The sequence below is a fragment of the Siniperca chuatsi genome, linkage group LG1 (assembly GCF_020085105.1).
Source record: "Siniperca chuatsi isolate FFG_IHB_CAS linkage group LG1, ASM2008510v1, whole genome shotgun sequence".
Lineage (NCBI taxonomy): Eukaryota > Metazoa > Chordata > Actinopteri > Centrarchiformes > Sinipercidae > Siniperca > Siniperca chuatsi.
Window position 1 is genome coordinate 1,149,974 of NC_058042.1, and position 143,376 is coordinate 1,293,349.

At 43.7% G+C, this 143,376-nt stretch overlaps 4 protein-coding genes and 1 long non-coding RNA gene across 16 annotated transcripts; 3 read left to right on the forward strand and 2 right to left on the reverse strand.

Annotated features, from left to right (window-relative positions):
- The first annotated feature begins 1,124 nt into the window (after positions 1–1,124).
- Positions 1,125–16,268, forward strand: katnb1 (katanin p80 (WD repeat containing) subunit B 1). Its single transcript, XM_044204153.1, has 20 exons — positions 1,125–1,288; positions 3,152–3,326; positions 4,608–4,738; positions 4,907–5,024; positions 5,388–5,488; positions 5,850–5,891; positions 6,168–6,251; positions 7,198–7,313; positions 7,399–7,470; positions 7,551–7,701; positions 7,793–7,983; positions 9,391–9,539; positions 9,777–9,827; positions 11,536–11,603; positions 11,760–11,990; positions 12,323–12,472; positions 12,580–12,656; positions 13,909–13,983; positions 14,214–14,330; positions 15,329–16,268. The coding sequence occupies exons 2-20, from the start codon at positions 3,287–3,289 to the stop codon at positions 15,468–15,470; spliced, it is 2,106 nt and encodes a 701-aa protein (XP_044060088.1). The 5' UTR covers positions 1,125–1,288; positions 3,152–3,286; the 3' UTR covers positions 15,471–16,268.
- A 1,224-nt stretch (positions 16,269–17,492) lies between these two features.
- On the reverse strand, positions 17,493–78,150 carry kifc3 (kinesin family member C3). Of its 11 annotated transcripts, none has more exons than XM_044204104.1 (23): positions 77,801–78,149; positions 50,497–50,617; positions 45,384–45,526; positions 42,655–42,805; positions 41,665–41,750; positions 39,698–39,763; positions 39,306–39,455; positions 36,089–36,370; positions 35,637–35,810; positions 34,366–34,452; positions 31,247–31,394; positions 31,034–31,164; positions 30,375–30,486; positions 29,876–30,057; positions 28,544–28,648; positions 28,323–28,453; positions 26,929–27,052; positions 26,142–26,269; positions 25,210–25,441; positions 23,819–23,965; positions 23,230–23,359; positions 21,801–21,847; positions 17,493–19,690 (listed from the first exon to the last, which is right to left on the reverse strand). In XM_044204104.1, exons 2-23 carry the CDS (start codon positions 50,576–50,578, stop codon positions 19,682–19,684), a joined length of 2,847 nt encoding a protein of 948 aa, XP_044060039.1. In that variant the 5' UTR covers positions 50,579–50,617; positions 77,801–78,149; the 3' UTR covers positions 17,493–19,681. The 11 variants fall into 11 exon arrangements, with proteins under 11 accessions (XP_044060039.1, XP_044059991.1, XP_044059983.1 ...); XM_044204056.1 differs by lacking the exon at positions 77,801–78,149 and adding an exon at positions 61,575–62,397 and having other exon boundaries at positions 42,679–42,805; XM_044204048.1 differs by lacking the exon at positions 77,801–78,149 and adding an exon at positions 61,575–62,397.
- Positions 52,459–59,034, forward strand: LOC122879719. The gene is made up of 2 exons (XR_006378776.1): positions 52,459–54,186; positions 58,125–59,034. It is a non-coding gene; the product is annotated as an uncharacterized LOC122879719 (long non-coding RNA).
- A 4,057-nt stretch (positions 78,151–82,207) lies between the features above and the next one.
- Positions 82,208–119,120, reverse strand: cngb1a (cyclic nucleotide gated channel subunit beta 1a). Its single transcript, XM_044198330.1, has 40 exons — positions 116,597–119,120; positions 116,093–116,132; positions 115,956–116,007; positions 114,345–114,447; positions 114,206–114,225; positions 113,531–113,545; positions 112,509–112,599; positions 111,614–111,641; positions 111,458–111,530; positions 109,564–109,676; positions 109,355–109,451; positions 108,753–108,782; positions 107,804–107,864; positions 107,663–107,690; positions 105,899–105,987; positions 105,570–105,658; positions 105,173–105,310; positions 104,839–104,880; positions 103,184–103,297; positions 102,106–102,265; positions 101,777–101,813; positions 100,111–100,366; positions 99,913–100,033; positions 98,800–98,945; positions 97,481–97,576; positions 97,241–97,389; positions 95,893–96,144; positions 94,657–94,865; positions 94,520–94,570; positions 93,607–93,693; positions 92,537–92,601; positions 91,689–91,811; positions 90,603–90,744; positions 90,139–90,298; positions 89,837–89,934; positions 89,469–89,552; positions 89,262–89,380; positions 87,441–87,587; positions 85,072–85,261; positions 82,208–84,254 (listed from the first exon to the last, which is right to left on the reverse strand). Exons 1-40 carry the CDS (start codon positions 116,735–116,737, stop codon positions 84,054–84,056), a joined length of 4,257 nt encoding a protein of 1,418 aa, XP_044054265.1. The 5' UTR covers positions 116,738–119,120; the 3' UTR covers positions 82,208–84,053.
- An 8,655-nt stretch (positions 119,121–127,775) lies between these two features.
- LOC122879695 (annexin A2-A-like) lies at positions 127,776–141,152 on the forward strand. Of its 2 annotated transcripts, XM_044204174.1 has the most exons (14): positions 128,308–128,323; positions 129,635–129,718; positions 131,142–131,202; positions 131,804–131,897; positions 133,596–133,690; positions 133,894–134,007; positions 135,439–135,529; positions 136,442–136,521; positions 137,859–137,918; positions 138,115–138,208; positions 139,439–139,534; positions 139,704–139,762; positions 140,458–140,580; positions 140,914–141,152. In XM_044204174.1, exons 3-14 carry the CDS (start codon positions 131,152–131,154, stop codon positions 140,971–140,973), a joined length of 1,017 nt encoding a protein of 338 aa, XP_044060109.1. In that variant the 5' UTR covers positions 128,308–128,323; positions 129,635–129,718; positions 131,142–131,151; the 3' UTR covers positions 140,974–141,152. The 2 variants fall into 2 exon arrangements, with proteins under 2 accessions (XP_044060099.1, XP_044060109.1); XM_044204164.1 differs by lacking the exon at positions 129,635–129,718 and having other exon boundaries at positions 127,776–128,323.
- Positions 141,153–143,376: the final 2,224 nt, after the last annotated feature.

Here is a 143,376-nt window from a genome sequence, read left to right on the forward strand (position 1 = left end):
TCATCCTTATCCTTCTTCTCCTCCTCCTCCTCCTTCTTCTTCTCCTCCTCCTCCTCATCCTTCTTCTTCTTCTTCTTCTTCTCAGAAACACTTCCATCGCTGTTTGTAATGAGTCGCGTGTGTTTTTAAACCCTAACTTGAATAATATGCTGTTTTAGAAGTTAAATGTTGTTCACTAATAGAAATAAGTTTTATTTTAACCTGTCAGATTTCTTTTTTGAGATGTATTCAGTTTTCTATAGATCTGCAGCTTCATATCTGGAGGAACTGTATCAATATCAACAGATCACACATGTTTATACATGTGACAGATATGTGTTAACTTGGCGAGCACTCTGCATTGCTCACTCACTACATTTTTCTGTTTTATTAACTGGACTGTTGGTTCAATAGAAAGAAAAATTACATTTGTGAGCGATCAGATGACTTTTGCTCCTGTCTGGTCAGAAGAGCCAGTCACATACGTAGTGGTGTAAAGTAACACAGTGCATTTACTCAAGTATTGCACTTAAATACAATTTAGAAGTTCTTTCCCTGAGTGTGATCATTTGCTGCTTCGCTGCTGTTCAGTGGGAAAGGTTGCACTACATTTACCTGACAGATACACCTGGTGGTGGTCAAGGTGAGTTTCCCCGCTTCGCTGTCAGCAGTCAGCAATTAGTTACTTTTCAGATTTTTTTTTTTTAAATTAGCTCCACCTCAACCAACTACAACATTAAACTACTGTTAACGTGTAAATTCACCAGTAATAACAACATATTCTGCAGCCTACAGAGTATCTTTACCTTCGATAAATGTTTTTGCGAATACCTGCACTTTTACTTAAGTAACATTTTGAACGCGGAACTTGTAACATATTATTATCACTGAGGTGTTTTTACTGAGATTACAAAGTAATAGTGACACCTGCATAATGTTGGTTTCACATAACTGTCACGAAAGACAAAACAGTTCGTTATAAATACTATTACTCTTGTTTCGGGGAGACAAACCATCTTTTCTTAAATCACTTTCTCAGTTCAACACCAAAATAATGTCTACGGCAATTTATTTATTTCTTGTTGTTATGAAACGTAGTTGTTGATAAAGTTGTTTTTAAAAAAGCAGTTTTTTGACGTCAGCGGAAGTAGGGGGGGTTGTCGCTCAGTTGCTAAGCTGCAGCCGAGGAGCAACCAGACTGTCAACAAGTTGTCATCAGCTGCTGAGACAGATTAGCTGCCGCCGGTTTAACGTTTAAACTTTAACCTGCCCGCTCGTTCAGATGATTAACTGCGGCGGACAGACGAAGGTAAACCGAGCGCGACGCCTTTTTGTTTCTAAAGTAACCGCTGCAACAGCAACTAGCCTTAATTAGCTAATGCTACCCCCTGCTAACCGGCTTTTCATTAGTTAACTGCTAGCTAACGTTAGCTAGCGTTCGTTAGCGACAGTTAGTTCACCACCCGCGGCTAGCTAACAAGCGTTAAGAGTAGTTAATTAATTTAACTCAGTAAGATAACTTAACGGTCTCAGCTACTTTTCAGCCATTTAATTATGCGTTAGCTTTTCTGTTGTGTAAAGTGACGCTTGACAAATTAGCTTAATGCTTATTAAACATTAAGTTAGCTTAAGTTAGCTTAAGTTGGCTATCTTATAATGGGGGATTGCTGGTGTTTTGCCAAAACTGTGTTACACCGTTTATTCTGTTTATCACTTACTTTATTTTAATAGGTATTGACGAAAGTCTTCTACGCAGGGCCGCAAATGGTGACAGCTGTTACCCAAAGATTGTTTGCTTATAAATTCAGATAGTTTTGATCGGTGTTGTAGTACAAACTGTGGAGAAGTAACGTCTCACCTGTCAATAGTTGGACTTTTCATCCTCTGGTGTCACAAAGCCGACATCACACCTGTGTGACCTTTGTGATCTAAATACACCATGTTTTAATAACAGCTATCACAATAAAGTAATAAAATAAGATAAAAGGTTTGCAGCTGATGATCCCTGCCTGCTAGATTTCCACTCTGCCTGCTGTTAAAGACGCTTTAACCACGCATGGTTCAGTAATTCACTTCATTCAGCTCTACTGAAGTGACACGTTTATTTATTTATTGAGCACATCTAAAACAGCTGCCATCTGCTAAGATATATAAATTAAAACATACTATGATCTAAACCCAAGGTTCACTTGCTTAGCTATTCCCAGAGCTTCTTCTGCAGCAGGTGGAACTTGCTCAGGTGTAGGAATGAAGCTCCACGCTCAGATGAATCAAATCAAATGAAAACAAGTAAACAAAGCTGTTAGAATGAATAATTATGGATAAAAGTATAAAAACACGACAGGCGCATGACACAGAGAACTAAAGTAATGTAATCAGAAAGCTGAAGAACAGACAGGGTCTTAAGACCAAAAAACATCTGATGGCGAGGGCGAAAATGAAAATACTCCACCATGGAAAGATGTTCAAACACCCGCTGGCTGTAACGTAGAGCTTAGACTGAAGAGCAGTAATACGACAACATGAGAATCACATTAAGGTTTGTATTGACATTAGCAGCCAAAATAGAAAACAAGACAGTGTAAAGGCTGTCCACTCGCGCCCGGACGTCCACTGGGAGCCGCTCAGAGTAGTTTTCAGTGTGTAAGTGTCTTTACTACGAGCCACGCACCGTGCTGCTGGGTTTCCCACTGTCTCAGGCAGCCGCTGGTTTCCATTACTTTCAGTTCAATACGAAAATCAATCAGCAGAACACTGAAACTGACTTCAGCTGTCAGTCTTCAGTCTCATCGTTGTGAGGTAATGCAGCAGTCCAGTTATTGTTGCGCGGAAGACCGAAATGAAGTGCTGCTAAATAAATAAAATGATTATAGGAACTTCTACTAACAACTAACTCAGGTGGGCGTTGAGACTGAAAGCAGCCAAGTGACGGCTGGTTGTTTGAGTAAAAAGATGAAACGCTGCACTGAGGTTAATAATACCACGAGACAGGACTTTACAACTCTGCACAGTTATGTCCTTCCTGATTCCTTCTGAGCCGGATGAAACTCCGAGGACGTCTCGACATTCGTGTTGAATGAAACGCTGTGTGAAGGAGTGGCAGCGGTGTCCTGGCGTGGACCGTCAGCTGGTTCACGTGTCTGACTCTCGTGTGTGTTTCGTGTCCCTGCAGGTGGAGGAAGCTCAGTGCAGAGAGTGAATGAGAAGCTGACGTCCGTCCTCTCTGATCCTGACTGAACTTCATGAATTAACCTCAGCGGTCGTCCGGCAGTTCAAGCAAAGCAGCCAGTCTCCCAGTGTGACCAGCATGGCTGCCGCCAACACCACCAAGATCTCATGGCGCCTGCGTGAGTCCAAGCTTAAATATCCTCTTCGATTCAGACCGAAAACACAGACACATTAATACTCACCTGATGGAAAGGAAACCGACAAACCATGTTTAGCTCCGATTAAAAAGTTTGAATTGTGCAGGTCAGCTGGGCGATGTGATGATAAATACTGGGAGACAGTTCCCTTTAAATGTGTTGATGTTGCTGTTTATACAGAGGTGCCTTCCCTAACATGCTGTGAGCAGTGACCCCTGTTTGTCTACTGGTGACTAGTTTCTACAGGTTCCATGTGTTGATGGTTCGTGACCAGTTGAACCAAACGCTGATTATTTCTTCTCGGTTTGTTTTCTTTGAATCCTTCTGAGAGGCCTGAACAGGCACAATTCTCCAGTAAAACACAATGATTAGAAGAAAGTCTTAAAAAGTAAAGCTGATTTTATGTAGCAGAAATACATTTTTCTTATTTTCTGTCCTGTTAATCGTCTCGTGACCCCTCAGATTTGTATTGTGACCTCTCAGGACGGTCCCGACCCCCAGGTTGGGAACCACTGCATTAGACCGTTATGGACAAAGTTGGAAATCAGTGAGCAGCACTGATTTATGGCAATATTTGTATTTTATTGGATTAGCCAAAAACAGGCCTTCCTGTCTTATTCGTCTGTAACTGTTGATTTTAAAATAGAACATTTTATTCCGCTGCCACCACAAGCTGTTTCTGCTTCACTTTGTTCACATAAAAGTCATGAGAAATATTTCTGTCTCGAGACAACTTCCTGATAAAGAAACGCACGTAACTTAAGGGCTTTGGAGGCGTAAAGCAGTGACATTCAGCTTCTGGCGGCAGTCTACACTCTGGTTCACTGGTTCGGTGAATCCAACTCCTCGTGAAGAGGAATAAGATCGGCTTCCTGTATGTTCGTTGAATATTAATGCTCCTATCTTGATTACAGTGCAGGAAAGCAGTTCTCCAGACAGTGAGACGGCTGATACACTTACGCGTTGGTTTGTCAGCTGGCAGATCCGGTGGTTCTTCAGTGTTTTTGTGGGTCTGTAATAAACTCTATGAACAGTATATCAGGACGTGTGCTGACTCTGAACAAACCACAACAATGGAAGGAAGCTTGGAAGACAAACTTGTGTTTATGTTGTGCAAAATGAAAGTTCTCAGTGAAGATATTGTAGTCAAAGCATGTGAATAACGCGTAGCTGAAGTCGAGCAGGCCAGCGCTGTGTGTGCAGCTCTGCAGTAGCACCAGCAGCTGCAGCATCTAAATGTGTCCCTCTTGTGTTGTTGTACAGAGGAGTTCGAGGCTCACTCCAGCAGGGTTTCCTGTTTGGCTCTGGGGAAAAGCTCCGGCCGCCTGCTGGCCTCCGGAGGGGAGGACTGCAGAGTCAACCTGTGGGCCGTCAGCAAGGCCAACTGCATCATGGTGAGGCGACCTCGTCAGCCACAGACGGCTGTTTGGGATCAAACCTTAGAAAAGACGGAGCTGCGTTGAGTTGTCGGACTGCTGCTGGCTTACTGCTGTGACTCTGTAATGAAGCTTTACAGCCGCAGCGTGTCCTGACTGTGTGTGTGTGTGTTTGTTGTCTCTCAGAGTTTGACTGGTCACAAGAACCCAGTGGAGTGTGTCCAGTTCAACGTGTCGGAGGATCAGATCGTCACCGGTTCGCAGTCTGGATCAATACGAGTCTGGGACATGGAGGCCGCCAAGAGTGAGACTCTGTCTGTTCTCTGTGTGTGTGTGTGTGTGTGTGTGTGTGTGTGTGTTCGCCGCCTGTATGCTCCTGTCTTTGACTCGCAGCACTTTACAAACATGATGGCTACACATGAAATTAACTCTGCACACACGATGTGATGAAGTCCATGACCAGTGGGGGGGGGCAGCTCCGGGACGAAGTTACAGATTACATTTATGTGTCTCGGAGAAACGGATCCATCTAAGTTTTCAGGTTTCGGTCCGTCTCTGAAGCTTTTACAGTCGGCTTTCTCGCCGTCTGATCCACGAGACGCTCAGTGGAAACGGCGTCTTCGACTCGTTCTGTCAGTGTGACTCTGCTGCTTCCTGTCTTCTGCAGTTTTAAGGACTCTGATGGGACACAAAGCCAACATCACCAGTCTGGGCTTCCATCCGTTTGGAGACTTCCTCGCCTCAAGCTCCATGGACACAAACATCAAGGTCGGTGTGTTTTCATGTTTGTATGTCTATCTTTGTGAGGACCAATTTGAGTTTTAGACCGTGGAAGTGAGGACATTATTTGGAAAGTAAGGACGTTTTGGCCGGTCGTCACTTTGGGACAGACCCTCAAAGGACTGTTTGAGGGTTAAGACTTGGCTTTAAGGGTTAGGGTAGAATTTGGTTTAGGTTCAGTGTTCAGGGTTGGGACATTTAGTTGTGATGGTTTAGGTTAGGGGCTGGGGAATGCATTATGTCAAAGAGGGTGCTCACAAGTATAGAAGTACAAACGTGCGTGTGTGTAAAAACATGGAGAATGTGTGTTTGTACTCAGAATCTGAAATATTTCTCTTTCGTCTGTCAGCTGTGGGACGTGCGGAGGAAAGGATATGTGTTCAGGTACACGGTAAGAGCTGTGTGTGTGTGTGTGTGTGTGTGTGTGTGTAGACAGTATTTAAATAAGACTTTTCTTTGAAGCACATTTAAAAAATATATATTTTAATAATATTTAAGATCGTTAAAGTGCGTTTCCTCCAGCTGTCACGTGTCTGAAAGAAGTCACTGTCGCTGTGTAAATGTGTAAAAAGAGAACTCAAATGTCAACAGAAGGATCAGGAATGTATTTCAGGATAAGTTTTCTAACAGCGCCCTTTAATATCTGGTGTTGGTGTTTGTGTTGCAGGGTCACACTCAGGCAGTGCGGAGCGTGGCCTTCAGTCCGGACGGGAAGTGGTTGGCCTCAGCCAGTGACGACTGCACCGTCAAGGTACGAACGCACCTGATGCACGAGCTGCTGCTGAGAGTCGGAATAGACTGAAAGATCAAAGTCTACTGAGCCGTCTGGTCAGATATGTAATCATATTCTTTGATCAGATAGTTTCTGATGAGTTCCCGAAGGTGTTGCACGTTCAGACTCAAACCATCATGAACGTCTCTGCTAACAGGTGTGTGTGTGTGTGTGTGTGTGTGTGTGTGTGTGTGTGTGAATCACAGCTGATGGATCTTCTTCCTCCATCGTTGTCCAGAAACTATTAAAACCCATCAGCGAGCCGCTCTGCTGCACTGGGTGACATGTTCCTTCATCACCATGAACACACACACTGTAGTTTATTCTGACTCCGCCCCACACACACCGTCCTGCTGCCCCAAACGCTCACTACAGCACCACATGTGGATTCATCCGCCGCTGGAAATAGTCCCCAACAGATGCTCTGTTTCCTCCTGTTGGTCTGATAAAAACTACAGCGAGCAGCTGTTTGAGGAAACTACTGAGCCTTTTTAAACAGGAAACTACAGATCTGTGTTTTTAAAGATTTACGTCTTCAGCAGGAACCAATGGGCTCGCAGCTGAGCGCCGCAGACAGGAAGTCAGACGGTACTGAGAGACGGACCGACGCGTTGCTGGTTTGAGTCTGAACGTGAGATTCGTTGACCAGAAGAAAAACACTTCACAACAACAGTCGCGTGCCGTATGTCCACGTAAAGAGTCGTCGGTGTGTGTAATCTGTCCTGCTGTCCGTACCGGCTGTGAAGTGATCTCTTCACTTCTTACACGTCTGTAAGAAACGGAGGACAAATCCTCAGACGTCCTCCTAAAGACTTCAGCGGTCTGAGTGGTGAAGTGGTTTTCTGCTCGTGGCCGCCGTGACGCTGACATTAGCAGTGAACGCTGAAGTCTTGTGCTGATTGTGTCCTGTCTCCTCTTGTCTCAGCTGTGGGACCTGACTCAGGGGAAGACGATCACAGAGTTCAAATCTCACACTGCGGCCGTCAACATCGTCCAGTTTCACCCCAACGAGTACCTGCTGGCATCAGGCAGCTCCGACAGGTACGAGACCCGATCTCTGCGGTTGTCCTTTGTTTCTGGCCCTGCTGGATGTTGACGGCGAGTTTGTTCTCTCTGTCGTCTGCAGGACCGTCAAGCTGTGGGATCTGGAGAAGTTCACGATGATCGGCTCGATGGAGGGAGACACGACTCCTGTCAGGTGAGTTTTCTCAGAGTGTAGCAGGTCGGACAGCGTGCTGCTGGAATGTGACCTCTGACCTCTGACCCCCGTGGGTTCAGGTGTGTGTTTTTCAGCCCGGACGGCAGCTGTCTCTACAGCGGGGCCACAGACTCCCTGCGGGTCTTTGGCTGGGAGCCCGACCGCTGCTTCGACGTGGTGCCGGTGGGCTGGGGAAGAGTCTCCGACCTGGCGGTCTGCAACCAACAGCTGGTGTGTAGCTCCACCTACAGGAGAAAAACGTTACTGTTAATTCCAAAAATCTCTCGATCTCAAATCTCTCTGCTCCGTCTCCTCCTGTCAGATCGGTGTGTCTCACCAGCTCTCCAGTGTGTCGTCCTACGTGGTGGATCTGAAGAGGGTGAAGAAGAGCGGCGGCTCTGTGATCAAGGGAATCATCCAGGACAACCAGCCGCTCACAGAGCCGAAGGATCCTCGAGGAGCCGCACTGCGCAGGAACTACGAGAGACCCGCAACCACCTGCAGCTCACAGAGGTGCGGCCGCGGCTTCACTGCAAACAGTTTACAGCTAGAATATCACCTGCGAAGAGTTTCACCTGACAAAACACTAACTCCAGAACATTTACTCGTACGATTTGTTTTAATAGCAAAACAAAATTTTTTGGGAACGTGATTTTTTTTGTCTTTCATTTATCTAACGAGCCGAACATCTCAGACGATCCGACGACGTGACGACGCCACTAGAAAAGCAGTAGACCGACTGTCACCGGTTTCAGCTCAAACACTGATTTAGAAATGAAACCAGAAGTAGGCGCACCTGACGTGTCCCGTTATCATCGTCCAGCTCTTTAAAAAACTGTTTTAAACTGTTGGTCAGATAAAACAAATCATCTGAAGACGTCATCTTGCACTCTGGGAACCAGACGAATCTGCCGAGCTCATGTTTCATTTGCTCCAGCAGGTAAGTCTGGCCCCGCCCCCCATTCAGACAGATTTCCACCCGTCCTGGATTCGGTCTGTCCGGTCTGTGATGATACGATGTCAGAGGAGCGTCACGCGTTTCGCTGCTCTGATTGGTTGATACAGCAAGACGCACCAGGCTCACGAAACTCGGATCAAACTGTCGAACGAGGCAGCGCCGGTCAGATACGAATCCAGATCTTGTTGCTGCGTTGCCTGTTTCAGAAACACGTTTTAGTTTAATGTTTAGCTGTAATTTGAGAAAGACGCCATTTTTTTCCTGCTTGGAAACGGACCAAGCTCCGTTTCGTTGCTCTGATTGGTTGAAGGTCTTTCCAGTTGCGTCCGGAGGCAGTTTGGTCTGCGCCCGTCGATAGCGGCCCGTGGAAATCGAAAATTAACTGAGAGCTTCAGACTAATACGCGTTTTCGAAAGAGTCTGGCGATGCCAGGCTAACACTTTATCAACTAAACGATTAACTGACTGATAGTGAAAATGAGTTAGTGGCAGCACCGGCTGCTTTGTCAGATAGTCTTTACATATTCTGCATATTTTATACTATTTCATGTCAAAGTTTTTGTACGGCTGCTTGTTTTAAGACAACACTGCTGGCAACAAAAATACTGCTCAGAAAAAAAGGGTTTATATTTATCAAAGTATCAGAAAAGTATAAGTTTGGTTTGTGTTCTGAAACTTGGATATATTTAATTTAATTTAGTTTATTAGGATCCACATTAGCTTCATGGAAACAAAAGCTATTCTTCTTTGAGTCCACACACACACACACACACACACACACACACACCAACACCAGTTTCAAAAAGTCTCCCGAAATACGAGTCAAAACGTTTCACTTCCAATGAAAGTTTTGATTAACTTGTACAGCAGAATTATTTTTTACAAGAACTTTGTCTAAATGAAATCCCGTTTTCTCAGTCACATGTCGTGATGTCACTCAGTCACATGTTGTGATGTCATCAGGGTGAGGCAGAGGTCAGACGCCGATAGGCGGAGCCCCGAAGGAGAGAGGCGGAGCCCCAGTGAGGACGAGGGAGACGAGAAAGTGTCATCAGCTGAAATCCACAACGCAGAAGACTACAAGGAGATCTTCCAGCCCAAGAACGCCATCTGTAGGTCGCCCGTCAGCTGATCCGCCACTGAGAATAAACAGGGTTTGGTTCAGGATGCAGGTTTTTTGGTTGAGGTCTGATTTTTAAACAGTGTAACGGAAACTTAACATGTTCATTTGACATGTTTACAAAAAGACCCAAACACGTCATATGTTAATGTGATACGTTAGTTTTCCCTTCACGGTCTGTTTAACTGGTTTATCTGGTCATCGGTGACTCGGTTCTCGTCTCTTCCAGCTCGCACTCCTCCCAAGATCTCGGAGCCTTTCCCGGCCCCTCCAGAGGACGGTGAGTCCATCAGAGCTTCAGCACTTTGATCACAGACTGCTTTTACACCAGAAACCAGATTACTGAGGCATCAGATCTGTTGGGTCTCTGTAAATAATATTAGAAAGAGTTCGGTCTCAGAATCAGAATCAGAAATACTTTATTGATCCCTGAAGGGAAACTCTTTGTTACAGCAGCTCACTGTCACGTCAGTGCACACAATATAATACACTATAAAACTATAAAACAGGTCAGAAAATAAATGAAGTACCAGGTGGGTTTACCGGCTGATGATGATAATACAGTATAATAATACAATGTAATAATATAAGTAATAAGCAGAGGTGCATGAACTGTCGAGTTAAGTGCAGCTTATTGAGATATTGTACTGCAGTAATGGAGGTATATAATATCAATAATTAGGAAAAACTAACATGGGAAAACTAAATATTGCACGGACCTGCTCTACAGGAAAAGTGCAGTGAGAGAACTTCTGTTATGAACTGGTGCTATATAAATAAAACTGAATTGAATCAGCCGAAGGCAGGAAGTCACATTAATGGGTTTTTTTATTCAAAAACTCCAGTTTGCCTGCAGCTGGTGGCTATTCATATTCCTCCTCTATGTCCAGCCATATTCACTGCTACACTTTAAAGCAGCTATAATCAATATTTTATATAAACAATGGATCACATGACTATTTGTTTGTGAAAGGTGTCTCTGGTGGTGAACCATCAGCTGATTCTGCAGCTCCGCTCGGCTTCATAGAGACTTTCAGCTCGTTGTTCATCTGCTCGGCTGCAGCTTCACTGCTCTGGTTGGCTCTCAGCGCTCAGAGCGTCGCTGCCAGAGAAGAAGAAGCTGTAAAAAGCCTCTGAACGCTTCCTGCTCAGCAGCAAACAGCAGCCAGACGCAGTCAGAGAGCAGCTGCTGAACGTAGCGGAGCATCTAGCTGCTAAAGAGCCAGATGTTTCCCTCAGCAGCTGCTGAACATAGCGGAGCATCTAGCTGCTAAAGAGCCAGATGTTTCCCTCAGCAGCTGCTGAACGTAGCGGAGCATCTAGCAGCTAAAGAGCCAGATGTTTCACTCAGCAGCTGCTGGACATAGCGGAGCATCTAGCAGCTAAAGAGCCAGATGTTTCCCTCAGCAGCTGCTGAACATAGCGGAGCATCTAGCTGCTAAAGAGCCAGATGTTTCCCTCAGCAGCTGCTGAACGTAGCGGAGCATCTAGCAGCTAAAGAGCCAGATGTTTCCCTCAGCAGCTGCTGAACATAGCGGAGCATCTAGCTGCTAAAGAGCCAGATGTTTCCCTCAGCAGCTGCTGGAGACCAAACACAGAGCTGACAGAGAGAAGACCGGACTGACGTCCATCAGGAGACACAGACACGCCTCCTGATGAAGCGTCATGTGACTCTGTAGCTGCTGCAGGTGGAAACAAGCAGCTGTTCGATCACGAGTTGGAAACAGCTGCTTTATAAGCTGAGAATCAGTCAGACGTTGTGTTTGCAGCTTGTTGTCTGTCGCCAATACACCAAAAAACGAGATGATGCAGGTTTGAGTAACATTTTGAATACAGGACTGTATTTTTACTTTGTCGTTTTACTAAAGGATGAAGGTCAAGCCTGAGTTCAGAGGCTGTGCTGCCATCTTGAAAAAACGTTTCTTGTGTGTAATGTGAGCGATAGAGGACGCAGTGAGGACTGTTTTTCTTCTTCTTCTTCTTCTTAGAGACGATATTAGCGATCGGCCATCAGCTGAAGGACATGATGATGTGTCCTTTTCCTGACAAGCAGCAGGTCAGTGAACGCAGCGTCAGTCTGTCTGTCTGTGTGCGGTCGGAGAAGGTGTGTGCATCTTTAGCCAACTGTAATAACGACAGTCATGTGACCCAACATGTGATCATTATTAATGTTCTTTCATTATGTTAACGTGTGTGTGTGTGTGTGTGTAAGGCTCCTCCGCTGGCCTCCTCCACCCCTGTCCAGAGGGTGGAGCCGACAGTGGTGTCCTGTGGGAAGCGCCCGGCGCCCTCAGCGATCGACCCGGCGCCCTCCAACCCCCCCGCCTCCGTCCCGCCTCCCCCTCTTCCTCCCGTCACCACGGCGAAGTCTAAACCACAACCTAAAATCATCCTCAGCAGCAGGAACGAGCTGATCGGACTGAACGTGGCCGACTTCCTGCACGTGAGTGTTTATTCATCGTCACAGAGGTGCAGACGAATCCATAATCACTTCCTTTGTTTAGAGTCGGACTTTAACGTCCCTCTCGTAAAGCTGATGCAAATAAAACTTTATGTAGCTTTGAGATACAGCGTGCTGCAGAGACCCGGGTCACGTGACCTCTCAACAGCTGTCACCACATCATTTATTGCCGTTTACTGCTGCTGAACACATCTGGACAGGTGTTCGTTACTGTAACAGGTCTGACGGTCTCTGAATGAAGAAACAGATCTGTGGTTCTCGTCTGTTTCGTATAAACTTTATTAAAACACTGAAGCTGTGCGTTGGTTCCTCAGTCTTCGCCCAACAACAGAGCCGGGGCGCTGAGCGACGAGGAGGCGCTGTCTCAGATCAAGAAGGGCCACGACACCATGTGCGTGATGCTGAGCAGCCGACACAAGAACCTGGAGACGGTCCGAGCCGTGTGGGCCAGAGAGGACATCAAGGTGAGCAGCCAATGAAAACCAGCCGCTGTTCGCTTTAAATGTGGCGTCCTCACCCGTGACCGCTTCCTCTTCCTCCTCTTCACTTCCTGTGTACTTCCTCTCTGCAGTGCGCTCTGGACACTGCCGTCTCCATGAACGACTTGTCCATTGTTGTGGACATCCTCAACATCATCAACCTGCAGCCGTGAGTCAAACACACGCAGCATTTTATTTGAAATTTCAGTTTTATTGACATTAAAGATAATCATAAGTTGATATATTGCACTAATGTAAAACTGTGTACGAATCAGTTAATTGGTTCTTTCGTTTGTTTTTTATTTAATCCACATCAGGCTGTTTGCTATAATATCACTTACATATTTAGAAATGGAGACTTTAAATGGAGAAATACTCTGTTCCAAGTAAAAAGTACAATATTTCCCTCTGAGACGCCGTCGAGTAGAAGTATAAAGTAGCAGAAAACCGAAGTGCTTGAGCAAATGTAATGAGTCAGCAGGTCCAGCACTCGTAAAGAAGCTTCAGCTCTGTTTGATAGTTTCAGAAACTAGTTTTCACCGTCAGCTGATCAGTGAAGCTGTTCAGACACAGTAGAAAAAGTCTCAGCAGTCAGCTGTCTAAGACAAACTCGCCCACAGAAATAAGCTCATGTCTTAAACAAAGACTGTGATAAGTCACTAAACGGGACATTGGACCATTAACATCACTGCAATACTTGAAATATTGTGCAATATTCTGTTTAATACTCCGGTGTAATATTCTCTGTTTAATTTACTCATACTTCTATTACTGCTGTGCAACATCCACCGTCTGAGAATCAGAAACACTTCATTGATCCCCGAGGGGAAACTCTTGTTCCAGCAGCTCGCTGTCAGTCAGTGCACACAGGAAGAGAAGCACTGAGCAAAAAATATAATACAGGTCAGAAAATAAATTAAGGACCAGGTGGGTTTACCGGTTGATGATAATAATACAGTATAAAGTAATAGTGCATGAACTGCCAAGTTAAGTGCAGCTTATAAATAATAAAGGTTATAATGAGACGGAGGATATCGCACAGCAGTAATAGAGGGATGAATAAATATCAATAAATAGGGAATTTTAAACTGAAAAGAGTATATTGCACAGGAGTATTAACACAGAATTTTGCACAATTATGTCAAGTATTGCAGTGTTGTTAATGATCAATGTCCAGTTTAGTGACTTCGGGTCATACAGACTGACAATAAGCTACACTTAACAGGTTTCATTATTACATTGTATTCTTATCATACATATCAACCTCTAAATCCACTGTGTACTTAATTTATCTTGCCTGTATTATAGTACAGTACAGCTGCTCACTGTACTGACGTGACAGCGAGCTGCTGTAACAAAAGAGTTTCCCCTCTGGATCAATAACGTGTTTCTGATTCCTGCCGTCTTTAATAACGTTTCAGCTCGCTGTGGAAACTGGACCTGTGCACATCGATTCTTCCTCAGATCGACAAACTGCTGCAGAGTAAATATGAGAGGTGAGTGTTTCCTGTCATGTGACAAACAGTATCTCAACATGTTGGATAAAGTAAAGTTCAGTAGAAAACACTTAATAATCCAGAGGCTTGTGCCCGGAGCGGAAACACGACGATCATGTTCTTCTTCTCTGCTTCCTGTACTCGTCCGACACTTTGAGCCAATATTGTGAAGCTGCTGATCGATCAGCACGACCTTACACTGTGTGTGTGTGTGTGTGTGTGTTTTACAGCTACATGCAGACCGGCTGTACGTCTCTGAAGCTGATCATGAAACACTTCTGGATGCTGATCTCTGACACGCTGAAGGCCACGCCGTCTGTCGGAGTCGACATCACGCGAGAGGAGCGGTGAGTCGGGATCAGGTTTCACCAGCTGATCTCAAACCCGTCGATAAGCTAAAGTTCTTCGTAGCCTCAGATTTACTAAACCAGGCTGCACCATTAAAACTTCAGGTGACTTCATGTGTAAATTAAAAGCTAGAAAAGTACCAGGCTTTCACGTAACTGTCTCTATATTAAACTTTATTAAGCTCGTCCTTTACTGATATTATTTCTGAGCTGAAGGAGGGAAACATTCGACTGTGCACGTGAATCAAACGTGTCAGTTGTAGATATTTGACAGCTAGGACGTGCAACTTGTTTTACTTTAGCAACGTGAAAATCTCCACTTGGTTTAAACAGCTGCTGTGTTTATCCTCTCAGGAAGTAGCCCTACATCCTCCAAAATAAAGCTGTTGTATTAGCCTGCAGTAGTTTTAGCTAATGGACCCGATAAAGTGGCGTGTGCTGTTAGCTCAGTGACGCTGAGGCGAGTTACTTTAAGGGCAGGTTGCCGCATGTAATTCTTCTTCCTGTCCACACTGACTGAAGCGATCGCTTCCTAACGCGACTTCACTAAAAGATGGAGATCATATGAAGCTTCAGCAGTCCGAGTTACACAAATCAAGCGTTCACCTTCCTCTCTGGCTCCTTGCCGAGCCGCCGCGGAGGGATACGTCCTGGTAGTCGTGTGCCGGTTTGTTGCAGAGACAAAACCGACGACCGCTCAGACTGTTGGAGCTTTTTGTCCTCCATCTTTTAATGTCGTTGAGTTCTGAAGGGATCGCTCACTAAGGGCGAGAATTAAAAACTCTGATTAACCGAGACTTCAGTTGAATATTCAAAGCCTCAGATCAGATTCAGTAAACCGATCATTGACGTCACAGCAGGATTCGTATGTAACGATCATCAGAAAACAGACATGTTGACCTTTTGTCCTCTGGAAGTTTTGGTTTTCAGCTTTGAAGACTCGAGCTCCTCGCTGCTCATCTGAAACTGAACTGACGATGGCGTTTGTGTCGCTGCAGACACCAGAAGTGCCGAATGTGCTGCAAGCAGCTGAGGAACCTGAGCAACCTGGTGAAGAACAAGGCGGCGCAGGTCGGCCGGCACGGCAGCGTCTTCAAGGAGCTGCAGCTGCTCATGGTGCCGCTCGACGACGCCCTCTGAGACCGAACACGCCGACGGCAGACCCATCGTCGCTACAGCATCAGCTGATCTGCGGCCGGACGCTTTGAGATTCTGTTCATGTGACACTAATCCTCCGGAGGCCGCGCTCACGCTGTGGGAGGAAGAACTGTGTTAATAAAGTGTTATTTAAAGACGTTCGTCTTCTTGTACTATGACGCGAGTCTGACAGACGGACAGCTGCTGTGGTCAGGCAACACGATCAGCTCGTCACAAGGCGCGGCGTGCGGCGCTGACCTCAGACCTGCCTGAGAGAAACGTCGCTGCTGCCGTCAGGAGCCTCAGACGGCCGGCGGCTCTTAACGGACGAGATCTGAAACTGATCTAACAGCAAACTGAAAACCACGGCCACCTTACAGGAATAGTTTGACATTTTGCTGAGTCAGATTGATACCACGCGTGTCTGTGTGATAAATATGAAGCTGCTTAGCCTAGCTTAGCATCAGTCTGAACATCTAACTCAGCAAGAAAGTGAATAAGTGTATTTCCCAAAACGTCAAACTTTCCCTTTAAAAGTTGCCACGAGGAACGCGACATCCCAAACCGAAGAGACGGCGTGTAGAGCGCTTTAACACCTGCATCCGCTCACCTGAGGGGATGAAGAGCAACGCTTTGTCCAAATCTTGTGATCGACACATTTAGTCCAAAACAGTGAAAATATTTGATCATCAGAAAATTCATCGTGTCTGTCTTTTTCTACTTCAGGAAGTTAGAGCCGCTATTTTAAAATGTACTGTTCTTACTGTTTATTTAAATAAAGTTGTACATGTTGGGATTAAAGAGGAGTCTTTTGTACCAGCAGGGGGCGGTAAAGAGGGCCAATCAGAAGGGCTGCAGTCAAAGCAAGACCTCGATGTCAGTTTGTTCAGTAGGTTATTATTAACTGTTATTGATGATTTATTAATCAGAGGGAAATGTACTTTTTACTCCACTACAGTTATCTGACAGTCAGTGTAAGGACTTAAAATATGAACAAACACTAGCATGTAAAGTTGATTAGCTCCACCTCAACCAGATACAGCAGCAATAATAATTGATTATGTAATCTATAATGATATGAGCATCTTTTAAATCACTTTTTACCTTAAGGCCTTTTTTAGTTTTTGACACTTTAGTCAGTGTTTTGATTAATGACTGGTTTTAGAATCTGGGACTGTTACTTAAAGCTAGTAATACAAAAAATACTTTAAGTAAAACGTTTCCCACCGCTGACCTCAGAAACTCATCTGAGCCAGCAGAGAGGTTAGTTTGGACCAAAAACAAAGTGATTTTTCAGCTTCCTTTACTTTTTTGGCTGCAGCGAAGCGAAGCCAGTCTGTACATTTGGGATTTGTCGGGTCTCTAAACATTATAAAGAGTTCGGTCTGGACCTGCTCTGTAGGAAAAGTGCAGTGAGAAACTTCTGTTATGAATGAATGCGCTGTATAAATAAACTTGAACTACAATCATGAAACTGTCTGACTCACCGAGTGATGAAGTTACACCATTTCTCCGTCGGGTGTTGGAGTTTCCCCATTGGCCCCGCAGTTATGAATTTCTTAAACGCGCAGTAAGTCGTTTCTGCCACTAGGGGGTATCAATCAAAACTACAAAAAGTTGTCGTCGTCATTGATAATCATTGGCGATGAAAATCTATCGGACGAGGTAATACATTTATTCACGTTGTGTCATTTCATTCTAATGAAATTGCTGCGTAGTAAAGTAACGTTAGCTAACGTTAGCTTGCTAACTTACCATTAGATGAGCGGACTACTCTTACAGCTTCTGTAGCTAATGTTATGTGGTGAAGCCTAGCGCTGTTATCCGTGATCGCCGGCGCTCTCCACACCAGCATAGTTACAGCAATAGAGGGGGTAAAGGGGATACGGCGCCACTGACAGGCGACCAAATGAAACGCACCGTCACCTCGACTAAAATGACAGATTTCTCTGGGTTTGAACATTGTCGGAAACATTTGGGATAATGTAAGTACACAACTCAACAAAATATATAACATAGGTCTAGTCGTTTTTAGACATTTTAATGCGGAAAGGTTACATATTATACCTTTAAGCTTTGTTTATGCTCGCGCGGGCCTCTGCACAGAGGCAGTATTCTCCGAAAACGCCAGGGGGCGCACAAACAAAACACTGAAGAAGCAAGAAGTCAACGAGTGTTGCTGCTCTGCTACACAGCTCCTCACCGACACGCTTTACCGCCGTTATCCAATCCCTGTAGAGACGCATCTGGAACAACAGATGTGTTGTAATGAAACAATTTGATTCTGCAGACAAAATAGATTTTTAAGCTCTCCTGTTTTTGAAGCATTTAGAAAAGAATTGACCGGCTTTTTAAAAATCCTTGCGACATAATAGTAAAAATGTATTTACTACTTTACTTCTTAATTTAAGTTATTTGCTTTTATCAGAGTTTGTGGCAGTCAGGAACTAATGTCATCTTCTGCAGATGCAAGTTGGAACTTTTGTATTCAACAAAGTGAGGGAAAAATAAATTAAAAAAAAATGATAAAAGCTGCCGGGAGGTGCGTGACCACACGCCGCGCCGAGGACACCGCGTGGAGCATAAACAAAGCTTTACAGCGAGGCGTGGACAGTCCTCAGGAGCACACTGATACACGGTCCAGCCAGACGCTAGGTTTCCACACAGTCGTCTTCTTCTTGTAAGTGGCCGTATTTTCTCCGTGAAGCTGATTTTCAGCACTTCGGCTCCACACGTCAAACCAGAAAGATGTTCAACAGTTCAAAGTTCAGTTGGATATCAATCCGTGGTGTTACGGAGCTGGAGTCAGGACGTGGTTAGCCTAGCTTAGCATAAAGCCTGGAAGTTCAAACATACACCTACCAACACCTCCAACGCTCACTAATTAATACATCTCATTTGGTCGAGGTGTTGGCTCCGTATTCAAGACACAGATATGCGATTGATATCGATTTCCCAAAATGTTTCGTTAACTATCCTTTAAATATTTCACAGTGGGTCAACACGGACGCCAGAGTTACACGTTTGTTTTGGAGTGTTTATTAAAAAGGGAATACAAAAAAAAAACTGTAGAAATCTACAGCGGAGACAAAGCAAGCAGACACACAGCAGCAGCTCATCGCGTTTCTAAGCATTCCTGTTACTACAACTACAACTAACTATCAGCTCCACCTGCGTCACGTCAAGCTTGGCACCAGGTCAACGGCTACAGGTGTGTTCTGTCTGAGGTCAAAGGTCACCTGCGGTGTCCTAGATTTGTTTTTTTAGAGAGGTGACTAGACGACAGCAGGAGCACATCGAGGAGAAACAACATTTGAGCGTCTTTTTGTTCGATTTTAACGAGCTGGAGGAAGACGAAGCTTCGTCAGCTCGGCATGAAAACAAACATCCACAGGAACAGAAGACGATCGAACAGCAACAATCGTGTACAGGAGAAGACTTCCTCGTATTGCTCACGTCTTATTGGACAGCTCGGTATCAGTGGAGTACCCTGATTGGATAAAAGGAGGACCGCGAGGACACAAAGACAACCTCCGTTAGGAAACTGCAGGAGAGGATTCAAGACGTGAGAATTAATCTCAATTTTCTGAGAAAAGAAAAAACAATCTGAGATTTAAATCAGAAATTTTAAGATTAAATGAAAATGTTCACGTGGCATCCTCCACCAAAAAGAAACATAAATCCAAATAAAAACAAAGATTAAAGCATGTCAAACATAAATATATAACCATATTATGCATATATTATAAATCCACCACATCTGGAATTGTGGGTTAGAAAATAATCTAGAAGTTTAAAGTGCAACTTTACAAAGAAACAATAAATGAAATACTGCGATCGGAAAGCGTATACTGTTTTTCGGGGGGCGTTATTGAGGATTTCGGTTCAGTCCAGACGGGAGGAGCTTGGGGCTTCGGTGGTTCCTCGTTAGTCGCTCGAGTCCTTTCAAATGTCCATCATCACAGCAAGAAGACACGCAAATGGAAACATTTGGCCGTGTTCTCTGCTGACAGACGACAGAGATAAGAGTGGTAAGATTTGAGACTGATCTGCTTTCCCATCAGTCTTTGCTCCTTCATCCCGCTCCAGTCAAGAGGGCGAGGAGGGTAATAAACCCAGCGGGGGCAGGAAGGAGGCGGCGCCCCAGCAGGGAGAAGCCTCGGGGCGTTGGCCGACGCCCCGCGGTCGTCTCCGGGTCTCTCAGGCCGTCAGCTTCAGTCGTCCTGCAGAGAAAACCAGACCATCAGTCGGCAGTCATGTGACCCGTCACTCGGTCAGAGCATGTCCACACTGCTGCCAATAAATGTGAAAACGTTTTGTCCACACCAGCAGGTCGCTCCAACAGCTATTGGATGGACGATATTTAAACTCAAAACCTCCTGCAGATGTGTCAGATCTTCTGTCTGTCTTCACACAAATCAGATCTTTAATTTGTCCAATAAAAACCTGCAAAACTAGCGAGCAACCAACTAACTTCCCAACCGCAGACGTACTTTGTGTTTAGTGCTAATCAGCAATATTAGCATGCTAATACAATAACGTGAACATCTTCCTCATGAATTCAGACAGATTTCAAAGTGAAAGATTTCAGTTCTATAAATTCAGTGAAACTTATTCAAGAGCAGAACATGACCTGAATAGTTTCTAATGTCGGCAAAGCATTTGCCCCAATTTGAAAATTATTTGTTTCATGTTTGTTTTATTTATTCTGACGCCGCCCTGTGGCCAGTGTTTACCTTCACTGTTGCTCTGGTTACCTGCGGTTTAATACACCTTGTGCACTTATTTAGGAGAAGTAGTTAAACTGTGTTGGAGGAGTCCTGTTGTACTTTTTAAAGAAATACCAACACTGTTTTCAGATTTATCAGTGTGGACATGAAGGTTCAAATCCCACAATCCTCGGCTCATCAGCGGGACACCCGGGGCATGATTCATCCAGACAACAACTCACAACACCCACCACACTCTGAAGTCACAAGGAAACGTTTCAGGATTTAAATTAATTTAAACTCCAGCTGTTTATATCAGTTTTTACCTGTGCGTTCAGTACAGATAGGCCCAGGACAGGTTTAGCCTAGCTTAGCATAAAGACTTGAAGCAGAGGGAAACTGCTAGCCTAGCTCCATCAAAAGACCAAAAAAAAAAAATCCACCTTCCAGAAGCTCCACGTCTGATTCACATGATGTACGTTGATTATTGAACAGGTGCAGAAACAGAAACAACAATCAGTTTTCTTTTCTTTAATAAATTTAGTCTAAATAATAAGTTAAATGTTTGTTTGTGGGAAGCCAATTACGAGCTAGTTTGCTTGCTAGCGAGTAAGCTGCTCACTCGGTATATGCTGCGTTCATGTAATGAGCAACAGAGTGGGAAATACAGTTTACATCAGCCTTCAGTCAGATTACTGCCACAAAGCAAAACTGGCAAAATGGCAGCGAAGGAGTTAAATTAAATTAAATCCAGTATTAAACACTAATACAATCAATTCAGCCAGTTATGGAGGAGCTGTACACTGCAGCTACTCCAAATCTGTGACACAGTTAAAGTAGTTAATTCAGGCTATTTAAGTAAAAGCAACTACAAGCTATCAACGGGAGAAACCATCCTAGAATAAGTCGCAAAAACAGAGATGTCCTGTTCGTTCTGCCGAAACTGCACGAATGCATGGACGCGCTAAATGCTGAGCTATTAGCATCTAATAGCTTTTTCCAGCTATTTCTAGCTAGAAAAGGAATGCTGTCAAAATCGCACATTTTTGCTAAAGTTCGCGCTTTATTGATTCCGAACTCTTCCGTCAGCGAAACCAGCTGACTACAGGATGGACTGATGACTAGCTGGTTAGCTAACAAGACACAACAAGCGAATCAGACAGAAAGGTGGATTTTTTTTTTCCTCTTTTGATGGATCTAGGCTAACAGTTTCCCCCTGGTTCCATTCTTTGTGCTAAGCTAGGCTAAACACGTCCTGGACTGATGTCCATCTGGAGAAAACGTCCAATGAAGAATTCCTAAAAATGTCGGACTGTCGCTTTAAAAAGGTTGCGACTTCGAGAGCAAGTTTCCTTGTGACTTGAACTTGTTTCTGCACAGAAGTTGGTTTAATACGAACGAGACTGCGGCATTCGAACAGGCGACACAAACAGCACGGTCCGCTGCACACAGGAGGCCCGTGGGCTCTGTGGGCCCTGCTCACGGCCCTGCAGGCACACAGGCAGAAGCTGGTGGAGCTCTGTGGTTAGGAGTGTTAGACGGATGGAGGGAGGGGGGAGGCACCATGCCATGCTGAGCGCTTCCATGCCAAGCTATCCACCAATCAGTATACACCCCCACCTACCTGCCCACCGTCCCCCACCAATGGGCTGGCTCTGTCTACCTGTCTGTCTGTAAACCAACCAATCAGACCACAGAGTGAGGACACAGAAGAAGGAGGAGGAGGACAGACTGAAGCTGGGAAAATCCTTCTGGATTATAATTTACTCCGTTTCCTACGTTTCCCAAAATGCATTTTGTCAGTAAAAAACTAAAACAACTAGTCGAGTTATCGATTAAATCTGAGCTGATCTTAAGCTGAGCGACTAATCAGCAACCATTTTAATAATTGATTCATCTTTATGGGCAAAAATGCCACTAAAATAAAAAAAAAATTCATATTTCCTGGTTTCGTCTTATTTGTCTGATAATAAAAATAATCGTGACTCCGCCGCAGCCCCAGGTGTAATTACCTGTTCGCTAATGAGTCGAGCTACTTCCTGCAGATCACAGAAAAAGCTCAAAATCACTGATTGGAAGTAAATCAGTGAACTGAAACAGTTTTCCACAGTGTGACGCGACAAATCGATAAATTCAGTGTAACGAGTTAACGATTAAAACTGGAGCAGAAGAGAAATAAACGTCTATATGTAGAAACCTGATTCAATAAAGGATATTAATAAAGGGATCCTTACTGTATTTGTGTTGCATGAGTGTGTGTGTGGGGAGTTTATTATTACATAAACAACAACATGACATCTAATGAAAGTCAGAGACGCGACCTTTGAACTCAGCAGTTTTCTTTGATTAGTCAAAATTACACAAAATATTCAGTGTGTTCATACTGTATATGTATATTACTGAGGACGGCTGTGTGTGTGTTCATACTGTATATGTATATTACTGAGGACGGCTGTGTGTGTTCATACTGTATATGTATATTACTGAGGACGGCTGTGTGTGTGTTCATACTGTATATGTATATTACTGAGGACGGCTGTGTGTGTGTTCATACTGTATATGTATATTACTGAGGACGGCTGTGTGTGTGTTCATACTGTATATGTATATTACTGAGGACGGCTGTGTGTGTTCATACTGTATATGTATATTACTGAGGACGACTGTGTGTGTGTTCACTGTATATGTGTGTGTGTGTGTTCATACTGTATATGTATATTACTGAGGACAGCTGTGTGTGTGTTCATACTGTATATGTATATTACTGAGGACAGCTGTGTGTGTGTTCATACTGTATATGTATATTACTGAGGACAGCTGTGTGTGTGTTCATACTGTTTATGTATATTACTGAGGACGGCCGTGTGTGTTCATACTGTATATGTATATTACTGAGGACAGCTGTGTGTGTGTTCATACTGTTTATGTATATTACTGAGGACGGCCGTGTGTGTTCATACTGTATATGTATATTACTGAGGACAGCTGTGTGTGTGTTCATACTGTATATGTATATTACTGAGGACGGCCGTGTGTGTTCATACTGTATATACCTGTGGACAGTTGGGACTGGGACCTCCTGCGGGAGCTGCTGGGAGTTCTGGAGGTGGAGGAGAGGGTGGAGCCGGCGCTGCTGGCCCGAGAGATGGGGAGAGGGACGGGGGTCACTGGGGGAGAGTCCAGCTGATGAGAGGTCAGAGGTCGAGATGTATTATAGAGATCATAAACACTGGACATTAAAACGTTGGATTATTCTTACTCAGTCTTGGATGTTTTATTTGAATTTCTGTACAATTTATATTCTATAAGTTTAGATTTTATTCTCTGTAAATAAATACTTTTGTTTAATTTGTGTTTAATCTTTTTCCTTAATTTACTTTATATCATAACATTTGACTATTTTATTTATTGTATTTTTCTTCTTATTAATTTTATTATAAAATATTACAATTAATCACAATTTTATATTTTAATTTATATTAAAAAATATATTGGAAACCTTTAAATATTGGTGCCAAAATGATGTACGAGTCTCATCAAAAACAAAAAACTTATTTTGCTGAGTTTAAACATTTAACAGATGTGTTTAACGCGTCGGACTGAACCAGCTGCACGTTAGAAACCCCGCCTGTGTCCCGTTACCTCGACGCTGTCGTGGGTGGGCGAGGACGAGGTGGACGAGTTCTCGTGTCTCCTGGAGGACGAGGAGCTCAGCTCGATGCTGCGAACCCGCTGGGCGAACTTCAGCGAGCAGACCGACTCGCTCATGTTGCTGGGCAGCGGAGACACCTGGACACGAGACAGACAGAACAGACAAGAGTCACTTTCAGCACCAACAGCATCATTGTCTGCTCCGGTCCACACCGACTCGTCGCTGGTTTCTTCACACATTCCCGTTAACCATCAGTTTTTACGTGGATTTCCTTCCAGACTGCTTTCAGTTCGGGTCTCTACAGAGAGACAATCCATCGGACACTAATCTTCATCATTTTGCGTCAGCTGTAGAGAAACACAACGCTTGTGTTCACGTGTATAAAAAGTGCTGTAGTGCATTGTGGGACTGTTAGTACAAAGTAGTGCAGTGGACGCTAGTATGCAACAGTATGTAACTTCAGCCACCGGTATCGCACTTTACTGCCACACAGTCGTCACGGTCACAGGTTGTTATTTCTGATTGGCTGCCAAGCTTGAAGAGGGCGGGTTTTACCTAATATGAGCCCGTCAGATGGCCCAGAGAGGGGAGATATGGATACGAGTGGAGCTGCAGCAATTAGTCGATTAATCGATTACTTGAGCGACAAAATAAAAAAAATAAAAAATCTGCAACAATTGAGAAAATTACAAAATCCTCTGGTTGCAGCTGGTTTCCTTCATCTTCTACAACAACAAACAGAATATTTAGGTTTTGGACTCTTGGTGAAGCAAAAGACATCTGAAGACGTCACATTGGCCTTTGGATGTTTTCATGGGCATTTCTCACCATTATCTGACATTTTATAGACCAAACGATTAACCGAGAAAATGATCGACAGTTTAATTGATAATGAGAATATTAGTCATCCTCTGCAGGGCTGCAACTAACAAGGAGCGGCCATGATGGACGACGAATGATGCCCCTCATCCCTGAAGTATTATGGTTGACTTTCTGTCCGTGTCCATTTGTTAACCGTCGCTGAGCTCAGTGGACGGCTGGACACATTAAGTGGAGCGGCAGCGGGAAGCTAGTCGAGTTCACCGGTTTCAGGTGAGGCCTGCATCCAGTTCTTGTTCGCGTATGTACAGTATGTCCTGTTAGTAGCGACAGCCACGAGGCTCAGGGGTAATTAAACCCGAGCCTAAAAGCAAATCACTGTACTTCCTGTGCCGAGGCAGCACAGATATTCACATTTATGTTTCAGTTAATTATTTGTAGTGAGCTGAAAGTTAGAAAATCGGTATGATTGTGAAAATACTCATGAGGAACATAAAACAGGCTTCGCAGGTCTAAACCTTCCTTTCTGGGTCTGGACCTTTAAACCTCTTCCTAGTCTCACCTGCACCATCATGAGCGTCTTGCTGTCTCCGCTCAGAGAGTCCTGCAGCAGGTAGGTGAGGCGGGAGTTCCTGAACGGGACGTGGGAGTGTTTGCTCCGCAGAGCGTTGATGACGTCACCGAGCGCCGACAGAGATTTGTTGATGCACTGAGCTTCTCTGAGGCGACTGCCCTCCGCCCCCGACTTAGCGATCCTCTCCGAGCCGGCCAGGTCCACCAGGTTCAGCTTACCTGCGATCAAAACACAGATTGTCTGTCAGATTATCAAAGCCGAGTTCAGCACACTTGTATTAAACGACATCATACAGTCTTTCCATCCTGCCGATCGCTGCAGTTCACTAAACCGACAGGCTTGGTTCACGCTCAGAACTGGTTTCATTTGTCTGACAGAACACAGGTGATCTGGATCCTTTACTATTACACTACATAAACAATATTATCACTCCAACACAGACTGATAATATCCACTTTTATGCAGATGATACAGTCTTGTATGCAAAGGGCTCCTCTTCAACTCGAGCCAAAATTGGAAAATTGAAGGTGGAAATCAAGAGTTCAAGAGGAAACCAATGAATTCATATCAAGAGAGTCTGCAGCTCCGTGAGGCTGCACGTAGACACAGCGGTGCTTTGAGCTAAATGCTAACATCAGCATGCTCGCAATGCCAACGCTAACATGTTTAACAGGCATAATGTTTACCACCTTAGTTTAGCGTGTTAGCATGCTAACATTAGCTAATTAGCAGTAAACACAGAGTCCAGCTGAGGCTGAAAGCTTCAAACGTTCAGAGGATCACCAGAGTTACTACAGTTCATCCTGAGGGGAGCATGAACGATGAAGCACGTTTCATCACAGTCCATCCAACTGTGTGTGTGTGTGTGTGTGTGTGTGTGTGTGTGTGTGTGTGTGTGTGTGTGTGTGTGTGTGTTGTGTTGTGTGCGGTTTCCAGTAGCAGAGTTGAATCCAGACACGGTGATGATGAGCAGAGCGTGTGAGCGAGAGCTGTGTTCGTTCAGGTTGGTGCAGGCTGTCGCTCTGTTCATGTGACCCAACTCAAACACCTGAGGACAGGTACACACACACACACACACACACACACACACACACACACACACACACACACACGATGTAGAATGAAAAAAGCAACTTCTGTACTGTTTTACCTCTGACCGTGATCGTGTGTATCTTCTATTGGGCTGCTGTTCTTTTCATTATCAGCTCATCTGCAATATTATTTTCTTGATTAATCATCATAGTTTTCCAGAGTCCAAGTTCTTAAACAATCAGTGTCTTCAAAGAGCTTCAGTTCAAATCACATAAGATGAAGAAAACCAGCAAATATTCACACTGGAGAAGCTGGAACCAGAGATTTTTTGACACGTAACTTCAACAATTAATCGTTTATCAAAAAACTGGTGCCGGTTTACTTTCTGTTAATTAACTAATCGGTTAATTGACTAATTGTTTCAGCTCTGATGACGTTTTAATTTCCTTTTAAAAAGTGAAGGAAAAAAAGGAGATTAACACGAAATCCACTGACAAGCTCTTTCCTGAGTTTTCAATGTGTGAAAGCTCCAGAAAAAGCAAGAAAGTGGATCTAAGTAAGGTCAACAATGAACTTCACAGGTTATTAGGTTATAGACGCAGACAGAGACCAGGGACCAGCAGCTGACTGGACGGGTTTTACACGGAAAGGACGAGCGCAGCAGGAAGTCCTCACCCTGTTGATGTCCTCGGGGCTCTGGACGGTGAACTCGGTCAGTCCGGGGACGTACAGCTGTCCGCTGCCGTCAGGGTTCATCTTAATGTCCAGCTTGTCGGTGGGATTCTCCCCCAGCAGGTTCCTGATCAACAACAGACACGTTTACAACCTGCAGACTCTGACTCAGGGCTCACACAACACATCACACCAGTCAGGGAATTTAAAGTCTGTGAAACAGATCGAAAGTTCATTTTATGTATTTTTAGGCAAAACCCTGCAGATGCTGCACTGTGCCTTTGGATGAGAAACTGCAGTATCAACTAACAACGTGTGTTCTGGCAACTCAAAGTGGATATTTTTCATTTACAGATAAAGCGACAGCTGTCATTTCAGTAACATTACGATTCTCAGCTGGAACTGTAGCAGCGTAAAATCTATCTTCCAGTTTCTCTGTAAACATGTGGTTTCTGTCCGTCCACACGTGAAGCCGACGTGTCCCGAGCTGCCCGATAATCTGGCAGTTTAATCTCACCCGAGTTCTCAGAGTTCTGGACCTTTCTGCCAAAAGCTGTCCATGCAGCGTCCAGATGTTGAGCCCTCAGAGGCTTTAAAACAGATGTTGTGTTACACAACCGCTGGACAGACAAACAGATGACATTTAATATGATCCACCTTTACATAACTGCTCTGAATCTGCAGGAACTCAGTTTGTTCAGAGATCGAAGTGTTCGACCATCCGGCTGCGATGTTTCACTGCAGGACGGATGAATGAACACAGACTTTATTAACTCTACTCGTCTGAAATCTTTACCACAAGTGACTGAAGTTTGTCCTGTTGGTGGCGCCAGAGAAAAGGTCACATTGTTAGAGTCCGTATGGTGGCCTTTCAAGGACATTTCAGGTTCAGCTCTACACCTTCAGACGGGACTCCACTTTCATTCACATCGCCACAGATTCATCATCTCACCGCTGAAACTCGCTGCAGCAGAACCAGAGATATCTTCTTCTTCCTCGTCAAAACCTGCTGCCTACATTACCCACGATGCAACTCTTCCTCTGACAGTTGGGTGCGAGACTGGGGTGTGTTATGCTAGTAGCGGCTAATGTAGCCTGGAGCCTGCAGTGAGCTCACTTCACCAGTTTGTTTCCATTTAGGAACTTTAAGGTTGTTAAAATCATCTTCCTCCACTCAACAGCATCATCGTGTTTCCTGTCGTTGCAGCTCTTCATCGAAGCTCTCGGCGGTTTGAATATTTCGCCGCTTCATTTCTCCAAACCTCAACCTGACAGATTTGGGATCTTTGGGAACTTGGAAACATGGAAACCCAGCCAATGGCTGTTGAGATGTTGAGCATCTGTAACACTAAGCTTTGAACTGACTCGGGATCAGCTCGGTGCGTCGCTTTCCTCACCGCAGCGTCTCGTTGTAGATCTCCACCATGCTGACGGTGATCTTGTAGTCCCAGTCTGGAGCTTTCTCCGTCACCTCCGAGAACAGCAGGCGGAGAGCTCGCTGGTTGATGCCGGGGTCGTCCACCACGCCCTGAACACACACACACACACACACACACGTATAATTACTACTTCAGAGGAGACGTAAAGGACCGTTCGGTGGGCCGGAGCCTCGTCTTACCTCCATGGTGTAAGTTTTCCCCGAGCCGGTCTGTCCGTAGGCGAAGATGCAGACGTTAAAGCCGTCGATACAGGAAGTGACCAGAGACTGGACCTCCTGAAACACCTGACGGACCAATCAGAGAGAAGAGAGACTACTGATACCCTGTAACAGCGGCCTTCAGTGGTGGAATCTAACTAAGTACATTATTCAAGTACAAATTAAAGCACTTTACTTGAGCATTTCTAATTTATGCAACTTTATACGTCTACATTTATCTGACAGTTTTAGTTTTTGTGGATATAAAACATATGATGTTTTTTTATCTCTGTCAACAGAAGACGTCAGACAGCAGAGAGACGATCGGCCATCACGTCACAGGACGGTTTAACAGCGCTGAGCCCAGCTAGATCCCTGAACCTTCATCCTGACGGGACCAACTCGTATTCACCAGAGACGACGTGACCCCCTCTCAGTCACACTGTTGTCGCCCCGCAGTCTTTCTAACCATATTAACGATCTTTGAGTTCTCGCTAACTACAGACAGCAAGAGACGCCAAACAATAAACCTAAGTTAAAAATGTTTTCCACAAATGGACAGAACAGCATAAAAAAGGTTTTATGAATGCTAGCACACGGTTTTATTTCCAACATGTCTCATCTGCTTTATTGGTGTTATAATTATTGTTTTTATCGTATATTATTGTTGGGTATTTTATCCCATTTTAGTTTTGTATTATTTTGAGTGTTTGATTTTATTTGCCTCCTGAAATGTTTCAATCCTGGTTCAACCACGTAAAGCTTTTTCTTTTTTAAACTTAACAACAACAACAACAACAACAACTATTGCTAATGATTAAAACTCCCCAACTGTATATAAAGCAATTAAAGCTAGCTCCGTTAATACATCAGTCATAATAATCCAATAACAGGCTAACACTATAACATGGCCTCTACTTTGTGTCTGATCCGTCAGCTACGGAGCTCGCAGGTTTTGGGACTTTTGTTCCCTGAGTTTGTCCTTCAGACGGCGCTTCTCTCCAGACTTGGTGCTGTTTTAGGGGAGGTTGCCTGCCTTAGAGACTGAAGTCAGGGGAGAAAAGTCTCCGTGCAGTAAACAGATTACATGAAAGCCGGTAACACTACACCTGTGGCTGCCTTCACCTGTGATCAGTCCCTTTAACTGACCTGCCTGTATGAATGAGCGATCGTGGCGACCTGATAACGGCCTGCGAGCTTTAACACCGTCTCTCAGAAACCAGCCGCCTGTACGTCGATCAGGGTCAGATCTCAGGTGTGTCCGAGTGCGTTGTCATGTGAACGCTTCCTGTCTGGCCGTGACGAGTCACCCACCTCTTCCTGTGTGGCGTGAGGAGAAAAGACTTTGTCCAGTTCAAAGGTCATGATTTTGCCCTTGTTGGAGAGGTAGAGGACGGCGTCGTCGTCCGAGTCGAAGCTCAGCATGATTTTGGCGTCGGCGGAGTCCTGCTCCTCCTGACTGACCGGCCGGACGCGGCAGAAAACCCGGATGTTACCTGGGAGACAGAGAGCAGGAACACAGGGGGGGGATTTTAGTTTCACAACCAAAATATGACGTCTGACTTTTCCTCTCTCGATTCGCTGATCATCAAAAACCTGCTGTTTTCCTGAATACTGTATTCTGAGACTGCAGCCCCAATCAGTAACTCTTCATTTTATGGGTCTGTCATTTCCTGAGACTCTCCCAGAAACCCTCAGACTGTAAACTCCTGGCTGCCGCCCTGCTTTTAACATCCAGAAAACCTGCGGAAACACAAACGCTGACATTCGGATGTAAAAAAAAAAAAAAAGTGTCGGACTGTTTGTTTCAGACCTTTGAGTCGGACCAGCTCGTTGTGACATTTCTTCCTCAGGTTCATCTCTCGCTTGTATTTACGCAGCAGCTCCTGGTTGGTGCTGCTCACCTCGCTGATCACCTGACAGATCTGACACACACACACACACACACACACACACACACACACACACACACACAATAAGAGCTCAAACCAAAAACAATCCTCAGACTGAACTGGTTCATCCTGAAAGACATTTTATTCCATTTGAAAGGATCGACTTTCATAATGATCAAAAGAAACAAGCATCTGTAGACTGATTTGAGTTGTACGCAGGCGGAAACAAGCCGCCACCCCCGCTGTGGCGTCTCCTTCACCGTTTAATCCGTCCAGCAGATCCTTCAGAACCCGTTACACGTTGTCATCAAAGGCCATTAAAATATAAAGGTTATAAACTAAAAAACTTTTCGACTAAATGTCCAGTTTCAACAGACGGACATCCTGTAACATTACAGTAACGCCGCTCCACATCTGACAAACAGAGTCTGATCAAAGGGGCGTTGCCGTCCGTTACAAAGCTTCCACGGAGGAAACGCCTCCGAGATCAGAACATCCTCCGCGATCGCGGGTCGGAGCTCGGACGACCTGAACTCACTGTTCTCGCCCAGCCGGTCGTCTTCTGAGCATGCTCACTCACCTCCTGCTTGGCCTCTGTGATCGCTTTGTCCAGCATGAAGGGGAAGTCCTGCACCTGCCTCTTCAGACAGTTGTAGTCACAGGTGAGAGTCCTGAGGGCCGGCTGCAGGCTCAGCAGGTTCATACGCACTCCTGAAACACAACGACACTCAGCTGAACACGAGCCCAAACACACGCTGAGACACAGAACAGCCAACAGGAAACGGCGTCTGACCCGCCAGGTTCTCGTGGACGGCCTTCATCTCGCTCTCGGCTCTGATGAACGCCTCCTCGATCACACGGTTCTTCTCCTCCTCCAGGTTCTGCATCTCCGCCTCCAGCTGACCCTGAGCTCGCTCCATCTCCCCTTCATACACCAGGATCTGAAGGAGGCAGGAGGACGGGGTCAGAGAGGACCGACACACACCGTATTCACAGCAAATCAGGCGCAGCGCGAAAAACGCCCGTCCTCCCAATCATTTGTTATATATATATATATATATATATATATATATATATATAAAATACTTTATATATATATCAAATAACTAATTAGAACCAAACTTATATATATATATATATATATATATATATATATATATATATATATATATATAAAAAAACTTTTATAGCATCAAATAACGAACAAACTTGAACAAACATCAGCGTGATGATGAGTTTTTAGTTTGGTTCGTGTCCCGGCCGCTAACATGGAGGGGGCGGGGTTTATGACCTGTACTGCAGCCCGCCACCAGGGGGCGATCCAGGTGTTCTGGCTTCACTTTTGGGGAGCTGTCATGTCGTCCGTCTTTATGTACAGTCTGGGGTTCGAACACAGCTGGTCTAAGAGATGCTATAAGCACTTTCAGGTATTGTAAATAATTCTGTATTTCATATAATCATCTACTTAATAATGAACGTATTTCTGGAGTCATCTGAGGTTTGACTGACTAAAAGCCCCGATAAGCTCCTAATACTACACCGGGTATCAAACACACGTGTCCCGCAGACACTCGTGGCTACAGAAAGCGTAGTTTGCAGAGGAAAACGCCGTCAACAAGGGAAACCACAGTTCATGTCATTTTTTAAATATTAGCAGTTTCTCCAGCTTTACTGGCTCCTAAACTTCTTTTTAAAAATCAGCGAGTTCTCAAGGACCCAGCGATTAGACAGCTGTCAAGTTGTAAAGTGGTGGGAACCGATATATTTTGAGCTTCATAAATTAAATAAATAAATAAATATCAACATCTCCGGCTTTAAAATGTTCAGTGGCTTTGCCTATCACACGTCGCAAACCTGAGAGATTAATTACATGACGGCATAAAAAACAATTTTCCTAATTCTTTGTCCCTCATCTGGAGAAACAAAACCACAGAAAAGTTTAGGCATCAGATCAGCAAACACATTATTATAATCTAGACTAAACATCATTTACACAACCAACACAAACAGCAGCTACTACAATAAGCCAGCTGGCATCACTGGAGAACACGCAGGTAAATCTGACCTCACAGGTGAACAAGGTTCAGGAGGCGGAGCCTGGAACACGGGAAGGCTGCATTCACGCTGCAGCTAAAAGTGACGGTTACGTTTGTTTCCAACGTTTTAACCAGATTTAGAAAAGAACTCGGACTTCAGTTTCATATCCGTGTGGCCCAGTACAGAGATAGACCCAGGATGGGGTTAGCCTAGCTTAGCACAAAGACTGGAAGCAGGGGGAAACTGTTAGCCTAGCTCCATCAAAAAAAGAATCTGCCTTCCAACTCTGTCTGATTTACATGTTGTGTGTTGTTTATTGAACAGGTGTAGAAACAGAAATGTAAAGAGAGACATTGAGGTTTTAGCAGCAGTTAGCTGAAGTTGTTCATTTTTATAAGCAAGTCCAAATTTACTAATTTATCACATCTTTGTTTTCTTGTTTCTTTAATGAATTCAGTCTAAATAATAAGTTAAATGGCAGAAGGTTCATGAAGGCAGTTTGTCAGGTTTGTTTGTGGGAAACAGGACACATGCTAGCTTCTTTGCTAACTTGTAAACTTGCACGCTAGCAGGACAGCTGCCTCGCTTTCTATCTAGCTAGCCTGCTTGCTAGCCTGCTTGCTAGCAGGTTAACTTCAGGTCATATTGTTGAAAAACTGTTCATGAGTCAGAGATATTGTGAATTTCTGACACCTACGATATCTACAAATCAAATATTAACACAATCATTCAGCTACATTAAAAAGGAGCTTTACATAGTTAGCTAATTTAGGCTATTTAAATAATGGATGTAGCAACTACAGGAAGGACTGATGACTAGCTGGTTAGCTTACATACAACATGTAGCGCAGACAGATTAGCAGCTAGGCTAGCAGTTTCCCCCCTTCCAGTCTTTGTGCTAAGCTAGGTTAGCATCGCATAGTGACCCCATTGATCCCAATCAGATCTAGGCAATAAATCAGCTTTAAATCTTGGTCGCAGTGTGAACACAGCCTTAGTGGTGTTGAGGGATACAACAGGGAGCACTGGGAGAGGTTTACTGGGTTCATATCACAGACTGGAAGATCTGACAGAGTCTGACAGGCTCCAAAGCTTCCCAGTAAAACCAGTTCACCAGTTTAAACCACATTTCCTGACCAATCAGCTGAAGCCGACTCACTGCTTCACTTTAAAATACTCAATCATTTGTTTGATTTTAACTTGAGCAAATAAATAAAAACAAACTCAGAAATATGTTCTATATATATGATTATTGTTACATCTGCAGTGTGCCTTATTATTGATCAATCAATCAATGGATCTTGGTCCTGGGTCTTGCCTCTCAGGCTACATACAGGCTGCTCTACCTTATGGCTGGAGGTTGTTGCAGCCATAAGGTAGACCTGCAGACACCTCAAACTACGTATAATATAAATATATAATTAGATTTACAGTTAATATTCTCCTAAAAAGACACTAGATCTGTCAAAAATAAGTAAAGCAAAGATCTCTGTAGTAAAAATGTAAACAGCAATTATCTATCAGGTTTCTATGAGAGACACTAAAAATGATTTTAAGTTTAAAATACAGAGGTTTCTATACTACCATTATTATGGAAAACAACCAATTTTAGCGTAATTTGCTGAATTGATCTAAATGTGTGTGTTTGGTTGTGTACTGCATCGTGTCCCTCCTGGATCCACGCCTGCGCCCTTGTGATCAATAAAAGGTCTTCTTGCGTAATAAGCTCTGGTTCTGAATGAGTCACTGGTCGAAGGAGTGTTTGCGGTTCGTTTGGCAGCTTTGGAGCCTGAGCTCTCGGTCAGCAGGGGGTCACTTTATCACGCTGTGACCTCTGAATCTCAGCGATGTCACAAGGGGAGGGGCGGGGCCAACCTTGGACAACTTGCGAACCACCTCGCCGTTGCCCCCGCCGACGGCCTTGGAGAGGAGGCCGCACAGACGGCCTCGATCGGCGAGCAGCTGCGGCCGAACGCATGCGGAGAGAAGAAGGTTAAACTGCAGAGGTGAGGGGGTTGAACTGAACTCTGACGTGAAGTCTGATTATCCGCCATCTTACATCATCACATTCATCCATTCATCTCATCACCTGCTCCGCTACACGGCTGTGGCTCTCCACACGTGATCCTCGCCGGTCACATGAAGCAACTTGTTGAGTTTGTTTTACTGCCTCCTAATTAACACCTCGAACCCCCGGAGGACGTCTAACTCCAGCTAATTATTTCTAATACATATAATAATAATTATTTTCTATTTATCTATGTTGTAAAATGTGTTTTCACGTTAAAATGTTGAAAGATGAAGAGCAGCACAGCTGACGCTCATCTGCTACAGACAAACGTTCTTGAACAGTCTTGAAATCTAGAAACAAACTAATAAAACATGAGGTTTCAGGTCTATAATATAAACTGGATCTTTCTGAGCAGCTCACGGTTAACAGATAGATATTTAATGAAGGCGTCCAGCTGTGAACACGATTTACTGAAAACATGGAGGGAGCCTTCTGCCTACAATGCGTTTTTATGCATTTATTTATTTATTTTTGCACATTTATTTACAGTTTGTTTAATTTCTTATTCTTTTCACTGCATACATCTGTATACATCTCTGTATAAATACTGCATCTTTAGATACATATCAGAGTGATTGTGTGTGTTAACGTCTGGCTGATGACCCTCTGAATGCCAGAGAGTATTTCTCACACTGATTAAAAACCAAGAATTTAAAGTGTGGGTGGATTCAAGAATCCACAGAAAAGCACCTGAACTACATTTAAAAATACAGTTTCCAGTAACTCCAGTATGTTAAGAGCTCTCGAAAGATACAGTATATATTTTTTCCTCTTGTGATGGAGCTGGGCTAGCAGTTTCCCTCTGCTTCCAGTCTTTGTGCTAAGCTAGGCTAAACACATCTCGGACCTGTTTCTGTACTGGACACACACAGAGATCAAGTCGATCTGAAACATCTGGAGAAGACAGAACAGGAGGATTTCTTAAAACACTGCTTCCTAAGTTGCTTCATGCAGCCGGCTGCAGGCTCCCTGTGCGAGGTTGGTTTAACTGTTTGGGTCTCAGACAGGAAACTGAAACCGACCAGCAGACAGACGTACAGGCGTGCAGCACCTTAGCTGCTCCTGTTGATGTTACCTGCGTCCTGAGCTGAGCGCAGGTCCTCTGGGTCTCGTGCAGCTGCGTCTCCAGCTCCCTCAGCAGCTGCCTCTGCACAGACAGCTGCTCCTGCAGGCCGGCGTTCTTCGTCTGCAGCTCGGCCAGAGCTTTCTGAGAGTCAGCTGACTCCACCTCCACCGTGTGAGTCACGTACTGAAGAACAAAACAATAACTCGGACTAGATTTCACGTGTGTCAGTGGGATCATTTTAAAATAATGTTTCTCATCCATTCATCGTCTTAATACACTCACTTCCGACCGTCTGATTAATACCAACAAAGAATCTTCAGAAATCTGGATCAGGTGTTTACATGCACAAAACATAACCAGGACACTAGTGCACATGTAAACCCGGCCTAATCCAGATCAGATCGTTGTGATCAGTCATCACACTGACCCTCACGTATCTTCTGTTGTGAGCGTCTCCTCACCTTGACTCTGGGGGGCGTAGCTGCCTGCCTGGCGAGCTCCTCCTCGCACTCCTGCAGTCTGAGGGTGAGTTTCTGCTCGGCCTCCGCCTGCCTCCGCCTCGACTCCTCCAGCTGCCTCCGGCCGTCGTCCAGCTGCCGGGTCGACTCGTCCAGCTGCCGGCGGAGACTCTCCACTCTGGAGGTTTTCTCCAGCAGCTCTCGCTCCAGCTCAGCCAGCCGCCGCTCCCTCTGCCGGGCCTGGCTCTCCCAGCGAGACACCTCCCTCCGCAGGGACTCCGCATCCTGCGGGACGCAGGCAGGGTTTATTTTCATCGTGATGATGTGAGGACATTTCTACCTGAGGCTGAATCTCACCTGCAGACTCTTTAGTCAAAAAGCAAAGAAACCAGTTCATCACGTGGTTACAGTAAGTGAGAGAACAGCAACAGGGCGTCCTGTTGGGGAAGGTGTACGCCATCTCTCTCCCCACGTGAGCGGTACCTGGCTGTGTGTGTGAGCGGTACCTGGCTGTGTGTGTGAGCGGTACCTGGCTGTGTGTGTGTGTGTGTGAGCGGTACCTGGCTGTGTGTGTGAGCGGTACCTGGCTGGCTGTGTGTGTGTGTGTGTGTGTGAGCTGTACCTGGCTGTGTGTGAGCGGTACCTGGCTCTGTGTGTGAGCGGTACCTGGCTCTGTGTGTGAGCGGTACCTGGCTCTGCGGTACCTGGCTCTGTGTGTGAGCGGTACCTGGCTGGCTGTGTGTGTGTGTGTGTGTGAGCTGTACCTGGCTGTGTGTGAGCGGTACCTGGCTCTGTGTGTGAGCGGTACCTGGCTGGCTGTGTGTGTGTGTGTGTGTGTGAGCTGTACCTGGCTGTGTGTGTGAGCGGTACCTGGCTGTGTGTGTGTGTGAGCGGTACCTGGCTCTGTGTGTGTGTGAGCGGTACCTGGCTGTGTGTGTGAGCGGTACCTGGCTGTGTGTGTGAGCGGTACCTGGCTGTGTGTAAGCGGTACCTGGCTCTGTGTGTGAGCGGTACCTGGCTGTGTGTGTGAGCGGTACCTGGCTGTGTGTGTGAGCGGTACCTGGCTGTGTGGCTCTGTGTGTGAGCGGTACCTGGCTGTGTGTGTGAGCGGTACCTGGCTGTGTGGCTCTGTGTGTGAGCGGTACCTGGCTGTGTGGCTCTGTGTGTGAGCGGTACCTGGCTGTGTGTGTGAGCGGTACCTGGCTGTGTGGCTCTGTGTGTGAGCGGTACCTGGCTGTGTGGCTCTGTGTGTGAGCGGTACCTGGCTGTGTGGCTCTGTGTGTGAGCAGTACCTGGCTGTGTGTGTGAGCGGTACCTGGCTGTGTGTGGCGGTACCTGGCTGTGTGTGTGTGAGCGGTACCTGGCTGTGTGTGTGAGCGGTACCTGGCTGTGTGTGTGAGCGGTACCTGGCTGTGTGTGTGTGAGCGGTACCTGGCTGTGTGTGTGAGCGGTACCTGGCTGTGTGTGTGGCGGTACCTGGCTCTGTGTGTGGCGGTACCTGGCTCTGTGTGTGAGCGGTACCTGGCTCTGTGTGTGGCGGTACCTGGCTCTGTGTGTGGCGGTACCTGGCTGGCTGTGTGAGCGGTACCTGGCTGTGTGTGTGCCGGTACCTGGCTGTGTGTGTGAGCGGTACCTGGCTGTGTGTGTGGCGTACCTGGCTGTGTGTGAGCGGTACCTGGCTGTGTGTGTGAGCGGTACCTGGCTGTGTGTGTGGAGCGGTACCTGGCTGTGTGTGTGAGCGGTACCTGGCTGTGTGTGTGCGGTACCTGGCTGTGTGTGTGAGCGGTACCTGGCTGTGTGTGTGGCGGTACCTGGCTGTGTGTGTGCGGTACCTGGCTGTGTGTGTGCGGTACCTGGCTGTGTGTGTGCGGTACCTGGCTGTGTGTGTGAGCGGTACCTGGCTGTGTGTGTGAGCGGTACCTGGCTGTGTGTGTGAGCGGTACCTGGCTGTGTGTGTGAGCGGTACCTGGCTGTGTGTGAGCGGTACCTGGCTGTGTGTGTGAGCGGTACCTGGCTGTGTGTGAGCGGTACCTGGCTGTGTGTGTGAGCGGTACCTGGCTGTGTGTGTGAGCTGTACCTGGCTGTGTGTGTGAGCTGTACCTGGCTGTGTGTGTGTGAGCGGTACCTGGCTGTGTGTGTGAGCGGTACCTGGCTGTGTGTGAGCGGTACCTGGCTGTGTGTGTGAGCGGTACCTGGCTGTGTGTGTGAGCGGTACCTGGCTGTGTGTGTGAGCGGTACCTGGCTGTGTGTGAGCGGTACCTGGCTGTGTGTGGCGCGGTACCTGGCTGTGTGTGGCGCGGTACCTGGCTGTGTGTGTGAGCGGTACCTGGCTGTGTGTGTGAGCGGTACCTGGCTGTGTGTGTGAGCGGTACCTGGCTGTGTGTGTGAGCGGTACCTGGCTGTGTGTGTGGCGGTACCTGGCTGTGTGTGTGTGCGGTACCTGGCTGTGTGTGTGGCGGTACCTGGCTGTGTGTGGCGGTACCTGGCTGTGTGTGTGAGCGGTACCTGGCTGTGTGTGTGAGCGGTACCTGGCTGTGTGTGTGGCGGTACCTGGCTGTGTGTGTGCTGTGTGTGTGTGCGCGTACCTGGCTGTGTGTGTGAGCGGTACCTGGCTGTGTGTGTGAGCGGTACCTGGCTGTGTGTGTGCGGTACCTGGCTGTGTGTGTGAGCGGTACCTGGCTGTGTGTGGCGGTACCTGGCTGTGTGTGTGAGCGGTACCTGGCTGTGTGTGTGAGCGGTACCTGGCTGTGTGTGTGGCGGTACCTGGCTGTGTGTGTGAGCGGTACCTGGCTGTGTGTGAGCGGTACCTGGCTGTGTGTGTGAGCGGTACCTGGCTGTGTGTGTGAGCGGTACCTGGCTGTGTGTGGCGGTACCTGGCTGTGTGTGAGCGGTACCTGGCTGTGTGTGAGCGGTACCTGGCTGTGTGTGTGAGCGGTACCTGGCTGTGTGTGTGGCCCGGTACCTGGCTGTGTGTGAGCGGTACCTGGCTGTGTGTGTGAGCGGTACCTGGCTGTGTGTGTGCGGTACCTGGCTGTGTGTGTGAGCGTACCTGGCTGTGTGTGAGCGGTACCTGGCTGTGTGTGTGCGGTACCTGGCTGTGTGTGAGGCTGTGGCTGTGTGTGAGCGGTACCTGGCTGTGTGTGTGAGCGGTACCTGGCTGTGTGTGTGAGCGGTACCTGGCTGTGTGTGTGAGCGGTACCTGGCTGTGTGTGAGCGGTACCTGGCTGTGAGGGCAGTGGCTGCAGCTGCAGGTCTCTGGAGCAGCGTCGAGGCTCTGAAGCTCTGAGCTCCTGCATGACTTCAGCTCCTGCTTCAGACGCTGGTTCTCCACCACCAGCAGCTCCAGCTGCTTCTCCAGGTCTGTCGCCCCCTACAGGACACGAGGAAGCACACACAAACTCTTCTTTTTAATTAATACCTCTAATTTTATTTTATTAAATTTATTACGTTTAAATCCTTTTTCACCAACGCCACAGCACAGTGTTTGTATTGTATTACTTGAATTATTTGTCAGATAGATATTTTATTTCTTGTCTCGTAGTGTGTGTGTGTGTGTGTGTGTGTGTGTGTTTTCCCAGGGTTCCTCAGGAATGTGGTCCAGCAGATTCTCACCAGTTCAGAGCGAAGTCTCTCCACCTCCTGAGTCTGATCCAACAGCTTCTCCTCCAGCTCCTCCACCTGCAGACACCACAACACGTCATCATCACATTTAATTAAAAATAACTCGTTCAACATGTCAGCTCTCACTGTAATTTGCACCTTTTTTTTTTAAAAAACATATTTTCAAATCTAAGTGCCTTTTTTTTTTTTACTCTGTGCAAAAACTGTTATTGTCTACTTCAGTGGACATACATATATAAAAATTCCTAACAAATTTTAAAAACTAAGACATGCAAACTTCTACATTTCACAGTGATTCAAGTTTTCCCGACAGCGTGGTCGTGGTCAGGTCGTTGACTCTTAACTGTCTTTGGATGGGACAGATATGAAGCCCTGTGACGTTTCCACTGACTGATGGATGCAGCCATAAAAAAGTCTGAGTTTTGAATGTTTCAAACAGAACTATTCTACATGTGTTTGGAACATTTTTTTATTATTATTTTTTTTTACACGTCACCCCAGTTTACGACATTTTAGGACACTTCAGACTCAGCTGAGATATTTCAGTCCGGGAACATGTTTCTGCTCATTTTCTGTCAAAAGGATCAATAAATAAGGAATTTTTCACAATTTGTTTCAAACTATGTCTTTTGAACTGTGCTGTGTATAGTAACTGAACATGAACTGGCTCCGGTCTGTAGTTTAAGGAAACCATCTCACCAGAGCAGCAGTCTGAAGCATTAAACCTGCTCGCACATGTTTCGCTTCCCAACCGGTTCAGAAAGATTTCATTAAACCTGAACAACCGCAGCAGCTCAGACTGACAGACGCGTTTTATTGATATAATAAATCTGTCAAAGTGTCAAACTGGTTTCACAGGTGATGCTGACATGCACAGATCAGTCTGACAGAAGATGCCTCACCTGCGATTCTTCACGAAAGAGAAGAGTGTTACGCAGTGTTTGTTCACAGAATCCAAACAAACGACGTCACGCTCAGTGCTGCCAAACCGTCGGCGCAGTATTAGGTTGTCAAACTAAGTGGCGTCTCCCCAGGGGGGTGGGGGGGTGAGTCAAAGATACTGTGGGAGGTGAAAGGGACAGGTGCATGCAGGTGTTCTAAAAAACAGCAGGAAGTTATGTGGTTATATTTTTAGATTCAGTGCGACTTGCACAGAATAACACTCAGGACAGGAGCTGCTGACGGCTGCTTCAGCATACTTTTTAACAAAATGTAAATAAATAGACTAAATAACAACTGAGCTCGAGTTGGAGCCCACAGCAGACTCCATGGCAACATTATACTTCCTGTTTACATCCCCCAAAGCATAATGGGAGCTGTAGTTCAAAACCTTAGAGCATGATCATCTACCAAATAGAAGACAAAGAATAATACAAGAGTGACAGAATCCATTAATATTAACTTCTTTCAGTCAGAATGTTTTTTTGACATTATTAAGACTCGTCTGTGGGCGCCAGGTAGCTCACCTGGTAGAGCACACACCATGTACTAAGTCCTCATCTCTCTCCCCCCTTTCCTGTCTCTCTTCAGCTGTTCCTGTCCAATAAAAGGCAAGAGCCCGAAAAAAAAAAACCTCTGCGCTGAACAGGTGCGATGCGTTTCCTGTCAGCGGCTGAACAGGTGCGATGCGTTTCCTGTCAGCGGCTGTACAGGTGCGATGCGTTTCCTGTCAGAGGCTGAACAGGTGCGATGCGTTTCCTGTCAGCGGCTGTACAGGTGCGCGTTTTCCTGTCAGAGGCTGTACGGTTCGATCGCGTTTCCTGTCAGCGGCTGTACAGGTGCGATGCGTTTCCTGTCAGAGGCTGAACAGGTGCGATGCGTTTCCTGTCAGCGGCTGAACAGGTGCGATGCGTTTCCTGTCAGCGGCTGAACAGGTGCGATGCGTTTCCTGTCAGCGGCTGAACAGGTGCGATGCGTTTCCTGTCAGCGGCTGAACAGGTGTGATGTGTTTGGCGTACCTGTGTGCGCAGCCGAGTAACGAGCTGCTCTTCTGGACAGCTAAGATGATCTGAAGGTTGTTCACCTGGCTGCAACACCCTCACACCTATAAACACACACACACACACACACACACACACACACACACGATTAATGTCAACAGTTCTGAGTCTGACCAGTGGTGGCGCTGTGGAGCAGTGTTATGAGTGGCACACACAGGAGCACATGATACACATTTCTACGCTATTCTGCTGATCGACAGCTGGCGCCAGAAACACGCCAACACACTAATACGCCAACAAAGGCAGTAAAGAAGAAGAGACAAATGGAAACAATGCACAAAATAAAATACTTCAAAAAAACGGCTTTGCAAATGTTTTCACCGTGTTTGTTAGAGCTCAAGGACACACAGGGAGTTTTGGTGAGAAACACTGAATACAAACAAACTTTGTTTCCGAGGAAACTCCACCGGGAGCTTTGATTTCAGCTTTTTCCACTTTGAGTGTGGAGATGATTTCTTTCTGCCGCTACAGAACTTCCACAGCGAGAGAGGACACAGCGGGCGAAACTCCAGAAACAGTTGGAATATAAAGTATAACTCGACCAATGAATCTTTGAGGCTGACACAGAGTCATACTGGACGATGGACGAACCCTCTGTGGGGGACGAACTCTAATGGAGACGCTGTTTCTAAGTGACCTCAAACCTAGTTCCACATTCACTGTAACTTTACACCGACACAATATATCTGCATCACGCTGATATCTGCCGATATATCAGCCTGGCAGATTGATCGGTCCACTTGATGAAACTGACGGCCGGCGTTTGATGATCATGATTTGGTGATGAAGGCCACGAGACATCATGTGTCGTCTCACTAAACTACAAGTGTTACTGGAGTTTTGACCCTCGTGGAGATGATTTCTGTCCCCAACACCACAACTACAGAACCTGGACTGCTTCAGACTGACCCCACAGCTGTAACCTCTGTAGCTCAGCTCTGTTCTCACCGTTGGGCGGTGCAGACGTCTCACCTCCACCAACACCGACGCACGTCTTCTCCTGAACGCTCTGCTGCTGCAGCTGCTGGACCAGCAGGTGACGAGTGACTTCTTCAGAGCGAAGACGAGCCTGAAACTCACACACTTTGTCCTGTAGAGTCTGAACACACACAGACACAGAAGCATGAACGAATGACCGTCATTTATTCAGTCATGTGGAACTACACAGCTGTTTCTAAGAGCAGGAAGCTGCAGAAATCATGACTCCACTGCAAACACACATCTACAGCTCTATGACGTCCGTCAGTCGGTGAAGGTGCAGGAAAAGACAAGGAAGCTAAAGGAAACGTGTACAGAAAGAAAAGGAAGACGACACGTGGCTCTGAGTGACAGCGGCAGAAACTACGAGACAGTGAGAAGCAGAATGAAGGTTTTTTACGTTGGCAGGAGTCCACCAGCAAGACCAGGTGACCCTCTGCAGACGGAGAACAGCGTGGAGAAAAAAAATGGAGGCCAGCACAATGAGAGAGGAAGCAGAATGAACAGAACAGACAGAGGAAAACAGATGAACACTTCTTTCAAGTGAAGAGACAAATCCGCAAACGTTCAGACTAACCAGTTTCACATCACTTTTACTACGAACATCACCTGGATTTTCTGCTGACCGATCACTGTGTCCAGCTGCTCTGAGGTCACTTTAAGTCAATATTGAAGCTGCATTCTGTTCGGTTCATTTACGCAAATTTACCGAGAATGTTACTCAGTGTTAAGAATACATAATCCTAATACAAAGACAATCTGCTTGTTAAATAAGCTATATGCACGCAGAGAAGTGTAACACTAATGAAGGCTCCCTTCCACTTCAGCTGGCTTCTCTTTCTGCACGGGGGTCTCCGATACGTTTAGGCTACACGGCGGTTTCTTGTATTCACTTGTATGTATGCATTTACGTTTGTTCTTCACCTTCTCTGCGTAGGTTTGCTGAGATGTTCGCATGTCTCTCCACAGACGCAGAAGATCAGCTTTAACAGTGAGCCACCTCAAACATAGTTTGATTGAGGTTTGATTGATAGCCATTGTTTAGTTACACTGTGCTTGACTACTCCAAAGGTCAGTTGAGGTATAGTGTTACAGGTAGTTGTATTTATTGAGGTGCTCGAGTTCGCCAAAAGGCTATTTTTCATCTGCAGTCCCAGGTGTCCAACATATAGACCGTAATGGACTCAACAACCAGACTGAAATTTAAAACATCAGATTTAGGATCTGGAACCAAGACAGAAAAATGTGTGACAAGATAGAAACAAACAGTATGAATAAAGGCAGAGAGGTTTCTAGCAGACGTTCATGAGACTCAAGGTCCAGTCACAGTGAAATTCATCCAGGCATCCTCGCAAAGCAGGTGACTCCTCACAGGGTTAGCTGCTGAACTATAGCCAGAGAGCTAACGGCTAACACGCTAGCCAGCCAGCCGGGAACATGCTAACCCCAGTCGGTCATAATAGCTTTCTATTTTCTCTGTACTGGACTGTTTATTCTCCCTCACCTTTTGTTTTCAGGATTATTCATCATTTCATTCGATAAAGAGTTACTGTAGAGGGAAAAAAGCTCTCTGAGCTAACAAACTTGCTAACGGTCGCTCACGGGACAGTATGTGTCCACAACAGCTGTATCAGCATGATGTCCTCCTGTCTCCTAGCTGTGTGAACCGGGTCTCTGGTGTGGAGCAGTTTATACTCTGACAGAGGAGCTTCAATACAACTGGACGGTGACACACAGCTAATAAGCTACGATAGCTTCCTCCATTTTGGACTCTTGTCGACTCAGAGGTCAGAAATGTCAAGAAGGTTTGCTATTGGTCAGCAGCACAAATTCGAGTTTTAAACTTGACACAGAAGAGTCACGTGGATTTACGTTGCCCCCTCAAGTGAAGCCACTGAAGGTGGCGATTTAAATGTTGCTGTGACCAGAATTAAAGTGGTCATATTATGCTCATTTTCAGGTTCATAATTTTATTTCGTGGTTGTACCAGAACAGATTGGCATGGTTTTATTTTCAAAAAACACCATATTTTTTCCTCACACTGCTCATTACTGCAGCACCTCTTGTCTTGAACGCACCGTTTTAGCTACCGAGTGAGGCGTCTCACCTCTGTTCGATCTTTGTTGGGAGTTGCACATGCGCAGTACCGAGGTAAGGACTACTGGCCAATCAGAAGCAGAGTAGGGCGGGTCCTGACGAGCAAGGTAGTGTGATCCAAAACAAAGCGCTTCAGCCGGTAACTATGGCTTCGGTTCAGCCTACAACCCGGAAGTAAAGGCTGGACTGCAGCCGAGCTGTTTTCAGTTCAGGAGCAGAGTTTTCTGTGGGAGAGGGTAGCTCGCTTTGGGGTGGACTTTGGGCTTTTCCACTTCGCAAACATCTTACATGCACAAAAAGTGAAAAAGCCAAAAAGCATAATATGAACACTTTAAAGTCAGACTGCTGCAGTCGGTGTGTGAGAAGCATCATGCAGAGTAACTAAAACATCAGAGTGGATCAACAGTGATGTCACAGATGTGACGAGCAGGTCGACAGGAAGTCTCCCCGAGGTGTAAACACAGATTGTGCTGATGTCAGCGGTGAGTCAGCACTCTGTCACTGCACACACACACACACACACACACACACACACACACACAGTGTATCTGCAGTGTGAACAGTGTGTGTTCAGAGTACCTGAGTGTGACCCTCTGCGTTACCTGGATGAGCAGCTGCTGGCTGGGTGCGTTTGTTTCGGACAGCTCTGCAGTCAGAGAGGGGCGCTGTGAGAAGGCGGCGGTGGGCAGAGACAGGAAGGAGCCGTCGTCTTCACCATCACTCATCAGGAAGTCCACTGAGCTCGCTACGGACACACAGGGCGGACAAACAGAGCAAAGCTTTGTCTTAAAGTTTCGTCTCAGTTTATTTGTGTGAAGTGTTTCTGCAGAAAGTGAACGATTTCCTGACAAACTTGTTTTTAGGATTAAGGACTCTGGGGTCTCCTTCTGGTAGCAACATTAAAATCAGCTGTTCCTTTCAGCTGGTGAACCTGCTCTGGAGACAGGAAATGCTTTTTTAAAAACCTCAAGTCACAACCTGACGTCAGGACATCACTGCTGCCCACACAGTCGACAGTAACCAGTTATTACTTTCTGGACCCAGTCCGTCCCCCATTCAGGTCTCTATTTCTAGTGTCTGAGTGGACCAATGAAGACCTCCAACCACAAACACATTCAGCACATACTGTTCTTATAGACCAGACGGCGGTACACTAATCTGGGTTGTAGGTGGAAGTAAACAAAGCACCATCATCTGCGTATAACACTGATGTATCTAAAGGATTTCGCTTTTTAACCTCTTATGCCAAGACATTACGTGGTGAAAATATAGCAAATGGATGCCGTTATAATGAAAGTTATAATCCACAAAACTTTTGCCTAAAAATGTAGTCCGTTTTTTTCCAGACGGTTCTGTGCTGCTCCAACAACAAACTCACACTTTGGGGAAGGTCAGACAGAAGCGCTACGTTCATGTTATTTTGTCCCAACGTCTGTCATAACCAGGTTCAGACGAGTTTTAGAGACTAAATAACTTCACATTCACACAGACGACCTTCATCTGTCGGAGGTGATGAACCCAAACATCTGTTTTCACTCTGTGTTGAACTTTAATGACCCGTTTGAATTCAAACTTTACAGTCTATAATCACAACGGAGTGTTTGAAGTAGTTTGCCTTGTGATCCAGCAGAGAGCGCTGTTAAAGTTCACTATCAGCTTGACCCATTGCAGCCCAAGTGACCTGATCAATAAACCAAGCTGATCAGATGATCAGGACACCAAAGCATCTGAGCAGCAGAGTGTGGAAGTATTTTGGTTCTAAATGACCAACAAAGACTAAAAAGCAGCTGAGTTACTCCACAACACACCTGAGGCCTCAGCTGCTGCTGCAACACAGGTGAAGCAGCAGAGACTCCAGAAACCAGCGCAGCAACGTCACCTGTACAGACTCGTCTGACTGCCGACTCAACGCACATACATAAAGAAAATATAATGACACCGCCGTAGGGTTGTCAGTTAAACTCCTGACGTCCACAGGATGAAATCTCCTCGAGCAAGACGCTGAAGTCCACGTACCTCCTGATTTTCTTAACGAGAAAAGCGTCTTCAAATGAACAGAATCCATAAGCAGATTTGTGATCAGCGATTATTGAGGACATTGTACAAAACAAGAAATAACCTGAATTCTTTTCCTGAATCAGCTCAGACTTCTTCCCTCCTTCTGTTCCCGAGTAAACCTGGACTCCTCCTGAATACCATGGAAACCAGTCCGACCAGATAACAGGTGATAACAGCCACTGACACATTAACCTGCTGAAACTGTGTGCGCCTTAGAGTGTGTGTGGTCACAAGTTTTCTACGAGGCCTCAAATCTTATCAACCTGAGAACAATCTGCACTCTGTGGGAAAAATCTGAGTATTAAACGGACTTAACTCACTGAACTGTATTCAGACCTGCACACGTGGACTGAAACTGAAGGGAAACCTGTTCTGAACTAAAGCGACACTCTGACAGAGTAGAAAACAGGATTACACACACACACACACACACACACACGAGAAAACTGTTTGCTTTTTCTGGGTTACACAGTAAATGTTGACACTTGCAAAAACACGACAGATCCAAACACACACGTCTAACAAACAGGAATTAGTGCTGAAATGTTAGAAATTAAATGGTGATAATTTATAATTTTTTTAGTCAACTCTAAATGTTTTCCTCATGCAGCTTCTTCAATGTCAAGATTTGCATCTGTTCTCCATCTACTTCCACTGTTCATTCAATCTCTCGGTGCTGATCGGACTGAATGAACCATGTGAAAACGCCACATTTTTGACTCTAAGAACTAAAGAAAGACAAGCGATCAATAACTATCAAGGCTAATCAAGGCTGGATGAGGAACCTTAAAGTTGAGAATGAACTGTATCTTGTGACAGTTGCAGTGAATGTTTGATCACAGAATAAGTAAACAAGACTAAAGAGTCTCATCAGGTTTCTCCTGAATGAAATCCTCATTTATGACAAAGATCTCGAGCAGCTGTTTGTGTTCAGTCGTTAAGGTTTTAGCTTCATTTGTTGTCAAACTCATGGACAGCAAGAGCAGTTACCATGGCAACTGGACTGTCCCATTCAGATGCAGCAAAATTCAACAACCTGCCTTTTCTCTGTGAGAGCAGCAACCCTCTGGAATAATGTACTGCACTACCAACATTTTCAAAATCACTTAAAATACGGTTAAAACCCATCTACACCTCCAGGGCTGTCACCAGCTCCGTTTGTGATCTTCGTGGATCTCGAGGCGCAGCCGGGGGACTAGAGCGTTCGGTTTGGGGACCTCAGAGGTCAGATGATGTGGTTCTGTTGGCCTCATCAGACCGCGAGCTCCAGCGATGCACTCGGGCAGTTTGCAGTGTGAAACAGCCGGCAACTCCAAGTCTGAGGCCATGGTTCTCTGCCGGAAAACGGTGGATTGTTGCCTCCGGGTCGGGAGTGACTTGCTGCCCCAAGGGAAGGAGTTCAAGTATCTCGGGGTTGTTGACCAATGAGGGTAAAATGGAGCGCGAGATGGACAGGCGGATTGGTGCGGCGTCAGCAGTAATGCGGGCATTGTGCCGCTGAAGAGGGAGCTGAGCCGGAAGGCAAAGCTTTCGATCTGCGTTCAGGGTGTCTGGATCAGCCTGAGAGAGAGGGTAAGGAGCGCAGACATCCGGACGGAGCTCGGAGTAGAGCCGCCGCTCCTTCATGCTGAAAGGAGCCAGTTGAGGTGGTTCAGATACCTGATCAGGATCCTCCTGGGAGCCTTCCTTTGGAGGTTTTCTGAGCACGTCCAACTGGGAGGAGACCCAGAAAACACCGGAGAGATTATATATCTCATCTGGCCTGGGAACGCCTCGGGATCCCCCAGGATGAGCTGGGAAACGTCGCTGGGCAGAGGAACGTCTGGACCACCCTGTTTAGCCCATCAATTGTAGCTGTCCTGAACATCTGCAGTGTTCAACCCCCTCGGGTCTGATCATTTTCCCTTTCTGAGACCGCCCGACCGCACTTGTCCAGTCCCAATGACATTCCCGTGTCGCTGCAGTAGATCCTGGTGGTGTGGATCAGTGAGTCGGCGTCCCGCTCCTTCCTGACGTAAAGCCTGATGTCATCCATGTAGAGGAGGTGACTGATGGTTGCTCCTCGTGGGAACCGGTATCCGTAGCCACTCTTTGCGATGATCTGGCTGAGGGGGTCCAGGCCTACGCAGAACAACAGCGGGGATCGTGCATCACCTTGGTATAACGCAGCACTTGATGCTGACTTGTGCAGTCGGCTTTGAATTGGATCTAGACTTGTTTTCCACAGCCCCTTTGAGTTCTTGATGAAGGCTCTTTGTGTCCTGTTGATCTTTTACATTTCCAAGCATTTCAGGAAACACACACACACACACACACACACACACACACACTATCCCCGTGGGGGACAGTCATTGACATAATGCTTACCCTAGCCCCTGAGCCTAACGTTAGCCTAACTTTAACCTGAACCCGAAAACCAAGTCTTAACCCTCAAAAAGCCGTCTCTACCCGTGGGTTAGTGTGCGTTCAGGTTAAAGTCCCCGCCAGGATATGAGAACATGAAACACACAAACGCTATTTTGGGGTTTTGACTATTTGCCAACAAAACAAGACATTTGAAGACGTCATCTTGGACTTCCTGACACTTTGTGGACCAATCGATTAATCGAGAAAATAATCCCCAGACTAATCGATGATCAGAGCACTTGTTAGCCGCAGCCCTGATAAACAAACCACACATGAATACGTACAAACATATAAAAGAAACAAAGCCGACATTTACCTGCACATGTATGCACCAACTCATCCGTCATGATAAACCAGACTCAGATTATAAATAAACAATATTTGATCTATAATCCACTAAAACTATAAGGCTCTTATTTAACATCAAATACTTTTCCCCTACAAGTTTTAGAAATATATTTTGGCAAAAATACTATCAATAGTTCCTCTATTAAAGCTCTGTCATCATTTCTAATTGAATTGAGGGCTGCAACTAACAATTATTTTCATTATTAATTAATCTGCTGACTATTTTCTCGATTAATAACTTTGTTTATGTCAGAAAACAGTGAAAAATGTCAAAGGGGACGTCTTCAAATGTCTTATTCTGTCCAACCAGAGATTCAATTTACTGAGATATAAAAACAGAAATGCAGAAAATCTAACACCAGTTTGACATTTTTGCTTCACAAATGACTTAAAACAAATAATCAATTATTAAAATTGAAAAACAGCCGACTAATTGTTGTAGCTCGAAACAAACCTTGATATAAAAAGGCTGGCAGAGAAATTAGCTTTCATGGAAAACAGCTGATACGAGAAGAGGAAAAACAACATGATGACAAAATCGGCTCGAGAAAGAAAAGCATGAACACTGACAGAAACTGACAAAAGCTCCGGTGTTGTTAACCTGTCGTCTCCCGGGACGCCGACTGTAAAACGATCAGCTGAGAAAAACAGAGCGAACACACACACACAAATAAAGAAAACGTGATATTTTCTGCTCACCTGTTTGTCTGCACTATCACACACACACACACACACACACTCAGGTCTCCTCTGCTTCCTCTCACTGTCGAGCTCCATTCATTACTAACAGGTATGACTCACCTCTCCTCCCTCCACACACACACACACTCTGCTGTCATGCCAAAAATGCAGCCACGCTGGTGTTTTTTTTCGGTTCAAAGCTCCCTCCTCGCTCTGACTCACCGTCCAATGAGATGTCTTTCTTCCAGAGCTCCTGCAGGCAGGGGGCGTGGCTGAGGTCCCAGGTCTTTCTTGTGCTGAACATGACCGCCGGGCTGAGCAGAGCGCTGGACCGCTGGACCGGCTGCAAACGGAGCCACAGGAAGGAAAGAGCATTTAGACCAGCGTTTTTCAGAATAAAACTGAAATGAAGCCAAGCGTAAAAGTGTTCTCGTTGCAAATGAGTTGGTTCTACTGTAATAAGTCTTAAGGTTATATTTTTTTCTTCATGTGCAGATTTAAACCAACACTAGTGCTAAAACATTCAGTCCATCAACAGAAAATTAAATCAGCAACTATTTTAATCAGCAATAAATCTTTTCAGTCATTTTTCGATCAAAACTGTCGATCGTAACTCAAAGTGACGTCTTCAAATGTCTCGTTTTGTTCGACCAACAGTCCAAAACCCAAAGAGATTCAGTTTACTGTCATTTTAGACAGAGACGAGAGAGAAAGGCAGAAAATCTGAGAGTCTAAAGTAGTTTCTCCAAACACAGTATTCAGCCCCTTCTGACCATCTCGAACTGAACAGAGCCAATACTCACTAATAACAACTTTTAAAAACGTCCATCAGACTCATCGAGTTTGACATGCAGCCTGTTCTCTGATTGGTCCGACTCCACTGAGGTAAACGTCTGGAAAATCTACTAAAGATGTTTTCTTGATAAGTGTTTTTAAAGACGAGCAGCTGAGTTTACTTTTCCTTTCACGTATCGTCCAGAGACCGAAACACCAGCAGCTGCTGGACTGTGATGAACCGTGCTTCATCGTTCATGCTCCCCTCAGGATGAACTGTAATAACTCTGCTGATCCTCTGACTTTCCATCTAGCGCCACCATCAGGTCGACACGTTAACGTGTCCGACACTTTGGCTTCTGACCAAACACCTGCAGAGCTGCTGGCGTTCCCATCAGCCTCAGCTGCACTCTGTGTCTACTGCTAATCAGCTAATGTTAGCATGCTAAACTAAGATGATCATGTTAAACATTATACCTGCTGAACAGCATGTTAGCATGCTGATGTTAGCATTTAGCTCAAAGCACCGCTGTGTCTCACAGAGCTGCTAGCTGCAGACTCTGTCATTTATCAAGAGACCACGCAAACAATTAATTGATTATCCAAAAGTTGCAGATTAATTTTCCATGGATCAACCAATCAGTGAATTGTTTCAGCTCTGCTGCAGACGCTGTGGAACGTGGCGCTGCTCCGTGCTATGAAACTTGGGGAAACAAACGACTCAAATGTGGCAGAAGTAGCACCGGGTCCGGTTGGTCCTCCGTCAGCGACAGTGTGCAGTGTGATATCGGGGACCAGAGACGGACTTCTTGTCTTTCTCCCAGCAGGTACAGAAGTTAGCTTGTTAGTGAGGAGCATCTTGAATTCAAACCAACTCGTCGGGCGTCAGCGTTTGTTTCTCTGATACATCAAATGAAAACATGCACAACTCTTCTGCAGTACACCATAATATATTCCTGTTCTTATTCTTGTCCCGTCTCACCTGTGGGATCCCACCAATCAGACGACAGCCTCTACACTGTACCTGTTCCCTCTTTAAGACTCTTTTCTTACCCGTCCATGTGCACGGCGAGGTTGTCGCTCTGAGGGACGGGCGTAGCGCTGTCTGTCCAGCCAGCTCTTGTTGATCAGAGTTCCCACCCAGCCCAGCATGCTGCCGCTGCACGCTCACATCCTCTCAGACCGCTGAACTGGTCCCATTCAGCCCGTCACACAGAACCAGTGACCTGCTGCTGAGCTGAGATAACCTGCTGCGCACACTGACCTGGAGTCAGTTAACCCAGCTACCCTCTCTGTACTGCATCACACCAGGATTACCAACATCTGATCTCAGACCAGCTGATGAGAGAGCTACCTGGTCAGGATGAAGTCACTGAATGTAATCTGTTAATCCTCAGAGCAGATGGCCTCTTTAACCCTCGACTGGCCGCAGGGACGCAGGTTCAGAGTACTATCCGATCACAGTAAGTGGTTAATGACTGACAAAGTCTCACTTTTCAGTGTTCAAGATTCACCTGCTGATACTAATAATATACACTCAGTGGCCACTTTATTAGGTACACCTGTAAAATCTGATGCAATCCAACAGCTCAGCCATAAATTCTACTTTTACAAATGTTCAGGTGTTCATTTAACTCGTTTATTACGGAGGATGTAGTCTGCAGTGGTGTTGAACTACATTATATCGAGGCGTTTCTGATGTTTTGGGATCCTCCCTGATGTTTTGTCGACCCATCCATCCACGCCGACCTCTATAACGTCACCTGACTTCCTCCTTTGCTCCCGTCGTAACTCCTACGACGCCTGAGATAAAGACGGCCGCCGCGATCAGAGGGAGAGACGACATTTTACGAAATATAACACTCAGGGCAAAGAGCAGAGGTTTGTGCCGTCACCTAGTAACTAAATGAGATGAGAATGGATGGATTATGGCCGGGCCTGCCAGGCACAGGCCCTGGGGCCCCTAAACCAGAGCCCTGGGGCCCCTAAACCAGAGCCCTGGGGCCCCTAAACCAGAGCCTGTATGAAGTGACTCATTTATTTCTTGTTGGGAAGTCAAAGTTGTCAGTTAAAGTATGTTCTGATCACATTATTAGTCACGTTAGCAGCGCGGCTCTATGGAGACTGAAACATCTCAGCAGCTGTTGGACTCTGTGTTCACTGCTAACTAGCTAATGTTAGCATGCTAACACGCTAAACTAAGATGGTGGACATTATACCTGCTAAAAGCTTTTAGATGTCGTTGCTTAAACTCCTTTAAGGCTGCAACTAATCATTTGTGTCATCATTGATTATTTTTATGATTAAAAAAATCGAGTCAACACATCTACAAATGTCTCGTTACGTCCAACCAACAGTCCAAAACCCAAAGACACGCGTGTGGAAATCTGTGTTCCAGCAGCATTTCACAACAGGTGATTTATTCTCACGTCGACGTTACTTTGATATTTAAAACCTCTAGGATAAGAAGGTATTAAACTGCTGACACACACACACACACACACGATGCATTGTGAAAGTGCGGATTAGAGCTTTGCGGCTGGAGTAAGATGCTGGCATGCCACACACACACACACACACACACACAGTATATGAAAGTATTATTAATGTTGACAGCTGCTGACACATTTGTCCATGCAGACTGCAGAGCTCAGGTTAACCTTTCACACTGCCTGCGATGACACAGACGCACAGTCTGAATTCATTGGCATCAGTTTTATGCAGAATAAACATTTTCTCAGCTACAACAACTCAAAGTCAGCGAGGAGAAAAATAAAACTCTGGCTCTGGTTTGATTAAATCGACTTATTAGTGCCGACTTCGTGTTTTCACACAGGACCGGCTGCATGTTGCAGCTTTGAGGCTCAGTTCAGTTTATTTTCCTCTTGAAGTGAGTCATGAACACGTGGAGCGACGTGTTTTTTTCCGCCCACAGTTTCCAACCAGCAGCCGACCGTTTCCCGGCCGTGTCAGACTGCAGCAGATGGCTCTCTGCTGCAGTCCGACACTTCACGGCCCAACGGTCTCGTCTGAAAACACCTCGACGCTGACTCTGGATCAGGCAGTCTGTCAGAGACGCAGAGGACGGTCCACTGACGTCATCTGTCTCTGAACATCGCAGCTCGCTGCTGTTAACAGGTAACAACTAAGACAGAGTAACACGCTGCCCCCCTGTGGTCACGGCCTCCTATTACTGGGGGTTTATGGTGGGTAAACCCTCCTTTTTCAGACTGCACACAGAGCAGTGCGTTCTTCGATGCAAGTCCATCAAAATGAATAAAAGCAGGAATATATTATGGTGTACTGCAGAAGAGTTGTGCATGTTTTCATTTGATGTATCAGAGAAACAAACGCTGACGCCCGACGAGTTGGTTTGAATTCAAGATGCTCCTCACTAACAAGCTAACTTCTGTACCTGCTGGGAGAAAGACAAGAAGTCCGTCTCTGGTCCCAGATATCACACTGTCGCTGACGGAGGACCAACCGGACCCGGTGCTACTTCTGCCACATTTGAGTCGTTTGTTTCCCAAGTTTCATAGCACGGAGCAGCGCCACGTTCCACAGCGTCTGCAGCAGAGCTGAAACAATTCACTGATTATATCGTGGAAAAGGTTTCAGTCGTAGTCGTCTGGACGCTGTTTTCAGAATCAAGACGTTTCGGCTCCCATCCGGAAGTCATTCTCAGTTGTGAAAATGTTCTGAGAACTCAGAAATTTAAGCTACTCTGTGTTGCTGAAGCCCCGCCCTCAGGAAGGAGTCTACCTGAGTGTCTGCTGTTCACCTGCCTAGTTTCACCTGAAACTGACCTGGTTCTTGATTCTGAAAACAGCGTCCAGACGACTACGACTGAAACCTTTTCTACGATGGAACGCTCCTGGACGAATGAGGGACTACACCGTCTAATTCATTGATTAGTTAATCCATGGAAAAGGAATCTGCAACTTTTGGATAATCAATTAATTATTTTAGTCATTTATCAAGAGACCACAGAGTCTGCAGCTAGCAAAGCAGCTCTGTGAGACACAGCGCTGCTTTGAGCTAAATGCTAACATCAGCATGCTAACATGCTGATGTTCAGCAGGTATAATGTTTACCATGATCACCATCTTAGTTTAGCTTGTTAGCATGCTAACATTAGCTAATTAGCACATTTCAGTTTTACTAATCAATAAACAGGATCAGAAGTTTGTTTTCCTGCTGATATACACGTTTTTAAAGAGTGATGGTGACTGAATGAGAAGACGTTAAATCAACACTTTGAACCGAAGGCTGTTTTTGCTCCGTTTTCACTCCCTTTATGTAGGAAATTTTGAATTATAGAAATTAGACTTACTAAGCGTTTCACAGAAAAAGTGACCAAAAAATATATAGTATGATACAGACGTCGTCATCTTTAGTCTTTAGGGTCAAAGCTCCGTCACACTTCATAACCAGGCTGAAGACCCCATTGTGCTTGAAATTATTCTTATTGATGATTATTAATCTTCATATTCAGATAGATGATTGTGAGCTGGCAGTATAATGCTGCAAAGCTGGAAACTGAAACTGTTTCTTTAAAATCATTAAAAGATCAACATTTAAACTGAATTATACTCCAAAAATATCTGGTCGCAATATTAAAATACTGATAAACACAGCATCGATCTGCATCACATCCTGTCCTGCTCGGTTTACCTCCTGGAGAGACTAAGACCCTCCTCCTCCTCCTCCTCTTCATCCCTCCCTCCTCTTCTGCTCCACTAAACTGGGTCAAACCATCTCCGTTTTCAGTCTCCATGTGCTCAGAGTCAAACCCCGTCTACCCGCCCACACCGCGTTTACTACGACCGACTGAATTACTGTCTTATTGGGTGAAAAAAGATATTCTCATAAAATGAAACTTATCATCAGGTCAAACATTCAGACGGATGTGAAGTTTCATCAGCGGCTCTTCAGTGTTTTCTCTGCTCCCGTCAGCAGAAACATATTGTGATCCACGGTCACCAGACGAGTCTGTTCGCTGTCCAAATGAGCTGCAGCAACAAGAACCACTGTTCAAGCCAATCGGGCTGAAAACAGCGAGACTGCTTTTAAAAAACATCCGGGAATATTCACTGAAAATCTGCGAAAATCTTCTAAAAATACGAAACGCATCTATCTGACTGCTGTTAGTCTCTTTGTGAAGGCTGATGACATTCAGACAGAGTTACACCGACCGTTTATTTCTTCTCGTCGCGTTAAAAAAAAGCCTCTGAAACAACACTTGGACTAAAATATCATGAAATCAGACCGATGACTCGAAGGTTTCCTTGATTCCGATTAGTCGATTAAGGAAAAGAAAGTAAATCCTCGACATTTTTAAGCGGAAATACCAACCACAAACACGAGGGAACGATCTTCAGAGTCTCGCTCGAGGACTCTTCATTGTAAGGTTGGTGGTTTGATTCCCGGCTCCTCCTGTGTTGAACAGGTGAGTCACAGACGCTCCTTCGTGGCTAAAAAACACACTTTAGTCATTTATTACAGCGGCTGATCTTCCTGAAATCACTATGAGACCTAAAAACACCTGCCTGTAGCCCCGCCCACACCTGCGCTGCCTGACGAAGACCTTTTCGATGAACATTTCTGGAGCTTGCAAATTTCAGCGTGCAGACAAACTCTGCTTTTCCTTTGCACGCTGCAGCAGAAATGAATTGTACGTGTGGGGCACGCCGATAACCACAGGAGGCAGAATAAAAAAAACGGAGGAGAGTGAAAACGTTACCAGACAAAAGGAGGATTATCAGGACGTGTGAGGAAATCCACACGGGAATAAAAATGAAACAGAAAAATAAAGCTTAATGCTGCCGTCCTCTGAGCACACGGCACGTATTCAGGTCAGCGGCGGAAACACGACACTCTGCATCAGGTTACAGCCAGACGTCCATCGCACTGGATTACTCTCGCCGTCTCTATTCAACACGCCCGTTTTCTCTGCAGCCTCTCTATCCTCCGACCTTCATCCCTCCATCCCTCCCTCCCTCTTTGTGTCTGTCGGTTCGGCTCTCACCTCCCTCCCTGCGGCCTCGCCGTCTGCATCATCGCTGCATCCTCCTGCTCGCTGCAGCTTCACGCCGACACACAGCAGCAGGATCGCTGTCAACGCCACCCGCCGACCCCCTCAACACACACACACACACACACACACACACAGCTTCCTCCCTCTCTGTTCCCCTAGCAACAGCACAGCAGCATCACACCTCCTCCAGCACCGCCCCCCCTCCCTCCCATCGAAGGATAAATATTTCAGCCTCAACTGAAGCGTGAGGAGCTGCTCCTCCCCCCAACTGAAATATTCAACAGCCCTGTGTGTGTGTGTGTGTGTGTGTGTGTGTGTGTGTGTGTGTGTGTGTGTGTGTGTGTGTGTGTGTGTGTGTGTGTGTGTGTGTGTGTGTTACTCGAACGACAGTAGAAACTAGAGCTGCAGCTAACGATTATTTTTCATAATTACTTTCTATTGTTTGGTCTATAAAACGTTACGGTCCTATCTTTAGTCCCCATTCTCAGTTTTGTATTTCATTCTACTCAGTTTTAGTTATTGTTCATAATTTGGCCTTTTAATTGTTGTTTAATTGTTTCTTACCTACTTCACTTGTTTTGTTAAGCAGCTTAACACTGCCGTTTCCCTTTAGGGTTAAAAAAAAAATCTATTGATCAAAATGCCAGAAAATACTGAAAAAAAAAAATGTAAATGAAAAAAACAAAAATGAAATAAAAAAAAAAAAAAAAAATTCTTAAAGCTCAAGTTCATTCAAAATGTTTAGTCTAAAATCTAAAGACATTCCCTTTAATGTCGTAAAAGACAAAGAAAACCAGTTAACAGTCACATTGGAGAAGCTGGAACCAGTACTTTTTTATTTTAGCTCAAAAAAAATGACAAAGGTTATTTGATAATGAAAATAGTTTAGATTCATTTTCTGTCCATCGACTAATTGATTAATCGTTTCAACTCTAGTAGAATCTGGATTTTTCATATTTCAGGTATTTAATGCTTTTTTTACTGTTCAAAAGGAGGTAGGATGCTGCTGAAGCAACAAACTCACTTCCTGTGTTTACAGGCGGGCCGGAGGGACAAAAAGCCCGGAATAAAGAAGGCCGAAGGAGAGGAAGCTGATCAAGCTCCAGAGCAAAACTCAGAGGATTAAACTGCTCCACAACAGAGACCTGGTTCACACCCAGCGAGGAGACGGGAGGACTTCGTGTGTTAGCCGTTAGCTCGCCAGCTAACCCTGTGAGGAGTCCGCGAGTCACTACATCACCAAACTTCTACCGCCGACTATTTCATGAAGACACACGGATTAACTTTCACTTCGTTACTTTCTGGCTTGACCGGGTCTTCACTGCGGACCGGGTCTTCACTGCGGACCGGGTCTTCACTGCGGACCATGAACAGAGCTCAGCGACAGATGTTTGATATTTTAAGTTGGCGGGTCTGTTTAACGTCTGAAACCTTCAGTATCAGAGCCGGGGCCGCAGCAGAGTCCCACTGTCGACGCCAAAAGAAGACTTTTTCCTGATTCCTTCGTTTGGGGAACAAACACGTTCAAACCGTTTGTTTAAATTTGACAAAATGTAGCAAACTGTTCAACGCAGCAGTGGAAATAATGAATTTTGCCTGAAGAAAATAAAAAATATAATAGTCTATGAATATAATAAAATATAGTCAGAAGTTTGAAAAGTTTCCTGATCAGGAACTATATGATCAGACATTGAATATTAACTTTACTTTTATTGTTTTTGATACTTTGTCGGACCCAAAACAGTACTGAGGTTTGATACACACCTTACCTTCAGTAAAAAATAGCTTTGAATGAACATTTTTCATTAAAAAAATACATCTGAAGAATAAGAAAAATGGATTTGATAAATCGTCATAGCGTTGAAAATATTTCTGTTGAGATCTCTTGCTCTGCACATAACTTATGCACACTGTCCATTTATTGCTATTATATTAAATATTAAAATTTCCTAAGCTTTTATTTTTTGGCCCTAAATCTACTACACATCTTCCCTCTGCCAAATACATTTCAGATAGACCACATAAATATTTACATCCACAATCATTTTCACAATCTTTCAAACTTTCAAAACTGACGTTTGTCCCGAAACACCCAAGAAAAATCAGATGAAATGTTTATGTTGAAATGAAAAACTCAAATACAAACTGAATACAGTTTCATGAAGCAGATACTTTGTGCCTGTTAGGACAGTTCGGAGATGAGACAGAAACACTGAAGTGTCCTGCAGGAGGACAGTTAGGGTTCAGCGGTCGAACTATCAGCATCAGATGATGATTAATCTGTCGTTACATAACTTCTGATCTGACTGACAGACTCGACCCAGAACATCTACATGTAACGAGTAACAAGGCCGGAGGATTAAATGTTGATGCTTCACATTCCTCTGCCGATGACCATCAGAGAACAAGAAACATCGGATTGAACTGGAACATACCGACATTAACCAGGAGACACCAATGAGGAAGAAACTTCTGAAGTTACAGAGTCAACAAATGGCCCAAATCATCAGCTCAGGTCTGCAAATATATAATCAGTGTCGGAACCAGTGTCGGACTCGGTGTCGGACCCCGCAGTAACTCGGCATCTCTGCCCTCCAGTCGGGACTTCTACAGAGAAATGTTTTGGCGTCCAGCCTCATTAGCATGTGATTGGCGTGACCAAGGTGCTAATACACTGTGATAGATCGATGGGCAGATTGAAGCTCAGACCACCATTTCTGTTCAAAGAGGGGTTTTCTTTTTTCACATGCTAATCAGGTACTTAACAGTGATGAGGGAGGTGCAGCCAGAGAACAACAGGCCTGATTACTGATTACTGGGCCATCATGGAAACAAAAGAAGGTCGGTTTCAGGTGAAACTAGCTAATCAACAGATACTCAGGTAGACTCCTTCCTGAGGGCGGGGCTTATGTAACACAGAGTAGCTTAAATTTCTGAGTTCTCAGACCATTTTCACAATTGAGAATGACTTCCGGATGGGAGCCGAAACGTCTTGATTCTGAAAACAGCGTCCAGATGACTACGACTGAAACCTTTTCTACGATAGAGCACTCCTGGACGAATGAGGGACGACACCGTCCTGCCCCTCTGACAGACTCTAATAAAGACTCTCTATAACGTCCAACATTACCAGAATGACAGTTAAAGGCCAACTAGCTTTTTTCATTACTACATAATGCGTGTGTATAAGTGTGTTTATATGAATACATCTTGTTTTATGTGACCGCTTATAAAGTCGATGTCAACACGAGTTGAAAAGGTTTCAACTTGAGCTAAAAACTCATACGTATCCCGAAGCTTCGTGAATCTGCTTCAAAAACGTGCAGGTAGGAAAAAATAAACAAATAAAGAACTGGAGTTTCTGCTGAGATCAGTCAGAGGCTGAACTCAACACAAACGTCCGTACAGAATACTGTGTGTGTGGTGAATAAACGCAGACTGCAGGAACTGTCCAGCTGTCAAAGTTCACTTCGCCGTCTGTCCGAACACACCTAAAGAAAGAACGCGGTGAGTTAACTTGACCACCAGCTCACCACAGCGAGACTGCATCTGCGAACTAGCAGAGCTGCGATTATTATTAGTGTTATTATGATCATTATATTATTAACCCTTTGCCGCGTGTTGTTCCCTCCTCTGGGTCCGTCATCGTCTGTGCGGACACCTGGGAGTCCGATCTGTCTTTTCACGTCCACTGACCAAGAGACGCTGTGTTCAAATCCTCCTCACTGAAAAAGTTGTACCAGAATTTCCTAAATCTCCTAACTTTCTCTCTCTGCTTTACAACAGAACTGTTTTAAAAGCGCGTTTGTCAGTTTAACTAATGGTTAAGTTAGTTTCACCCGTCAGTTAACTGAAGCATCAGTACTGTCGCTATGGTTACCTGCAGGTTAAAAACACGGAGCGGTGGTTAAACTGTTGACCTGAATTATGTTTGAGTGAACAGATAACACACACAGCTGCCGGCCAATCAGAGAGCAGGATTCACCCGTAGCATAAAATAATTGAACTTAAAAACTAAGTTTAATGTTTAGTGTAACATTTACTGATATCTGTTTATTGTCCAGCTGTAAAAGGCCTCTGTACTAAAAAGTCTTGCATTCAAAATGTTACTTAGGTAAAAGTATGTAAGTAACAAAAAGTACTCAATGGAGAAAAGTATATATAATATATATAAATTAAAAAATCAGGTTGCATCATATATTTATAAGTTGATTATGTTTTGATTGTAAAATCTAAATCCGTAAAGTAACCAAAACAAAAGCCGTCAAATATATAAAATAATGGTAATGAAGTAAAAAGTAGCATAAAATGGAAATACTCAAGTGCCTCAAATTTGTACTCTACAGAACTTGAGTAAATGTACTTCCCACCGCTGTTTCTCGCGCTCATTCCTCAGCAGCAGTTTCTCACCTGGGTTGTTTTTCTACATTTTTTAAGCGGTTGGAAAAATGCAAACCCTCCAGCCTGAACCTGATCTGTATCTCCTCACCTGAACTCGCGTCCTGGTGCCGGGGACGTTCCGTACGCCTCCTCCTCCTCGCCTCCTCTTCCCATCAGCTCTGCAGCTCCTCGGTCCTCCGCGGTCTACGCTCTTCACTGAATCCTCTCCGCCAGCCCGAGGCCCGGACGCCTCCTCCGGACGACCTCTCTGCGCCGCAGCCTCCGACCTCCTGCCGGGCTCCACGGCCTTGGTGTTCCAGCTCTTGAAGAGGCCGTGGAGGGTCAGGACCGCCAGGGTGCACAGGACGTACATGACCCCGTCCCACAGGTCCAATTCGTGTCGATAAAACCGCTCAGATTGAAGGTTGCTCTCAGTGGACGTTTGGCTTCATCGTATCTGGATCCAAACAGGTGAATTCGAGGTCGGTCCGGTCCAGGTGGGAGCTCGCGGGTGTCCCCGTTACATCCTCAAAGTTTGTGAGGTTTAAATTCTGCCTAAAGAAGCAGAACTGTTCTCATCCAAATATTTTCTCTCCCAGTTGAACGAAGCTCGTCAGCTGTTTTAATCCTGCTGCTGTGTTGTTTGTATAATCCTCTCTCTCTCTCTCTCTCTCGCTTTGCTTTTGTATCTCACCTGTTTCACCTCTGTCCCGAGTCCCGCCCCGTCACAGCCGACATCACATTTCCACAGAGCTGATAAAAACCTGTGAACCTTGTCCCGTCCTCTCTGCTGCTGCCGTTGTTGTCGTCACGTCCACAGTTATTTGACAGGTAACCAGAGCCAGCAGCTTCAGTTTCTCAGCGTAACTCAAGACGCTCTCGCAGCGCTCTCTGTACTAACGTCTTCACGTCCGTTTAACCTCTGAAGTCACGGCGGCTGCATCGGTGACATGACTGTAAAACTTATTCCATTACTCAAAGTTCCAAGCAGGTAAAAATAAATCACTAGCCCTCTCACGTGTTCAAATTCTGACTTTTCAATCAAAGTCTGTACACCAGAGCATGATCTGACATCTCACTGAAAGAATCTGTTTTGCTTGTAAAAATCTGTGAAAGGGGAGAAGGGAAAAAAAAACACTTTTAAAACTGAATTTGTAGGTGAGGATGCAGCACTGTGCTCCAACATGAACCGGACCAGCTTTATTTGTGCTCGAAACAGATTGCATTACAGATAACAGATTTTAGTTTAGTAAAAACGTGACGTGAAAAATCAAAATGAGCTCCGGCTCCAGAGAGTTACAACGGCAAAGTTGCACCAGAATTTTCAGCTTCTAGTTTTGGCTGAATTTTTCGATGTGATAGGAGTTTCTAATGATACGGAAACTTTTGATATCTCTGCTTTACAACAGAACTGCAAAGGAAATTTGTCAAAATAAAATACTGTATAAAAGGTGATTTAAATCAGGAAATATCTGATCCAAGAAGAAGAAAAAACACGACGCTGCAAACTCTGAGGTTTGTTTTTCAGGCCGACGGGAAAAGTAAAAACCCAAACGAGTCTGTTAACTTTGCCTCCATGTTTGTTCCACCGCCGAGCTCCCGGTGTTTCGTCTCTTTCCTCCGGCTGGTTCGTTAGTAAGTCGTTAGTTCAGTTTGCTTTCCGATTGGACGAGCAGCAGGTCCAGGACGGTCCGAGGGTAGACCTGCACAGACCCGTCTCTCCGGCCCGTTATTCTCTGTGACACTCCTACAGATTAAAGCTGTGGCAGGTCGGGTCTTCACCTCCATCAGCGGAGGACAGACAGAGAGAGAGAGAGAGAGCGTCCTCCACTCTGTGTGCACCTCTCTCGCCCTCCCTCCCTCTCCCTCTCTGTCCTGGGACCATCTGTTGTTGCTGCAGGATAAAACTCTGCAGGACCTCGGCCGCTCGCTGATGATGTAACGCACGATGATACTTCACGGTGCATTTATGTAAAGTTCAATAACTCCTGACAGTCTGCACTGAGGGATTTCAGACTCCCGGAGAACTGATTTAGATATATAAGAAAGATTGATCATTGATTTTACATTTCAGGCTTTTACACCAATGACTTTCCAATCACAGAAATAAACATATTTAAATCAAACATAAATTTAAATGTGAATACTCCAGCCGCTATACAGGCTTGTCACTTTTATTTTGTTTAATGATTTAATTTTTATATCAGGCTTGCCTCTACATTTGCAAATATTTATACATATATTTTCTTATAAATGCTGTTTTAATTTATTAATTTCTTTATGTAAAGCAATTTGATATTGTTCGTAAAGTACTTTGTGTGAACAGTAAAGCAGTACTTAAGTGATTCAGTGTTGCACTTCCATAAAGTTGGGAGACTCACAAGAGAGAGTTTTTAAAGAAATGGTAAGAATCTGTGCAGCAGAGATATCCTACTACGGGTCAAACGCCAAAAAACACCGGATCCTACATTTCCCATAATGCATAGTGTCTTTCAATAGAGCCTCCCTGCCTGTTTCCTACTGGAAATCTCCTCATACTCAATCCGATTCTTTTATTTACATAGCATAAGATATGCTGATTAAACATGTATCCGACACACTGAAGCTGTAGCACCTTATTTTTCACCTGGTTTAGTTAGTGACAGCTGATATGAGCCGACGGCGGAGACGTTTGTCATTTTAAGCGGTGAAAGTGACGTCAGCGCCGGCTGAACATGAGAAACTGCTACCTGAATGTTTTCTACTCTGAGCTTTGATAATGAGAGAACAGATCGGCGCTTTCACCGCTCCGAGTTTAGTGAATCCCGTCTCTAGAGGCGTCCGTTCAGAAAAGGCTTTCATTTTTATAACAGTGATTTCTAACAGTTTTGAAAGGCACTGAGAATGTCGTCGACCTGCTGACAGCGGCGTCAGATCAGGAAATGCTTATATCTCGTTCTGCAGGACGTTACAAACGTTGTCGTTTAATTTGGAGGATTTGTTGGGAATGTGCCGGTCTGAAGGTTTAACAACACACCACCTTACAGCCAACATAAAGTTATATATTTTTAACTGCAATAAAAAAGGACTTGAACACTTGTTCCCCTGGTCAGAGTTGCTCAGCGTCCTGGAAACCTTGACCTGCATACGTGACAGACCCGGGATCCTGGGAAGTGGACTCCGTGAGAGCTGACAGTTTGAATCACAGCCAGTGAATCGTGATGCGTGGATCAGTTCACGACCTCGCTGTATATAGTGGGGACCCGTCCTGGAACGTACCGTAAAAAGCAGAGCCGGGACTGTTTCTGGAAACTGTTCTGCACGAACAAAAGAGGACTTTTCCAGTCCACCGACCACTTTCAGGGTCTTAATGGGGGGGGTGGTGGAATCACAGCAGGAAACACTCAGGATCACTACTGAGTCAAACAGTCACATGGTACCAAGACTCCAACCAGAAGCCTCAGATATTAAACACCCATTCACAAGGAGGATCCAGGACCTGTGAGGGGGTTTACAGGTCATTGAGGACCCCAAAGATCCTGGAGAAGGTTCTAAGAGTTCTTGAGGAGTTCCAAGGATTTTTGAGGCGGTTTAAGGGGTCTCTAAGAAGTTGTAGGGCTATGAATGTCCCAAAATGCAATGCTCAGACAAAGAAGTGCATGCAGCTCCAGAAACAACTTAGGAAACAAAAATCCTCTGAAAAACATTTTACTTCCTCTTTGTTTTATTTCCACAATCGAATAACCCCGAAGCTGCATGTGACGATTTTGCCATCTGCCCATATCAAACACGGTACTGTCACTGCTATTACTTTGGTTATACATTATTTATTGTATCTGCTGTTGACGAAGGGAAACATTGTGCTACCCTCTTTGTTGATTTATCAGAAGCATTTATAATAATACAACTTTATTTATAGAGCACTTATCAAAACAAAGTACAAAGTGCTTCACAACAAGAGAAATAAAATACCACAGTTTTTGACACTGTTGATCATGTTATGCTCCTACAGAGTCTGCGTGATACTGGTTTGGATTATAAACCCAGTAAATGGTTTCAGGACTACCTGTCTCAGACAGCAATGTGTGATTTTAAGGAAATGATCGTTCTGTATTTTTACCACTGTCAAAGGGGGTTCCACAAGGTTCAATGTTGGGTCCTGTCTTGTTCACAATTTATATTACAGTTTTTTCTGAATGCTTAAGCGCTAATCGTGATTCTTGTAGCACAATTTCTAAAACTATTAATACGTATAGCAAAACCACTCACTGAGTTTGCAAAACTAAAAGCACAAACACTGCTTTGCACTCAGTTTGCAATTTTGTAACACACACTTTGCAAAACTGTAGGCACAATTCACTGCACAACACTCTTTTTGCAGAACTTTAAACACAACTCACTTCTTACACTCAATTACCAAATTTCCAACACACTCCTAGCAAAATTATACACATGTATGGCTATCATTAACACTATTTTGCCAACTGTCTGGCACACTTTCACATGTGAAAACTGTTTTAGATAATTAGTTCACTTTGCAATCAGCCTAAGCACTATAAATAAGCCACAGGTAAGCTGTCTGTGTGGAGTACAATGGAAGGAGCAGTAAGAGTGAGAAGAGTGAGAATCAGAGGAGGCCGAGGGAGAGGACGTGGAGGTGAAGAAGTTGGAGGAAGAGGACGTGGAGGTGAAGAAGTGAGAGGGTTAGAGGAACTTAGAGGAAGAGGACAAGGACGAGCAAGAAGAGGACGAGGAGGGGAAAGAGGAAGGGTAAGAAGAGTAAGAAATAGAATAACTGATGACATCAGAGCTACAATAGTGGACCATGTCATCAACCATGGGATGACCCTGAGGGAGGCTGGCCAACGGGTTCAGCCTAATTTGAGCCGCTACACTGTGGCAAGCATCATTAGGACATTTCGAAATGAGAATCAGTAAGTACTTTGTAGCACTGCCATACTCTAATGAGAAACACAACAGTACCATACATGCAAAAATACTGAAATTGTTACTTTACAGAATTGCTAGACGTCCAGATGTTGGGGGCAGAGGAAGAATGTTCACTCCAGAGCAAGAGACCCATATAGTGAACATGGTGATTGCCAATAATGCAATAAGACTGTGCGAAATACAGCAGCGCATAATTGATAATGACACCATCTTTCAAAATATACACAGTGTAAGCATTTCTGCACGCAAGTCGTGTACTTGCGCGCCACAGAATAAGAATGAAGCAAATTTACAGAGTTCCTTTCGAGAGAAACACAGAACGTGTAAAGCAACTGCGATATGACTATGTGCAGGTAAGCTATAGTGTCATTGGTTCTGAATTTGGAAGTGCATACTGTAGTGCTGTGCATGGGCCTGATGTGTTGCATTTGTTTTGTCTTGTCCAGAGAGTGATGGAACTAGAAGCAGATGCCATGGGACATGAGCTACTTTTTGTAGATGAGGCCGGTTTTAACCTCAGTAAAACCAGGAGACGTGGCAGGAACATTATTGGACACCGTGCCATCATCAATGTCCCAGGACAACGTGGTGGTAACATAACCATGTGTGCAGCTATAAGCCAAAATGGTGTTGTTCACCATCATGCAACCATAGGCCCATACAACACTGCACACGTTATTGCATTCCTGGACACCTTACATGACATGCTCACTGTTCAGAGACCAGAGCATACCCGATATGTCATCATATGGGACAATGTTAGTTTCCATAGGGCTGCTTTGGTCCGCAACTGGTTTACAGACCACCCAATCTTCATGGCACTCAACCTCCCTCCATACTCTCCATTCTTAAATCCCATCGAGGAGTTCTTCTCTGCCTGGCGCTGGAAAGTGTACGACCGTCATCCTCATCAACAGGCAGCCCTTTTACAGGCAATGGAGGAGGCATGTGGAGATATTGACCAGGCATCATGTCAGGCCTGGATACGGCATTCAAGGAGATATTTTCCCCGGTGCCTTGGACTGGAGGATATCGCATGCGATGTGGACGAAAATTTTGTGGCGGACCCAGAAAGACGACATGATGTAGGCTGATTGTCTTTTTTTTTTCTTTTTTTTGTGAAATTACTATTTTGTGTTCTGACTTTGTCTTGGTTTTGATGAGTGTGAATAAACACCAATACTTGAAGTTTGGATCCTTGTATGTTTACATGACACTATGACAAAAGTATGACCTCAAATTGACATCTGTACACAGAGAAAGCAAAAGCCAGATGTGTTTTGTATTCATACTATCAGTGTGTAGTTGGCACATTGTGTGCTTAGTAGATGATGGCTTGTGTTTACTGTTTGATACGAAAACACCATTTTTACAAAGGTGTGAAGAGTTAATCTAGCTGTGTTCGCTTTTGCAAGAGAACTACAATGTTTTGATAATTGGGTGAAAGGTTTTCTTATTTGTGTGTAGAGTTTTGCAAAAATAGCCAATAGTTACAAAAAATGTGCTTAAGCAATCAGAAAAAACTGTAAAACAGTATTACATCCTTTATAACAAATTGTGACACCCATCTTTATGCAGATGATCCAGTTCTGTATTGCTTTGCTAACACTGCACACTCAGCCACTGAGATACTACAACAAATTGCAAGATGCACACTTTAATTTTAAATTAGTCCTGAATGCAAGCAAAACTAAATACATACTATTTTCTATAGCCAGAGATATTGTGGACAATAGTTTGCATATTACCACTATGAATGGACAGAGTATTGAGAGTTTCAGAGTACAAATATCTTTACGTTTAAATTTCACATTGACACACTTGTCAGCAAGTTACGACAGACAGCTAATTTTCCAAAGTTCAGTAGGAAGCAGATAACTGAGGCCGTCTTCTTGTCTGTCTTGGACTGTGGTGATGTTATCTATAGACACGCCTCTGCCTCCACTCTTAAACCTCTGGATTCAGTTTATCACTCCGCCCTGAGATTTATTACCGGTGACAGTTATACTATTCATCATTGCATCTTGTATGAAAAAGGTTGACTCTCTAACAGGAAGACGTGACGGGCGTTGCTTTCGATTTATTTATAAAGCCCTTAATGGAAACTTGCCACAATATATCACCTCCTTATTAAACTGGTCCCAGAGTCGTTATCTGACTCGATCTGGTGATCGGTTGAAGCTCGATGTCCCGCGTGCAAACACAAAATTTGGGGAAACAGCTTTTGGTTTTTGTGTTGCACACACTTGGAACATTTTACAACACAAAACAAACTTGTACCTGTAGGTCAATTTAAAACCAGGATTACAAACTACTCCGCATTCGAATCTAACTGTTGTATTTTATTCTGTTTTAACTGGACTCCACATTATTGTGAATGGAGGGCATGCCCTCAATGATCCCTCAACATTAATTAAAGGTTTAGCGTGTCAGCATGCTAACATTAGATAATTAGCAGCAAACACAAAGTGCAGCTGAGGCTGATGGGAACGTCATTAGTTCTGCAGGTGTTTGGTCATAAAACAAAGTGTTGGACACGTTAACATGTCGACCTGATGATGGCGCTAGATGGAAAGTCAGAGGATCTCCAAAATTATTAGGATTCTAGCTAAAAATACCAAGAATCAGACCAAGCACACGTTGCCAACTTTCCAGACTGGACGAAGAGTATCCACTTTTCATCCTCACCGCTACAAACAGTTCATTCAGGTTCAATACTCAGCTACAGTCAGTCCACCTTAAAGTAAATAAACTCTTTTGTTCCCCTCAGATCTGCAGGGTGACCTGCCAACTCCACCAAACAGTAACCGATAAAAAAAATAAAACAATAAAATGTTCCAGAGAAGGTAAACATGGGCTGTGCCCAGTTAATGTCTCACACGGAGACGAACGTGCGTCACATCAGACATGTTTCTGAGGAAGAGGAGGTTTGGGGGAATATTAAACCAGTACAGTCACATATTAAAATGAAGGTCACCTGAGGGTCACCTGTCCTGCTGCAGGTGTGTGTTAGTTATGAAGAGGGGCATCAGGTGGGTTAGTGACTGTAAGAGGCTCAGACCCTCCGGATTAGAGCAGATTAGTGGAAACTGGTTCATCTCTGCATTTAAAAAAGGAGCTTTTAATGACTCAAGTCACGTCTGCAGTTTCTCCTGGACAGAATATGTCCCCACAGGTTTATAAATTCCAGGGTTTTTTTCCAGGGGGAGGCAGGTGTGTGTGCCACAGGTAATCTCTGATTTTATACACAGCTTCTATGGTTTAATGTAAAGAGGTAGGACAGATAGCTGTGTGAATATGCATTTCGATGACAGCCTTGCAGGTGGCGCAGGCCTTTTATTAGTATTAGTTGCTCCATTCATATTAATTCCTATAAATATGATGTTTCAAATCAATTAAAATAATGAACCGTCCCCCCCCAAGCTTGAAAAATGTTTGAGATTTTATTGTTTTGGCCACATCGCCCCCCAACTGTTGGAGAGAGGCGGCTGCAGATGAGAAGGAGCAGGTACAGAAAAAGATGCCACATCGGTCGCGTGGCCACACTTCAGTAAACACGCCGCAGGACAAAATGAAGCTAAATGTACACGAAGGAACAGCGGATAAGTTGTATTCTACTTTCTGATCAGGCGGAAAATAGGTAAGGGAGGGAGCGACTGCCGATTAGAGAGAAAGTGTTGCTTAACCTCGTGAGAGAAAATATTTAAAAACACTAATAACTATAAAAATAAAAGTCCCTTATATAGAAATATAAAGGAAAACAGCCTTCAGATCGTCAGACTGCACCTGAACTCACTGCAGCTCTGTAAACGGGAGGGAGGGGGGGGGAGCTGTTTGGGTTTAGTGGTTTACAGATTCCCAAAATGCATTGCACACACCCATCTCAGCTCTCAATCTGAGATATTTTAGGAGAAAATTACAGTGCGACCAGCTGGGTGGAAACACACACACACACACACACACACACACACAGAGAGCCATGTAACATGGTTGCAATATGACATCAGTCATCTGAAAAAAGGAAAATGGACAGAAAAGGAGGTGGAGAAAAGAGAAAAGCTGACAGAGAAAGAAACAACTCGGCGAGTCTCCCCCTCTCACAGTGGGTCTGCCTTTAACCAGCCAGATCTGGTTTAATCAAATCAATAATCTTTTGACCCCGACAAGTTAAAATCTAAGTGCAGTTTAGTTATATTTGCTCAGATGGAAGCTGCAGCTCTGCAGCTGAACTGAACGAAGCTCCTCATGTTGTTTTTCTGACGACAGGAAATGAAGTCTGAGTCCACCGACCGTCACACAGACAGCAGAGCAGCATCATGGGAGATCTGGCTCAACAGCTCCACCTGCTGGACTCAACTGGAGGAGTCTGCCAGTCTGCTGCCGTCTGGTTTTAATCACACACACGTTACATAACCGTTTCCCAGCTGAGCTTCACACACACACACTCTGTTAGTCATTTTCCTATATGATCACAGTTAACTTCCCGTCATGTCACGTTCAGTCTCTGGTCATCATCACGTTTAAAAAGACGTTAGACACCACACCCGGACACTGCAGGGGGGGGGGGGGCAGTCAGAGTCACGTCTGACGAGTAAATCAAGTTCAGAAAACAAGTCAAACCCGGACAACAGAGACATGAACACAGAACATAAAACTCATCAACACAAAGTTTTATCCAGCCAACAGAAATACCTGCAAATATTCAAAATACACAGAAAACAAAAACAACAAAACAACACAGGTCTGAGTTGTTTCATTCAACAAAAATCTGGCTTCGCTCAAGGATTTACATTTAAGTTTCGTGTTATTCTTACAAATTCATCTAACGACTAATTTATCAATTACTCTAAAGATTTTTTTATTACTTGATAAGTAACAATTTACCCAAAATAAATATCAAAAACTTGTCTCATTAATATTGAAAATATTATAATATTTGAAAGAATAAATTAATATATTACCCTATTTCTAGTAGGTTGTTTCTTATTTTACCATTTTAATTCACCACCTTATTTTAGTGTTTACTCACAAACTACGACCGGAAATGTCATGTGACCGTACCTTTAGTCCGCCTCTCAGTACCGTCTGACTTCCTGTCTGCGGCTCTCAGCTGCGAGCCCATTGGTTCCTGCTGAAGATCTTTAAAAACACAGATCTGTAGTTTCCTGTTTAAAAAGGCTCAGTAGTTTCCTCAAACAGCTGCTCGCTGTAGTTTCTATCAGACCAACAGGAGGAAACAGAGCATCTGTTGGGGACTATTTCCAGCGACGGATGAATCCACATGTGGTGCTGTAGTGAGTGTTTGGGGCAGCAGGACGGTGTGTGTGTGGGGCTGAGGCAGAATAAACTACAGTGTGTGTGTTCGTGGTGATGAAGGAACATGTCACCCAGTGCAGCAGAGCGGCTCGCTGATGTGTTTTAATAGTTTCTGGACGACAGTGGAGGAAGAAGATCCATCAGCTGTGATTCACACACTCTGTAGCACGAGTCCTTCACGGAGGCAGCTCTTATATAAACCAGGAGACTGGGCTTCTGTCGACTCCGCGGAACAAGGTTTAAACAGACTTTAGTTTCAAACAAAGCTACGTCTTGGCTTTTATTTTGGAAGAGTTATGCTTTGAGGTCAGTGATTGTGGTGATGTCATTAACAAGCACACAACATTGTTAACGTTAGCATCCTGGTACAACTTCCTCTCTCAAAACACAAATCAAAAAACACACATTTCAGCTCATTAACTGAGCAAATAAAATAACAGGCACCACCCAGTCCCACCTGTCAGACCGCTACACCCTCCAACACTCATTACAACTCCCATCATGTTGCCCCGGCAGACTCCCACCAGACAAAACTACTGCAACTCCCACGGACAATAAAAACAAGCAGTGGAGCCAAACCAGCTGTGCTCCGCTGCATGCTAACACGCTGAACTAAGATGGTGAACACGGTAAACATTATAGCTGCTAAATATCAGCATGTTAGCATGCAGATGTTAGCATTTAGTTCAAAGCAGCGCTGTGTGTAAGTGCAGCCTCACAGAGCTGCTGACTGCAGACTTGTTGACACATATTTGACACTTTGCACATCGTTATTTACAGTTAAAAACATATTGGATAAATCAATGTTTTGAGTGTACCGACGTTTCTTTTACCCTGGACTCAAACACTTTAATTTGCACTATTTGTGGCATCTCGCCTTCAATTTACTTCAAATGTCCAGGAAGACGTTAAAGAGTAGTGCACCGATTTAGCATTACACTCGAGGCACAGCTTGCAGCAGAACCAGAGATCCTCTTTGTTATTCCACACATTCTTCTTCTTCCTTGTCAAAACCTGGCTCCTACATTACCCACAATGCACCTCTTCCTCTGACAGTTGAGTGTGAGATTGCGGTGTGTTATGCTAGTAGCGGCTAACTTAGCCTGCAGCCTGCAGCCGGTGAGCTCACTTCTTTCTAACTCCACACCAACACGTTTGTTTCTTCAGCCCCACCTGACACTGACTCAAGTGACATCACTTGAGGACATTTATCAGACTCCACACAGCTGCAACTATTAGGAATGGAAAATACACACTGTCTGTAGATGTGGATTTAGATGCAGTATTAAAAAAAAACTAGCTGTTAGCAAATTCGGCAGTGTGGCATGTTCCGTGATGACAGTAGGGCTGCACACTTGGTCTTCATGTGGTCACACAAACTGCTGCACCTCAGATTCAAAAACTAAAGAAAGATATTTTTAAAAAAAAAAGCAATAATACGTTAGTTTCATTCAGACGAGCTCCTCAATCTGCAGCTTTTCCCACAACGTCACAGTCATCGTCCTCTCTGAAACTCTACTAACTGAAGAACCGAACCTGATAATTAAGCAGTAAATCACATTTCCTCAGATAAGACGAAACCTCGTGCTGCTGCATTCTTCAGATTTACTCTTACAAACTGCAGACACCAAGTGTCCTACTGCAGTTAGAAACCCTGACAGAAAAGTACAAATATTAGCTATAAGCAGCTTTCGGACTCAGACCTACAGCAACATCATCATCCAGACCCTGAACTCGGCGAACAGTCGGTTAATCTCTAATGATCTGAGGCTGCAGCTGAGTGAATGAAGCTGGTTTCTGTGAGGACGGACTGACTGCTGCTGGTATGTGTTTGTTACACAGACTGAGTGTCCTTTTACCATGTAAAGCAGAAACAACTGCAGCGCAGGAAACCCAGCTGAAGGCCAAACACAGAGTCAGAGACCCACTTTAATCAAGTACCATGAACATGATCGCATGCTAAGAGTTACTGTATTATAGTTATTATTGTTAGCTTTGAAACTGCTCTTAAAACACAGCTGCTTATCAGAAAAACGTCACCGCTGCCTGGAGATTGGGATGAAGAGCGGGGCTGGAATGTAATATGAGGCTAGAGGACCTGCTAGCTTAGCTGCTCCTCTCCTGCAGCAGACCTGCTAGCTTAGCTGCTCCTCTCCTGCAGACCAGTGGTTACATGGACCAGTTTTTGTTCTTTCAGTATAAAATCAATCAGATTGACCAAACCCACAGAAGTCACCATGGGGTGTTATCAACTTAGCTACTGTATGTTTGGCTAACTCGCTGTTTGGCTAAGTGGATTGCTGATGTAACATAACAGCTTGTAATCATAAATTCACCTCCACACTTGAAACACTGTTCTACATCTATGATCGAAAAACCATCGGCATATTTCTACACAATGTCAGGTAAAAAGGTGGGCGTAGAGCTGATTAGCAAAACCACTTTAACACAATAACGGTAGCTAACGCTACCAAATTAGCTAAGACCTTCAGTGGTTTGGTGCGCTCACATCTCAGCCTGTAACGTAACGTTATAAAACATACATCCACACTTCGACAATCTTCAACATATTGTGATCGAAATACATTTTATACAGTTTTACGTACTTGTGGGCAAAAAGCTGATGAGTAAAACCATTTGAACACAGTAACGTTGGCTACAAAGTTAGCAGAGGCCGACATTTGACTGCGACCATAACATAGCAGCTGGTATAAGTTACTCATAAATCCACATCCACACAACAGCATTGTTCCATATCCTGAAATACACAACCAATAGCCATATTTCACCACAATTTCAGGTAAAAATGGGCCTACAAGGGATTAGCAAAACCATTTGAACATTAGCAAACTAGCTTTAAAACACCTGATACAAGGTTACAGCTTTAACTGGTTTAGCTGCAACCTACAACTCCGCACTTGAACACTCTGTAAAGTTACGTTGCCTTGTTTGCATTAAACAGAAAACACAACTAATAAAGCATACCTACAGGTTGCGATTCTGAATCCCAGACTGGCCAAACAGAGTTGGAACTGCACCGTCTTTCAGGAGTAAGCGTTTAGAAAATCCTGAACTGAACTGTTGCCGGTTCACGAAGCAGATCCCGGTAAAAAGACGCTAGCACAAAAAGAAAGGTTGGGGTTGTAGTCCTGAGGAATCGTGTTAAAAACACATTTTAACCACTGACTCTTCAATCCGTCGTCCTTTGGAAGACGATACAAAAAGGACATTTCCTCTTGCACTTACGAATACAGCGTCTCCTAGACACGGCGATACCACAGACTGACCTCTTCCGGCCTCCGCTCTAAGTAGCTTGGTTTGAGGGCGCGCCACGCTAGCCGCTAGGTGTGCGTTATGACTCGTGTCACACAGTGACGCCGATACGTTACGGAAGTAAAGGCTGGACTGCAGTCGAGCTGTTTTCTGCGGGAGAGGGTAGCTCCCTCTGCAGTGGACTTTGGGCTTTTTCACGTCGCAAACCTCTTACATGCACAAAGAAGATATACAACACAATAAAGTTAAGGGGAAAAAGCATAATAATATGACCACTTTAATGCGTTTATTAATACATTAATGAGTCGCAAACTGTGACAGAACTTCAACATTTTACAGCCAATCCTTTGTAAATGTACATATGTTTTATTTTCATCTGCACACATGAAGAACTGCATTTACAATGAGTGGGAAAGACCTGATTTCACTAAACCGACTGGCGTTTGTCTCTTTGGTCATTTAGTCTAATTTAGCATTGGCATAGTGTTTTGTAATTTGAAGGATATTGCATTATTTGGCAGGAGTTTCTGCCACGAAGGGGCGTGAAAGTAGACGTTTTATGTATCGGTACGCTGCCGTGTTGTACTGGCTGTAAAAACTAATCTCCCTCCAGTACAATAAATCTAAATCTGCGTCAGTCTCTGCAGGGTGTTGTAGCCCATTTAGCTGTTATCATACCCGATAGCCTCGCCACTAGCCTAGCTGTTAGCCTAGCGTCAGATCAGCTAAGTAGTAACTTTGAGTTATAGCCTGACTGATACAGGAGGATTTTTTTTAGGCTTATAGCGATATAGATTTTTTGGTGTTAAGATAATCCGACGACGTTACGTCGGCCAAACATAAACAAACCATCTGGAATTATTCAGAACGGTATGTTTTGATATTTTACAGCAGCAAATTTTTACCATTTTATTCATGTTTTTGGCTTGAAAGAAAGAAGAAACTTTAGTTATTGCTGCTTCCACGTCAGTAAAATATGTGATCAGTACGTCCTCGGTGACGTGGCTGCTGCTCTGCCTCCGTGATGCAAGAAGAAGAAGAAGAAGAAGAAGAAGAAACCTGCAGACAAAACCAGGTTTATTTATAGAAACCCGTCTGCTGGAGCGGTCGGTCTCTGCAGACACACCCTGCAGGCCGGCCGCCTCCTCAACCAAACACACTGATGTTACCGTCATCATCACTGCAGTGATTCAACCGCACAACACTGCAGACACACACACACACACACACACACACACACAGCACGAACAGGAAACCAGGGAGTGCGTCTGTGTCCCAAATGTCCTCACAAGGACAGGAAAAAGATGTAAATCCTGCAGAGCGAAGACGTCCAGCAGCTTCTTTAACGAGTTGTTTAAAGTTTAATCTCGAGTTTCAGGGTTCGGATTAGAATCAGGACTGGGGTTTTTAATCAGGTTGCAATTAAGGGAATGAAAGGAGCTGCTGGAAAGTCCTCGCATGTTCAACATGTGCGTTTTAAAGGATCCGACAGTTCAGTTATCAGCGTCTCTCTGTCCTGTGAGAACCACGTATCTCCAAAATGAGCTAAGATAAAACAGCTGCCCGCTGCTGCAGGAAACACTGAGACTGGACCAGACAGGAAATGTGCTGCAAAACCAAAACAAGGAGCTAAAAGAGGCTAAAAATCTCAGCAGAGCTGCGGAGTTGTATTATAATTCTTTGTGGGGTTTTTCCACTGCAAGCAACACCAGTCACATTACACATACTTTCCTATTTAAATATAAAAACATATTGATTAATGCAGCATGTTAGACAGGCTCTGATTTAGTGCTGAAATAATAAGTCAATTTATCGATTAGTCAACCAACAAGTGATAATCAATCATTTAGTCCTTTACGAAGCAATAATGTCAAACTTTAACAGCTTCTCAAATGTGAAGATTTGCTGTTTTCCTCCGTTTTTCCCAATAAACCGAATATTTCGGGGGTTCGGTGACATCTGAAGACTTCACCTCGGACTCGAAACCGTGACGGGCTTTTTTGTTTTTCCACATTTTATAGAATAAATCATCAGGCAATTCAATCATTAACGATTAGTCGATCGATCTATTAGTCGCTGTAAAGAAATCAGCAACCATTTTGATTTAATCGATTATTTTTTTCAAGCAGAAAAGCCAAACATTTGATGCTCTCAGCTTCTCGATGTGAGAATTTTGCTTTTCCTCATCCTGCATCATAATAAACTGAATATTTGTGTCATTCGTTGTTTACCTTAATCGAAAAATGTGCCATAATGAAAATATTTGTTAGCCTGATAAAACTTCTCATTATCGCAGTAGAGCTGCAAAGATCAGTCGATTATTCATTGATTATCTGACAGACAGACAGTTGGGAAAGTTTCAGCTTTTCACTGCTTGTAAATGTTATTTTGTTGGGTTTTGAGCTGCAGGACAGACTGAATAAACTCAGAAGCAAGTGTCATTATCACCGACCATGTGAAACCAATAATTTACCAATCACCGATGAATGTCGACAGCCCCGCCAGGGAAACACGCGCACGTGCGTTTGCGCGTGTTGACCAGGTGAGGCCGTGTCCCTTTTGTTGAAAAATGAAAAGAGCTTTGAAGCGGTGGAAACTGCTGGACGGTGAATCAGATCTGCACTGTTTGACACTTTCAACTGGTTCATTTAAAGGACAGCGGCTAAACAACGCGGTGGGGGCAGTTGGGCCACCGGGGGAGGGGGGACACCGCGTCCCCATAAACCGCCACCGCGTCCCCATAAACCGCCACAACCAGACTTTGTGCCGCGAAAGTCGCAGGAATAAAAAGTTTCAAGAAGCCAAACTTTTCCTTACCTCTGGTCCCAAGCAGCGACTCCTCTCCCTCCTCTTCCTCCTCTTTTCGCCGCTTCCTCGCAGTAAAAAAAAAACAAACACCCAGTTTCGCTCACATGAAGAGTTGAGTTGTTAAAATGAGAATTAAAAGTTAAAACTCGGTCGGTAGTTTCCAGTTTTCCAGCGCCGGAGGCTCCGTCTGTCGCCCCGCGGATCTGCTGCTCTCCGCGGCTGAAAGTCAAGCCCGCTGGCGGTCTGTCGGTGCTGCCTTCACGGACTGTCGGTGCTGCCTTCACGGACTGTCGGTGCCGCCTTCACGGACTGTCGGACGTGTGGGGACTCAGTGGCTTTACCGCGCATGGGCGAGGAGAAGCAGTAGTGAATTTATAGAGCTGAGGGCGGTCGGATTTGTGGGATCCGATCATTTGGACCACATGAAAAATCAAGTTGCAGGACTCAAATGAAGGGGAAATTGTTGACATTAATATGACTTTGTATCTTGTATTTACACGGAAACTCATGATTACGAGGAACTCACGTCTGCCAGTTTATTAAAGTTTGCTCTAAATGATGCTCCAACTTTTATGGCAAGTTTCTGATTATTTCCTTGGCGTTTGAAAGCAATAGTTCAACATTTTGAGACGTTCAAACTCACGTTTGTGTGGGGAGTCAGAGCGTGGTTAGCCTAGCTTAGCATAAGAACTGCAAGCAGAGGAAAACAGCTAACCTGGCCCCTAAAAAATCACCAATTAACACGTTGTATCTGGTTTGTTTAATCCATATACGAACAGAAACTTAAAGAACCCAGTTCCTGGTTTGGGGGATAGTTACATGCATGAACTATTTCTTGACAAACAACAGCGTATCCATCCGCCCAGTAATTCTGTGCGGCGTCTCCGGCTATAGTGCAGGTTGCCAGATACAGTCAGTGAACTCACCTGGCAACCTCACAGCGCTGACAACACTTTAGGAAGCTGCACGTAGTTATCGCAGTTATGCAGCATTTTACTCCCCCTAAAACTACAAACTGTGTTTTTTATATTTCTGTTTGAGCACAGATTAAACAAACCAGATATAACGTGTTAATCAGTGAGCTTTAAAGGTGTTAGCAGGTACTTTTGAACTTCGGACAGAGGTTAGCCGTTGCCGTCTATTTCCAGTCTTTATGCTAAGAGAAGTTTAGCATTTTGCAAAAATGACAAAATGAAGTGTGGTTTAATAAACAGCATGCGGAATGAAATCCCTGGATGTGTGGGTGGTGTTGATGGATACTGCTTTCCTACAATGCAACACTGAACAGAAATGGAGGAGCAGCTCAGAAAACAAAAACATCGAGTGATTAATTCTCTGAAAAACATTTGAACTCTGATTACCGACCCATTCGAAGCGCAGGTTTCTGCCTAAAAAGACCTGCGCACACCTTCCTGTAGTTAGAGTGGACCCTGAAGGCAACATCACTTGCTCTTTTGTTCATTCTTAATCATTTTGGAATAACAGTCCTCAAAATGAGACAGAAACACAGTCAACAAGGCTTGTTGATGATTCCTACGTTACATCTGGGTTGAAAAATAAGACCACAAAACATAATTTGTTACCTCGAGATAATTTAATACGTTTTGACAATTATCCTGTGACGATGGTAAAACAGTTTATCTCGAGTTAAAGTGCAGAATTTGAACATTTGCTACTCTGTCGCCCCCCAGTGGTAGCGTCTAAACAGACATCAGCGCAGGCTACTGTTCTTCCCATGTCTGTATTTTAAAACAGACACACACGCCTGCTCCATCACAAATAACTTTATTTAAAAACTGCTTTGTTTTTGTTTTTTTTACATCTTACTGCGACTTCTGCGCTTTCGTAGACACACACGAAATCTCCATCAGCCTGGCGTTTCGAGTCAAAGCCCGGCAGCAGAGCAGCTCTGTGAGCGCTAGTAGATATTTAGTGTCACGCATTTCTTCTTCTTCTTCTCTCAGTAATCGGCACTGACGATGAAGCTTCCTGCGCTCGGCAGCAGCTTTCAGCTCTGCATTGTTTCTGTTTTCCCGCCTTTTCTTGTTTTCCGTGTTTCCTCTTCGGCTCAGGCCGACACAATGAGAGCTTCCTCTGCTTCCTGAAGCTTTTTCCTGTGTTTCTAAACATGGGGACGCAGTGTGTCTCCCAACTACAGACCTGCAGCTCTCTCTCTCTCTCTTTCTTAATCAGGAAGCTCAGCTGACCGGCGCCCTCTAGCGGCAGTCAGTGTAAAATGATTGGAAGTGTTCGTGCGAGGCTACACGGTGAAGTGACAACTCAGTTAAGATTTCTAATCCCGATATTTTGGAGTTTCAGAACATGATCTGAGAACATTTTCCAAAATGCTACAGTTTGTGTGACTCTGAAGCTACTTTCATACAGTTGCAGTTGTAAACACAACAGCAGTGCTGACAAAAAGACGAATAAATTAATTTCGCATAGCATTTAGCATTAACTCAGCCTCCTTTTGCTGCAGATCATTTCTGTCCAGCTTTTGTTCATTTCAGTGGCCTTGCACTTATTTATTCCTCCGGATCTGAAGTTCAGTTCTGTCTGGAGAATGTGCAGCTGAAGACCTCCAGTGACCGACAGTCTCAGCTCAAATCCCTGCATCAAAACATACAAACTATCCCTTTGACACTGAGCCGCAAATAAACCCTGCCGAGAACGAAGGTCTAAAACCCAGAATTGATCCCGACACACAGAGATGATCCTGAATGACCTGGAAACTTGTAGAGTAAAATCATTAAAAGTCAGTAGAGCTCAGTTTGTGTCAGGCTGAGTTATTGAGCGGTTCGCAGTGGAAACAGGAAACAAATAACAGACCAATCACAGCTAGCAGAGAAACACACAATCTTTACACAGTGTCCAGCTCTTTCATCCCCACAGAGCTGTAAGTTCGTTTTCTGGCCGCTAACAGATGAGTCAGATGTCTCATTTTACATCAGTAAAAGTAAACAAAACCTCAACATGAACATCACACGTCTACATCGCCATCACTCTTAAACTGCTCAGTGAAGGCCACAGTGCTGAGGAGCTAGGGGCTCTGGGAAATTGAGTTTCATGAACATGTAGCCAAAGATCTGTGGCTGTTCTTTAATCATTTTTGTTGTCACATAACATTCAGTTTCCTAAAAAGAGTGAAACAGCGCCCCTCTGGGTTGACACAGCAAGTAAATGTCAGCAAGCGTGTGTGGTCAAAGACGGTACTGCACCCTTACGCAGTGTGCAAAATATACCATGGCTTTCGAGCGCTGACTGTGACTCTTGTTGCAAAGAAACATTCATAGCTGCAAGCATGTAAGCCTACTTGTTTTGTGTCATCTGATATATAATAATCGACCACATCAAATCTGCACACGGGTGTTAAAATCTAACAAGTATGGTACGATACGGCCAGCTGTAGCAGGGCACAGTATACTCCGCAGAGTGATGGACTATAAACAACGGTTAAAGTTACCCGTCACATACAGATCAACAAACCAGCCTGTAACAACACACATGAGCATTAGTAAATACCAACAAACACAGTCCAGGCTGCCCACAAGGGATCCAGTCCTCATCAGCACCCATCGCATACAATAGGCTACAGTGCTAACAGTGGATAATGCAGTTAATTGGGCCAGTGACCAGAGACGCCTGTTTTTTCCTGATTTTTGAGTTATAGTTAGTGAAGTTTATGATATTGCGCCGCCACGCTTCGTTGGTGATGGCAAGAATAGAAAGAACAAACTACAGAAAGAGAAAGGAAGGAAGGAAGACGTACAGGATGCTTCTCATTCGCTTTATTTCATGACTCCTTGTTTCCCGGACCTGGAAATCGGGATTTTATATGTTTTCTGATTCACAATTTATTGGATGTGTCAATAAATCATGACACATCCAATAAATGACTAATCATGAAACTACTCTTTCATGCTCTTAGGAGCAGCTGTCGGCAGAAATGGAATATAATATTCATAAGTATGTTTTCATCAGTGTTTAATCACCTGAAAATAAGAAACATTGTTTTCGTCACCTTAGAATCAGCCTTTTATATCTACAGAGGGAGCGGGTCCCCTTCCACGGAGGCCGCCATGTTGCACCGCCATGTTTCTACAGTAGCCCAGAACGGACAAACCGATCACCGGCTCTAGATAGGGCCTTTTGTTTTTCGCGAGTTTCGTGGCCGCCGTAGTTTCTCCTCCACGCCTGGAAGGGGAGGGCGAGGCGAGCGGTGTTCAAATGGCTGCAAACTGCAGTTTCACCGCTAGATGCCACTAAATCCTCCACACTGGACCTTTAAGATGTTTATTTTCATGATTCCTTGTTACCTGCATCTCATCGTCAGGTTTTCCATTATTTTTGGAAATAATGCCGACTAGTGTGATCTTCAATGCAAGTCAGTCAAAATTAAAACACGTCGCACAACTCTTCTCCTGCACACCGCGCTTTATTCACCAAACGTTTTCGGCTAACGTGCCTTCATTAGGAATGAAACCAAAAACACCACCTTGATGAGGGCAAGCTAGCTCAAAAAGTCTGTTGTTTTTCAGCAGTACTCACGTTTTAATTGTCTATCTGTCATTTACATTCAGCCACACGTTTTGCTGCAAATCAATCACTGTGTGTTGGTAGAAACTATATTTTGATGTGAGCTATAATTACATAAATTCATTCAATTATTTCTACTCATTATGAGACATTCTCATCATAACCTGGTTCATAAAAATTCTGAATTTACAAACCAAATATTAATAAATTCAGATGCAAATAATGAATTCATAAAAAACGCACTGCTGCCAGTAGAAATGACTCATGTGCATTCAGCGTCTGAGCAGCCAAGTGGCCTTACATGAATGGACGATTATCCAGCAGTTAATTTAAAGAGGAACACATACATAGACTATACACACCCTAACACATATATACTATTTAATATTTGATGTTCTGTTTCGTCTGTTATGTAAAACGACATTAATGAAAAGTAAACAGCGGCAAAAAATAAATAAATTACTAGATCAGATAAATCACATGAAACACAACATAAGATAACTGATAAACTGCACATCACTGAAATACATAGTAAATATGACGATTCATGTTCTGCAGTGTGCCAAAAACAACCTGGCACTTATTTTCATTTAATGTGTTCATGTCCATTGATCACAACATTCTGGTCTTCTGTTCCAATAGACATCGAGACATTTCTTGGCAGTAGAACAGTAACGGATCCGAAACAGCTCGACTGGTCAGAGTATCCTGTCGCTGCCTGTCAGTCCTGTACGTTATCAGTGCTGAACGATAAATTACTATCAATTTTTGCTCACGAAAGGTTATCCAATGTATTCCAAGGAACCTCAGAAGAGTTTGTAAGAGTGGTCGCCCCTCAGCACGTATTTTGGTTGTGAGTGGCCTGAAATAACCTGCACTGGGATAGACTGAGCTTAATTTGTTCACTGATTATTTCCTGTTACTGTGAATTTCTCCCTCTTGTGGTTTAGTTTAGTTTCATGTGTTCATGCTGCTATAAGAAAGGTGTGTGTTTAATCTGACCATATGTGTTTGCTGCTCTCCTGACATGTTCTGTTTTGTTGTTTCAAAATAAATAAAAAAAGACATTGAACAGTAAAGTAACAGTACTGGAAGTAGTAACCGTGCGCCCGTATTATTTTTATTTGGACAGTACGACACATTATGATTAAACACAAATTCTACGGGAACAACACAGACTAGTTCAAGCCGACTGACAGCTGATCCAGCTGATCCAGCTGATCCAGCTGATCCAGCTGTGCCGACTGACGTCACTTCACTAAATTCTGTACGTTTTGCATCTCTGCTCGTGGCTTCAGTGGAACTAACGTGAGAAACAGATGCGAGTGAGGGGAACGTGGCGTTAAAAGAAAACGAGAAGCACCCACAGAAGAGAAAGAAACATCCAATTTGAAAAAAAATATTTTTGAGATGTTTTAGCTTTTTTTTTGTGTTTTCAGTCAGTTTTTCTTCTGCACAAATTCAAAATGTGCCCAAAAACAGGAGGATGACAACGTGTTTCACAGCAGGGAGAAAATCCACCAGAGAAGAAGAACCAGAGACAGGACAGAGACCAGAATGCACTGGGGTTTGTCGTCTTTCTCTCTCCACCTCCAACTGAAACCCACATCTCTTCTCTGGAGGTCGCTGAAAGGCATTCTGGGAAGCAGAATCTGTCCTGTGAGGACGGCAGCTTCCTGTCAAATCACTCCTCCCCGGCCTCCTTCTTCTTCTTCTCCTCCTCCTCCTATCCGTCCTCCTCTCCCTTCCCATGCGTCACCTCCACAGTGAGCAGCTCGCCCCCTTCCTGTCGGGGCGTCATCCTGATGATCACCGAGCTGTCGGCGGTCTCCGACACCGCGCCCTCGTCGTCCTGAACCGGAGCGAGAGGGCCCGGAGAGCGCTGGTGCATCCGAGAGCGAGGGGGGTCCGGGGAGACGGGGGGAGCCTGGGAGGGACAAAAAGATGGAGCGAGGAAAACAGTCTCAGTCTTTTCTTCCTTACTTTTTTGCACTGTAATTTACATATTAAACTGATACTGCACATATTGTACGTTTCCTACTTTTATATACTTTGTTGTATTTTATTGCCAATTTTTGTTGTTTTATTCTGTTCTACTTTAAAATATTTGAATATGTGTTTACACGTGTTCTGTGTGTAGCGTGGAGGGGCTACAACTGCATTTCACTGTGATATATAATGACAATAACTGCCTTCCCCCGAACGAAAACGCTCTACATTTCCTCCAGAAGTTTGGTCCCAGATGACTTTTCTCAAACATGTAACATTTTTATTAGCAACTGTCTGAAGTTCACTACGTCCTTATAAACCAGCCGTGAGTTTTTTCCACCAAAACAGCCGAGGAGGATCTTTCATACAATGTGAAAAGTCCATCTCTTTGATTTTATCAAAACATTTTCATCTGTTTTATATTCTGTTTGTAAAAATTTCACCAAAATTCTCCTAAATCTACATACGCCTCTATAACTATAGCCTCTATAAGGACAAGACACTTTAATCAACATTTCTCTAAATGCGCTACTGTTAGCCAGCTGGCTAATTTTCTACTGCAGTCCTAAACCTATTAATTTAAATAATCAGTGCAAAACGAATTTGGCAGACAGAGAACTTGTGGTCATCTTTGTCCATTTAAACTGACACGAGAACCAAAAGAAATTTAAAAACAATGAAACAAAAGCATGTTTGCTTTCTAACACTGTTATTATCATGTTTCTCTACATTGTCACAGGCTGCTGGTGTCGTACCTCTGCTGCGCTCTCCGATGCTTTGTAGGTTTTCGCCAGTTTGGAGAAGGTTCCCTCTATTCCCGCCTTCTCCGTCACCTTCAGAGCCGCCTTGAACATTTCGGGGGTGTCCGGTCTGGGTGGGATGACCTCCATCGCCTCTTTACCTCCGTCCTTCACGTCTGGCTTCTTATCCTTCGTCAACATCGTCCTGCACGAACACAGAGAACCAACAGAGACTCACATGCAGAACAAACACAAGCTGTTGGAGCTGAGAATCATTCAACATTCATGGTGCTGATTCAGAAAATAGACTTTCTTTTATACCTTACTTCAGTATAAACATGTTTTTTACACAAACAAACAAAACTTTGCTTAGATAAAAAAGACAACAAGGCTGGGAATCGGACCCACGAACACCACAAAACCCGTGGAGGTCCCGTACCAACACCCACAGCAGCTCCAGCACGGCCACCCACTCTGCTGCAGCACCATGATCTGACTGACAGCATGAAACCCAGCAGGAGGATCTGATCTGACCGTCTGCACCAGGAGCGAGCAGATCAGAGCCGAGTGTAATCCTGTTCGGGACAGACGAGAGAGATCAGACGGGAGGAAGACGATGAGGAAGACGGACGTAGAAGAAGCAATCTCAGCGAGCAATTCCAGCGACGGATGAAACTAATTAGGTGGGAATTTTATTTCTTTATTTTAAGCTTAAAAGCAATATTTCCACTTTAATTCAGCGTCATTGTTCAGGTAAATTCAGGTATCCATTGATGAATTAATTATCAATGTACAGGTGTGCTGCTGCACCTGTTTGATCTGCATGATTTAAAACCTTGTTTCCGTGTAATTTTCTTGCTAAAGCAGTTTCTACCGTCCATATATTAACATAGCAGCCATCGTTAATAAGACTATTAGCTTAACTAGTCATACAAAAGTAGCACGAATGAATACCAGCACGGAGACCGACACACTCCTGACGCCGATATTCCAGATATAATCTGGCAACAAAGACAAAGTTTTAGTCTGAAGCAGCCGGTCCGAAGTGTCAGTGCAGAACTGGACTATTTATCAGCTGCAGGGAAACAGCGAATCCCGCTCAACAACACGTGCGCAGAGATAAACACCTCAGGGAGGCTTTAATCGCTGTCACGGGTCAGCAGGCCTGGACAGCGTCAGCTCGGGGCTGAGGTAACTACCGACTGTGGGAGTTATTGTTTGGCTTAATGCCTTCAGATTTACCTGTGACAAAAGTTCTTATTTCCCTTTAGGACGGAGATTCCCACTGCTGCTTTTTATTGCATTTTAGCCTCAACTGTTTGTCCTTTCGGACTGATTTCAGTGTTTTAATATATATATTTATTTAGTATTTTCTCTCTCTGTTTTGGGTCACTGACATCATTTTACAATGAAGCTTAAAGGCGTGTGTTTGCACAAACTGTAACTGTATGTGTGTTAGGGCAGTCGCAGCTGTGTTGGCGTGCTGTGTAGAAAGTACGTTTTTTTACCTTCTGCTGACCGTATCTGTTGTGTTTATAGTGTGTCTTTCACACTGCGTTTCAGTCACCTAACAAACCCCCCTTTTTGCAATCAGCTGCAGCCCCCCTCAAGTCCTTTCCTTTAGATAATATTATTTTATTCTGTTGTGGTTATTTTGGGTTATTTTGTATAAAGCTCATTGCATTTGCATTTTAAACATTCAGTATTTTAATATTAGTAAAAAAGAATCTGTGATTCTTCATTTTAAACCTTTTTTCTGACTCAAAATAAATTGTGTTCTGACTTGTTGACAGTCCACGTCTTTGACCAGGTCTGTCCTGAGGATGAGACCCTGTGTCTCAATGAGATTACCCGTCTAAATAAAGCTTAAATAAAATTAAATAAATGTGTGGACCTGCCTGCGTGGATGGAAACCCTCTTGTTTTGACAGAGAAATTAAGTGAGAAACTGAGTCTGAACTCAGTGTAGCTAATGAGTGGTGGCCTACGTGATCATTTGACCTGTAACGAGGTCTGGTCGAGCCCTCTTCCTCGGTCACACATCAGACTTGAATTATGACTGAAAGCTCCTCACTGAAAATCATCACAATGCCATACAGGGTCGTGTATTTATCAATAAGCCATGATCATAGAGCCTGTTACATACCTAAACATGCATACTGGGCTTTCTTACTCTAACCTGTCTTTTCTTTTTATCGCCTTCCTCCGCACAGAAGCATCCCCAGATTTATTAAACCCCAAGACTGATTCGTTTTACATTTTCTTGGTTCTTAGTTCATTATTCAGAAAAATAAAAAGGTGTACACAACTCTAAGTTACACAGGTCAGCTGATTCAATATGAGCCACGAGCCAGGCAGCACTTTGGGGACAGGACTCTGGCTTACTTGGCCTTCTTGCGGAGGAGTTTCTGGGACTCCGGGTAGTGCACCAAGATCTCTGCCAGGTCCTTCTTATCCAGGATGAAGAGGTTGGCGAACCCGTGCGCCTTCACGTTGGCTGTACGTCGGTTCCCTCCGCCTCCTGCCAGCAAACTGACCAATCACAGAAAAGAGAGAGCTGTCAGAATTCACGCAAATGTCAGAGAAAAATCTTCCCTTTTTGAAGTTAAGTAATTTTCAGATTTACTGAAAGAAGGTCTTTGTAGATTATCAGAAATGCTCCTTTATCATCCTTAAGCCTCTGAGTGGAAACATTTTCAGTGCTGGAGATAGTAAAAGTCTGGAGCCATGCTAGCGGCCTGTGAGGCTGTAATGTTCATTAAACACCAAAAAAACTAAACTGTTGGAAGGAGGAAAAGTTTGTCCTGAGGGAGGCACCAGAGGAGCGGTCGTGTTGTTAGCTAAACCAAAAGGGTTAGCATGCTAGCATCCCTACAGTTAGCATGTTAACATGCTCGTTATTAACTATTGGATTTTAACTAAATACACAACTGCATGTAACATTTTGCATATTAGCATGCTCACCGTTAGCATGTTAAGTATGCAACATTTAACATATTAGCTTGTTAGCTTGTTAAAATGCTAACATTAGCAAGTTAACATGCTTACAGTTTGTATGTTAACGTTTAGCCAGTGGTGGAATGTAACTCTGCACATTTATTCAAATACTGTACTGCAGTACAGCTTTGAGGTACTTGTACTTTACTTGAGTATTTCTGTTTTCTTGTACTTTTCTAATCCACTACATTTATTCCACAGGTGGAGTTACTGGTTACTTTACAGATTTAGACTTTACATAGGAAACATGATCAGCTTATGATGCCTTGTGAAAAATTAATTTCACCATGACCATCTACAGTAAAATGCTACTTACACTTGCAATAGTAATAATAAACAATTAATGTAAGACTCTCGGGACAGTTTGTAATGGAGTATTTTACACTACTACGCTACTTTAACTTAAAAAGATCTGAGTACTTCCACCACTGGGTTTAGCATGCTAACGTTAGCACTACTGCACATGTTTTAAAGCAGCATGAAGCCTTCGGTGTCTCAGAGGGAGCTGTGTGAAGTCTGTCCTCAAGTGATGTCACTCGAGTCGGCGTCGGTCGGGGCCGAAGACGACGAGTTTGAAGACGAAACAGATGTGTCGGTGTGGAGTCGGAGAGAAGTGAGCTCGGCAGACCTCTGCAGCCTGCTGCTGCAGGCTACGTTAGCCGCTGCTAGCATAACACACCACAATCTACCACCCAACTGTCAGAGGAAGAGGTGCATTGTGGGTAATGTAGGCGCCAGGTTTTGACAAGGAAGAAGAATGTGTGGAATAAAAAAGAGGATCTCTGGTTCTGCTGCATCGATGTAGATCCTTTTTTAAAAACTGTCCATCGTGAGTCTGACAGAGTTACAGGAGTGGGATGATACATCTGTGGAGACTTTTTTGATCCATGGAAATTAACCAAAACTGTTAACTACAGCTGAGGCTATGGGAATTTGTTCCGTGGTTTTAAAGGCATCCTGACAAGTGTAAGTTTTGACCTGTTGGTGGCACTACATGAAAAGTCACCAATGCCTTTAGGATTCATCCTCTGGTGACCATGAATAATTCCAAATATCATGGCAATCGTTGTCCATCTATCCAGACAGACGTCCCTACTGCCACTGTGACTAAAAACATGTAAACACCAACATACACAAACCCTCGCACCACCAGCCTGCCCCACATACACTTTTTAAATTGGTTAATAGGATGAGGGAAGCAGCTCTGACCTGATCTCTCCAAACACTGAGCCGGCTCTGATGGTGACAAACACTGTCTGCAGGTCAGGACCGCCCACCACCTGAACCTCGCCCTGTTTAATGATGTACATCTCCCTGCCGATCTCCCCCTGCAACACACACGCAGACCAGGTCATTACACACTGCTGCTGCAGAGCACATTAACACGTTTAACTGTTCAGGCAGGTGTGCGTTCACCTTTTTACAGACAAAGTCTCCGGGCAGGTAGACAACAGATTTGAGCCTCGTCAGCATGTCGAACACCATCTGTCTGTCACAGCCCTGAGAGAAACAGACATATATAAAGTGAAGCCTTATGGCAGAATAACATCAGATTTCAATTTTAAAAAGCTCATTCAGCCACATTAAGCCCATTTTTTGGCCATTCTTTCCACAATTTTTCTGAAGAAATCAAAACGACCTCAAATATCGGTTATGTTTTTTCTCTGTTAATCTGTTTCACATTAAACATAAACAGAATTTCTTCGGTTGCCTTTCAGGGAGTCACAGTCCAAGTAAAAAACTATCAAAATGTTTATTTTTGTGTTGTTTTCTGTCTTCCTGACCTGAAACAGGGCGACTTTACTGACGATGGCGTAGTTGACGTCCACAGCGATGTCCAGCCTCATCTTAGTCGGAAGTTGCACCAGCAGCTCCTGTTCATCTGCAGAGAAAACATCCCATTGGCTCTGTGTATTTACTGGGAAACTGGTGTTAAAAGTACCATCATGAATCAAACCAAATCATGGGCTTCCTGTATCCTTACACCATTATTATTTTTTGCTTTGATGACTTGGACATATCTATCTCGGACACAAATTTGTCTCAGATTTGATATTTAGCCAAACGTTTGACTCCTGTTGCTTACCCAGCATGCCCTGGATCTTCCAGGTGTAGTCGTACCAGGTCTTGATGCGGTTCTGGACCTCTCGGGGGATGTTGTAGGAGTTCATGTACTTGACTGTGCTGTCCATGCAGGCCCGGTAGTAGTTCTCACCGGCTGTCGCAGCTCCAACCACATCTCTCATCTGAGACACAAAAATCACACCCGAACCAGAGAGGACGGATTCAGGTTAGATAGTACCCAAAGATACAGTCCAGCATTTTGTTCTTGTGCCAAATATAGACCTTAACTTATTTTATCTTTTACGTTTTGGATTTTATTTACTTTTTATTCTTTGTTTTACTGTAAGGCACTTTGTAACCTCGTATTTGAAAGGTTCTATATAAAGTTATAATAATTATTATAGAGAGTGCCCAGAAATCCAAAGTGTGTCTCTGAAAGCAGAACACCGGGAAGAGGAAGCTAAAATAGTCTGATGGTTAACTGACCTGACCGATCATGATAGAGAAAGCAAAGACGCCAACGAAGTAGTTGATGAGCTGGAAGCAGATCTCAAAGACGGTGGTGGGGTCTGGCAGTCCTCCGATGGTGATCAACGTCTTCACGGCAAAATAGTAACAGCGGATGTAACTGTTGGGAAAAAACAACAAAAAAAACCCTAATATCCTAAAATCATGTTCAAAATGTCAACTTTCCAGGAAACATAGCCTGCCTTATGCAGTTTGATATAATCCAATGCGTTTTCAAAAAAGTAGTTTTCTCAGCCCATAAAGGAACATGTTAACAGATAAAAACATTAAAATCACCAAATTTACAGATACATGGTTTTCACAGCGATGCTATTTTGTTTCTAGAAGTGAGAAAAAAGCACTTTATCTTGCTAGTTTTTGTTTTTAGTTTTTACTTTTCATGTCTTAACAAAATATACCATTTGATTCTACTCTTTTTCACTACTTTTTTCTATATGCAACACTTCCCCTGCATATTTTAAAGCTCCCCTGTGGAGTTTTCTTGTAAATAAAGAACAGTTTTGTTTACATTCAGTTTACATTTAGTGTTTCTCACTAAAACGTATTGTGTGAATTGTTGAGCTTAATTTCCTTGCTCATAAAACGTTCACAAAGACAAATATGTTTGATCAATTTAAAACCTGCATTGTTCACATCCATGTTTACTAGCTTGCAGTCTTCTTCTTCCCTGCCTTTGTTGGTGCATTGCTGCATATCTTGGCACATTACCGCCACCTGTAGATCAGTGGTGTAGTGTGAAACCATTGGCAGGACTGCGTTATTGCGTCACCCGCATGAGAACAAACTAAACGGGGACCCACAAAAACATTAGCATTAGCTAACATAGCACTACTAGTGGTCAAATACTCCACAGGGTACCTTAAAACTTCACTGTTCTCCATCTGCCTGACTCTCTGCCCTTTTTAAATACAAAAATGAAAGTGAAAGTTGTTGCTGATTGACACTTAGAAAACAAGAAAACCTAAATCAGTATTCATGTATATTAACAGTGGTGTGGTGCGTCCACATCATAAACTTGTCTACAGAGTGACGGTGGGTTCTTACGCGTTGCCTTTTCCATTGTAGACCCACTTAGTGGATCCCAGTCCTTCATAGTCTGAGCCCCAGTAGAAGAGACAGGCGTTGATGTGCAGAGAGTACAGCAGGTAGGTGGAGGTTCGGATCACCCTGACACACAACAACAACAACACGGGTCGAAGATTTAATGAAACGAATGCACACTAACACATGCACTCAGATAATTACATGTGGGGTTCCTCAAGGATCAATTCTAGGGCCATTATGTCTTTAATGTGTATATAGTTTTTATAGCTTTATAGCTATGCAGATGACACACAGCTTTATGTTGCTGGGATTGATACCCCCTTTCAGTCTGTTTCTGATGCCTGAATGTCACAAAACTTTCTGAACTTCCACCAGGATGAAACAAAAGTGTTGATTATTGGCAGAAACTTATTCCGAGCTATCAAGCCAGTTCTTTTGGTGATGAAGTTGACTCAACTTGAAGGTCCATCTACCTGTTTTTGGGCATGCGTTACACATAATCAGACCAATCATACTGAAGGTTGTGCATTTCCTCCCTCATTCTTCCTGCCTTAGAAGGCTATTATACCAGTTTGTTCTTGTTTGATATCACATTTAAAATCAACACCATGCGGTAAAATCTCAAACTACACTCTGTTTCTACTCCTCTTTCCTCTCTTGGTAGGGACAAATGTATTTCCCTTTTTGTTCACAAAGCAATTTACTGATGGACAGACCTGCTCTGACACACAGAGCGAAACAGCGCCGCCTGTTGGTAGCTGGTTTGGTTTTTGTCCAACTGTTGTTGCTGTGTAAGTACATGTTGTGTCTCTGTGATGTGGCTGATGCGTTGTTAAGACTCTCCTCACCTGTAGATGTAGGCTTTCTTCATCACAGCTTCTATTCTGTCGTTGAACTCAAAGAAAGCCATGTACTGAGAGGGAAAGACGAGAGTCAGTGGTTTACAGTGGTGGAAAGTAACTAACTAACTACATTTACTCAAGTACCGTACTTCAGTACAGTTTTGAGGTACTTGTACTTTACGATAGTATTTCCATTTTATGCTACTTTATACTTCTATATATACTTCTACTCCACAACAATTCAGAGGCAAATATTGTACTTTTTAATCCATTACATTTATTTGATAACTTTAGTTACTAGTTGCTTCGCAGATTTAGATTAATAATGAAAAATATATCGTAGAAAAGGTTGCAGTCGTAGTCATCTGGACACTGTTTTCAGAATCAAGACGTTTCGGCTCCCATCCGGAAGTCATTCTCAATTACCCTGCCTAGTTTCACCTGAAACAGGTGAAACTAGGCAGGTGAAACTAGGCAGGGTAAACAGCAGACACTCAGGTAGACTCCTTCCTGAGGGCGGGGCTTATGATACACAGAGTAGCTTAAATTTCTGAGTTCTCAGACCATTTTCACAATTGAGAATGACTTCCGGATGGGAGCCGAAACGTCTTGATTCTGAAAACAGTGTCCAGACGACTACGACTGAAACCTTTTCTACGATAGAACACTCCTGGACGAATGAGGGACGACACCGTCTTAATGAAAAATATAATCAAAAAATAAATTATGATGTATTATTGTAGGTTAAGATAAGGGGGAAATTCACAAGCAGTGTATTAATTAAAAGTAGCTCCACCTTCACCAGCTGCAACATTAAAGTGATGAACACATTAATGTATCAAAAATTATAATCCATATTATTCTGCATAATGAGTACTTTTGGTACTTTAAGTTAAATTTGATGCTGATGCTTTTGTACTTTTAATTAAGTAAAAGTTTGAATGCAGGACTTTTACTTGTAACAGTATTTCTACACTGTGGTATTGCTAAGATCTGAGTACTTCTTCCACCACTGGTCGTTTATCTTCAACACTCAGCAGTATGAACATCTGCATGAAGATAAAACACATCCTGACCTTCAACAGGCGAGGGAATCTCAGCAGAGAGTTCACTCCAGTGAAATAGTAAAATATCTCCATGGGAAACAGACTGATGATGTCCATCTGTAAACACACAGCAGACACGGTGTAACAATAACACTGACATTTTACTTCCTTTTTTTACGTTATATAATGTATATTGTTTATTTTTCTAATAACTAATTAACTTACATTTAAGTTCATTTTAACATTTTGACATTTACAACATCCACAAATCCAAGGTTGCATTTTTTTTTTGTGTGGACACATCCTGCCAGTGTAATAACTCAGAGATAATTAAAAAAGAAAAAGGAATAAAAATTAATGCCCTGAAAAATTTTAAATAACATCAACAGACAGCTATGTACAGTCAATCTGAACAACCCTGCCACTGCAGTGTTTTCAATGTAATTTCCATTTTAACAATTTAATTTACACTGACGAGAAGACCAAACATGTCTGATAAACATCGGGACGTCACAGACTTGATCAGGACTTCAGGACGGTGATTAAGAGACAAAAACCCTCTGAGACAAATCTTCATAATGGCTGTTCCTAAAAACTCATCCGGGAGGAAATAATAGTTCATCTCTTCCTGTAGTGCACTGGTTCTCAACCTTTCTGGCTTGTGACCCTTAACAACAACAGAAATGTCTATTTGCGGCCGTCGTTCCCTCAGGTGATCGTTTAATTTGAATAGTTTTTAGAGTCCTGAAAAAACAAAGATATGAAAAGTCAAAAACTCTGTGTAGCAGAAATGTTTTTTCTTCTTCTTTCCTGTCTTGTGAATCATCTCATGACCTCTCAGATTTAGCCTGCGCCCCCGTGGGGTCTAGAAACCAGGTTGGGAACCACGGCTTTAGTGAGAACCTGGTCTGAAAGGCTGCTCTGCTTTAGGTTTTGGTCTTACCTTAAATCGCTCAGTGGTCATGTAGTTTTCTCTCATGTCCTTTTTATCACACTGAAATAAAAAAAGTTCCAGGTTAAAGAAGCTATTTGTGCTCGACTCAAAAAGACAGATTTGTTATTTCTGTTGATGCCACTGACCACGATGTCTCCTCCGCGGACAAACTGCAGTCTGGGCTGGAAGACGAGGATGTCGGTGATGTAGATGAGATCGCAGGTGTAGTCCATCAGCAGCCACAGGTGGATGTTTTCGGGGGTTTGGTAGGGGAACGCCCAGCGGACGGGGATCAACCACACGTTCCAGTTCCACGCCGCCACAACAATGAACAGCCAGATCACGTAGATCAGATCTGTGCAGACGGAGACGGGAAGTCCTCATCAGATCAGTTACAACTGGTGGAAAGTAACTAAGTACAAATACTCAAGTACTGCACTTAAGTGCAATTTTGAGGTTATTGTACTTTAATTGAGTATTTTCATTTTATGCTGCTTTCTACTTCTATATCTCAGATGGAAATATTGGACTTTTTCCTCCACTACGTTTATCTGACAGCTTTAGTTGCTTTGCAGATTCAGATTAATACAAAATATAATCAACTAACATATTATGATGTATTATTATAGATTAAGCTGCCCAGCAGGATATAAAGTAATTAACATCAGCTCCACCTTTACCAGCTGCAACATTAAAGCGATGAACACATTAATGCATCAATAATTATAATCCAGTAATGTAATGTATATTATTCTGAAATGGGCCGTTCTGCATGTTCAAGCTAACCACATCCTGCCTCCAGCTCTTAGATTAGTCTGAGGTAATAGAGAGGAGAAGTCCCTCCCCTTCCGGTCGACCACCATGGGACCTTATTTCGGAAAAAATATGTACGACGTCTCAACGACGAGAGACAAATAATGTTTTGGTCCCGTTTGAATTGACACATATGATGTTTATTTAATTTAAAAGATAATTTTGCACGTCAAGAAAGTCGCAGTTTGTCGTAAAACCCTTGAAGTATTAGACTGTGAAAATACGTAATCAGAAAGACTTCACACCCAAAAGCTTCCTCTCTCCACAAGCAGCCAGAGCCGCTGAAGCTACGATGCCAGTGACGCCTGCTGACCAGTGTTGCCGTGGTAACAGTCAGCGACGCCTGCTGACCAGTGTTGCCGTGGTAACAGTCAATGACGCCTGCTGGTAAATCTTAATTCACCCAGACTTCATAGCAAATTAGTCCTATTTAAGATCCATCTGAACATCTCACTCCCAGAGAGAGAGACAATAAGACTACTTCCCACAGTGATGAACTTAATTTTCTCATCTTAAATGAAGGTTTTACAGTTCAGAGCCTGGTGTGGATAAATAAAGTCTCTGCTCACCGGTGAAGGGGTCGATGCTGGAGGGGAAGCGGTACTCCACGATGGCTCGGAGCCAGTCCGGCAGCTGGGGAAGTTTGGGCAGTTTGGGCAGTTTGGGAATTTTCACCGGTTGCCCCAAAAGTTTAAAGGGGAGCTCAAACTCCTTCTCCTCTTCTTCCTCTTCTTCTGCTGCTGCAGGCGCTTCGTCCTTCTTCTCTTCTCCTGGTGGAGGTGGAGGAGGAGGAGGAGGAGGAGGTGGAGGTTTGCTCGGGGCTGCAGAGATCAGACAGAATCTATATGATGAATGTTTTAGAACATTATTCAGATGAATCTACACAGAAAGCCAGTGAATGTCAGGCGAAAGGATCAAAGTTTGACGTTCATTCACTCTTGACTCCTGAAACAGCAGCTGACAAAACAATCTCAACTCAAGGTCCAGTTTCTTGCTTGTTCTGGAGCTTTTAACCATATAACACGGTCCTCATCAGCAGAGTGAGTTTGCTCAGTTGCTATGGAAATGAAGACGATCAAACTTTCCATGATCTTAGCACCTCAGGACGTCTCGTCCACGCTGGCTTAAAGGTTGAGCTCCAGGAGAGATTAACTCCAGAACAAGCAGGCGGACGTTGAGTTGGGATCGTTTTGTTCAGCTCGTGCTGATCTGAGCCAACGTGGACGAGACGTCCTGGAGGCGCTTCGTGGAAAGTTCGAACATTTACAGTTTCACGACAACTGAACCGACGTCATCTGCTGATGAAGACTACGTGAAGAACAAGCGAGTAAGTGGACATTGAGTTGGGATCGTTTCGTCTAATGATCAAAGATGTTTTAACTGTGAATTTGTATCTTTTGATCCAAAGCTCGTTCTTTCACACTCACGCAGCAGAAAGGTGCTGGTTTGACCATCGGGAGGAATTCTGGGCTTCAGTGTCGGTATCCCCAGGACCATATGACACGTGGACAGGTGGAGCTGGGGATCGAACCACCAACCCTGTGAGCAGTGGACCGCTCGCTCCACCTCACAGCCATTTATAATACATTTTATTTTGTTGGTAGGATTTTATGAGGATTATTACATTTATTCTAACTCTAAAGGTTTATTATGATTCAGATTCGTAGAGAACAGAGTCATAAAACAATGTGGGGTGTTTGATTCCCACAGGAGCAGTCTGGTAACCAGGTTTATGATGAATGGCGGCCCCCGTCGCTAAGGGGAGGCACGGGGGTGCAATGCCCGTCCGCGGCGCAGTGCGTCACATCACGTCAACATGAACACAACAACGTGATGGCAACAGAACAAGCGGAGAAAAAGAGGAGAAACTGAAGGTGCAGGAAACATCTGAAACAAGGCGTGACGGTCAGGACGTACAGGCCGAGGGACTTTCTTCCTCAGACTCGTCCGGGTCCACCAGCCGGTCTCTTTGGCGCTCTGTCCGACCTTTAAACAGCCTGACGAGGTCGTTCAGACGGTCCTGGATCACCACGCTGCCGACGCTGGCTGCTGACAGAGGACGCATCCTGCGGGACCACAACAACAGGACAGTAAACATGGAGGACGGAGGTGACGGAGCTACTGTAGAGGACAAAGTGTATTTGCGGTTTCTCTCACTCATCATCTGCAGTCAGCAGGTCTCCCTGACCGGACTTCAGACCAACCCTCAGCAGTTCTTCATCGTCCTCGTCTGCAGACAGATCATCTGCTGGACTGAGGGGGACACGACAGGAAGACATGAGGACATCGGCATGGATCAGCGGCGCAGGAAGAGTTCAGATCCTTTTACTTAAATTAAAAAGTACTAACACACTCTGAAAACCCTCTGCTGCAGTGAAAGTGTGAGAGTGTGATCAGGAAAAAGCCCTTAAAGCATTAAAGCAGTGCAGCGTCCCTGTGGCTGCTGTGCTGCTATATATTCTATCATCAGGTTATTATTCCTCGTGCATTAATGTAAAGCAGGATGTTGCTGCTGCAGCTGATTCTTTTCTCCATCGATCGATCGATCGGTTTGGAAAACTGGTGAAAACGGTGAGAAACGCCGTCACGACGACCCAGAGCCCAAAGCGACGCCTTCACCGTGTCGTCGTGTCCGACCGACAGTCCAAAGCTTGATGTTATTAACAAACATCACAGTTATTACAGTCGTTCAGAGGAAAAGCAGCAGATCTGCACATCTGAGGAGCTGCAGCCAGGAAGTGATTTACAGGAAAAATTGTTTTCTGTCAATCGACTAATCGATTAATCGACCGGTCGTTTCAGCTGTACTTGTATAAACTGTTGGGGAGTTTAATTTATAACAAAACATCAGATTTGTAAAGTAACTAGTCGCTCAAGCTGTCAGGTAAATGCAGTGGAGTAAAAAGTCCAGGATTTCGTGGCGGAGTGGAAGGAGAAAGTGAAAGAAAAGACTCTTTGCTTTGTTATTAACTGAGTTCTGGATGTTTTTTTTGAGTGTTGAAACTTTGTCCAGTATAGTTCAACAGCTTTAACCGTACAGTTACATTTCTGACACGTCTGGGAGGATTTTTCTTCCCTTCATCTCCCGTTTTCATCTACAGTGCTGCCATATTACGCTGCAACCCTTCTTAAGAACATTTTTTAAATATATTCAGATATTTAGTATATATATATATATATAGATTCCTACAACTGTTTGGATTGTAAGTGTGAATTGTCAGTTGACTTTAGCAGGATAACGATGTAATAATTTTCACTTGTTGAAAACAAAAACAATATGAAGACGAAGACACAAATATGAAGAAATAAAAACCTGAAGCGACAGAGACAGAAATATTAGGACATGAAAAGAGAATAAGAAAGCTGCTGACGTGTTTTTCATCAGTCTAGTCGGCGTATTTTTGCATTTTATAGCGCTGTGGTGTTACAGCGCCCCCACCAGGCCAGTCAGCAGCAGTGCAGATGAGGTCTGTTACCTGAGCTTTGACAGCGGGACGCTCTGAGTGCTGAACTCTGGTTCTGGGGTTGTGATAATTTGGGGGATGTTCAGGCCTTTTCTCTGCCCCACATCCTGATCCACGTCCTCCACCCTCAGCACGGGACGCTCCACCCAGGCCTCTCCCTGAGGACCAGACCAGAAAAAGCTGAGGCATAACGAAAGACGCCTCGTACACACTAACTGCGTCTCAGTTTCTGATCCTGTCAGAGCCTTCTGACCAAAGAGAAACTCTAAATATTTTATTATCTAAAAAATACCACAGTACAAAAAATGTGCCCTTTATTTATCACGAGTCAAAGTTGCACACTTTGGTCACATACTGACAGCTGAGCCAGTCCCATTCACTGATGAAGACCATGAGATGTGGCTGAAAGCTCTGAAAACCTAGCGGACCTTTGCATTATTTTGTCACAACGTGCTTCTGGATTACTCTCTTTTTATTTTCACAGTCATGAAAACAGTTCACGCAACAGCTCTGTTGCCTTTGCTGCGTTCAAGTCACGCTGGAGTTATTGGAATTACCGGTTTCCAACCTGTAAATTCACGTCGACATCCAAGGTGTCATTAGGTCTTTTCTGAAACATATCTGACTTTTAATAAATTAATAATACATAAGTGTCTGCCTCCAAACAAACACTCAGCTCAACCAAAGTCCATAGTTCAATGTAATTAAGCTCTTATTTAATGAAAACAGTGTTATATTATCCTGAACAACTCTCCATCCAGCCCATATGACGTGAACGCAGCATGAGACTTGGCGACACGGTGACATCACTAGACTCCTTGTATAAATGTGAACGACTTTCCCGGGACGATTGTTTTGCTGCTGTTTGCACTTTCACGTTGTGTACTTGTGTGTTCATGCAGTTTCATGCTATATGTCTTGTGTGTTCGCGTCCAGGTTTAACTTCGAGATAAGTGGTTCAGATACTTTGTTTAAAATAGTTGTTTTTGTTTTGTCGGACTATGAATTATGTTTCTAGTGATGTCGCTGTGTCTTAACCAAATGTTTCTTCAGGGTTAAATGAGTGCGTTAAGAAAAGGGAGCCAAGCCTAGCACAGCACGAACATCCACTTCCTTTCAGGTCACCTGAGGTGTGGTTGGCTGGCAGCTCGTGGTGAAGCAGTGCAGAGCAGTAGAGCATGATGGGAGTGATGATGAGGAGGAGGAGGAGGTGGGATGTTTTCGATACACAGGGGTTTGTTTGGCACTTTAAAGGTTTGATCTACACAAACATTAGGTGTCTATAAGGTTTTCTAAGGGTCTGCTGGAGGAGGACGGGGTTACGGCTGCTGAGGATGCTGGGAGTTGGAGTTAAGGCGTCTGAAGCGGCTGGCGATGCTCATGCAGCACTGTCGCGCCTGCGTGGCGAGCTGCGACAGCTCCTGGGTCAGCTGGGCGAGCCTCGGCGGCGGGGTCGGCACGGACAGTTTGGGAGGGGTGAGGTAACGGTCACGCATCAGCTTCCCGCAGCTCTCCAGACACTCAGCAGCGTGCGGGAACCGAAGCAGGAAGCTTTTTATCGGAGAGCAAATGTCGGGAACTGGACGGAGAAAGAGTCAGAGACGAGATGAGAGCTGTGAGATGCTGCCGGGACAGATTAGTACGAAACGAAGGGAAAAGAAACTGACTCTTAAATTTAAACTCAATTCTAAAGAATAAGTAGTAATAACAGGAACAACAGCGATGAGCCACAAACTGATGATTGAACCAACAAGTTGACTCACTAAGACGGTGTCGTCCCTCGTTCGTCCAGGACTGGTCTATCGTAGAAAAGGTTTCAGTCGTAGTCAGCATGTGATTGGCTTGACCACGGTGTTAATACACTGTGGTAAACTTTGGGCAGATTGAATCTCAGACCACCATTTGACATTTGACACCCCGTTCAGCGGCGTACAGCGAGGTGAAGATTCTAAGTAGAGAGAAGAGTTGGTTTGAAAGAGGAGTCAAAGAAGCCATTTTTGTGAAGAAAGAAAACCCCTCTTTGAACAGAAATGGTGGTCTGAGATTCAATCTGCCCAAAGTTTACCACAGTGTGTTAACACCGTGGTCAAGCCAATCATATGCTAATCAGGTACTTAACAGTGATGAGGGAGGTGCAGCCAGAAAACAACAGGCCTGATTACTGATTACTGGGCCATCATGGAAACAATTAGTTCAGTTTCAGGTGAAACTAGCTAATCAACAGACACTCAGGTAGACTCCTTCCTGAGGGCGGGGCTTATGATACACAGAGTAGCTTAAATTTCTAGTTCCCGTCCCATTTTTTCACAATTGAGAATGACTTCCGGATGGGAGCCGAAACGTCTTGATTCTGAAAACAGCGTCCAGACGACTGCGACTGAAACCTTTTCTACGAAAGTTGACTCACTGTTTAAGAAAGCCTTGCACACAAACTGATCAACTGTCAATCGACATCAATAGCTCCGCTCTCTGTGAGCAAACTGAAATATCACACTTGGTTGTGACGTCTGCAATCTTGTTAGTGATCCAAGCAACATCTGAGAATGGTTGAGTCCCATTCTCCCCAAGTAGTTAAATTATATTGTTGTTATTAATGTTATTTATTGGTTATGAGGCTTTAGTTATAGGTGTTGACCCTTGACCCCTGTGAAGTCAGAAAGGTTAGTGACATGGTTCGATTTGAGTAAAACCCGACTAATGAGCAAATCGTTTACTTCATCAGTTCTCCCGTGTAATCAGCTCTCATATTTCACACCTTCATAGATCTAATAAGATGCAGTTTGTAGAAATGTTTTCAAGGCAAACTAAACTCTACATTATTATAAATCTTCAAATAAATCATCCCGGTTATTGTGAAAAAGAAAATGTGCAGTTCATCCATATGTGAAGTTAATAAGAGACTTTGAGACACAACTGGAAGTAGGAAAACACATATTTATGCTGCACATATTTTGTTGCTGTTGTGAGAAAAATCATTTTCAGCTCTCACCTCCTCCTCCTCCTCCTCCTCCTCCTCCTGCAGTGGCCTGAGAGAAGATGAAGAAAGACACAAAGAAAATGAATTAAAGTCTCTGCTTGTGAACATAATGAATTAAACATATCTACATTTACGTTTATTTGCCAGAATTTAAATACAAACTTGTTTTATTAAGCATCAAAACTGATTTACTAGTTTTCTCTGTTGTCACGGTAACGTGACGTTGAAACCTCCAGAAAGAATAAAATAAAGAACAGCCTCCAGCCAATCAGAGTACAGGAGGCTCCCTGGCCATGGCGTAAAGAAATGTTAGTCACCTGCCGGACGTAAAGACGTCTCACCTGCTCTGTGCTGGCCTGGGCTTCTGGAGCTCGTGGCTCCGGTTGTTGGGTGATCGGTTGGGGGACTGGACTGTCCAGGTCTCTCCTCTCCGATGCTGGCTCCGCGTCTGTTGATGAAAGAGTGGCATCGTCTTCAGCCGGGAAGACGTCCGTCGGGCACCTGGTGAAGACGTGACAGAAGAGCAGAATAAAACCGGTCCATGCGGGTTCACCGAACAGGTGGAGGTGAAGAACCAACATGGTTGGCTCGCCTGCATAACTGCTAAGGTGTGTTCACGTACTGTATAGGTAACGCAACATTTAGAGGAGGTGCAAATGCATACGAAGTCAACAAAAAGATAAAGACAAGACAAATATATCATATATATCATCATATCTGTGATGCTCAGGACATTTAAGAGCATTTTTGTTACAACACTATTGGCTCAAGAAAGATTCTGAGGGACTGATAACAACAAGGAAAAGGACGGACATCACCAGAGTCGCACATCGTCTGGTAACCATGAATAATGCAAACTTTTATGCCAAACCAGACGAGGTCAGTTGAATCATATTTTCCCTGGGGGCCATGAACATTTAAACCAGATTTCATGGCCATCCGTCCTGTATTTGTCAAGATATTTTCACTCTGGACCGGCGCGACCGACCGGCTAAGGTTGGCCTTCTCAGATGGCTTCATGGTGCCCGGGGGTTTTCACGGTGGCGCCAGAGTGCAGGAGGAGAGTAGAACCTGGCAATAAAATGTCTTGTAAGATCAAAAGCTGTCCCGTTGTTAAATGCCATCTTTGTTCAGTGCCAGTGTGCTTACAGGCCGCAGAGTAAGGCTCATCTAGTGCAGCGTACAGCGATGGTGCAGACGCATCATCAACACTGGTGCTCCAGATGGGTTTGAATACATAAGAAGTGAGCTGAGAGGGATGTTTGGTACTCGAGGGTACTATACCAAAGTCAGTTTCAGCTCATTGTTTTTAATTGGTGATGGTCCACAGATAAATCAGATACAAATCATATGAGGTATGTGAGCGTCCCTCCATCTCAGTGCGGGGGCAAGCCTTTATCTAATTATGGCGGAGCTTACTGATGCGGTCTCGCTTCCTCAACAGTGGTTTGGTTATTTTCTTCTGTTACTTTATTTTCCGCAGGACTCGTATTGTCTGTGCTGTCTTCACTGTCCTCCTGCAGGGTCTGCAGCCTGAACGGTGTACAGCGAGGGACAAAAAAAGATGGAGAGTCCCTGTCAGACGGTTCAGCTCGTTGTGTCAGAAAGCAATTAGTTGCTAAAGGCGACAGCAGAGAGCAGCAGCTGAGCTTGGAGGATCAACTCTAACTGTGCCAGCAGAGGGCGCTCAAAGCACAGAAAGTGCATAATACAGTGTGGTCAACGCTACAACCAATCACAGCTCCCGTACTGACATGACGCGTCACTGAGTGAAGAGAGTAGAGCCACTTCCGTTTAACAACTGGTCACTTTGTCTGTATTTCTGTGACGTTTTACAGCTCGGACTCAAAAAGTGCTCCCATTGGCTGAGAACTACATTTGAACTTCAGTTCATAATAATAATAATAATAATAATAATAATAATAAACTTTATTTGTGTAGCACCGACAGAATGAACACAAAGACTGGGATAGAATGCCTTAATTAATGTGAATTAAGATGGGAACACAAAAAAATAAAACCCACTTGATAATAATAGTATAAATAAGATAAAGATGAGGACGGAATAAATAGAATGCATCTTCACATGAAAATAAACATAGAATGAGCACAAAAACAGGAATATAATGCCTTAATTAAAGGTGGGGTGTGCGATTCTGGAGAAATCCAACACCATGACAAACAACATGATGACGACGACACAGCAAGTAATGTAACTAACGTTAGCTAGGCTGTGGGTTAGCTTAGCTAGCTTGTGGGTTAGCTTAGCTAGGCTGTGGGTTAGCAAACTGTCGCTACAGCTGCTGCTGCTAAGCTAACAGCCAGAGAGGACGAGACGGTTTCCCAGAGCCAGCACAGCAGCTCCAGACAGCGACGCTCACAACTCTCCTGCTGCTATAGCTAACATCACAACAGCAGCAGATCTTAAACTAGAGAGTCAGCTGATGTCCGCGGGCAGGTCCTTTAACGTCACCTGACGCACACATCGTGGCTGGAACAGCGCTGTGCGGCTCGGTCCGAGTCTCTCTTTGTGCTTCCTGTTCACAGAGCCGGGGCTGAGTACAGCGCTCACACTGAACAGCAACAAGATATTCGCTGAATTTGACAAAAAGACGTGTACCGGATTAGAATCGCTGACCCCGCCTGTTGTGAAGATGAGGAGAGGCTGTCCTGACATTCCTGCCAGGTCCAGACCGCAACTCGCACTAAAATATTATAGGTTACGTTATACGAATGTTATGGAACGTAAAACACCACGGAAATGGCCACCTTCTAGGTAAAGTCACTGTAATACTATAGGAAACCCTTAAAGTAATATTCCAACCAAAACCCTCCGAGTATCTAACACCTCCGAGTCAGACGAGAAGATGAACGTCAGTTTCATCCCTTTCCGGTCCAGTACACAGATACAGATGGATGCCAAATGAAAGCGTTGTGAGTGATGTATCTGACCGGCCCTCGTCTTCTTCGGTCAGCGCAGAAGCTGCAGTAGCTAGGAGCAGTTAACGCAACACAGCAGCAGCATGTTAGACAGCAACAGCGTAGTGGTTCGGGTTTCACAAAGACGGACTTACTCTGGCTCGTCCTCGTTTTCCTCCTCCAGGATGTTGGGCAGTCTGTTGAGAACAGACAGCAGGACAGTTAACGGGTCTCAGCTGATGTACTGTATATGCACTGCAAAACTATGCGTCTTAAAAACTCATTCCATCTAACATTCAGCTTTTCTGTACAGAGATACTTCAACTTGTTCGAAGGGCGGTTTCCATTAAAATGGCACTGCGTTAACTAAATACAGGAGGTCAGTCTTTCTTGTTACTTCCTGAACAGCTGATGGCTTGGAGATACGGGGTTTCGACTAGACAGCACGCGCATTAATGTGTACACGTGCTGTGTGTTTACGTGACTTACTGCTCGTTGGACTCGGGCAGCGTTTCTATGACGATCTTCGCCGAATGCTCCACCTCCAGCTGTCGGACCGCCTCTTCGGCTGCCTTCCTGGCCATCTCCTCTGCGATGCGGGCCGCCCCCAGACGCTCCTGCTGCAGTCTTTTAAAGAAGAGCTCAGCACTCACCGAGATTCAAAATTCAAGGACATTCTGCTTTTAAACACAGAGTCTGAACCAGAGGAAGACAAAAACGAGCCGAAAGCCCTGCGAGTGTCCCACAAATGCAATAACAAAGGACCGAAGTGCTAGACAGACGGAACAACCGGCAGGCATTTTATATCCTCAGTGCAGTTGTGGGAATACAAAGAACAAACAGAAAGGACAGCAGAGTAATTTAGGCAGAGAGAGTGGTCGCTAACCTTTCCTCCATGTGTGCTAAGACGGCCTCTTCGGCCTCCTCCTCGATGCCGTCTTTCACTTGATCCATCTGGGTCTCTGCGTCTTCTGTCTGCAACCACCCACAGAGAGAGGTTTCACCCCAGTTTTATTCACATGGAAAACTCTCAGGTACTGTTTTAGTGCCTTTTCAAATCCCACTGCATTGATGCCATCACCAGCACGGCGCCCACCGAGGCACGTTTAACAAGCCGCGTAGGATACCTGCTCAGAGCAGCTGCTCGCCGTCGTTCTGAACGTGACCCTGAGCGTTACCTCGAGGCTGGGACGGGATGGGTGGAGTCAGACTCACCTCCTTCTCCTCCTGCTTGGCGTCCTCCGTGTTCTCGTCCTCTTCCATGTCCTCCAGTGTCAGGTCTGTCTCCTTCGGTCCGATGCGGACTGAACCCCACATGGCGGGAAGAGCAGGACTGAGGATTATCTGCGTATACGTGTGTGTGTGTGTGTGTGTGTGTTGTATACGTGTCTGCCGCTGGAAAGTCTAAATCTATCTATCCGAGATAATAGCGAACTGATGATTCTGGTTATTGTGGTCCGTGTTCTGGAGTAAATGGGCGTCTGACTCTCTACTGGCAGGGCTCTTTTTTGTAAAATCACAAAACTCATGAACTAATCTGTTTTGAACGTTAAAAAAATAAATGAAAATAAAAATTGGTGAAAACAAATAAATCAGGAATACAAACACGCAGGTGAAAATCAGATCAGAATACACTTTACACGTTTGGACGTTTAATAATTGTTTGACAGACTCATCAATTGATTGATTGGCTGATTCCGTCCCGACGAGGTTTACCAACCAACGCAACAAAAAACACCCAACAAAGCACTCGTTTTTCCAATTAATGTCTTTATTGTCATGAACATACAGCGAAATGCTTTAATGAGTTGCAATGTCTGCACTTAGTTAGCTGCCTTTATATCATCTGCAAAAGCCTTTAAAAAAAAGCTAAAGTCGTCCTGAACTACCGGCAGATTCAGATTCCAGCTTATGGGAGTTTCCAGTATGAAGCAGCACCGACGGCAGAATGATTGCTGCTCAAGCCGAGCTGGGACCAGTCTGGGACCAGTCTGGGACCAGTCTGTCCCTGTAGCTACTACACTGGATTACAGGCATGTCACACTGCACTACGTGAGACTACTGGGGGACACTAACTTATGCAATCTCATACAGTCGTCTTCCTGATCTGGAACACGTTCAGATGTGCGCATTATGGTCCACATTATGGCGTCGCTGTGTACAAACTGCTCTGTCTGTCTGTCTGTCTGTCCTTCAGGCAGTTAAAGAGTGTCTGCTGCTGTCAGTGTCAGTGCGAGCGGCTCTGTCCCGCGCTTCCTTCCCCTTTTATTTAAAGGGGCTCTCGCCGCCTTTCCCCCCTGAAACAGAAGGAGAAGAGCAGCCCGGTTAGAGTCCGCCTCGTCACTGACACCAACCCCTGCCAATCAATACACAGCTAGCAAAACCCATCAACCAATCAATCAATCAATCCATCAGTGCATGTGTTTCTGCAAACTGCAATTAGAGAGTAACTTAACACCAGGCTGATACCTGTCGCCACACCCAACGGTGATGTCACAGTGCAGCCAGGTGGGAACTTAAACCACCGTAGGGCAGAAAAAAAACAAGACTTCCTTATAAACGGGGTCTAGAAAAAGTTTCAACCCTGGATTTTATAAGAGGGTAGTAAAAGAAAAATGAACTACAGTCAGTGTTTGATTTACAAATAAACCTTTTTAAGCGTTATGTCGTAACACAACCGTCTGGTTTGGCTCTCGCAGTGTTTCATTGCTGGAATCCGAAATTTTGCTGCTGTTCTCGTTACTCCGAGCTGTTCCTTTGCATCTCTAAACTATTTTCAGCCCAAACTTCACAGTGGAGTGTCTGTAGCGTCTGTATATTACCTGTATATATTACCTGTATATTAACAAAAGCCAGCTGCCAACAACTACGTGTAAATTAGCCCCTAAAATACCTCGATATCAACGGGATGCTGATTCCCGAGCCCAGTAGCTAATAATGTTCGTGTGTTAGTGTTAGCTGTGGAAAGGTCGTACTTACTGTTCTGCACCTCGTCACTGCCTGCGTCCTGCGTGAGGGAACAAATATTGTAACGACATATTCAGTGATGCTCTGCTGTCCTAACTTGGATTTAAACGTATGAGAGATGAACTCTTGAAGAATCATACTGCGGCGACTCACCTGCTTCTGTACAGGCTGAGGCAACATGCGACCGATCTCGCTGACGATCCAGCCCATCATGCTGTCACAACACAGAGGTGTTAGACCAAGACTCTCTTCAAGAAAACCTTTGTCCTTCAACATCCGCAAACATCTCGTACACAATGTCATGTTAGATTAAAACATCAGCTAGTATATAAGACATTATGCTTGCTGCTTGTAGCTAGTATAATGTCTGATATTGCTAGCATAACATTAACTAGCATATCAGCTGCTGTTTGTAGCTAGCATAACATTAACTAGCATTCAGATGCTGTTTGTAGCTAGCATAACATTAACTAGCATCCAGATGCTGTTTGTAGCTAGCATAACATTAACTAGCATCCAGATGCTGTTTGTAGCTAGCATAACATTAACTAGCATATCAGCTGCCGTTTGTAGCTAGCATAACATTAACTAGCATATCAGCTGCTGTTTGTAGCTAGCAAAACATTAATTAGCATATCAGATGCTCTTTGTAGCTAGCAAAACATTAACTAGCATATCAGATGTTGTTTTTAGCTAGCATAACATTAACTAGCATATCAGATGCTGTTTGTAGCTAGCATAACATTAACAAACATTCAGATTTTATGATGTTTGTAGCTAGCATAACATCAGCTAGCATGTCAGACATTACGGTAGCCTACCTGTTTGTAGCTAGCATAACATTAACTAGCATATCAGATGCTGTTTGTAGCTAGCATAACATTAACAAACATTCAGATTTTATGATGTTTGTAGCTAGCATAACATCAGCTAGCATGTCAGACGTTACGGTAGCCTACCTGTTTGTAGCTAGCCAGTGTTATGTTGGTTACAAACAACAGGCATGTCTGGCATTATGCTGTCCAGCCATGTGATCTGTTTTGCTTCTCAGTAATGTCCTCTTAATGCTACTGTAATGCTGGATAAACATGTTTCCACCTACTTGGGCTGCTGCTCTGCTTCCTTGGAAGACCTGTGAGGACGAAAGAAAAAGGGAACAGTGCTTAACAGCAGTCACTTTATCCAGTGCGAGCACCTGAGGTTATCTCCTGTGTGTCCAGGTGTTTGCTCTGGCTAGCGAGATAGCCGACACTTTAGCTAGCAGTAAAACAACAAAGCCTACAAAGCTCATTTTCTCTGTCTGCACTAAAATCCAAGTTTCCACTCTGAAGAGAGTTTAGGAACAGCTCAGTTTTTTGAGGTGAAAAGAAGAAGAAACAAGAAAAGAAAAGTATTTTCAAATATATACGTATCTGTAATATGTAAATATAATATATATGTAGTTGTGAGATACACTGACACTGACAACTGAGATGAGTCACTGAACTTCTGTAAAACTTCTTTCTGTTAATGGCGGATTGCAAATCAACATTAAAGATGCATACTACCACCTAGCGTAAATTTAAAAAACATAAATCCTGTCTCCAAGGAGCCCCCCTGATCTGGATCCTTGACCTGCACTCAGTCTAACTATATATAACATCCCCCTCTTTGAATTCTGGTTATTATGGTGCATAATGTTCAACAACTTCCACAACAACTTACTTCTCAGTGTCAGCAGCAGGGGGTTTTGGGGCTGGAGGAGGTTCTGGGTCTGCAGGAGGTTTCGGGGCTGGAGGAGGTTCTGGTGCTGGAGCCTCTTCTGTTTAAGGAAGCAGCAGACACTTAGCAATATTTATTCTCTACCACAACACGACCCGTTTAAAAAGCGTCGTGGTGACGAGGCTCCGAGGCCGCCGCGCAGCTGCAGGTACCTTTAGCCGAAGCGGGAGCTTCAGTCTTCTCCTTGACTTCTGCCTTTGAGCGAACGTGAACCTCCGGCTGAGGAACCACCTTCTCTATACCGTGCTTTATCCAGTCCATCACCCTGTCAGTCACACAAACACACACACACATATATATATATATATATGTTCAAATATCACACGTGGATTTGGTTTATACATTAACGTTATTGCTCCAAACATCCACATGCAACCAGGCCAACTCTTCCCCGTCTCTCTGCGTTGGCTGATCGAGTCGGCGTCTGTCCTCCACCTGAGCAGCAGTCTGATTTCTGTATTTCAAAGTAAACCCATGTCTTCCAGATGTTCTCTCCCTCTGGATGAAACAGCTAATATAGAAAACGCCTGATGTCCAAACAGTAGATGATTTCTTGTTTCCTGTGCTGTCGACACGTCGTCAGCGCGGTAAGAAACAAGATGGTGTAGACCCTCATTCGTCCAGCAGTGCTCTATCGTAGAAAAGGTTTCAGTCGTAGTCATCTGGACACTGTTTTCAGAATCAAGACGTTTCGGCTCCCATCCTGAAGTCATTCTCAACTGTGAAAATGGTCTGAGAACTCAGAAATTTAAGCTACTCTGTGTTGCTCAGGATGGGAGCCGAAACATCTTGATTCTGAAAACAGCGTCCAGATGACTACGACTGAAACCTTTTCTACGTGATAAGAAACGTTTGCTGTTTCCGGCGGTGGAACATTTACTCAGGTACTTGTACTTTGGTCCAACTGCTTCTTCTCCGCTACATCTCAGAGGCAAATATTGGACTTTTCTCTTCGCTACATGTGTCCGACAGCTTTAGTTCATTTTCACATCCCCTCGCTGTCCGGTGAAAAACCCTGAATCTCCAAATGTGCTGGTTTTGAATGTGAATGTTTCTGATAAACTGGGAGATTCTGCAGGGACTTGGCTGGGTTCAGGTCCAGCACGGACCTCAGAGCAGAGTGTGGGCTGGTGGCCTGAGAGGCGGAGGTTCGCCCCCTCGCTCTGATCCGGCTCCACACATTGCTGCACGTGTACGGGTCCTGTTGGCGCACGCGTGTGTGTGTGTGTGTTAAATAACAACAGAGGGATTTTTAAAGTATGTAAGTATGTAAAGTAACTCTTTAACCCCCCCCCCCCTCGGATCAGCTGGAAAACGCTTTAACCGACGCTGCGACACGTGATCAGCTGGAGATACGTGGTTTCGCTGGACAGAAAAACTACAAACGTAGCAGTGAAAGTACAAGACTTCCTCTGAGATCCCTCACGAAATGGAAATACCTCAAATTTGTACTTCAGTAAAGTACTTGAGTAAATGTACTTCGTTACATCCCTCCGCTGTCCGTCCAGAGACGTTACACACTAAAGTCTACTACAGATCCTGACTTTACCTGAACTGGCTGCTTATTTTATTGCTTTTGTGCATTTTATGTATTTTATTTCTCCTGTTGTGAAGCACTTTGTCCTTTGTTTTGATAAGTGCTCTGTAAATAAAGTTTTTTTATTATTATTATTATTATTATTACTACTGCAGCTCAGAATGGACAAACTTCAATGAACTTGAACGTATTCATCATTTTTAGTTGACTAATCCATCCGTCCATTTTCTGCCGTTGATCCGGCTCCAGGTCGCGTTAATTTAATTACTTACGTTATTAGGAATTATTGCGTCATACTGCTGGGAAAGGACTGAAAAAATGTGGTTTAATAATAAATAATTCTAGGTGAAATTCTGGTTTTCCATCATGCTTTCATTGTTTGACCGGTTTGATGGTGAAACAGGGATTAAATGTCATTCTATGTGCTGTTAGAAAGGTCTTAAAAAGTCTTTAAGTGTTTAACCTGCAGAAACCCTGTCTCACACACACACACACACACACACACTCACCTGGGCGGGAGTGCTTTGTTGTCGGTTTTATCTTCTCGCTCCGACTCCGTCACGGTCACCTGAGGCTTCGCAGCTGAAAGAAACCAACGATTTATTTAACGTCCGGTCTGAATCTCTGCATCTTCGTCTGGCGGAAACGTTCAGATCTGTTCTCACCTGGTGGTGCAGCTGCTGTTTGACGCACCTGAGGAGAAACAAGCACGAGGTCACATGACAGTGAAGTAGCACTCCACCAGTTTTCCACATTGAGTTCAGTTTACTCGTCAGGGTTAGTTCGAGTTTCTAATGACTCCTGCTTCTCTGGAGGAGAAAATAACATCCACACATTTATGACAGAAAGCCTGTCTTAGAAACTTTTCACCGGGGCAAGTTGCATCATGGGAAATGTAGGATCCAGTGCTTTTTGAGTAACCCCTTTTATATTTGTTTAATATATTTTAATTAAATAGGTTTTAATATTTCAACTTTACTTTTTTTTTGCTAAAAAACAATGAAATTCGTTACGTTTGGTTTCAGGTTTTCAGGTTGAAAGTCGGGTTAAGAGTTTGTTCGGGGTTTCGCCGGCTTTGAAGGAAGGAAGTTCGACATTTTGGGAAACATGCTTATCTCCAGTGACCCGGCCACCGGCAGAGACTCCAGGAAGTCACTCGTCCGGCACGTAAACCCTGCGGAGCGCGTTCCTTCACTTCGGTTTTCGTACAGAGGAAGCAAACGAAATACAACATGCTAATCAGTGAGCTTTAGAGGTGCAGGTGGATTTTCTTACCTTCTGTTTACCTGCTTCCAGTCTTTATGCTAAGCTAAGCTAGCCGGCTGCTGGCTGTAGCTTCATGAGAGCGGTGTCACTCTGAACATCTAACTCTCGGTAAGAAAGCGAATAAGCTTATTTCCCAAAATGTCGACCTTTTCCTTTAATGTCCGGTGAAAAGAAGGCACATGGGATTACACAGAGAACCGAAGGTGGAGCAGAAGCTGGTCTGGAAGGGGGGCAGGTGTAGAGCTGTCTCTACTCTATCTACTGCAGGACGTCCGGCAGTAACTGCTGATGTACCTCAGTGGGCTGCTCAGCTGGCGGTGACTTCAGATCAGGCTGAGGAACGACTTTCTCCAAACCCTGAGCGATCCAAGCTATCATCCCCTGTCTGCGGTAAAAAAACAAACAAAACAGAGCTGATTGGTCTCTGAACACGAGACGGCGCTGCAGAGCAGCGCGTCGGCCACCGCCGACGCCAGAAGCCCGAAACTCTGATGATCCCAGACGCCCGTGGGACCAATATGACGAGAACCACGGCTCTGGGATTCTGCATGTGATGAGTTTCAGTGTGAATCTACCTAATTTCTAGATTTCTATATTAGTTAAGAATATAAGTTACCCGTGAACAGAATATTTAACGTTATCCGTCCCGTTAACGTGATGGCTGTTATACAATTGAGCTACCGAATGAAAGTGAAGCGTAAAGTCTGCTTTTAGGATTGTGTTTAAGAAAAACTTATTTTATCCACAGTTTATAAAGCAGCTCACTATTTGGCAATTTTTATGCGGATGGGTTTATAAAGCGGCTCACTATTTGGCATCCTGCCTGTTGATGGGTTTATAAAGCGGCTCACTATTTGGCATCCTGCCTGTTGATGGGTTTATAAAGCGGCTCACTATTTGGCATCCTGCCTGTTGATGGGTTTATAAAGCGGCTCACTATTTGGCATCCTGCCTCTGAATGGGTTTATAAAGCGGCTCACTATTTGGCATCCTGCCTCTGAATGGGTTTATAAAGCAGCTCACTATTTGGCATCCTGCCTCTGAATGGGTTTATAAAGCAGCTCACTATTTGGCATCCTGCCTCTGAATGGGTTTATAAAGCAGCTCACTATTTGGCATCCTGCCTCTGAATGGGTTTATAAAGCAGCTCACTATTTGGCATCCTGCCTCTGAATGGGTTTATAAAGCAGCTCACTATTTGGCAATTTTTATGCGGATGGGTTTATAAAGTGGCTCAGTATTTGGCATCCTGCCTGTTGCTGGGTTTATAAAGTGGCTCAGTATTTGGCATGTGGTTTCCTGTCGTGATTACTCACTCGTCTTCAGGTTTGCTGTCGTCCACGCGGAAGAAAGAACACAAAGGGAGCATCAGTAAACTATTTTCAACACATCTGGTTCCTACAAACCAAAGGATTTAGAGTGAATGTTCAACCAGGAACATTGTTTCCATCCCACTGACTCACCATGTCGGACCTGAGACTAGATTCAGTCTCTTATTCAAAGACTTGAGATGTGACTTGGACCTGGACACCCCCGACACCCCCACCGCCATCGGTGTTCAGGACCTCGAGTGGCTCAACATCAGAGGCCACATGACCTTCTAGTCCATCATCTCACCCACATCCACAACTGTTTAAGTCTTCTGGGGCGAGTCCGAGTCAAGTCTCAAGTCTCATCACAGCGAGTCGCAAGTATTTTCATAGGAAGTGCAAGTCAGGTCTGATCAGTGCAGGTTTCGAGTCCCATCAAAGACTCAAGTCTCATCAAGCCAAGTCTCAGGTCAAGTATCAAGTCTCATCAACTCGTATCAAAGCAAGTCTCACGTCCACAGCTCGGCCTAAACTTTATCAATAATCTTTAATTATTAAATTAGCGTTAAACTGAAAATGTTTGAGCCAGTGTTATCAATACATGATAAATCATTATTCTGTATCGTTTTCTTGGTCTCTCCTGGTTGAACTGTTTCACACATTAATACACACACACTTTACCTGGTTGCTGCATTTTCCTCCTGTGAGGTGACGAAGGAAGGAGAAGACATGGGAAACATTACCAGGGCATACAGGTGAGCTGAACTCAGAATGAGTCTCTGCTGAAGAGCCTGATCCTGGGTCAGTATCTGATGCTCACCTTGGTGGTGGAGTTGGCTCGGCTCAGCTTTGGCGAGACTGCAGGTTGAGGCAGAGCGCCGCTGATCCACGTCAACACGCCGGGCTGGGAGCCGGGCGCTGGGCTGCGAGCATGAAAGAGTTTTAACCTTTTAATTTACTCGCAGTTCGGTTTGAACCGAAACTAAATGGAAAAACAAAGAAAGCTATGATGGATACAGTAACAGCAACCCTAACAGTCTTAGTTTAGGGTGTGAAAAATGTAAATATGTAATATGTAATCAGATTACTTTGTGTTAATACAGTCAGTGGTGTTGGAAAAGCTGCTAAAATGATTTTTATCAGACTGACATCCTTTTGTAGCCTCGCTAGCTAACAGCGCAGTCAGTAACAAAGCTGCAGCAGATCTGCTGACTGTTTCATGGTCAATAAAAACACTGTTAGTAACCTAATTATCGTTTAATTTAGCTAATGTGACAAAGCAAAACCTCTGTTTGGTGGAGAGAAACCTTCATGTTGACGTATGTACATCACATGCAGTTCAGTAGAACTGATAAAGCCTTTCAGGGCTCGGTCAGACCGCAATGAATTCATTTCAGTAGAATTGCTGCGACACAGACTCCCGCTCCATCCATCGTATGTTTTTTATGGACAACTTTTCAACTAGCTAGCGCGCTAACGCTGTCTGCGTATCAACTCCTTGATCATAGCAGGATATATAAACTTTCACCACTGCTCATTTCAGAAAGGCCAGTGGATCACAGATGTGCTAGCGAGCTTTCTTTTTCCCGCGGGATTCGAGCCATAGACTGTACGAGCGTGAGTAGCAGGGTTCAGTTTTATGAAGCTGGCTACGTAAACTTTCACTTATTTCACCTCAGCCGTCCACCAAAGTCTGTTTCTGAACAAATAAGCAATCCAGCTGCTGAATCTTCACTCACGTTAGGTCTGCAAAGCCCGATTTAAAAGTTTGTTCAGACTTTCGTAAGGCAAGAGCACCACTGCTTTTCTAGCCTGTTAGCGTGCTACTGTAATTTCCCATAGAGGGTTAGCGAGTTAGCTAACATTAGCTTGCAGTTCACTGCATGCAGCCTGTGGTAGCTTTCCAACAAAACTGAAAGTCGGTATATTCTGTTATGATGAAAACGTCTCTGCTTCCACTTCATAATGCAGATTAAAGACGCTGCCGCCCGTTGACGCTTTGATCCGTCGACGACAGCTGAAAACTTTGGATCTAAACTTTGAGAAAGAAGTCAACTTTGCTTCTTCGTGTCGAACCTCCGCCGTCTCCTGTGAGAACGATGACTAGCCGAATTAAAAACTGATTGACAGCTGTATTGGTGAATTTCTTTTCTGATTGACAGAGGATTGTAAGCCTCTGATTGGCCAAATTAAAAAATGATTGGTAGTTACCCCGCCCAATCCAGAGACACCCTGCTCCACCTATGGGCTGTTTTGTTAAACGGGATGGAGCCTGCAAGCTAACGCAGGCAGACAATCCAACGCTGCAGCAGGTGTGTATTTCCATTAACATCATGTTCGATAAACGTGTGTTTCTTTCTCGTTTTAGTTAACTACTTTTGTTCTCGTCATATCTTGTTATGACATCACTGTGGATGTAAGTATAACTCACCCGTTGCCCTCCGCTGCCTGTTCTTCCTGCTTGGGTTTGTCAGCTTTTGGAGCTGTCAGTAAAACAGTAATGTACATTTAGCGTGAAGAACAGAACCAGACTGAAGCACGTGATGTTCGCTGTGTGAGTGATCTTACTTTCATTTTTGCACTCATCTTGAAATTTCACTTTCTTCTCCTGTTGAAAACACAAAATGACGCCGTCTTACACATATTATTAAAAGAATACATAATTTATTATTTATTCATTTAAGTAAAACACATATATCACATACATGTTTTAAGACCCTAACTTTCAAAGTCATTAAAGTCAATACTGTATGTGTAGGATTTCAAAACTCAACACAGAATTATTACATATAAGAGACCAACAAAAATGTAAAAATATAAAGATCCAGAAATGTGTTTAATGTGAGAGGGACTGTCAATCAAAACATTAAAAACAAATTTTCTAAAATGTCGACTTTGGCGTTCCCCAGTGGTAGTATCAAAAAACGCCAGTGCAAATAAACCTGACACAGATTTTTTACGTAGGCTACAAGAGGCTAACGAAAATGACAAAACATCCGGATCCAGATAAGTTATGTGTTAGTAAAATGTTTTGGCAATCAAAACATGTAAACAAAAAAGGGCGTGGCTTACTGGAGCAGGGGGCGGGGCCGCGACAGGAGGCGGGGCAGCAGCAGGGGGCGGGGCCGCGGCTGGCTTGGCCTCCTGCTCTTCAGCTTTTTTGGGCGGAGGCTCAGGCAGCTGGGGAACGACTTTGACCACCCAGCTCAACATCCTCGATGAACAAACACACAAACGGAGACCGTTAGTGCTTGGAAAAGTCAAGCTGTCACCCGACACAAGTGGCTCAAATGATTTATTCACGGCGCTGGTTTCGTGCTTCGTATTTATTTCTTTTTTTTTAAAAACCCAATCCAATAAAAACAAAACAAAAACAAAACTTGGAACTTTTTGGGATTTTTTTATTTGCAATTGTCTTACTCCCTTGACTCTTGATTTCCCCTAGTGCATTTACATTTTTAAGAAAACCTTTCCTCCCAGACAGTATACATATTTGAGAGTGAAAGTTTATTCTTGACCTTCGAAACAGCATTTGGCAAAACAATCTCACCACAGGGCCATTGATCTGCAAGTCAATGATAACTGAGCAGACCCCATCTGCTGTTGAAAACTTTGTGGTGAGATTGTTTTGCCACTTTTATTCCAACACAAGAGATGTTATTAATGGCTGCACCGTTTCATCCGATGAAAATATATCTTTATTACACACGAGTGAGCGTGCACGTTGCGTCTTTGGAAACTTTGGGATCTTTAAAATAAAAATCCTGTGCGTTTGAACAGTGCTGGGACAAAACAACATGCTTTTTGTAAAGAGGCTCCAGAAGAGTTTACATGTTTAATAATCAAAATTAAAATGGTAAATTAACTTGGATTTAAAAACAAATAAAAAACAAAAATAATTAGCCCTATTTCCACTGAGTTTACAACTGACACGCTTTTCTCGGTACTGTGCTTAATGGTGTTTAGATCATGTCTGGCTGAGTGTCAGCCTCAATTACAGCTGACTGACCATGACCCTAATCCGCCACAGGAGGTCTGGCAGCAGAAGACAGATGTGTCACTGTGCTGCTGGACGTCCGTTAACACTGGTGTCCAGTTTGTCACTCGCACTCTCCAGCTGCCTTTTTAGCCATTTAGCCAGTTTCAAAGTCGACCAGTTGGTCAGTCAGATAGTTTTCCAGTTATCAATTGTCATCAGCCAGGTAACCGGTTTGGTGGTTAATAATCAGCCAGTTAGTCAAATTAGCCAGCTGACAAGTCGGCTAGTCACAGAATTTTCCAGCCAGGTAACCAGTTACCAAATCAACCAGTTAACCAGTCAATCAGTAGGCTAGTCAGTCAGGCAGTTAGCTAGTTGGTAGGTTAGCCATCTAGATGACCAATAAGTTAGCCTATTAGCTAGTCAGCCCTTTGACCAGCTAGCTGTCTAGTGAATTAGCCAATAGGCCAGTCATCCAGCCAACCAGTTAGCCCGCAGTTGTTCGTTGAGGACTTTCAGTCCACCAACAGTAGATACTGAAGTGGCTCAGTTTGGTCGGGCTGATTGTGGCTCAGTGTTGACTCGGCTGCGTTCCAGTGCCGGAGGACCAAATGTGCGCCGGCACTGGCCCCTATATGGCTGCCAGATTTGGTCCGATTTTGGATTTTGGAACTCCAGTTGGCAGCGCTTTGGTTGCCTCTGGGCTAGTGTCAGCACCCTAAATTGGACCGTGGTCCCTGGGCAGATTGTGGCTTGTCATTTGTCACAAGTCAAGTAAAATTTATTTATACAGCCACAAATCACATATTTGCCTCAAAGGGCTTTACAATCTGGACAGCAGACAACACCCTCTATCCTTAAAGCCTTCATCCGGATGAGGAAACCCCCTAAAAAATGAGTACAGCAAACATGATCCAGGTTGTTGTTGGTCCAAACTGTTTTGGCTTCCCGTAGCTCAGAGTTAAATGAACGCTTTTGTTAAACAAACAAACTTGTTTCCCATAACTGAAGTCACTTTGGTGGATTTTCAACTGATGCTGATGCTGCAGATAACCTGTATAAAGCAAAAAACATCCCAAATATTCAGTATTCAGTGCCTTATTGACTCTTGGCTGTGAAGCCACAGTTAGACCAGTATGAGAGCCCAAACTCTGCACTGATACCAGACTGACGAGAGTGGGTTAGCAGTTCTTAGAGGCTCTGACAGCAGCTTCTCAGGTGTTTTCTGCTCGATATGAACACTGGATCATTTTTAGGACTGAAACAATGTTATGTGTTTGCCATGTTTTTAATTTAACCTCTCCGACCCCTGCCCCACCCTCCGGTTGGTCCATCTTTTCAAACTCATCAAACCGCAATTTAACTAAAAAACATGACAAATCTCATCACCAGTTATTATTCATGCTTTCATTTCTGTTTCTAAAAACTGAAAAGAAATCCAAAAAACAAACAATGTGCTGCACATTTCCAATAAACCAAAGAAAATTAAGTGAAACAACAAAACAACAGCTAATCCACTCTACTCTGCAGTATTTCCACAGCTAACGACCGGGTCCGTGATGGTGTATTTTGGGATGTAGTGTAAAGGTGTAGGTGGGTGTGGTCTATGTGTTGGTGGTCTCTTGTCCTACCTGGGTTGTTCAGTCAGGGTCCAGCAGCATCCCACAGAGCTGCGGTGAAGAAGCTGTGAAGACCTGCAGGGATCCGAACACTGTGGGAGGATTACGGACGAACTCTGCTAATAGGATTACTGAGGAAGTGAAGGGCAGAGCGAGACAGAACGGGATGGGACGGGGGCGCAGATTAGACTCCCAAAAGCTGAAACACGAAGGGAACCTCGGCACAACCTGAACCACGGTCCTCAGGCTGAACAAGCTGAGGAACGAAACCACCGATGGCTCAGCTTAGACGAGAGAAAAGCCAGAAGATTGACAGGAAGGCTCGTTTACATAAATCCTCTCGTTTGCTTCTCCAGAGGCAGATGAGACGATGAACATCAGTTTCATCACTCAGCACATGTTTAGCCTAGCTTAGCACAAAGCAGTTATGGGGGTGTTTTATTAGCAGTTTCCCCTTCACAAGGCGAGGCGGGTTTATTTGTATGGCACTATTCAGCAACAAGTGTTTTACATAAAAAGACATTAAGAAAAGAAACACGAGACAATATAACAACACACACACACACACACATATATATATATATATATATATATGTTTATATATATACATGTAAAAATATAAATGCATATATATGATTCAAAAAGAGTACATAAAATAAAAGATATAATTAAATAAAACTGATTGAATAAAAGTTACAGTGCAGTAATAGTCCCAAATTTGTTTTAATAAAGTTGTAAAAGGTTTAGGTTGTTTTATTCTACAATTCATTTGTAGAATAAGAAATTGAGTTTGTCGGTTGCATGAGCATATTCACCGTCAACGCTCAGGTTAAACTTAAAAATACGGCGTCCCTAAACATAAACGACCACGTTTGAAATTTTGTCCTCTGAGGAAAAGGTGATAAAAGGCTCTCACCCATTTCATAGGCTTCACACACACAACATACATTTAAAGCTGGATTAATCAATATTCTGTATGTTATCATTGAACGAACTAATGTGAAAGTATTGCTCGTAGTAAGAAACCTGTTACACACCTTTAAATATGCTGTTTGCTGAATATTTCGTTCAGAGCCATCTTCTGGGATTTGAAAACGTAAAACCAATCAAGATGACTTTAGATAAGCAAACACGTTCAAGAAACTTCAGATATGAAGTTGAGTCAGTTCTTCACATTAACAAAAAGACGGGTTTTTAACCTGAACCAATGCATGCTGGGAAGTTTCTTTAGAGACTCAGCAGTTTCATTCATTCAACTCATCATTTCAACTTAAAAGACTTGGAGTCAGAAGAACTCATGTTTCTAAGTTGAAATTAATAAAGCGTATATTCACTTTAAGTTGATGAGAAAAGATTAGTTCGTTACTGTGAAGAAATAAAAACACTGTTTACCGCTCTGTGAGCTCCGTGCGTTGTTTGGGTTCGGACGGACCGGAGAGCCGAGCTTCGGTCCTGATGGTGCGACTGATGACTGACGGGGCTCAACATCTGCAACAAACACTGAGCAATTCACAGCACCTCACATCAGACAGGAAGCAGCAGGAGCCCTCGTCTTCATCGCCTCGCTGAAGGAACGGACGGAAGTCAACTGAGCTTTAACGTGAAAAATCAGGAGTCAGGTTGTGTTTTCATCTTTGTTTCATCTAATTAGAAGTTAGAAACTGTCATCCATGCTTGGGAAAAGAAAACAATGAAAATATGCTAATGTTAATTTAAAGGAGGATTTGTGAATTTGTCACATGTGGGTTTTGGGTCTGGTTCTCTTACTCCATAAGATCCAACAGCAGACTGGTTGTAATTCCACGTTTTTCTATTTGTCTGTTTCACCGTTTATTTTAAGGTTTTAATGATCGTTTCTTTAAGGTCGGTTTGCCGTTATGTCTCCTCACCGCCACAGTAGAACTTTCTCAGTGTTTCATATTGATCAAGACTCAAAACGAGAAGAAACTTCGACTTTAAAAAAACTTTCATTGTTTTTTTTACACTTTTTAATTTTCTTGTAAAGATACCTAATTTACTGTTTTTCTGTTTTTTATTTTTATTTTACTGACACCAAACAAAGTCTGCATGTACTTAAGTTGTAAATGTATTTTCGATTCAATTATCTGTCTGTTTCTGTACTTTTACAGCTGTTCCTCTTTTGTATTCATTTGCTTTTGATATTACAGTAGATTTTATTTCCTTTGGGTTTTCTGATGAAAGTATATTTTAGCAGACAGTGAAGTTTTGAATCTTTAGTCCTGTATAACCCGGGTTTGGGGACATACATGCAGAGCCGCAGTGTTTGGCTTGCTGTGTTTGTGTGCCAGCCTCTCAGCCGGGAGCATATTGCAGCAGCTCCAGGTTAAAGCTGTTAATGTGGCCCTGAGGAGGATTAGCTGCTAACGAGGTTAAGTCCAGCGTCAGCGAAACAGAGGATTGGAGCTCAGGTGCTCCAGCTACCTGAGCCAGATCACAGACCCGAGGACACTTCAGACCAGGTTCGTTACACTTTGCTGTCCTGCGAGACCGAACTTTTTATGTCCCAAAACCCCGATACCATCAGAGATGGTCGAGTTTTTAAATTTCATTTAAGTTCACTACAGTTTTGTTTTCTGTTCAGACAAACATGGAGGGAGGCTGACGCATCTTAAAACATATTCTCACATGTTTTCTGGGATTTATAAATTGGCCATTTCTGCCAAAAATGATCAAGTTTCTAAAGTTAGACAACATTTCTTTTTGTCTCAGCTCATTAAGTTCATCAGACAAAACCCTCCTCCTCCTCCTTTCCCTCATCTTATTCTTTCCTTCCCTACGCTGTTTTCTACTTTTTTACAGATTGTAAAATGAGGATCTGGCACCCTAGTATTAGCCCCCACCCACCCCCACCCCGCCCTCAAGGATTAAAGACCAGATTTGAATGCTGCATTTACTTAACAAAATGTTGAATTCTGGTTGGTTTGGTTTAATTGGACTTGTCATAATGGAAGTCAAATAACTCTCCCATCATGAACACTTCAGGCGTCCTGGTCAGCAGTGGATCTGAGGTCAGATGAGCTCACACCGCCCTCCTGTGGAGAAGCTGTTAGGTACAACATCAGAGTGTCTGCAGCAGAAGTCATGTGGTCTGAGTCAGACCACATCAGACCTCTGCGAGCCCCGAGGTTATTCGTTTGTCACAGTTTGTTACAGGTTATGTGTTTTCTGACCGGTGGTACAAGAAGTACCCACATTCTTTAGCGTGAGCAGTAATACAGTTGAAAAACACTCTTACAAGCAAAAGTCCTGCATCAAAAGTACAAATACTCGTAAAGAAGTAGCTTCGTTTCACTGGTGGGTGAAAAAACAAATGAACAGGAATGGAGAAAGAAAAAGAAAGAGGAAGAGAGGAAAGAAGAGCGACGAGGTTTCAGTGTTCAGCAATAACGCGTTGAACACTGACCTCACGTAAACAACAGATGGTGTCATCTAACCTCCTTCTTTTTGAACAGAAAATATTCTCCACATCTGTTTCCAAATAAACTCTTTATAATAAACACGCTCGTGTTTCTGAACACAACACTGCGAGCAGCTCATACTCACTGTGGAGGCAGAGCTCGGGTTATAACACACACACACACACACACACACAGATATGACTCACATGTGATTCTGTCTGTGTTTCCATGGTAACCATGTCAACAGTACTTACATCATGACCTTTGTGACTGAACGATAACGTTGCTCTGTGTGAAAAACTCAGGGATCAGTTATAATGGTTGAAAGTTTTCATCCAAATGAAGCGCAAATTTTAAACAAATTTCCAGAAAATCGTCAAAAGGAAACGTGACTCGCTGCTCGTCTCCACCCGCTGGTGCTGCTGCTGCTGCGAGAACACGAGCTCATTGGCTGATGGAGGTGAACAGCTGGTGGAGCTGATCCTCCAGCCGCTGCCGTTAAAGCAGCGCAGAAGAAGAAGACGCGGCGAGACGACGTCATCAAAAGAGCTCCAGTGGAAGCTCAGACGATGGAAAACATGATGGAAACATGACGCTTCTGTCGGCTTCATGTGTTCATGTGAGGAAGGCTCCAGCCTCCTCATCGCTCCACACACAGCTGATGCTCTCAGCTCTTCAGGCTTCATGACGTCAGCAGTTATTCACTCCGTCTGCTTCTGGTTTCACCCACAAACAGCTTCCAGGCCTCACACGTCAGGAAACACTTTCTTGAAATGATATTTAGACGTTTTTTCTTTTGTTTCTCCACTTCGTTTGTTTCTACCATGAATGTGACTCTCAGCCCAAATCAAGTGGCCCGAACTCAGCTGGACACCTGGGATTGTCTTCTTACATGAAAAACCTTCATTCATCCCGTTTCGACCTCGTGCTCATGCTTGCGTCTCTCATCCAATCAAACCTGCCTCACTGTCTTATGTCCTGCCTCCACATCCTGTTTCAAAAGCAATTACATCACACCAAAACTCTTCAAAACGCCTTTTTACTGAAACTGTCCTGATTCTTTATCAGTGTTTACTTCACATATCTCTGATGATATACAGCTTTTGATTGTGTTATCGTGGCAACACGGGCTGAGAGTTCAGTTCCTCGCTGTGAGGGCAGCATGAAGTCCAGTTCACATTTCTCTGGATTACACCACTTTATAAACCTCTTCACCTCTCAGCAGGAACACTGTCTTCATCGGATGCCTTCATCAGCGAGAAACTGACATCAGTATCTGTGACACACACCACCTGGTGTGTGTGTGTGTGTGTGTGAAAAGTTATAAAGGATGATTTACATTTTATAAAGTCAGAACTGTGGAAGTGCTGGATGAGATGAAAACATGCAAAGAAAAATCAAACAATGATAATTTAATGATCGCAAGAACCATAATTTCCTTTTATGTTTCTACACTTGGCTTTTTGATCTTAAATTAAAATGTTTTCCTCTCGACTAATTACCTGGAGACTTCATGTAATCTGGCAATTAACAAATACAGAAGTGGAGTCTGATTGTTGTATTTGTCAGAGATAAACACTGAGTGCCTCTGAAAAAAAGTGCTGCCGGAAAAAAATTAAGGAATTATTGGAAAATGAAGTTATGAGCTGGCATTAACATATGAATCAGTCTTTGAATATCCACAGTGAATTTCACGTCAGGTTTTCAAGATGTCTTCTTAAAAAAGTGAGGAGAGTTCATTGTCAGGTCCCTCTGCTGCTGTGAGGTAAAAAAAAACCCCAACAGAAAACAATAGAGCTTTCCGCTCACCATTAACGCTGTTTCTGTCCGCAGGAGCTTCCTCTGTAAGTGGAAAAGCTTTGTGTTACATAACAGAGGAAAGAATGCAAAGTCCAGCTGATCAGAGCCAAACAGTCAGAGGTTCATATTGAACACTGAGCGACTGCAGGTTTCTCACTCTGCAGCCTGGATTCACATCAGCTGACCGTCGCCACATTCACCTCATATTCACCTATATTTATATATTTCATTCCTGCTGAAAACTGTTCAAACCACCACAACTATGGTCCTCACAGAGAAGTGTTTGCTGGAGCTGCAGTGGACGAGCCTTTTAGTCTTGCAAGGAGACTGGTCGGGAGTTGTTTGCCCATCCAGTCTGCATGTGCTTTGTAGTCTTGGAGAAAGCTTATGACTGTGTCCCCGGGGATATTTTGTGGGGGTGCTGTAGGAGTACGGGGCACTGGGGCCGTTACTACGAGCCACCTGGACGTTGTAACCAGAATTAGATCTTTGTTCGTAGTCTCTGAAGGAGCAAGCGAGGCGTAGAGTCTCTGGATTTGTAACATCAGGATTGCATCTCTGCTTTTTTGCAGATGATGTGGTTCTGTTGGCTTGAGGCCGTGACCTCCAGCACACTGGGCCAGTTGGCAGCCAAATGTGAAGCAGCCGGGATGGGATTCAGCATCTCCAAGTCTCTGAGGCCATGGTACTCTGCTGGAACGGTGCATTGCCCCTCTCAGGTTGGGATTGTGTTGCTGCCTCAAGTAAAGGTGTTCAAGTATCGCGTGGTCTTGGTCACGAGTGAGGGTAAAGACATCAGTATACTGCAAACAAAGTGCTTGTCGGATGTTCGAACAGTGTCTGAAAACCTGATGACCCACACCTTTCTGACGTCAGAATTGGGGGGAATGCGTACAATAATTTTTTTAACAATCTGAAAATTAAAATCCAGCAATCACCTCCACTTTATGTAGTGATTGGCCAGGTGTGTGGAGGTGTGAAAGAAGGCGGGCTTTGAACTTTCTTCTTTTTCAAAACTACTTCGGTCTCTTTTAGTATGAACAAACAGATGCATCACCAGGAATGTCTTTGAAGAGAGACTTCCTGAACGTGTGCTCCGTTATCCCAATTGCTAAGATTCATTGCATCTCCCCCCTCTCTATGATGGGACAACTATAAACACTTTTACCTTCTAACGTGGTTGGACAACATGTCGTACGGACTAGTTAGTTTAGAGCACACATTGACCTTAAGATGGACCAGGAGATCAACTGACGCATCAACCCATGAAGAGTGCAGGCTTATATAGAAAGCAATGGATAAGTGTGTTTTGACCAACACATCCTCGTACCTAAACCACAGAATAGGTCTGTAGTCAATGACTCTCAAAACGACATATAAGACCATTGGAAAGTACCAGCGACAGGCGTACCGCTTAAGTACGTTACGTAAGTCACATGATGTTAAACATGTGATTAATGTTGTGATACAGTCGCAGTTTGGTTAGGTTTAGGAAAGGATCGTGGTTTGGGTTAAAATAAGTTACATAACTCATGTGTCAGTTTCACACAGGTCACGAACCCAAGTCTTCTGGGTGAAAGTCCTGTGTTTGTTTGACCCATCCACCACCACAACCATGTCCTGACATGGACTTTGTCGCTCTTTATACAACGCCATCTGACTTCCTCCTTTGCTCCCGTCATAAATAATACAGCCACTAGAGGTCGCAGCCGTAAATATGGGTCGTAATAAGCTGCTTTCACAGTCGACCTACACGGCCGTTTTTCTGGTGAGGATGGGCTGGTTTTGACGTGTTCTGATACTTAGCTCGTGTGTGTGTCCCTTTATTGATTAATTCTTGCTTGTCACAAGAGTGAACTTGATTTGGATCGCTTTAACCGATGGGGACAAATGCTATTTATGAAATTATTAGGGGTGAAATTTCTCCCCGTCTCCACATAAAATTCAGTAAAAATAAAAGTAAAAATGGCCCATATGCGCAGTCTCTTTGGATTTCCAACATTATGTCTGTACGAAAGCTGTTGGGCTGATTCTCCACTAGTAGCTTTAACACTGGGCAGTCCCCTGTGTGTCTCTAAAACTCTGCCAAAGACGTGTTGAACACTTTCCAACAGTTGAATCTGATTGTCACAGCCCTGACTTCCTGTTTTGATCCAAAGATTTGTTCATAGACAATTTCACTTCTGTTAACTAATTCAGACCAGCTACTATTTCAGGTTCAGGTTCAGCTTTATTGTCATTTTACAACACAGGATTGCATGCAATGAAATGCAGTTGTAGCCCCCTCCATGCTACGCACACATAGAAAATGTATAAACAGATATTCAAATGCTAAATTTATGTCCCACTCTCATATGAACAGAAACTAAATATTTCAGTGATCTTTGTTTGTTTCTTGTCTCACAGTAACAGTCATTTTTCTCTACCTTTAAAGCTACTTAACGGTTTTAAAAATCAAATCTGGTGTTAAAGATGTTTAAAACAGATACAGTGGGATCAGTGGGAGGAGATGGTGGACTGGAGCAGGTATTTTAATTACTGGTCAACCAGTTCTGCTAATATTTATCTAGACAGTGAGTGATAAAGTGGGTGTAGCAGGGTGGATGGGTTTTATGGATCTGATCAAGGTCATTAAGTTACAGGAATTTTAGGTGAACAAGCCCCACCCACTCTTACAGCTGCAGCCTCAGGTGAGTGTGCAGGTGAATCACTGCAGGAAGTGACCTCACTGACGGGGGTGGGAGTAGCTTGGAAGTTAGGGTTGCCACCGTCGCGCGACGTAACGACTCAATACTACACTGCTGTCTGCTTTCAGAAATGTAACTCCCTCCACCTCCCCTTTATTAGCATGAATTTAAATGTTTTTAATATGTTTTCATATTCATTAAATGTTGTATATCTCAGGCTCTGCCAGGGAACAGTTGCTGCATGGTCAAAACCTTGACACGGCTGATTCTCAGTTGGGTTGAGGAAGTGTAAAGTCAGGGAGTCTGTCTTTAAGCTGCTTTGTAAATAACGTTAAATGAAGTCATCTCCTTTACAATAATGGAGCTGTATCTCCTGGACCTCCAGTTTAGACTAGCTGCAGATCTTTCTCCTGTGTGGATTAGATTAAAATCTGATATGCTGCTGAAGACGTTAACTGCTCTTTCACCTCCTGGTTTTTATTGGTTACTTGCTGTATCCTGTGGATGGAGGCGGCCTGTCCTTCTCCAGCATATGTAGAGTCTGCCGGACTCCCTTCTCCACCCTGCGGAAATGAAGTGGATGACAAACACTTCTTAACACATGGATACTTTGGTTTATGACCAAAACTAATGACATTCCTATCAGCCTCAGCTGTACTTTGAGTTTAGTGCCAATTAACATATGTTAGCATGCTAACATGCTAAACTAAGATGGTAAACATGGCAAACACTACTTGCTAAACATGTTAGCATGCTAGTTTGGTAAAATCACGAGGTGCAGAATCGTCCAATATGAACAGAATTCCTACGATAGTGGACTGGTCCACATAGAGAGGACAATGAGCTCCCGGGTGTCCAGAGAGACAATGATCAGCACACCTAGTCATTAACTATCACTTGTGAAGTATCAGCACTGTTGCTATGGAGACCTACAGTTTATCATACCTTGAGCTCTGATTTAGCAATGTGCTTGAACTGTTACAGATGCCCCCGTTTACTGTTTTAATGGACCAACTATTCAGAAACCACTATTGTCTCTGAGCTTGCAATAAGGCAGAAAGCAGGCGAGGCGATCTGAGCCTCAGTGACGAATTTATGCCCATGTGTTCAGTCTGTATGTGTAAAAGTCTCATCCACTGAGTCATCCAGGCAGTCAGATAGGGCAGAGAGGAGTGTGTGTGTGTGTGTGTGTGTGTGTGAGTCAGCTGGTATTTAACACCACACCCAGTCCCGTCCCGGACCATAAAGGAGCTGCTGCTGCTGCTCGCTGCCTCACTGCTGCTGCTTCTCTGAAGGTAAGAAAACACGAATAACACACTCACAACTGTTTGTTTGTACAAAGATTTCAAGTTGTACTCTGCTAAAAGACAACGGGAGTAAATAATCGGCAACTCTAAAACAACAAAAAGTATTCAGGTGTTTTTGGTACTTTAACCTCAAGAAACATCTGTTGAAATAAATCATTCAGAATCTATTAAAAGATAAAATCTCACCCAGGAGACTTTAGATGTGGTAACAGCCGGCTGGTCGATGGGTGTGGCCGGGTAAAGTCTTCCCTGCAGACCCTCTCTGCTCTCTGCCTGCCTGTAATTACCAGAGTATCGTGTTCACGCCATTTACCGAGGGAGGCTCACAGAGAGGAGATGGAGCTCGTCATCTGGAAGAAGAAACAAAGAGTTTATGAGACTCTGCAGCCTGAAGTTTATTTCTTCTTTTCTTTATTTCATCTGGACCGCCTACTGCTGCTGTTCCTGGAGGTCCTTAGAAAAGACATTAAAGACAACAATCACATGGTGTTAAGTCGACAAATCAAATCCATTCATAAACATGCAGGAATCAGAAAAAGGACTCAACACTGACTGAAGGCTTTTATTTTGAAACCAGCTGGAGCAGCAGGGAGATGAGTCATTGAGAAGTATTTTGTTAGCTGCTTCTAACCAAACATTAACTTGCAAAACTGTTAATTAAAGCATGCTTTTTTTAAAATACATTTTTGGCAACAGAAGTAGCATCTATAACTCTGGGTTCCCCTAAACCTTCAAAATAAGTGCCTGATTGCCTAAGTGATTTGAGCCATTAACCAAAGATGCTGGGATTTTAGTTTGAAAACTGGGGACAAGGGGACGAGGACCAGGGGGGGGGAATGTGGAGTGAAACTAAAGTTGAATGGACCTTTTTCACAGCAGACATTTTGACATTATTAACTGCTACTGTACACTGTATTGCGACATATACTGGAACGGAGCCATCATTGAAGTGGCAATCTCAAAGATTTCTGTTTAGATAAATGATAAGTCACTATCTATCACCAAATGAGTTAACATGATTGAGCCTGTGTGACGAAACGCTGACCCTCACACACTTCCTGCTGGTGTTTTGTAAGAGGGTCAAAGGTCGAGGAAGCTTTCCAGTTCCTCTCAAATGTATTAAATACATTAGTAACTACTTAACACTTTACAGGTGTACGCTTTGATTTCATTGAGTAATTTATTTGACGTTCAGAGTGTGTGTGTGTGTGTGTGTGTGTGTGTGTGTGTGTGTCTGTTACATAACAGGCTCCATAATTCTTCACATCTGTTTGCTCTGTGATCCATTTTCCTTATCAGCAGCTCCGGCCTCTCCTGCAGACTAACCCGCTGGCAGGTCCCAGTCAATAAATCAGACACACCTATCTGAGCGCTCACTCTGAGGTGCTTACAGCCTGCTGGATTCTGCAGTTTTAAACATTAACAGACTATTGTTTGCTCATCAATTTTTAGTAAATCTGAAAAGGAAAGCGAACGTTTCCACTGGGAGGAGGAGGGGGAGCGGTCAAACCTGCAGTTTGCTCTGAGAGTCACTGAGACTGAATTTATTGATGTGATTTCTCCTCTGGTGTCAGTCGGTCGTCTCCGTCTCACATTTTTATGTACATTTTTAATTTGTACATAAAAGTGGAAACTACGGAAGCCCTGAAAGGCAAATGAGAAAAAAAAAAAAAGATTCTGGCGATCCATTTTCTAAGTCTGATCAAAATAGTTTTCTTTCCTGTGTTTTTTTTTTCACCTATGAAAAAAGGTGAAAAAGAAAGTTTTGGCAGGTGAAAAAGCGTTTGTTGTGGTAATACTAATTTTGGCCACAAGAGGCTGAAGTGTAGCACTGCCCCATATTTTTAATAGGACTGAAAGCATTCATGTTTTCTTCCAGGTGAAGTTTTAATTTCTCCATGCACTCTCAACACAAGGTACACATATTGTGTGTTAGCAAGTTATGTAACATTACTGTCATGTCTTTCTTTTGGCTAGAAATGTAATTTAATCGGCGCTTCACCTGGAAGAAGTCCTGTTTAGAACATGTGGTAGTGGGTAATGGTAATAGAAGGGGAGGGCGAGGCGAGCGGTGTTCAAATGGCTGCAAACTATTTAGATCAGACTTAGAAAACGGATCACCAGAATATTTTTTTTCTCATTTGCCTCTCAGGGCTTCCGTAGGCAACACAAAGTCGTAAAAAGAATGAATATCCCAAAAAAAGGTTTTTACGCTTGGCTGAAGTGGAAAAGTTTGCATATCGAAGAAGATAAGATGTGATGGGAGGCTGATGGAAACGTCTGTTGACTGTTTGTAACTGTATGAATGTAACAGATATACAATGACTGTACTGTGTACATGCTGACAGGAGAGCAAGCACAATAGTTTCGGCGTATGGAAATACACTGGTGGGATTTTAATGCATACGACAATAAATTCCTTGAATCCTTGAAATTCCTTGATCCTTTGAATGGTATCAGAGCTGCAATGGCAACTATTTTGATAAACGGAATATATTTGAGTTTCGGATAGGCACACAGAAAAGGACGACGACACCGTGGGCTTTAGGAAATTGTGACGAGCGTTTTTCTCTGGTGTTTTACAGACCAAACGATTAACTGATGAAAAAGAAGCTGCAGATAAATCGATGCAGAAAACAATCGTTAGTTGCAGCCCTAAATGGAATTATAACTACTGTCACTGTTGCCATCTGACTGTCTTTTGTGCGACAGCTGCAGAATCTGCTGACGTGGAAAAATTGGCGTATCAAATATATATCAAATACATATCACACATGCTTTAGCTGTCTGTCTTGACTCTCACTAGATCGACTAACATGGCGCTGGTGTCTGAGTTCCTGGGCCAGCTGACGCTGTCGTACGGAGCGGTGAGTTACCTGCTGACATCACACAGGAAACTGGACTACAATACTGCACCAATGACAATATTTATCAGGATAATGCTGTGATAATTATTGCAATATTAAATGTGTTCCATATCCACCTCTAACGTCCTGATTCCAACACCTAACATCTGTGGGCGCTGCTCTCGTTTTAATCTTCTTACGATTATATAACGGCACGTCCAGATTCTCATATCTTCACTGCCCGAAGCTCTGAGAGGATCCACAGTGTCGAGGCTCTACAGTGTTTTACTGCTGTCACAAAGCAGATAGAGGTGTGGTTTGTTCTTCGCCCAAAGTTCATCTGATAAACTGAAGACTGATCAATAATTCATTCAGACACCGAGTGAAGAATCGTAGAATATGATTGATGGAAAAGCAGAAACAGATCATGTCTGAACTTCTGAAAACACACTTTTCTTTCAGTGTTTTTCCTTCCAGTCAAACATCGGAAAATTTGGACATCTGATCTTTGTCTTAATCTTGATGCTTTAGGTTTTGCACATGTTTTTTTCCCCACAGGGGCCACCGTACATACGATCAGCAGCAGACTGTGAGGTTACATGTCTCTCTCTGTCCTCTGCAGGAGGCGGAGCCCACATTCCCCACCGTGGTGCCGGTACGAGACTTCGACCCGGCCAAAGACGCTGCCAGGATCGAGACGGCCATCAAAACTAAAGGTGAGAGGGTCCAACAACTCACCTGCCTGCTGTCTGGAAGTTTCCACATAGAGTTATGTAGCTGTGATCCGACTCTTCCATCACAAATAATTTAGTGGACGCCATGACACTTAACGTGTCCCTGCTCTCCAGAGGATGAACCATTTAGATTTTGTTGACGACATTACCTGTCCTCTAGGGCCACCATCAGGACAAACTTACGGGACGCTTGCTGAACTCTTAGATTCCTGTTTTAATGTGGTGGTATTGTTTTTGAATCCCACTCCTGCAGCGTTTCTCTCAGCAGATTTCAGTTTTCTTTGAGGGCAGCGAAACTCATCCAGACGCAGTCAGATATCAGATTACCGACTGGCTTCTGTCCATGTATGAGCTGTTCAAACCATAACAGCATGTTTTCTGGTGAAAAGTTCTGGATAAAAGTTGGAGGAATTCATCTGCAGATGCCACTAAAACCACTGCAGACTCTACAGCAGTGAGGGAATCGAACCTGCGAGGCAGACTGTACAGGTCTGACTCCTCTCTGTCTGTGTTTGTGTGTGGTGAGCTGCAGTAAAAGCAGGACGTCCCTCAGCAGACTGAAGATTTTCCGTCATTTTTAAAAAGCTGAAACAAAGAAACTGCTGATAATTAAAGAGTTTAGCATACAGACGTTAAAGATGAACACAGACAGATCCAAAACAGAGTTTAGATGAAGGAAGAAAATGAAGTCAAAGTGTTTCTCTTTGCCACATGCACAGCTGAGAGTATTTAGTCATATTATGTAACACATAAGAGCTTTGTTTTCATGTATTTTTATGAAAGAAACTACAGAAAGTCAGGAGCAAAACATCTGCAAATAACTAAAGATGAACTGATCCAACAAGTCCTTCAAGTGAAGCGACAAAATACGTCATTTGTAGTGTGGAAATCAAGTGTTTCCTGATCTGACGCCTCCGTCTGCAGGACGACATCATCTGTCTGTCTTCATCGCTGTTACACATCACTGCTGGAGAATAAATCTGTTTGATGATGTGATTGGTTAGGTTTAGGTTTAGGGAAAGGTCGGGGTTTAGGTCAAAATGGATACTTGGTTAAGGTTAGGCGACCTTCGTCGTCATGGTTACAGTAACAACCCCGTGGTTAAGGTGAGCTGCTCACCACAAAGCCTAAAAAAAGTCTGATGTTTTGTTGACCCATCCATCCAACGTCACCTGACTTCCTCTTTTGCTACCGTCATAATTCCTACAGTCGCTAGAGGGCGCTGTCCCCTGAACATTAACAGATGTTTTTGGGGCGTTTGTTGAAACGACTGATGCCCTTGTTTTTCTGTCTCTCTGGCTTTCTAAGAGCACTGAAATATGCAAGAAAAATACTTGAAGATTGATGTTTAATTAATATGTGTTAACTTTATACAGTACACCAGTTCCCAGTGGTTGCTTTACTTGGTTGCTCCGGGAAACACTGTATTATTTAAACATCTCAGCTCTGTTGTACTCCTGACCACGCTCCCAAAAGTGATGTCGCAGTGTACTATTGTGCAGCGTCTTAATGGTGATCAGATCACTGACAAACAGTCCAGCAGAGTTAAAGAGGTTAAAACGTGAGAATATTTTCTATCTGGTCTGAAATAAATTGCACAGGACTCTGTTGACAGTGTTAATGAAAAGCTTTTAAAGTTGAAATTGAACAAAAATGAAACCTGTTCATAAAATCCTGCAGGTGTAGACGAACAGACCATCATCGACATCCTGACCAGACGCAGCTACGAGCAGCGGAGAGAGATTGCCTTCGAATATGAACGGCTCGCCAAGAAGGTTAAAAATGTTTCTCCTTTAATTAACACGTAGATGTTCATAGACATGACCTTTCACATGCAGGCCTGAATCAGTAGGTGGCATAATCACCCTGCTAGTACATTCTGCTTCAGTGTCAAATTATTGTTTCCAGTGTTTTTCAAGAGACATTTTTACTTTCTAAGACATTTCATTAATGGTTTGTGCCCTTGTACCCGTTTCAGGATCTGGTCACAGCCCTGAAGGGGGCGCTGTCCGGCTCTCTGGAGGCTCTGATGTTGGGTCTGATGAAGAGCACTGCTCAGTACGACGCCTCCGAGCTCAAAGCCTCCATGAAGGTCAGAGTCACCAGTGGTGGAATGTAACTAAGTATATTTACTCAAGGACTGTACTTAAGTACAATTTTGAGGTACTTGTACGCCTTGTCGTGTTTCAGATGTTTATGAGTTGTTGTCAGTTCCACTAAAGAGACATTTTCCCTTTAAACTTCTCACATGGTTTCATTTAAATAACTGTTTACCCGACTAGGTCAAATGATCCAGTATTTCACAAAAAAATGTAAGATTAGAGAAAAGTTCAAAACCAAAAACAGATTTGTGTGCCAGGACTGTGTTTTGTCTTCTTTTTTCTCCCATTGATCGTCTCACGACCCTTCAGATTTATCTGGTGACCCTTTGGAGGGGTCCGACCCCTAGGTTGGGAACCACTGGACTAAACTAGCTAGTAGTTAAAACTAGCTAACCGTATATAAAGCAATTAAAACCAGCTAACTGTATATAAAGTAATTAAAACTAGCTAACTGTGTATAAAGCAGTTAAAACTAGCTAACTGTATATAAAGCAGTTAAAACTAGCTAACTGTACATAAAGCAGTTAAAACTAGCTAACTGTGTATAAAGCAGTTAAAACTAGCTAACTGTATAAACTAGTTAAAACTAGCTAACAGTATATAAAGCAGTTAAAACAGTTAAAACTAGCTAACTATATATAAAGCAGTTAAAACTAGCTAACTGTAAATAAAGTAGTTAAAACTAGCTAACTGTAAATCAAGTAGTTAAAACTAGCTAACAGTATATAAAGCAGTTAAAAGCAGTTAAAACTAGCTAGCTAGTTAAAACTAGCTAACTATATATAAAGCAGTTAAAACTAGCTAACTGTACATAAAGTAGTTAAAACTAGCTAACAGTATATAAAGTAGTTAAAACTAGCTAACTGTGTAAAAAGCAGTTAAAAGCAGTTAAAACTAGCTAGCTAGTTAAAACTAGCTAACTGTATATAAAGTAGTTACAACTAGCTAACCGTATATAAAGCAGTTAAAACTAGCTAACCGTATATAAAGCAGCTAAAACTAGCTAACCGTATATAAAGCAGTTAAAACTAGCTAACCGTATATAAAGCAGTTAAAACTAGCTAACTGTATATAAAGCAGCTAAAACTAGCTAACCGTGTATAAAGCAGTTCAAACTAGCTAACCGTATATAAAGCAGTTAAAACTAGCTCCATCTCGAGCAGCTACAACAGTAAAACGCTGCTCTAACGTTGATGCATCTGTATTAATAATCTAATAATGTCAGATAGAATCACAGGAGACATTTTACCACCGAACCAGTACTTTTACTTAACAGTACCTTTTTATGGGAGGTGGTGTACCTACTTTGTGGTTGAAAAACATCTTTGATCAATCAGGTGGCTCTGACAGAACGACCTTTTATAAAATAGGAGTGTAATTGTAAGATGAGGGGTCTTACCTGCTGGCGTTTGTGTTTCCAGGGACTGGGAACAGACGAGGAGACCCTCATTGAGATCGTCTGCTCCAGAAACAATGAAGAACTGGTGGAGATCAAGAGGGTTTACAAAGAGAGTAAGTTTGGCGATACTGTTCCAATAATATTCAATAATATGATGAAAAAGAAACGAACATTTGAACTTAAAGCTGCTGTCAGTAGAAAAAATGGCTCTTTAGCATCATATATACAGTCCAGTACATACAGTCCTTGCAGATCATAACACTGTTAGAATTTATTTTATTTAATGTTTATTTGATAGAGACAGATACAGTATACATAGAGAATTGCATAACTGTCCAATGCAATGTATCACAGCATTTATAGCTACTGCTAATTTCCAATCCTCATCCTCATTTCTACCAACATTACTGAATTTGACACCAGCAAGTAGCATCTAGCAATATGATGACATATACTGTGAGACCAAGTGAACTAAGAGATTTTACTAAACCGTTTATACTGACGTATCTGTCCCTGTAATGTCACTAGTTGTATCAGACTTTTGCAAGCAATGTTGAATGCGAATTATCTGTGCATCAAGTACCTTGATTTGTCAAGTATTTAATTTGCTGGCTTAACTAAAAACAGATATCCAAGTTATCTAGTAATTGTATCAATAAATGGTTCTGGTATCACAATATAGTATATCAATATTGAAATATAAAATCACATTTATCATGATAGAAAATATCCATATGTTAGCATGCTAACTTTTAGTGCTTCTTTTAGTACTACCACCTCTACTGACAAAGACTCACCTAGTAGCACTAAAAGTTAGCATGCTAACATTTAAAGTTAGCGGTCTTTGTATAAACTGACACTGGCGCTATTTGAGAACTGCTAGATGTTTGTAGCATGTTAGCTAGCTGACATTTGCTATATTAACTACAAACATCTGGTTAGTTAGCTTACATTAGCTTCATCATAGCTTTATTTGCCTCACGATTGTTTTTCATAGAGTTCATGTCTTTTATTCCTCTCCGCAGCGTTTAAGAAGGACTTGGAGAAAGACGTAGCAGGAGACACATCAGGAGATTTCGCCAAACTGCTGCTGGCTCTGGTTCAGGTAGCTTAGATGCTAATTGTTGCTAACAGATGCTAACTGCACAATAGATATGAGTGTACTAAGATGTTTTTGTTGAACCCAGCGGTGGAATGTAACTAAGTACGTCTCAGGGGGAAATACGGCACTTTTTACTTCACTACATTTATCTGATAACTAGTTACTTTACTTTATTTTTGCACAAAACATATGAAGAGTTTATAAAATCTGATGTTTTGTTATAAATTAGACTCCCTAAAACTTTATACAAGTCCAGCTCGAAACGACTAGTCGATTAATCAATTAATTGATTGACAGAAAATTAATTGGCAAGTGTTTTGATGTTTGAAGTCGTTTCTCCTGTAAATCACTTCCTGGCTGCAGCTCCTCAGATGTGCAGATCTGCTGCTTTTCCTCTGAACGACTGTAATAACTGTGATGTTTGTTAATAACGTCGAGCTTTGGACTGTCGGTCGGACACGACGACACGGTGAAGGCGTCGCTTTGGGCTCTGGGTCGTCGTGACGGCGTTTCTCACCGTTTTCACCAGTTTTCCAAACCGATCGATCGATCGATCGATGGAGAAAAGAATCAGCTGCAGCAGCAACATCCTGCTTTACATTAATGCACGAGGAATAATAACCTGATGATAGAATATATAACAGTACGACAGCCACAGGGACGCTTCACTGCACCAAGCACTCATACTTTTAATACTTTAAGTACATTTTCCTGATTATACTGACATACTGAAGACGTTTACTTGTAACAGAGTATTTTTACAGTGTGGTGTTAGTACTTTACTTACTGAAGTAAAGGCTCTGAATACTTCCTCCACCACTGGTGGAACCAGCAGACTTGATGGTTGTTCACAAGCTAAAATAATTAAATTGAAGTAACAAAATAAAAAAGAAAAACTGCTGCACGAAGATACAATCTTTTAACATAAGTGATAATCCAAGTTTTAACGTTTTTATTGATTTTGCTGAAAACATTTAGTTTTCTTGATTTTTGTGATACCTATAGTTGCAGATCCAGTTTCTGTATGGTACCAGATGGTCTTTATATGAGAACATAGATATAAACACAGCTATAAACAATGTGTTATTTCATAATATTTTGACAATTTGATAATAATTTGTTACAATAATAATAATAATTAATAATCTTTAGCATTCTGCACTATTTTGACCCTTTTTAAATGTATCAGATATTTTTAGATTACATTTCTTTGCTAAAAACACATTTAATTTGCTCGAGTTTTGCCACTAAAGGTTGCTGCTATACAAAAGCTCTACTGTTGCAGCTTTTGACACTTTACATTTTTAACACTGGCACGAATCTTTTTTCTTGATCTACAGACAAAGAGAGATGAACCCTCTAATGTGGTTGACTATGAGAAGATTGACGAAGACGCCAGGGTGAGTTTTTGTCTTCAAAAGATCTGTGACTCCTGGGTGTGAATTTGTTTCATGGTATAACACTCAGTAATCGATCATTTGTATTTAATGAGGAATCCATCAATCAATGAATCACAAGCACTCAGAAATCCCTCACTGTGTTATATACCTTGAATGATTTTAAACCATCTTCTGTTCTCATGTGCGACCCTCTCAGTCTCTGTATGAAGCCGGGGTGAAGAGGAAGGGAACCGACGTGGCGACCTGGATCGCCATCATGGCTCAGAGGAGCGTCCCCCACCTGCAGAAAGGTGAACTACACCTACAACACTGCACACACGAGCTAACGTCTGCACATACAGCATCGTGTACCGATTAACCCAATCACCAGACAACGATTCTGCAAAATCACGGATTATTTTGAACATTGTTTTACATTCAATTTAAACTCTTTAAAAAAAATCGTTCAATACCGTTTTTTTAATGTTCAATGCCAATTTTTTTTTTGTTCAGTGCCAATTATTTTTATTAAATATCCAATGCCAAAGTTTTTTTCTGTCCAATGCCTTTTTTTTTAAGTCCACAGGCAACGTTTTTTACATTCAATGCCAAGGTTGTTTTTTTTTCAATATCACAATTTTTTTATGTTCAATGACAACGTTTTTTTATGTTTAGTACAAACATTTTTACATTCAATGCCAACATTTTCTTTTAAAGTCCAGAGGCAACGTTTTTTACATTCAATGCCAAGGTTGTTTTTTTTTCAATATCACAATTTTTTTATGTTCAATGACAACGTTTTTTATGTTTAGTACAAACATTTTTACATTCAATGCCAACATTTTTTTTATGTTTCCAGAGGCAACGTTTTTACATTCAATGCAAGGTTGTTTTTTTTTTTTCAATATCACAATTTTTTTATGTTCAATGCCAATATTTCTTCATGTTCAATGACAACATTTTTTTATGTTTAGTACAAGCATTTTTACATTCAATGCCAACATTTTCTTTTAAAGTCCAGAGGCAACGCTTTTTACATTCAATGCCAAGGTTGTTTTTTTTCAATATCACATTTTTTTATGTTCAATGCCAATATTTCTTCATGTTCAATGCCAACGTTTTTTTATGTTTAGTACAAACATTTTTACATTCAATGCCAACATTTTTTTTTACATTAAATGCCAATGTTTTTTATGTTTAATGCCAATGTTGATTTATATCCAATGCCAGCATTTGTTTGTGTTCAATATTAACGTTTTTCATGTTCAACGCCAGTGTTTTCTACGTTCAATGCGAAAGTTTTTTATATAAAATGCCAATGCCTTTTTATGTCCAGTGCTGTTTTTTGAGCGCGTTTATTTTACATTCAGTGTCAAGGTTTTTTTAATTCTTGTTTTCTACAATATCTGTGCATAGCAATTACAGTATTGGTCAAGTTTAGGGAGATATTGTGGTAACAGTTAATAAATGGACAAACTTGTATGTTGTTTTGCTTTACGTTTTACATGTTGTCTCTTTTGATGTGTGTTTTGTGCCGTCAGTGTTTGAGAGGTATAAGAGCTACAGTCCGTACGACATGAAGGAGAGCATCAGGAAGGAGGTGAAGGGAGATCTGGAGAAGTCCTTCCTCACTCTGGGTAACAAACAACACATCAGTACCACGCAGGGAGCTTAAAGGACAATGTGATTTTAGTTATTGCATTGATACTGCAGCATTCCAGCAACAGTGGAAATGTCCTGACAGGAGGTGAAGACATCAGGAAGTTGTCCAGGTTTATTAAATGCCCGTCTGTCTTCTCTTCACAGTGGAGTGCTTTGAAAACAGGCAGCTGTACTTCGCCAACAGACTCAGTGAAGCCATGAAGGTACGTTTTCATAGTTTTGTCCAGTGGTGGAAAGTAACTAAGAACATTTACTCACGTACTGTACTTCGAGGGAAATATTGAACTTTTTACTGCACTAAATTTGTTTGATAACTTACGTTACTGTCCAGATTCAGATTAATAATACAAAATATAATCAACAAATAAATTATGATATTATTATATTAACAAGACTTTATTCATCCCAGGGGGAAATTCACGAGCTACCCATCAGTATATTAAGTAATATATACATATATATATATATATATATATATATGTGTGTGTGTGTGTGTGTGTGTAAAACTAGCCAACATTTACCAGCTACAACATTAAAGTGATGAACACATTAATGCATCGATAATTATTATCTGATGATATAATATATATTATTCTGAAATGGGCTGTTCTACATAATGAGTACTTTTACTTTTAGTACTTTAAGTATATTTTAATGCTAATAGTTTTGTACTAAAGTAAAATTTTAAATGCAGGACTTTGTAAGTATTTCTACACTGCGGTGTTACTACTTTTACTCAAGTAAAATATCTGAGTACGTCTTCTACCTCTGCGTTTGTCCATCGCGGTAATAACCAGCTGAGATCTGGAAACTCTGAGACGAGCAGACAGGTGAACAGACAGGTTGGTTCTGATGTCTGTCTGTCGTCCTCCATCTTGTTTTTTCTGTCTCTCTGCAGAGTAAAGGAGCGAAGGAGAAGGTGGTGACCAGGATCATGGTTTCTCGCTGTGAAGTCGACCTGATGAAGATCAGAACAGAGTTCAAGAAGCAGCACAAAAGATCCCTGTACCAGACCATCGCTGTGAGTCCCAGTCACTCTGTGTGTGTGTGTGTGTGTGTGTGTGTGTGAAATAGACCTACTCCCTGTAAAGTCCCACACAAGCAAAGGCCAGTGAACACACCAGAGAGGATTGCATTAACGCATCAGTAAAAATAAAACAACAATATATAGTAATATAACCATTCTACATAATGAGTACTTTTACTTTTGATAGCTGTACATTTGGCTGGTAATAGCTGTACTGTACTTTTACTTTTGAACGCAGAACCTTTACTTGATTTTGTTTTATGGATGATATTAGTATTATTATTTTCATTATTATTATTATGCTAATTATGTCTTTGTGTCGTTCAGGAGCACACTAAAGGAGACTACCAGAAGGCTCTGCTCAGTCTGTGTGGAGGAGACGACTGAGGCCTCAACTCTGTCTGGACTCAGTTTCCCAGAAGGCCGTTGGGTTTGAAATGTCAGCTGACTGCAGATCTTCTTACAGTATTAGAGCCTTTTTGTATTTACTTCCATATCAAACAGCTCATGTCACCTCCATCTCTCGGAGCAGCTTCAGTTTGTGAAATAAAAACTTTTCAGCTGTTTGTGTTTGTTTGGTGTTTAATGAAACGACCACCAGAGGGCAGCAGAGACACACTGAGTGTTTTACTGAAGCTTATAGCGAAAATAAAGACTCTGGTCTCTGCTGCGTACATGTGTGCACCTGTAAAAGATTCAGCAGCTCACTGTGAGAATATTCACTACAGGAATACAAACAGGTTTTTATACGCCTTTTTACCAACATGATACACAGTGGTACAATTCAATTTTATAAATATAGCGCCAATTCATAACAGAAGTTATCTCATTGCACTTTTCCTATAGAGCAGGTCTAGACCGTACTCTTTATAATACAGTATTATTTACAGAGACCCAGCAAATCCCACCATGAGCAAGCACTTGGCGACAGAGGCAAGGAAAAACTTCCAGAAAACCTCGAGCAGAACCAGACTCAATGGTGGGCGGCCGTGTGAATTTTTTTTTTTATATAGCAGAATAGTAATTGTAGTGTTAATATTAATAAATTAATAATAGGAATGACAGCTATAGGAGAAATAATGTCAGTATTAGTAACAGAGCCAATAACAACAACTGTAGTAGCAGCTGTCGAGCAGGAACACGAGGGCAGCAGGTGGCCCACAACCACAGATCCAGACTCTGCAGGAACACGGGGGCAGCAGGTGGCCCACAACCACAGATCCAGACTCTGCAGGAACACGGGGGCAGCAGGTGGCCCACAACCACAGATCCAGACTCTGCAGGAACACGGGGGCAGCAGGCGGCCCACAACCACAGATCCAGACTCTGCAGGAACACGGGGGCAGCAGGTGGCCCACAACCACAGATCAAGACTCTGCAGGAACACGGGGGGCAGCAGGCGGCCCACAACTACAGATCCAGACTCTGCAGGAACACGGGGGCAGCAGGTGGCCCACAACCACAGATCCAGACTCTGCAGGAACACGGGGGGCAGCAGGCGGCCCACAACCACAGATCCAGACTCTGCAGGAACACGGGGGCAGCAGGTGGCCCACAACCACAGATCCAGACTCTGCAGGAACACGGGGGCAGCAGGTGGCCACAACCACAGATCCAGACTCTGCAGCTCCGGAGGCAGAAATACCTGCTGAAAGCGACAGAAGGAGAGAGGAGAGAGACGAGAAAGCACAAAACTACGGGTTAGTAACATGCAGTAATGGGATAAAAATGCATACAGATGGAGAGGGAGAGGAGGAGAGAGGAAAGAGGTGCATCATGGGAAGTCTCCCGGCAGTCGAGGCCTATAGCAGCATAACTAAGGGATGGTTCAGGGCTCACCCAAGCCAGCCCTAACTATAAGCTTTATCAAAGAGGAAAGTCTTACTACTCTTAAATGTAGAGATGATGTCTGCCTCCCGAACCCAAACTGGGACCTGGTTCCACAGGAGAGGAGCTTGATACCTGAAGGCTCTGCTTAAGCCCTGCCCTCAGGGAGGAGTCTTCCTGAGTGTCTGCTGTTTACTAGGCAGGGTCGGCAGGGTAGAACTAGGCAGGGTAAACAGCAGATACTCAGGTAGACTCCTTCCTGAGGGCGGGGCTTAAGCAACACAGAGTAGCTTAAATTTCTGAGTTATCAGACCATTTTCACAATTGAGAATGACTTCCGGATGGGAGCCGAAACGTCTTGATTCTGAAAACAGTGTCCAGATGACTACGACTGAAACCTTTTCTACGAACTAAACATATACATTTGCTAAAGTTAAGTCAATGTCACAGCCTGTGTCAACTTGTGGCAAATTTGCTAGCAAGCCATGTTGGCTAAGCCTGGCTGGAAGCCAGTTTTTCTCGAAAAAAAAAGTTTTCAGTTTGCCGTAATGTTAGCAAATGAATGAATGAGCCTGGCTTCCAGGCTAATGTTGGCTGGGTTAATGTGTTAGCTAACGTCAGTTCGCTAGCTTTAAAGCTTGTGAGTGAAACATGCAGGGTTTGACAATTAACGTTATAACTTGACAAGTAAAGTTTTTGGTCGGACAAGTGAAATGCTTTGTCTTTTTTCTTGTTTTTAATGTTGTACAGCACTTTGGTTCAGCTTCGGTTGTTGGAACGTGCTATAGAAATAAACTTCGATTGATTGATTGATTGATTGATTTGTCATATATTGTCCTATCGTTCGAGTGAAACATCTGGGGAACAACTGTGTTGGCTTTTCAGGCCTGTTCAGTGCACATCACGTGTTGCTGCTGTAATGTTAGCCTGCGACCTTATTTATTTATGTATTTGGACAAGCAA

Coding starts and splice junctions, on each gene's coding strand:
- katnb1 (XM_044204153.1), top strand. CDS start 3,287: ATGGCTGCCGCCAACACCACCAAGATCTCATGGCGCCTGC. Junction 11,604..11,759: donor CTTTTCCTGACAAGCAGCAG/GTCAGTGAACGC, acceptor TGTGTGTGTAAG/GCTCCTCCGCTGGCCTCCTC. Junction 13,984..14,213: donor CTGCAGAGTAAATATGAGAG/GTGAGTGTTTCC, acceptor TGTGTTTTACAG/CTACATGCAGACCGGCTGTA.
- kifc3 (XM_044204048.1), bottom strand. CDS start 61,838: ATGTACGTCCTGTGCACCCTGGCGGTCCTGACCCTCCACGGCCTCTTC. Junction 34,453..35,636: donor GCGCTCAGCTCAGGACGCAG/GTAACATCAACA, acceptor GTTCGGCCGCAG/CTGCTCGCCGATCGAGGCCG. Junction 31,165..31,246: donor CGTCCACGAGAACCTGGCGG/GTCAGACGCCGT, acceptor GTTGTGTTTCAG/GAGTGCGTATGAACCTGCTG.
- cngb1a (XM_044198330.1), bottom strand. CDS start 116,737: ATGTTGAGCTGGGTGGTCAAAGTCGTTCCCCAGCTGCCTGAGCCTCCG. Junction 116,133..116,596: donor CGGCCCCGCCCCCTGCTCCA/GTAAGCCACGCC, acceptor TGTTTTCAACAG/GAGAAGAAAGTGAAATTTCA. Junction 92,602..93,606: donor GATTCCCTCGCCTGTTGAAG/GTCAGGATGTGT, acceptor TTTCCCTCTCAG/TACATGGCTTTCTTTGAGTT.
- LOC122879695 (XM_044204164.1), top strand. CDS start 131,152: ATGGCGCTGGTGTCTGAGTTCCTGGGCCAGCTGACGCTGTCGTACGGA. Junction 131,203..131,803: donor TGACGCTGTCGTACGGAGCG/GTGAGTTACCTG, acceptor TGTCCTCTGCAG/GAGGCGGAGCCCACATTCCC. Junction 139,763..140,457: donor GACTCAGTGAAGCCATGAAG/GTACGTTTTCAT, acceptor GTCTCTCTGCAG/AGTAAAGGAGCGAAGGAGAA.